Genomic DNA, 144,179 nt, shown 5'->3' on the forward strand with positions numbered 1-144,179 from the left:
GGTGCTGTGGGGGAGGGAAGGAGGTAAGGCGGGGGGATGGAGGGGGGGGAGGGGGAGAGGAAAGAGGAGGCTCAGTCTGGGAAGGCCTCCTGGAAGAGGTGAGCTCTCAGTAGGGCCTTGAAGGGAGGAAGAGAGCTAGCTTGGCAGATGTGGGGAGGGAGGGCATTCCAGGCCAGGGGGATGACCCGGGGGTCGACGGCGGGACATGTGAGAATGAGGCATGGTGAGGAGATTAGCGGCAGAGGAGCAGAGGGTGCGGGCTGGGCTGTAGAAGGAGAGAAGGGAGGTGAGGTAGGAGGGGGCGAGGTGATGGACAGCCTTGAAGCCCAGGGTGAGGAGTTTCTGCCTGATGCGCAGATTGATTGGTAGCCACTGGAGATTTTTGAGGAGGGGAGTAACATGCCCAGAGTGTTTCTGGACAAAGACAATCTGGGCAGTGGCATGAAGTATGGATTGAAGTGGGGAGAGACAAGAGGATGGGAGATCAGAGAGGAGGCTGATACAGTAGTCCAGACGGGATAGGATGAGAGCTTGAACGAGCAGGGTAGCGGTTTGGATGGAGAGGAAAGGGCAGATCTTGGCAATGTTGTGGAGCTGAGACCGGCAGGATTTGGTGACGGCTTGGATGTGAGGGGTAAACGAGAGAGCGGAGTCGAGGATGACACCAAGGTTGTGGGCTTGTGAGACGGGAAGGATGGTAGTGCCGTCAACGGTGATGGGAAAATCAGGGAGAGGGCAGGTTTTGGGAGGGTAGACAAGGAGTTCAGTCTTGGACATGTTGAGTTTTAGGTAGCGGGCAGACATCCAGATGGAGATGTCCTGAAGGCAGGAGGAGATGGGAGCCTGGAGGGAGGGGGAGAGAGCAGGGGCAGAGATGTGGATTTGGGTGTCATCAACGTAGAGATGATAGTTGAAGGGAAACTTATTTTCCTAGAAGAGTAAGCTATACTGCAAAAAAGAACAGATTTGAAAATTTCTCTAAAAGAGGCAGTGGAAATGATAGAATCATAAATCGTCGGGTTGGAAGAGACCACAGGATCAAACCACGCAGGGCTGATGATTATTGATTCACTTCTTAAAGACTTCCAGGAATGCAGACTCCACATCTTCCCTAAATATCTTGTTCCAGTCTTTTTATTACCTGGACAGTCAAGAAGTTCTTCCTCTTCTCCTGCTTTCATGTAAACTCATTTCCTCTTATCTGGTCCACTGTGGAATGAAGGGCATGTACACCAGGGTGATTGCCAACACATAAATTCACCAGGCAGTTGCCACTATCCTTCCTTTTGTTATTTTCACTGTCCTCAATCAGGGCCCCTTTGTTCTAAGGGAACCTTCCAGCTATCTGAATAATCTCTAAACACCCCACAAGCACCCGGTCATTCAGGTCCTATTTTAATACAGTGCAGAACGCCCCCGGGCCTTTCTTCCAAGGATTACAAGAGTTGGGGCCAGAGCCCGGATCAGGGGTACTCTCACCTCATTTCCCTTTTAACAAAAGTAAAATTGCCAGGTTGTCCTGTCCTATCCTTGGAGTCCAGGCCACCAGGTAAGCCCACTTGTTCTCTCCTGCCCTACCCTGCCTTCCCACTCTGCTCTTCAAAACTCCCCTCTGTGGCTTTTACATTTTTTTCTCCCAATTCCCTGCAGCTTTGGTGCGCTCATCCTTCTTAATAATAATAATAATAATAATAATAATAATAATAATAATAATGGCATTTATTAAGCACTTACTATGTGCAAAGCACTGTTCTAAGCACTGGGGAGGTTACAAGGTGATCAGGTTGTCCCACGTGGGGCTCACAGTCTTAATCCCCATTTTACAGATGAGGTAACTGTGGCACAGAGAAGTTAAGTGACTTGCTCAAAGTCACACAGATGACAATTGGTGGAGGCGGGATTTGAACCAATGACCTCTGACTCCAAAGCCCATGCTCTTTCCACTGAGCCACGCTGCTTCTGAGTCCCCAGATCCATACCTTCCCATGTCTATGGCTCGCCTTCTCTCCCCGTTCCCTGCCTCCTCCCCTGACGCCCCTAACCCCAGCCCAACATTTTTTTTTTAAACCTTGCTTCACTGAGGCCACAGCTGGCCCCATCCCCAGCTTTCTTGCCAAAGCTGAGGGGACCAGGCCAGGCTGGGACAGGATGGGGGACATGAAGGGAAGGGGTATTCCCCACTCCCTGCTCCCGGCCCCTCCCATCATCCTGTTTTCATTAAACACTAAGAATGCCTGAGTTATTCTTGGACAGAGTTCCTTCAATGCCCTTTAATGTCTTTCTCCTACACATTAAGCTCTTTGCCGGCAGGGTACGGTGCTCTGCCCACGGTGCTCAATAAATATGGTCGACTGAATGACTTTAAAAACTCCCATTTAAAACATGAACTGAAACTCAATGGGAAACTTATAAGCTTCTGGTTAGCAGGGACCACGAGAAGCAGCATGGCATAATGGATAGATCATGGGCCTGGGAGTCAGAAGGGCATGGGTTCTAACCCTTGCTCTGCCACTTGTCTGCTGTGTGGCCTTGGGCAAGTCACTTCACTTTTCTGGGCCTCATTTACAGGGACCTCATTTACAGGGATTGAGACTGGGAGCTCCATGTGGGAGACAGGGATCGTGTCCAACCCAATTTGCTTGAATCTACCCCAGCGCTTACTACAGTGCCTGAAACACAGTAAGTGCTTAACAAGTACCATTATTATTATTATTATCTTTCCCATCTAGACAGCGTGGCTCAGTGGAAAGAGCATGGGCTTTGGAGTCAGAGGACATCGGTTCAAATCCCGGCTCCACCACTTGTCGGCTGTGTGACCTTGGGCAAGTCAATTAACTTCTCTGTGCCTCAGTTACCTCATCTGTAAAATGGGGATTAAAACTGTGAGCCCCACATGGGACACCCTGATCACCTTGTAAACTGCCCAGCACTTAGAACAGTGCCTTGCACATAGTAAGAGCTTAATAAATGCCATTATTATTATTATTATTATTATTATGTTTTCAAGGCCTAGTGCAGTGGTCTGCACAGAGTAGGCATTCAATAATTGCTACTGCTGCAGCTGCTGATATCCTCAGCATGCCTCAAAGAGCCACACTGGGAGAGTGTCAAGCAGATGGCAGCTCCAGCAGCTGTCACCCACGGGGCGGTTGGTCATTTGATTTGAAGCAGGTGCTTATCTGCTTCAAGCGGCAAATATGGGAGAGAGGAGAGAGGTTGCTTTCTACTCCACAATTCCCAAGCACACATTTGCTGTGCTCTCGGGAGCCTGGTATCGAAGAGTCAAGTTCATTGCTAGGGGATAACTTCTTTCATAGTCGGAAGCCTTCCTTCCTCCCGCCTTCCTGAGCTCCAAATTCTATCTTCTGCCCCCTCTAGACTGTAAGCTCATTGTGGGCAGGGAATATGTCTGTTTATTGTTGTACTCTCCCAAGTGCTTAGTACAGTGCTCTGCACACAGTAAATGCTCAGTAAATATGATTGAATGAATTTCAAGGACTTGTACCATCTCATGGACCCTGTTTACATTTGATTTTTTTTAAATGCATTCAGACATTTCCTCTTCCTTGCAAGGAACTGTGCTTATGTTCCATGTTTCTTCTCCACTTTTGTTTTAATTTGGCTTTACTCCAACTTTTATTATGCTACCGTCAGACTGTCAGAGCTTGAATGGAATTTCCATAGCAAATTCTCCACCTTGTAATGTTTTCATTGTTTGCAAGGAGAGAATAGAATCCCTCAAAATGATAGTAGAGGGTCAGCTTCTTTAAGACTGAAGTAAAACCCCCAAATATTTTAGGTGCTACTTTTGTGTTTTATGACAGTAAGAGGAGAAAATAAGCTGTCATTATCAGCATGATCAAAGGCCCCCTTCCAAAAGGAGTCAGAGGGATTCAATCACCAGTTACTGTACTGCCAGTCTGTGTAATCTGGGCTCCTTCCAAGCAAGAGCGAAAGACAGATTTGGGGACATGGGAAGATGAAAAGGGACAAAAAGAAAACTGTCAAAATTCATTCAATCGTATTTATTGAGTGCTTACTGTGTGCAGAGCATTGCATAATAAGTAGCATTAGAGACCTTTACCCTATTTCTCTGGCAGAATTTTATCAGGCAAAGCTTTATAAATTCCCCTGCACCAATTCCATTGTGTAGACTCACTTCGAAACTCAGTGTCTGGATTACCCCTTTGTTTGGGATTCAGCCAGAACTGGAAATGAATGCCCAGATGTTATGTAATGAATTGACAGTTGGCATCAGAAAGTGTGTTGTATGTAAAAGGTCACTGTTTATCAAGGGTCAAATGAAAAAAAAAAGTCACAATCTGCAGGGCTTAGGCACCTGAGCAAATTAATAGAAAAGTGACCCGAGAGACTTACTCCATTGGAATCGATAGCTGCCTGCACAGAATCTCCACAGTTGTTTGCCCTGGCCAAACACCCACCCCAGGAAAAAAAAAAATCTCTCTCTCTCTCTCTCTCTCTCTCTCTCTCTCTCCCACAGTGATAGGACAGCTGTTGTGCTAGAAACCAACTACAATCCCCCCCATTACTCAAGCAGATATCAACTGTTCAGTTATCCCATCTTCAGCTACTGAATCCAAGTAAGAGAAAAAGAAAAATCTGTCCAAGTAGACTCTCATCATTCTCTTTCTCATTCATTCATTCATTCATTCAATCGTAGTTATTAAGTGCTTACTGTGTGCAGAGCTCTGTACTAAGCACTTGGGAAGTACAAGTTGGCAACATATAGAGACGGTCCCTACTCAACAACAGGCTCACATTTCTGAACTTGAGGAAAAGATAAATGAAAGGAATTTTGAGCAAAATAATGCCTTGTTAATAATAATAATGGTATTTGTTAAGTGCTTACTATGTGCCAACCACTGTTCTAAGTGCTGGAATAGATACAAGGTTATCAGGTTGTCCCACGTGGGGCTCACAGTCCTTACGGTCTTAATCCTTATTTTACAGATGAGGTAACTGAGGCACAGAGAAGTTAAGTGACTTGCCCAAAGTCACACAGCTGACAAGTGGTAGAGCCAGGATTAGAACCCATGTCTTCTGACTCCCAAGCCTGTGCCCTTTCCACTAAGCCATGCTACTTCTCAACAATCTTCAACAATCTTCATGCATGGTTTCTTTAGGCACCTTGATAAAATATAGGAATTGGGCCATCAGAAGACTAAATACAATGTAACTTACTGAAGATGGTAAATCCCTGAGGAGTTTAGGAAAGAAGGTGTCATTATTCAGCAAAACTTATGTAACAGAAATACATTGTCCAGAATTGCTGGGGACAATGTTTGCTGCACATAAAGCAAATTCTAACGATCTGTGCAATTTGACCACACTCTTAAACTGATTAAATTGAAGGTGAATAGGAGAGAGGAGAATAAAAATGGGCCATGTTAGAAGTGTCATGTATATCAGAGGGTTTTTTAAAAAAATTGATGATAATTGTTTCCAAGAGTAATGCAATTTTGTAATTTTTATTTCTATATTAGGAAACTAATTTACTATCATCATAGTCAATCATAATCATCAATGGCATTTATCGAGTGCTCACTGTGTGCAGAGCGCATTTTAGAATACATATTGCAGTCCAGTGCTCAGAATCCACACGCTCGGAACATACGTCTGCACTGAAACTAATAAGGTAGAATGAGAGAAATGAGGTTACTGACATTCTCTGTGGATAATGTTCCCGAAACAATGACAGGAAAATGCACTAACTCAACTGGTAGAACGTATAATATTTGCTCTAAAAACCTCAGAGAGGGAGAGATGCATTTTTAAAGAATTCTGCCCAATCCCTGTGGCCAGAGCTTCACTGAAAGAGTTCTAGGAGGGCTTTTTTTCCCCCCTGGGGCTTGGAGCAGGAAGGGATGGGTACTAGAAGAAGCTGGGGAGGGGGACGCGGAGGGGTGGAATCCTCATTGTCCAGAGCTCTTTTCCTTCTCCCTGCCTTCCCAGTGACACTGAGTACAGCCCTGGCTTTAAAAACCATCCCAAGTCTGTGCTCCAGGCACTAAAATGCAGAAGGAGAGTGCCAAATGTGGCTTATGTTTAGGCTTTGATTCAAAAGCAGTACATTTTAGTGTGGCTTATATCAATCGATCATATTTATTGAGCGCTTACTGTATGCACGGCACTGTATTAAGCATAATAGGCAGAGGTTTTCCAGACAGTTACCTAGAGTAGCAAAGAAAAAAAGGTTTATTCTGTGAGGGTAGAATTGAAAAACCAGGCTGCACCCCCAAAATGGAAAACAGGGCCAAAGATGTATATAAATATATCTGTGCAAGATCAACAGTAAAGCTAATGAACTGTTTTTCTTTACTGGTGAAAAATTAGACTTCCAGAATTCTTAGCTTCATATTCCACAGTAATAACAGAAATAGAGGCAAAGAATTTCTTGGGATATGTACATTAGCGTGATTCCACAAGCCCAGACATGGAAGAAATTAAGCCAAGCCTGAAAGTAAAAATTTGAATAAAAATTGAAAATACAACCCACAGCACTTTTTCTACGCTTCTCTGGACTACTGATGTCTGCCCCACACAGTCTAAGATGAAGGAAGCATAGGTATTTCATCCCCCTTATACTGATAAAGAAACTGAGGCCAAGAGAAGTGAAGTGATTTGTCCAAGCTTGGATGAAAACTCGAAAGTTTATCAGAGATGCTGTCAACTTTTGGATAGTAGTAGTAATAGTATTTATTGAGCACTTACTGTGTTTGGAGCACTGTACTAAGCTCTGGGAAAGAGTTCCCTGGTGGGAATAAGACATGGACTCTGATACTTTAGGGGCTCTCAGTCTAAAGCGATTGCCTTGTATCTACCCCAGTACTTAGAACAATGCTTGGCACATAGTAAGTGCTTAATATCACAATGATTATTATTATTATTATGGATGGTTGACTGAGATGTAACAAAGGGAGGGAAAATGGGGTGGAAAGGATGAGCAGTCTCTCTAGACTGTAAGCTCTTTGTGGGCAGGGAACGTGTCTACCAACTCTGTTATAGTGTACTCTCCCAAGTGCTTAGTACAGTGCTCTGTAAACAGTAAGCACTCAATAAATATGATTGAATGATTGATTGATGAGCAGGGAGAGTGGCAACAGCAGATCAAACCCCAGGCTCAGAGGATCCAGGACGTGGATGGCAACCATGTAAACTGTATCTGCAGGTTCTGGTCTCATAGGGAATAAAGGGATAATCCTAGAAGAACAAGTTCAAAAAATAATAATCAGCCATCTCCTCAACATATTGATTACTTGAAGAAGGGGCATAGCTTAATGGAAAGAGCAACCGGCCTGGGAGTCAGAGAGCCAGAGTTCTAATTCCATCTCTGCCAATTGCTTGCTGTGTGACCTTTGGCAAGGCACTTAACTTCTTTGGGCCTCAGTTACCTCATCTGTAAAGTAGAAATTAAATCCTCCACGCTCCAATTTAGACTGTGAACCCCATGTGGGACAGAGACTGTATACAGTCTACCCAGCACTTAGTACAGTGTTTGGAACATATTATTACGTATAGATCTGTAATTTTATTTCTTTGCATTGATGTCTGTCTCGCCCCCCCTAGACTGTGAGCTCATTATGGGCAGGGAATGTCACTGTTTATTGGTGTATTTTCCCGAGCACTTAGTATAGTGCTCTGCACATAGTAAGCTCTTAATAAAGACGATTGGATGAATGATTTGAACAAATGAATGAATACTACTACTACTAATAATAATAATGATTATGGTATTTGTTAAGTGCTTACTATGAGTCAGACACTGTACTAAGCACAGGGGTGGATATGAGCTAATAGGTTTGGACACTTCACTTCTGCTACTTAGACTGTGAGCCTCATGTGGGACAGAGACTGTCTGTGGCCTGATTATCGTCTATCTACTCCAGTTCTTGACACAGTGCTTTGCACAAAGTAAGCACTTAAATACCACAATTATTATTATTATTATGATGATGATGATTTTCTATTGTTAAACAAAGTACTTTGATCTCCTTACCAGTGAAGACTTCATAAATATGCTAGGCGTGTTAAGGGTTTATTTTGGGTAAGGGCTATTCTTATACTGGGAATTTGTGTGAAGTGGGCTGGGCTCCTGTAAAGCATTCCTGGTTTATGTTGCACATGGGCTAAGGGTCTGCTTATTAATGGAATCTGACCCACATAAAAGGAAATAGAAAGCAGGACTGTCCCTTATTAGATAGCTGGGGGATGTCTGGGGCTATGTGACAGATACCAATGGGTGTGTTGGCATTTTAGGTAGGGATTGACTGAGATTGGTTAATGGTGATTCTGTGGATGGATATGTTGGATCGAGTGTTTAAGCAGCAGGTAAGACCTATTAGATAAACCAGAAACCTGACAGCTTATCAACATTTTCCATTTTCCCTTCCCTCTTTTCTTCTCTTATAAAGGCATTTATTAAGCCCTTGCTAGTAAGCCATTAAGGGTATTTTCTGAGTGCTTACCGTGTGCAGAGCACTGTACAAAGCACTTGGGAGTGTACCATACAAGTTAGTAGACACAATGCTGCCCACAAGGAGCTTACAGTCTAGTCTGGGAGACAGACATGAAAAAAACATAACAGGTAGGGGAAGCAATAAGAGTATAAGGTTATTGACTGTATTGGGGGTGGGGTGGCCATCAAAGTGCTTATGGGGTATGGACACGATAGGGTGGGGAGATGAGAGAGGTGAGTCAGGGAAGGCTTCCTGGGACAGACATGTTTTTTGTAGGGCTTTGAAGATTCATTCATTCATTCAATCGTATTTATTGAGCGCTTACTGTGTGCAGAGCACTGTACTAAGCACTTGGGAAGTACAAGTTGGCAACATATAGAGACGGTCCCTACCCAACAGTGGGCTCACAGTCTAGAAGGGGGAGACAGACAACAAAACAAAACATATTAACAAAATAAAATAAATAGAATAAATATGTAAAAGTAAAATAAATAAATAGAGTAATAAATATGTACAAACATATATACATATATACAGGTGCTGTGGGGAGGGGAAGGAGGTAAGGTGGGGGGATGGGGAGGGGGAGTAGGGGGAGAGGAAGGAGGGGGCTTAGTCTGGAAAGGCCTCCTGGAGGAGGTGAGCTCTCAGTAGGGCTTTGAAGGGAGGAAGAGAGCTAGCTTGGCGGATGTGTGGAGGGAGGGCATTCCAGGCCAGGGGGAGGATGTGGGCCGGGGGTCAATGGCGGGACAGGCAAGAATGAGGCACAGTGAGGAGAACGAGGCACAGTAAGGCCCTCCTTGAGCAGTGCTCCCTCCTTGAGCAGTGAGGAGCCTGAAACTCTGTTCTCTTGGCCATAATGTGAAGTAGCTTGGGGTAGTGGATTGAGCATGGGCCTGGGAGTCAGAAGGTCATGGGTTCTAATCCCAGCTCTGCCATTTTTCTGCTGTGTGGCCTTGGGCAAGTCATTTCACTTCTCTGTGCCTCAGTTCCCTCATCTGTAAAATGGGGATTAAGACTGTGAGTCCCATGTGGGACAGGGACTGCGTCCAACCCGATTTGCCTGTATCCACCCCAGCACTTAGTACAGTGCCTGGTACATAGTAAGTGCTTAACAAATACTACAATTATTATTGCTCTCATAGGTTTTTTTTGTTTGTTTTTCTGTTCTTGTTTCATCTTTCCTGACGTGTCCATTGCCATTCCCTTCACATCTGCTTTGATCTTTGATTGTGATTTTTTCCAGCACTTAATATAGTTCTTTGCATCCAGTCAGTGGTTAATAGATACTGTTGAAAAATTGAGTTAATAGAAAAAAAGAAAATGCCTAGAACATGAGGAAGAAGAAGAGAGTGACACTTAGGAGAGTACCCATTGACAACCCTGACCTATGTTCCAATTTCTTTTTTATGGTATTTGTTAAACTCTTAATCTGTGCTAAGCACTATATTAAGCACTGGGGTAAATATAAGATATCTAGGTTGGACCCACTTGTGTCCCACATGGAGCTCACAGTCTTAATACCCATTTGACAGATGAGGTAACTGAGGCACCGAGAAGTTAAGTGACTTGCCCAAGGTCACACAGCAAAGTAGCAGAGCCAGGATTAGAACCCAAGTCTTTCTGAATCCGAGGCCTATGTTCACTTATTTTGAGTTCTTAGCTATGCAAGCCTTTCCAAGATGCGGTACCCTTTGTTTAACCAGTTCTACAATATTCCTCAATACAAGCTTCTGGAGCAAGGTAACATTTCTGTTCTTCACTGAACAAGTTAATAAAGATCAAGAAGGGAATCTATCAATCAATTAAGTGTATTCATTGAACACTTACTGTGTGCAGAGCCCTGTACTAAGCACTTGGGAGAGTACAACACAAGAGTATAACACATTCATTCATTCATTCAATCGACCCCTCGCCCATGCCCTCCCTCTGGCCTGGAACGCCCTCCCTCCTCAAATCATCCCCCCTTCAAAGCATTATTGAAGGCACATCTCCTCCAAGAGACCTTCTCTGACTAAGGCCCTCTTTCCTCTTCTCCCACTCCCTTCTGCATCAACCTGACTTGCTCCCTTTGTTCATCCTCCCTCTCAGCCCCACAGCACTTATGTACATAGTAAGCACTAAATAAATATGATGGAATGAATATCTGTAATTTCTTTGTTTATATTTGTCTGGCTCCCCCCCTCTAGACTGTAAGCTCTTGTGGGCAGGGAATGTGTCTATTTATTGCTGTATTGTACTCTCCCAAGCACTTAGTACAATGCTCTGCACACAGTAAGTGCTCAATAAATATAATTGAATGAATGAATATTCAATCTGTGGCTGAATCAATCTTAGAGCTTCTGACTCCCTCTGCTCACCCCAAGGGATTGCATTATCTCCTACATAGCTTATAATACCAGCCATCAGGCCTGGAGGGACCCACAGGTTTTTTAACCTAACGAATGAATCAGGGAGAGGCACCAATGCAATACTGCCCCCTGGAAAGGGGGCCAAATCTACCCTCAAAGATTTGCATGCCCTTCCCACAAGTCAGTCTTCACTATTCAGAGTTATGGATGAGTGTGTGGTTGATTCATACTAACGTCTGTCTCTCCCTCTAGACTGTCAACTCATTATGGGCAAGGAAACTGTCTGCTAATTCTCTTGTATTGTTCTCTCCCAATCACTTAGGGAATAGTGTTGGTCTCCAGGCAGGAGAGTAGTGAGAGAGACAAGATCAAGGTACAGTGAGTTAGTTAGAGATAGAGAAGCAAAGGGTGGGCTGGGTTATAGTGGGAGAGGAGCAAGGATAAGTAGTGAGGTAGAGAGTTCATTAACTGCCTTAAAACGGATGGTGAGGAGTTTCTCCTTGATGTGGAAACAACGCGACCTAGTGGAAAGCACACAGGCCTGGGAGCCAGAGGACCTGGGTTCTAATCCTGGTTCCATCACTTGTCTGCTGTGTGACCTTGGGCAAGTCATTTAACTTCCCTGTGCCTCAGTTTCCTCTTCTGTAAAATGGGGATTAAATCCTACTTCTTCCTGCGTAGACTGAGAGCCCCATGTGGGACAGCGACGGTGTCAAAGCTGAATATCTTGTCTCTACCCCAGTACTTAGTACAGTGCCTGGCACGAAATAAGTGCTTTACAAATACCACTATTATTATTGTGATTATTATTATTTGGAGATGATGGGCAATGATTGGAGATTTTTGAGGAGTGGGGAGATGTATACAGAGTAATTTTTCAGAAAAAAGATCCAGCTGGCAGAGTGAAGTATGGGCTGGAGAGGGGAGAGACTGGAGGCAGGGAGGTCAGCAAGGAGGCTGACACAGTAATCAAGGTGGGATATGATAAGTGCGAAGACCAACATGGCAGCAGTTTGGAAGGAGAGGAGGGGTGGAATCTAGAGATGTTACGAAGGCAGAACTGCCGGAATTTGGTGAGAGGCTGAATATGAGGGTTGAAGAAGAGAGATGAATCAAGAATAAGCCAAGGTTAGGGGCTTGTGAAACAGGGAGGATGGTGGTGGTGTCAGCAGTGATGGGAAAGTCTGGAGGAAGAAGGGGTTTGGACATGTTAAATTTGAGGTGTTAGCAGGGCATCCATGTAGAGATGACCCGAAGGCAGTAGGAAATCAGTCAATCAATCAATTGTATTTATTGAGCATTTACTATGTGCAGAGCACTGTACCAAGTGTTTGGGAGAGTACAACACAACGGAATTAGTGGACACGTTCTCTGCCCATAGAGTGCTTACAGTCTAGAGGGGAGCTTACATGAGCGACTGTAAGGAAGGAAAAGGGTAGGGGCTGTCGATATATCAATCAATGGCATTCTTTGAGCACTTACTGTGTGCCAGGCACTGTACTAAGAGTTTTGGAGTATATGATACATTAGTGTTAGTAGACATGATCCCTGCCCACAAGGAGCTTATATTCTAGAGGGGGAGACACACAATAAAATAAATTAGAGAGAGGGAAAATGGCAAAGCTAAGGCTATGTACAACAGGGCTGTTGGGCTGAGGGTGGGGTGAAAATCAAGTGCTTGTGGGGTACAGATTTAAGTGAATAGGTGATGCAGAAAGGAGAGCAAGCAGGGGAAATGAGGGCTTATTCAGGGAAGGCCTCTTGGAGGAGATGTGATTTTAGGAGGGCTTTGAAGGTGGAGAGAATGATGGACTGTTGGATACAAAGGGGGAGGAAGTTGCAGGCCAGAGGGAAGATGGGAGCAAAGGGTCAATGGCAAGATAGACGAGATCGAGGTAGGGTAAGTAGGTTGGCATCAAAAGAGCAAAGTGTGCGGGTTTGGTTGTAGTAGGAAATCAGCGAGATAAGGAGAGAAGGGGAAAGTTGATTGAGTGCCCTTAAAGCCAATGGTAAGGAGTTTCTGTTGGTGCAGAGGTGGATGGACAACCACTGGAGGTTCTTTAGGAGTGGGGAGACATGGACTGAACCATATTTTTTTAGAAAAAATGACCCAGGCAGCAGAGTGAAGTATGATCTGGAGTGGAGAGAGACAGGAGGCAGGGAGGTCAGTGAGAAGGCTCATGCAGTTGGATCAGCATGGTAGCAATTTGGATGGAGGGGAAAGGATGGATTCTAGAGATGTTGTGATTTCATTGCAGATTGAATTTGTGGTTTGAATGAGATGTGTTAAGGATAATGCCAGGATTACAGGCTTGTGAGACAGAGGATGGTGGTGTTGTCTGCAGTGAAAGGAACGTCACGGGGAGGACAGTGTTTGGGTGGGAAGATGAGGAGTTCTGTTTTTACCCTGAAGGCTGGAGAAAATGTGGAACTACATGGGTAGCAGTGGCACACGAGAAAGTAGCGGGTGGAGACTCAAGTTTACTGCGTGGAAAGAGGCAATGGTAAACCACTTTCGTATTTTTACCAAGAAAACTCTATGGATACACTACCAGAATGATTGCAGATGGAGAGCAGGGCATTTTGGGAGAGATGTGCCCGTGTTGTCGCTATGGGTCGGAAATGACTCATCGGCATAAGGCAAGACAGAGGAGAGAGATAGAACTGGAGAAATAGATTTGGGAGTCATCTGTGAGGAGATGGTAGTTGAAGCCATAGAAGCCAATGAGCTCTTCGAGGGAGTGATGTGGATGGAGAATAGGAGGGGACCCAAAACTGAACCTTGAGAGACCCACCCAGAGTTAGTGGGGGAGGCAGAGGAGGAGCCCATGAAAGAGACTGAAAAGGAGCAGCCACAGAGATAGAAGAAGAACCAGGAGAGAACAGTGCACAGGGTAGATAATGCTTCCAGGAGAAGTGTCAGAGGCAGCAGAATGATCGTGGTGGATTAGGATGGAGTAGTAGTCCTTGGATTTGGCAAGAAGGAAGCTATTGGTGACCTTAGAGAGGGCTGTTTCCATGGAGCGAAGGGGATGGAAGCCAAATTGCAGTGGGAGAGAACTGGAGGAGTGGAAATTGGAGCAGTGGGTATAGACTACTAGCTCAAGGATTTTGGAGATGAATGGTAGGAAGGAGATGGAGTGATATCTGGAGGGTTTGGTGGGGTCAAGGGAGAGGTTTTTAAGATAGGGGAGACATGGGCATGTTTGAAAGCAGTGGGGAAGGAGCCATTGGAAAGTGAACAGTTAAAGATGGCAGTCAGGGAGGGAGCAAGTGTTTTGATAAGGTGTGCAGCTGGAGGGGGTGGATTTTGAGAGGAGGCAGGAGATCCCTTGAGATACTGCTAGGAAGGATAGGAGAGTTGAAGAGCGGGGCAGGAGGAAGATGGGACTGGAGAGGGGCAGAGGAGATTTTAGGGAGATCATGCCTGATGCAGAGTATACACTTCTCTCTGCTATCCAGATCGTTATTTCTAAAAAAAAAAATTCCGTCCACTTCTTCCCACTCCTCAAGCACCTCTGTTGATTGCCATCCATTGCTGCATCAAAGAGAAACCCCTCGCTATTAGCCTTTAGGCACTTATTTCACTCTCCCCATCCTACTTTACCTCACTCCTCTCCAATTACAATCTGCCTCGCACATTTCACTCCAACATCAACCAACTTGCTGCTCCTCACTCTCATGTCTCTTGCTCAAACCTTCCCTTCTGCCTAAAATTCCCCCCCTTAATCTCAAACAGATTATCACTCTTCCCATCTTCAAAGCCCCACTAGCATCATATGCCCTCCTGGAAGCCTTCCCTGACTGACCTCTCATCTCCCCACCCTAGTCTCCCTCCTTTCTGCATTGCCTTTGTACTTGGGACTGTACTCCCTAAGTGCTTTGGTACTCACCCCTCTCCCACAGTATTTAGGTCTGTAGCCTTAGATTCTGCCTCTTCCCCTACCTGTAATTTATTTTAATGTCTGTCCCCCCAGACTAGATTGAATGCTGTTTGAGGGTAGGGATGGTGTCTACCAACTGCTTTCTACTCTTCCAAACATTTAGTACAATGCCGTGCACCTAGTAAGCACTCAATAAATACCAATGATTGACTAATTGATCGATCGATCAGGAAAATGACTAGCAGGGATGACTAGCACTAGACTGTGAGCCCATTGTTGGGTAGGAACCATCTCTTTATGTTGCCAACTTGTACTTCCCGAGCGCTTAGTACAGTGCTCTGCACACAGTAAGTGCTCAATAAATATGATTGAATGAATGAATGAATGAAAGAGTAAAAGGGGCACTACTCAAACTGCTCAGATCGAAATCCATTCTTTCGAGCAGATTCTTGACCCTGAAGTCTTTCCGATTGGGCAGAGGGACATCTGTCATTTATAGTAGTACAGGGCTGTGCACACGGTCAGCATCCAATAAATCTTGATGATGACAACAATGATAGTAACAGTGACGAGAACATGAACATGGGCCTGGGAGTCAGAGAATCTGGGTTCTAATCCTGGCTCTGCCACTTGTCTGCCATGTGACATTGGACAAGTCACTTACCTTCTCTGTGCCTCAGTTCCCCCTTCTGCAAAATGGGGATTCAATACCTGTTCTCCCTCCTACTTAGATGAGCCCCAAATGGGACCTGGTTGTCTTGTATCTACTCCAGCGCTTAGGACAGTGCTTGGCACATAGTAAATGCTTAACAAAACACCACAGTTATTATTAATCATGATTATCATCTTTTTCCAAGTTTCGTATTTCCCTGCATGTCTTTTAGGAAGTCTCCAGTGAAGAAAAGGAGTTCACCGAATGACAAACTTGCAACTGAAAGGTTGATCATGAGCTTTGTCGGGAAGCAGATCTTTAGATCCAAAGTGGCCACGTGAAGCAGGACCTTCAGCAAGAGGGTCGATTCCCTGCAAGTGAGATCTACTGGGGGATGCAACCTCTTCACGTACATTCTGGTTACTTCCCAAATTGTGTTTTATGTTGAAAAGAGGCTCACTAACGCCACTGCAGGTTCAAAAAGCTGGTCTTACTAATTGTAGTGCCTTATGCTACCCTGTTAGATTTCTTCGAGACTGAAGGCATGGTGTCAGTCCCTTGGCTCACTCAATGACACAAAACCACCAGGAGTGTACCTGCCCCTACCCTGCGTCCTCCAAGCCACATGGCCTCCACCCAGGGAGTGGAACCTACCAGAGGTAGCATATGCACAGCTCTCCTCCCACTAGCCGACACAGCATCACGACACTGACCGCACGAAGCAGTGTGGCCTAGTGGATAGAGCCCGGTCAGCCCCACAGCACTTATTTATTTATATTAATGTCTGAACCACCCCACACGTCTAGAGTATAAGCTCATTGTGGGCATGGTATGTGTCTGTTTACTGTTATATCGTTCTCGCCCAAGCGCTTAGTACAGTGCTCTGCACACAGTAAGCACTCAATAAATACAGTCGACTGACTGGGAGTCAGAGGCCCTGGCTTCTAATCCTGGCTATGCCACTTACCTGCTGTGTGACTTTGGGCAAGTCACTTTACTTCTCTGGGCCTCAGTTTCCTCCTCTGTAAAATGGGGATTAAGACTGGTAGCTCCATGTGGGGTATAGATTGTGTCCATCCTAATTAGCTTGCATCTACCTCAGCACTTAGTACAGTGCCTGGCACAAAGTAAGTGCTTTACAAATACCATTTAAAAAAAACCCCCAAAACTTTTGTTCCCATTGTTAATTAATCAATCAATCAATATTTACTGAGCCCTTACTGCATGCAGATCACTGTACTAAGTGCTTGGTAAAGTACAATAAACAGAGTTGGTAGACATGTTCCCTTCCCACAAGGAGCTTACAGTCTAGAGGGGAAAACAGACATTAAAATCAATTATGGATATGTATATAAGTGCTGTGGAGCTGAGGGTGGGGTGAATAGAGAGTACAAATCCAAGTTCGAGGGTGATGTGGAAGGAGTAGGAGGAAGGAGTAGGGAAAATGAGGGCTTAGTTGGTGAAGGCTTCTTGGAGGAGATGTGATTTTAGTAAGGCTTTAAAGGTGGGAAGAGTTATCATCTGTTGGATTTGAAGGGAGAGGGAGATCCAGGCCAGAGGCAGGATGTGGGTGAGGGGTCAGCAGCGAGATAGACGAGATCAAGGTTATAGTGGGAAATCAGCTAGGCAAGATAATCAATCAATGGTATTTATTGAGTGCTTACTATGTACAGAACACTGTACTAGGCGAGGAGAGCTGATTGAGTGTTTTAAAGTCAATGGTATGGGGTTTCTGTTTGATGTGGAGGTGGATGGGCAAGCACTGGAGGTTATCATTTGGATAAAGGGAAAGAGACCCCTTCCCCCTCCCCCACCTGCATCCCCACACCTACTGCATCTCCTTTCTCCAAGCTCTCCCCAGCCCCATCCATCCAAGGTAAGGCTAAGAAGCTACCTCATCTGTAAAATGGGGATTACATGCTCTGCACACAGGAAGTGCTCAATAAATACAATTGAATGAAAAGACTGTGAGCCCCATGTGGGACTGTGTTCAACCCAATTAACTTTTACCTACCCCATCGCTTAGTACTGTGCCTGGCACATTGTAAGCACTTGACAAATACCATAAAAAACCCCAAAAGGGTGGGCAGGAGGAGTCAGCAGCCCAAAGCTGCCACTCAAAGACTCAGCAATAATAAAGCAGCTCAAATGAGAGACTGTTTCACCCGTTTCCTCACCCAGCTCCACAGTCCACCTGATTCACTAACACTCGAAGGGAGGGTGTGATTAAACAATTGTACTACTGTGAGTCACTTGCAGTTTGGTCTACAGTGTACAGAAGTCAGAGGTTCTTAAACTGTTTTCCCCCTTTCACTGTAAACAGAATCTAGCTCGTCCCACTGACTTCCAACACTGTAGTTATTCTAATAATAACTAACCATTCTGAACTCAGAGAGTTCGCGGAGATGAATTACAATGCCTGATCAATATTCTCTACTGGGTCCTCCTGGTGCTAGACACGAGCTTTTGGAATAACCAAAGTTCTGGTTATTAGGAGCTCGGAAAATTATCTTGGCTTCAAAATGCTGAAAAAATCCTGCAGGACCTTGGGATATTTAATTACCAACTCCCAGAAGTTCTTTCCTGATAAGACTTGCATTCAGAAGTAGCAGTAACATTAGTGTGACTTGACTCCGTGATAATGCTTACTTCTGTACTAGTGAGAAAAAAAGTTCTTTGCTGTCAACAGAGAAAATACTGCAGATTTTCCCACAGAAGACGTATAGTTTTCTCTTTTAAAGAAGGGATGCAGAGTGGAAATAATTATGAGTAATACCTTATGCTTCAGCACCCCTAGAATAGTTATCTAAGGATTCCCTGTGTATGTAAACATTTTCAGCTACTGTTCATTTGCAAGACTGAAATAACAAGAAAATGGGAATTCCGGGGGTTAGAATGGCACTCGCTTCTTCCTCTCCAGTCCCAAGTGACTCCCATCTGAGTTAAGAAGATAAAACATCTGATTACTTTAGGTGAGATGGGAACAAGGCCCAAAAGGCTCGGGGATGGAGACATAGAGACAGAAATACAATCACCTTACTGTACCTCCATCTCATCTTTCTCGCTGCCGACCTCTCACCCATGTCCTGCCTCTGGCTTGGAACTTCCTGCCTCTTCATATCTGACAGATGATCACTCTCCCCACCTTCAAAACCTTAATGAAGGCTCATCTCCTCCAAGAGACCTTCCCTAAGCCCTCATTTCCTCTTCTCCCATGCCCTTTTGTGTCGCTCTTGCACTTGGATTTGCACCCTTTGGTCACCCTCCCTCAGCCCCACAACGCTTACGTACATAGCCGCAATATATGTATTAATAATAATGTCTGTCTCCCCTCTACACTGTATGCTCACTGTGAGCAGGGAACATATCTACTCTGTTATATCGTACTCTCCCAAGGGCTTAGTACAGCGCTCTGTAAATTCAATCGATTGATTGAAAATGTCCAATAAATTTGACTGATTGATTGAAACCTAGAAACACATATGAAGGCAAAAATAGTTTTAAATGATCGAGACAGACTCATAAACAGAGACACATAGTGACAGAGAGACAAAAAGGCAGGTAGACCCGAGAGATAGAAATATAGATGCAGGAAGACATAGAGAGGTAGGGTCACAGAACCAGAAACACAGAGAGAAAGAAATGGATCTATTAATTAACCAATTAGTAGCACTTATTGAGTGCTTACTCTGTGCAGAGCACTGTACAGAACACATGGAAGCATACGATAGTTAGTAGACGATCCCTGCCCTCTAGGAGCCTACATGAGACAGATACGGAGGGATAAAATGACAGAGACACATAAAGAAAGGGGCACAGAGACAGCATCTAATCTTTGAATGGGTATTTTACTAATTTAACAATATTTGGGACTCCTCGTTTCTGTTTAAACAATGGGTAACTGCTCGGGCTCCTCTCAGGGTCGCATCTGGAGACTATGGGTATGCCTCTGCTTGACTCTCCCGTAGTCGAGACTGTCACCCTTGCACTTGGATTTGCACCCTTTATTCACCCTCCCTCGGCCCCAAAATGCTTACGTACATAGCCACAATTTATGTATTAATAATAATGTTTGTCTCCCCCTCTACACTGTATGCTCGCTGTGAGCAGGGAACGTATCTACTCTGTTATATCGTACTCTCCCAAGGGCTTAGTACAGCCTCTGTCAAGCAGAGGCATACCCACTCCATTTCTAGCTTGGCAGTGGCTAGCGAGTGGCAGGCATTCTGCTACAAGTCAAAACTCCCCTGTGCTGGGCAGCGGCAGGATGGGAGAGAGTCAAGGTCAGAGACTCAGGTTTACTACATGGAAGGAGGCAATGGTAAACCACTTCCATATTTTTAACCAAGAAAACTCTCTGGATCCACTACCAGAACAATTGCAGATGGAGGTGGGGCATTCTGGGAGAGATGTGTCCGTGGCGTCACAATGGGTCGGACACGACTAGACAGCATATATCAACAACAACAACTGCTGGGAAGAAGGGAGTCAAGCTAAGCAAGAAGGTCCAGGTAAACATCCCTAGACTTTAGCAGGGCAGGGAAGGACTCCAAGCAAGTGCACTTGGATCTGTACCCTTTAGGCATTGGGAATCCACCCCACCTTCAGCCCCATAGCACTTGTGTAAACATATCTGCAAATAACCTATTTAAATTAATGTCCATCTCCCCTCTAGACCATAAGGCCGTGGTGGGCGGGGAATGTGCCCACCATTTCTGTTGTATTATTATGCTCTCCCAAGAGCTTAATCCAGTGTTCTACACCCAGGACAGTCCTGCTTAGACTGTAAGGTCGCTGTGGGCAAGGCGCGTGTCCACTGAAGTCCTGTTAACCTCTGTTGTTGGGTTTCCTCCTGTTACAAGGGGATGGTATTTCTTGCCCATCCTCCTCTTCCTGAGAAAAGTGAAAATTCCTAAGAAAAAATTGGAGAAAGCTTTGAGCTTCTCCAAACTGTACAGGATGGGTAAGCATCTCAAAACAAAAATCGAGGTGGATATTTTATCTAGGACTTCATGTTTGTGAATGGAGAGAAATACTCGATTTAGTTGGTGTTGCTCCTTTTTTTCCATTCACTGTCAGTTTCTTTTGCTCACAGCTGCCAAGCCCATGACTCTATATGGCTCAAGAGTTCTGTTTATGCTTCAAATTCTGTAAATGGTGAAAAATAGGTTTCTCGGGAAATGCATTAGGCACCTGCTGCCTATGTCCAGCAGCCCTGCTCAATACCAGCAGCCCTTCCTTAGAACGACTTTGAACATTAATTGCTCTTCCTGCTGCACAAGGTACTCCCTAAGTTGTCGTCATAATATTGTAAAGGCAAACAGTTAAGTGGATAACTGGAGGGGAAAATCACAGAGCCCTTGTGAATGGAGAAGGTGACTGCGATATTTCTCCGGGCCAATGAAAATCTTCAAAGAAGGCGCTGAAAGGTCATTAAGTTGAGAAAAACACATTTCTCAAATGATACCCATGAAATATCTGCATTCATAGAGACATACAGTCCAACAGGCATGAAAGCACACAATACTGGTCAGATTTTCACTCATTCATTCATTCAATCATAGTTATCGAGAGCTTACTGTGTGCAGAGCACTGTACAAAGTTTTGGGAGAGTACAATACAACAATAAACAGACACATTCCCCGCCCATAATGAGCTGAAGCCCTTTGTTTGCAGGAAGTGTTGTTAATGGGTAGAGGTCTGGGCTTGGAGTCGGAACTTTGAGGTTCATTCATTCATTCAGGCATATTTATTGAGCACTTACTGTGTGCAGAGCACTGTACTAAGTGCTTGGAAAGCACAATACAGCAATAAAGAGAGACGATCCCTGCCCACAGCGGGCTTACAGTCTAGAGGGGGTTCGACGTGGGCCCCCTTCTGAAGAGTGGACCCAAGAATCCTTGCTGCCTGCCCTTCCCATGAACAAATCAGAAGGTTTCTGGTAAGCGCCAAGTTCCTTGGTGAAAATAGCTACAGTGTTTACAAAGAAAGGATGATGTTATTTTGAATACCTATGACTCCCACTTCTATACCTTGCACCGAACACACCCAATGTGAATTACGTGATCGCTTATAGAGCCTGATGGTAATGCTCCCATTTTAAGAGTTTAACAGCCCATGTGAAAGATTGGCAACCCCAGACATGCACTGATCTGGCAGGTTCTGGTTATGTTAGACTGTTAATGCCCACTTCTGGATCGGTGTCTGGGAGTCACGGCTCTCTGCCCACTCTCTCCATTCTCTTCACCTTCTACTCTCCAGCTCTCCCTCTTCACTCCGTTCAAGACCCTCCGAAGCTCACCGTCTAACTGTACCTCACTCTTGACTCTCCCACCTCTGATCCCTCCTTCACATCTTTCCCCCTGCCCGGAATTTCTTCCCCAAGCAAATCCACCAGACCACAGCTCTCCCCATCTTCCAAGCCCTCTCCTAGAATGTCATCTCCACTAAGAAGCTTTCCCACTCCAATCCCAACACCCTTAGTAGTGCCAGGCAACAGTGTCAGGCCCTTAGCGCTCATATAACAGAACCCATCCTCAAAAACCTATTATATCCTTCCGATTCCCAGGCCCATGCTCTATCCACTGGACCATGCTGCTTCCCGTTATTCAGTTATTTATTCAGTAATCTCAACCTAACATAGTCATGCTACTATCTTCTATATCTTTATTATTCTTCCTGGACCCATTAATTGTAAATAATTTAAGTCTGCCTGTTTCCCCCATTAGATAGCAACCCCCTAGAGGGCAGGGGTGGGATGTTTTGGTCTCAGAGCTCTCTCGCCAGATCTCAGTACAGTGCTCTGCACACAGAAACTGCCCAATAAGTGTCACTGATACTGATGATTCTACAGAGTCCATGGTGCCACTTTAGGTTTGGGAGACCATGCTGCTTGTCTTGCCCACTGCTCTCTCCAGCTTATCTCCCATTTGTAGGTAGCCAAGGCATTGTAAAGTACAGGAGATGACAGTGGGAGCAGTCTCCAGAATTAGCAGTAGTGGCTGCTGTAGTGCCTCTGAAAACGGGTGTATGTGCTCTTTCCTTCCGGGCTCTCTCTCCATTTCTCTCTTCCACCACTGTTGAGTACAGCCAAAATTTTGGATTACTGATTACTGGCCTCGGTGATGCACATCTGGTCACATAACACATTAATATTGAACCCAAATTAGAAATTGGGAGACCTGATCTTCCGTCTCTTAGACTGGGGGTTTTCAACTTTGTTTAGAAATCGTACCCTTGTGGCCTCAAAAATTCACTTTTAGTGGTCTTCCCCATCTCATCATGTACTGTCTTCTCATGAGGGTTCCCTTTTTATCCAGGACCTCATCACAAACACACACTCTTTCAAACATTCTTCTTATACAGAAAAACTCACCAGAGCCAAGCCACCCTTCTGGTGGGGCAGCAGCCAGCCCAGGAGGTGAAGATAATGGCCTCTTTATTTGTTTTTAGGGTATTTGCTAGGTGCTTACTATCTGTCAAGCACTGTTCTAAGCACTTCGGTAAATACAAGTTTATTAAGTTGGATACAGTTCCTGTCCCACTGGGGTTCACAGTTTAAGTTGGAGGAAGGATTTAATCACCATTTTACAAATGAGGTGACTGAGGCACAGAGAAGTTAAGTGACTTGCCCAAGGTCACACAGCAGACAAGTGGCAGAACCAGGATTAGAAGTTAGGTCCTCTGAATCCCAGTTCTGTGGTCTTTCCACTAGGCCACACTGCTTCTCCGTATGTCACAAAGCCTGGAGTCACTAAGGAAGTGATTTAGCTCCTAGCTGCTGCTGCCTTTTGCTGGGTGCTTTGGAGTTCCCATTATAGACCATGGTGACTGGTCTCTTTCCAGTACTTTAAATATTTCTAATGGATCACCTCTGACCTCTTCCCCTTTTTTTCTTCCATGAACATTTTAATGAAATCCATTAAGGGAGCAATCAGAAAAGGAAGAGGGGCACAACGTAGTTTTACTAGTTTTACCTTCAAAGGCCTGAAAATGTCTTTCAGCCAGCTAGCTGGGAGATCTCAAATCCCTGATTAGTTTTGTCTAGAAAATGTTCTCTGCAGTCCCCTTCTTGTAGTAGTAATGGTACTTGCTGAGTACCTAATGAGTGCAATTGATAATCGATAATAAAGTCGCTTCTTTTTTCAGAGCATTGTTCTAAGTGCTTCTCCACAAGAGGGTCACCACATCAATCACATCAAGCAAATTGAGTTGGACCCAGTATCTGTCCATGTGGGGCTCACAGTCTCAATCCTCATTTTATGGATAAGGTGACTGAGGCACAGAGAAGTGAAGTGCTAGCCCAAAGTCACATGGCAGACAAATGGTGGAGCTAGAATTAGAACCCGTGACCTTACTTCGAGGCCCATGCTCTATCCACTACACCATGCTGCTTCTCAATGAGGCAATAGCTGGAGAGGGCTGTGGGATCCAGAAAAGTCTTTTTTTAGTATAGGTGAGACTTAGGTGTGTTTAAAGGCAGATGGGAAAGAACCATTTGAGAGTGAAAGGTTCAAGGGAGGGGGGAGGAAGGTGGGAAAAATGTTTTTAAGAGATGAGAAGTGATGGGTTCTGAGGTGGATGTAGAGGCAGGAGGAGGGGGCAGTTAGGAGGCAGCTAGGAAGGAAGAGGACAAAGATGGGGGTAAGAGAAAGGAGAGATGATAAAAGAGAGAATATGAGAAGCTCACATCTGATGGTTTCTATTTTATTCATTCATTCACAAGTAGTCAGTCAATCGTACTTACTGAGCACTTACTGTGTGCAGAGTGCTGTATTCTCTTTGGAGAGTACAATATAATAGACACATTCCCTGCCCACAACGAGTTAAGCACCTACCATGTGCAAAGCACTGGGCAGAAATACACCAGTGAGAATTAAACGCACTCGGCTCCAAGGGACTTGCAATTTAAGATTAAGGACTGGGAGGGAGGTTGACGATGAACACCTAATAAAGGATGAAGCTGTAAAGCCAGAAAATAGCACAAATGACAAGGACGATGTTGCAGACGATAAGAGGTGTGGTACATTGCGACTAAAAGAGCAGCTCCAGGCTCCTCACCCCTCAGGGCTGTTCGGAGTCCAACAGTCACAACTTCTCAGCCACCCTGGCCCCAAAGTCCTAAAAGTTTGGAAGTCCCACTGCCACTTAGTTCTCCCCCGTCATGGGTGGAACGAAGCAGGTTGGGAAGGCCCAGGGGTTAAGGGAATTGGTGGCTGCACTCTGAGGTTAGAGGATCAGTCGAGGCACCTGCTGCTTCTTTGTCCTCACCCTACCACATTGTGGTGGGCGGGGAATCGGCAGGGAGGCCCAATGAGCAGTTGGGGGGGAGGGAATGGCAGCTGCGCCATGTCTTCTGTGTGGTGGGGCTTTCACTTCAAGGCCGGGGGAGCAGCTGAGGCACACCCTGCCAACTTTGTCCTTCCCCTGACCTGCTGGGATGAAGTAGTCGTTCCAAGAAAGCAGTTGACTAGATCATCCGGATTAGGGAAGGAGGTAGTTAAAGATTTGAAATAGTCGGTGGGGGATGTGGGCATGGTTACCTGGTGTTTTATTAAAATATCTAACCCCTACTGAGCCGAACTATAGAGCCACTCTCCAGATTGGTTGAGCAATCAGACCTGGGGTGGCAGTTTTTTCAGACGTTCATTCTTCTGGAGCAAGCGACTCCCCCAGCCCCTTACCCGCCGCCTCCCCCGCCCCCGGCAAAAAAAAGAAAAAATTACAAATCCAGATTTCTAGCTGAGCTCTAGGTAATAGCTGGTAAGCAATAGCTGGTAAGTACTCAGAGCTTAGAACAGTGCTTTGCACATAGTAAGTGCTTAACAAATGCCATTATCATTATTATTGCTCTCAGAGGACTTCATCTTGAGTCAGTCTTGAACCAACATACCAAGTCTGGGAAGGAATATTAACATTTTTTCACTAATCCCACACTGATTTATCAAGCGTGCCTCTCTAAACTTCACATCTGGGGAAGGCTCAAGGAAGAATAGCCTTATTTTTAAAAACGGGCTTTGACAGTTCCCTGCACATGCTCCATCTTGCCTAGGGAACTAACCTTTTGTCATGGCTACAGGGTGCCAAGCCACATAGCCAAGCTCCTATTTGTCTCTGCTTTTGGCTGAGGGGGTATGGGGGGCTCAAAGATCGTAGTATAGGAGAAGATGACATGTGACCAGGGAGTGATGGCAACAAAGAAATCCCCACATATGGGTCCTAGCTGCCACTGTGAACCTGGAATATACCTCTTCCACTTTTCCCACATCCCTTTTTGAATAGGAGCGTACTGTAAAAACCTCAAGAACTAAAACATATTAAGGCCTGGAATCAATCATAAAGAGAGGTTGCAGACTCTATTTATCTGAAGATAAGAACAAATACCATATTTCTTGGATATTCTTGGATATTAGAGAAGCAGCGTGGCTCAGTGGAAAGAGCCCAGGCTTGGGAGTCAGAGGTCATGGGTTCATATCCCAGCTCTGCCACTTGTCTGCTGTGTGACTTTAGGCAAGTCACTTCACTTCTCTGGGCCTCAGTTCCCTCACCTGGAAAATGGGGATGAAGACTGTGAGCCCCCCGTGGGACAACCTGATCACCTTGTAACCTCCCCAGCACTTAGAACAGTGCTTTGCACATAGTAAGCGCTTAATAAATGCCATTATTATTATTATATTTCAGGTGCAGTCTGTTTGGAGGGGGGTGGAAGGACTTGACCTGTGAACTCATTTCTAGCTCTATGATTCTTGAACTAAACCAATACAATAAGGAAGAACTGGATTAATATCTAAAGCTCTTCCTTATCTGTTTAGGGTTCAATCAAACAACCAATGACATTCATTGAGTGTTTACTGTGGGCACAGCTCTGTACTAAGCGCTTGGGAGAGTAAACCGTAGCCAAGCCAAGCTCCACTTTGTCTCTTTTTTTGGTTGAGGGAGTATAGGGGGGCAGCGTGGCTTAGTGGAAAGAACAAGAGCAAGGGGTTGATGGTGAGATAGACAAGCTTGAAGCACAGTAAGTAGGTTAGTGCGTGAGGGGCTAAGTGTGCAGGTTAGGTTGTAGTTTAGAGAGGAGCAAAGTTAGGTAGGAGGGGGAGAACTAGTTGAATGCCTTAAGGCCAATGACAACAGGTTTCTGTGTGATGCAGAATGGATGGGCAACCACTGGAAGTTTTTGAGGAGTGGGGAGATGTGCACAGATTATTTTTTTAGAAAAATGATCTGGGCAGCAGAGTGAAGTATGGACTGGAGTGGGGAGAGGCTGGAGGTTGGGGCTGGAGAAGTAAATTCATGAATCATCAATGTAGAGATGGTAGTTGAAGTCATGGGAGTGAATGAGTTCTCCAAGGGAGTGGCTGTAGATGGAGAAGAGAAGGAGACCCAGAACTGAGCCTTGAGGGACCCCCACAGTTAAGGGGTGGGAGGCAGAAGAGGAGCCTATGAACAAGACTGAGAAGGAACAGTCAGAGAGATAGGAGGAGAACCAGGAGAGGACAGTATCAGTGAAACCAAGCTTAGTGCTTCTAGGAGAAGAGGGTCCAGGGTGGCTTCAGGTATCCAGATCAAAATTGGCTGCTCATACACATTCAGGACAGCGCCATCATGTCACTCTATGTGCACACATAACCTAACATGATGAAGTCAAATGCAACATTTTGCAGAAGAGTGTTTCTCCACTGCCCCTCCCACCCCTATGGCTACCCCTTGACTGAGAGCCCTTGACAACCCCCATTTACACCCTGCTAATGGATCACATCCATTCCTTCACCATCTTTGAGAGAAGCCTTGTGGCTTCTATCTTTGAGAAGGTCAATGGCAAAGCCATCTTTGGAAGGTCCAGGGCAGCCACCAACTTTGGAAGATCCCTCATGGCCACCCCCACTGTGTGGGACCATGAGGGAATCATCTACCCCCCTTACCATCTCAAGATGGCCTTGTAGGGTACTATCCCTCAGACATTTAAGAAAGAAAAGGCTTTTACAAGCAGAACCGAATAGACTCATAGGGCCATAAGGGTAAGACTCTGGGTGACGGCCTCCTGAAATTAATTGGTGTTCCCAATAAGTGGGAAATCAGTTGAGTCAGATGAGGATGTAGGACAATTTCCTGTGGAACCTGTTGGGCGGCCGTTTACATCTTCTGTGCTGATAGTATGCAGAACAGGTTTTTCCATCATCCTCTTTAATTTACCCTGCTCTAGAGCCACATGTAATGAAGTAAAATGGTTCAAGTTGTTTAAAGGCCAGAATTTCCCACTTGTAGATTTTAAACTAAATTGATTCAGAACAAAGTAAAGGCCCCTATCCAGGGCTTAAACAAAACCTGAACTGCTTCTAAAACCTGGGCAATCTATGTTGGTTCTTTAATTATCTCTAATAATCACCGACTGTCCTTGACTCATCTAGCTGCCTTTATTATTGTCATTATTCAGAGCATCACTATTTTTCAAATGCATGCACAAAAAAAGGCAAGATATGTAGCTATTGTCCAAGATTATAAATTAGTAGATTCTTCTACAGTATTGAACCAGTGCCTCACTCAACAGATAACTGAACATTTAGGTTTTAATGAGCAAAGAGAAAAGCTAATCCTTGAGACTTGGACATCTTATAGAAAATGCCTTGTTTCCTGGTCCTCTGACATCAAACCTAGTACACATAAGCAGAAATATTCTAAAACCAAGTTTTCATAGTCATATCACCACATGGACTTGAGGCCCATATCTAGGTAATTTAGTAGGGGGAAATAAAAACACTTCTGAATGAATTCTCCAGAGGATTGTCTCAATTCTCTGCCTTGCTTTAGTTGTAGAGAACTGGCCTAATCAGTTTAACTGGCAATAGGAAGAGAACTTCTTTACCAAAATTATACATTCCATGAGTTCAAATCCTCCAATGGATTTTGTACCTAAAACAAAAGATTCAGGATAAATTGAGGCCAATGTTCTCTGAAAATGAATGTAAACATATTGTGACAGACTGCAGGCTGTCCAGTCCTGGCTACCTTGTCACCTATATAGCTAGAACTTTGGAGATGCCTCTACAATGGAGTAAACCAGTACAGTCATTTACACCTTTTAGGGAAATAGTGTGGCCTAGTGGAAAGAGCACAGGGCTGGAAATCAGAGGCCCTGGGTTGTAATCCCCACTCCAGCACTTACATGCTGTGTAACCTTGGGTAAGTCACTTTTTTTTATAGTCTTTATTAAGCGCTTACTATGTGCCAGGCACTGTTCTAAGCGCTGCTTGCTTCTCTGTGCCTCAGTTCCCTCATCTGCAAAATGGGGACTCAATACCTGTTCTCCCTTCTGTTTAGATGGTAACACCCATGCAGGACCCGATTATCTTGTATCTACCCCAGCGCTTAGCACATAATAAGTGCTTTACAAATACCACCATTATTATTCTTATTACAAGTGAGGAACTGGACACAGAAGTGGGAGCTAGAAAGCTTTATTAAAACTCCAGAGCCAGGAAGTAAGAGAGTTTTTCACCATGGGGATCCAGGTTGAGAGAGAGAGAGAGAGAGAGAGAGAGAGAGAGAGAGAGAGAGAGAGAGAGAGAGAGAGAGAAGAAGAAGAAGAAGAAGAAGAAGAGAGAGAGACCCTGCTCTGATTCCAGAATGGAAAGAAGTTACCAACCAGTGGAGCTAAGGAGGAATCTGTGGATAGCAGGGAAAACTACTAAGTATAGCAGTATTTGGGGGAAACTGGTAACCCCATGTTAAAGCTGAGATAAATTCCAGATTAAAGGTCATCTGTGTTTATTCCAGGATCTGACAAACTCCTGTTTTTCTCATTTACTGTTGCTATTTGAAAGCTCTCTACCAGGGGTTGGCATTCTTTTTATACAGAAGAGTCCATCAAAATTAAAGCCAATCTTATAGTTTAAACATATTAATGGAGCTGATTTGATTTGGAATCTAACAGTTTAAAATGCCTTGTCTCCCCCTCTCCATTTTGAGAGCCACATTAGGTTTTAAGAAGATTCAGATATGGCCTCTGAACCATAAATTGCAGACCCCAGCTCTATAGCAAGCAAATACTAAGTGATCACCTTGTAGTTATTCTGTGGGTGGGAATCCAGTTAGTTCAGAGGAAACTTGCTACAGGAGGGAGGGGCCTCCCCAAAGTAGCTGCCAGTCTCCTAGTGTGCAGGACTAGTTATGTGAATGTTGGCCTTCCACTCTCTCCCCACTTCAGTCCCTTCTCCACAATGCCGCTCAGACCATCTTCCTGAAACATCACTCAGCACATGTCTTCTCTTTGGTCAACTGGTTGCCCATCTCCCTCCACCTCAAGCAGAAAGTCCTGATTATTTGCCTCAAGACTTTCCACCTGTTCTCTCCATCCTTCCACCATCTCTCCATGTGGGCTCTCCTCATCCACTCTTCCCCAATTTGTACTCTCAGCTCTTCCCAAGCCCATCTCTCACCTGTACCCTGTTTTCTTCTTGCCTACCTCCAACCAGTTGGTCAATCATATTTCTTGGGCACTTACCATGTGCAGAGCACTGTACTAAGCACTTGGGAGAGTACCACCCAACAATATAGCAGATACATTCCCTGCCCACAATGAGTTTGCAGTCTAGAGCTCATGTTATCCCTACGGCCCACACCTTCTTCCATCTTACTTAGATTGGGAGCACAATGAGGAAAAGGGATTGTGTCCAACCTAAATATCTTGCATCTACCCCAGCACTTAAGACAGTGGTTGACACCTAGCAAGCGCTTAACAAGTGGCAGTATTATTCCTTCCCCATCAAATGTCACCCCAACCTCCATATCCCTTCTAAAATCCAATTCCTCCCACAAGCCTTCCCCGACTATTTATCTACATCTTGAATTTTATCAGCCCAACAGCCGACTTTAGCCCTTATGAATCTGATTATACCCTTCCTCGGTATTTGTATGTGTGGAAGTGCATATGTTTGATCAAACATTCAACTTATTCTGATTTCACAGTTTGTAAATGCTTTCTATCTCTCCCATTAGAATGTAAGCTCCTAGTGGGCAAGAAACATGTCTCATGCTCCTGTGTCTTATCTTCTCAGAAGTTTCGTACAGTATTCTGCCATCAATAGGGGCTCAATAAATACCTTAATTACTCTTCCTCCTCCTCCTACTAAGGGGTCTAAATCTAAAAGACACTAGGGTGGTGGCAGCAATCTCTCAGGGTATTCTTGGGCAACACTAACTGGAAGCCCCGAGAGCATTCATACAACTGCTTATAAAAGCTGTTTGCAACTGAGACTTCCTTGTTAAATTCTGGGTATTTGCCACCAACAGCCCATCATTTGCATCCTTCCTACTTGAGGAGGATGCTACAGTGGCCGAAAAGAACATTATGTGATCAACACTACCTTCCCTGTTGTTTGCACATAAAGATAGCTCTTTGCTGAGTCAATGCTCTTTGTATCTCAATCTTTGCAAAGCATCTGTTCCGGGAGAGTAACCTCTCTGATTATCTCCCACCAGACTGTTCTGCCTGCTGCAGTGATTTCCTAAGGGTTCACTGTTGTATCTCATTAATCGAAACTGTTCGCCATGTCTTTCAATTGTCTTTTTCTGCCCTCCTGGCTTGCACCTGGTGGGCAGGGAATGTGTCTTCCAACTCTGTTGTATTGTACTCTCCCAAGTGCTTAGTTCAGAGCTCTGCACACACAGCAAGAGCTCAGTAAATACCACTAATGGATTGATTGCTTGTGCCCCTTTTCAGTTTTCCATACAGCGGTTGCTTGAGTTTCCTTTGGCCATTTATTCTCCTGACACGTCCCATCCAGGGAAGCTGCATTGTTGTGAGTATCGTGTCAATGATGGTGAATATTATAAACGGTTTAGTTGATACTTAAGTCTTCTTATTTGACACTGGAAACACTTCCAGACCTTTGTTTTCCTGACATGGCATTTTCCTCCTTCCCAGCCTCTTCTACCAGCTCCTCTTCCACCGCTCATGGGCTCTGCTCTGGGTCTCCTACTCTTCTCATTCTACATTCATTCTCTTGAGGAGATCATCTGTTCCCATGGTTTCAGCTATCACCACTGTGGAAATGACTTCCACATAATAATAATAATGATGATGGTATTTGTTAAGCGCTTACTATGTGCGAAGCACTGTTCTAAGCACTGAATCTACCTCTCCAGCCCTGACCACTCACCACGTTTACAATTTGGCATTTCTTTTTGCCTCCAGGACATCTCCATTTGGATGTTCCACTGCCATGTCAAACTCAACATATATAAAAAAGAACTTCTCATCTTCCCCTGAAACCCAATCCGCTGCCTAACTTTCCCATCTCTGTCACTAACTCCACATTCTTCCTGTCAATCAATCATAATTATTGAGCACTTACTGTGCGCAGAGCACTGTACTAAGTGCTTGGGAGAGTACCATACAACAACAGACACATTCCCTGCCCACAGTGAGTTTACAGTCTGGTATGGGGGGAAGTCTAGTTTCCTGTTCTAGAAGTCTGAATCTTCTGGGTCAACCTTGACATCTCGCAGTCCTTCAGCACTCACTTTCAGTCTACTGATAAATCCTGTCAATTCTTCCTGGATCTGCTCTTTCCTTTCTACCTAAACAGCCATTACCTTGGTCCAAGCTCTCGTCATATTACAGTTGGACTACACTATCGGCCTTCTCATAGGTCTACCTGCTCCCAGCCTCTCCCCTTTTCAGCCTCTATTAACCTATGGCTCCTCAATACTCATCTTGGAAGTTTGTGAGGAGTGGAGAGGTACCTGATAAGCGATACTACAAGAAACTGTCTCTCTTCATGCTCTACCTTCCAGCTTGCACTCTTTGCTCCTATCTTGCTCATTGTCAGCCTAGGCGGAATGTTTCTTTGTTGAATATATTTTTTGTGGAAATCTGAAACGGAAATTAGAATGTTGACTAATATAAACTATTCATCAATGACTGGCTTCCAATCTGGAGAGTAATTATGATTTAGTTTATTGACATCAAGTTTACAGTTATTATTTTATTGTGAAGTTTTCAGTAAGACTGTACTTATAGAATATAACAAGTGATGTGGAAAGACAGAAGGTACTTTTTTGGGTGCTTTTTAGTCTTACATCAATCCATCAGTGGTATTAATTGAGCACTTACCTTTTTTTTAATGGTATTTGTTATGTGCTTACTATGTGCCAGGCACTAAACAAAATCCTGGGGTAGGTATCAGTTAATCAGGTTGGGCACAGTCCCTATCCTACATGGGATGCTCAGTCTTAATGACTATCTCACAGATGAGGTAACTGAGGCCCAGAGAAGGGAAGTGACTTGCCCAGGGTCACACAGCAGAGAACTGGTGGAGCCGGGATTAGAAACCAGGTCTTCTGACTCCCAGGCCCATGCACTTTCATCTAGGCCACGTTGCTGCTTACTGTGTGCAGAACACTGTACTAAGCACTTGGGAGAGTACAATACAACAGAGTTGGAAGACACATTCCCTGCCCACCCTCTCAGATAGCTAATCCAGGGGATTTAGCAGCAGGAATAGTCTGGTTGAAGGTTAGGGGAGAAGGGAATGGTAAGAGGGAGAAAAGATGTTGATTTCAACAGTAGCTCAAGCTCCTTTTTAAAATGAGCCGCAACCCATAGCTCTAGTATATATTGATTTTGGGGAAAATTTTTATCAGATTATCTTGCATGGTCAGTTTGTTTTTTATCAGCTCTTTTCCCGCTATTCACAAGACTCGGTATTTGTTAAATAAATCACACCCGATCATAGTAATATCACTCAGGGAGATTTTATGACTTTGCTGAAAAAAGTGCTATCTTACCTGCTTTCTCATTAGGCACACACAGCAGTTTCCTTTTTGAAAGTTGCCACACTAATAAGTAACTGGGCGTTTATGGTCCTGAAATTTTAGGTTCATGTACTACTCTGAATTTCCCCAAGAACTTTATAAGCACATTTTTTTTCTCACCCTATCTTCCCCATATTGCCTGAAAATACTAAATCATCGCTTCTTTCTTGAAGGTGAAATATTTCAGAGTGTAAGGAGATTGTGATTTGTTCATAAACATTTAGGACTATATTCACATTTTGGTTGTCTTTTACTTTTAACTGCCTGGGTTGTTCCTACTAACAATTCCAAGTAGGAGGATAAATGGAAATGGCTGAATACAGGTTTGGAGCTGCTCCACTGTACTGATTTAGCTCTATTATATCTAAATGAAGAAGTAGGATTTCAATAGTCTGTCCTAATTTAGTCATAGTAACAGAGAGTAAAGAGAGCAAGCAGTATTTTTTAAGTAATTTGTCAATAGTTCAATACAGGCAGCCCTCGTATTTACAACGATCGGTTCCTCAAAACTGCATCAAGTTGAAATGTTATGTCAGAATTAATTTTTTCTCAGAAACAATATTATAAATGGGGGATTGGATCCTGAACTAAGGTTGGATACCCTGTTTTTACCAGAATTACCTAGAACTGTGCACTCAATCAATTGTAGATGAGTAATGTGGTCACGTTAATGTATTTATTGTGGATCTCTCTGACAGTTTAGTGTAGTCTGCTTTTTTTTAATCGGAAGTAAAATGGTTTTGTCAGGCTGTCAACCCCAACTGATGACTGTGCCGGGTGATCAACCCCCCCTTGCCCCCCCAACCTCTTCCACTCTGCTTCGGCTCCCTTTAAACTTTCCCTAGTTTACCCCCCGCCCCCCACCATACCAACTTTAAAAAGATTGCTTCTTCATCTTCCATCCTTCTCATACAAGCCCCTTGCCCCGCCACTTGCACCCTTGGAGCTAGTGTTGGCTTAGGCGAAAAGGGCACGGGCTTGGGAGTCAGAGGACGTGGGTTCTAATCCTGCTTCTACCACTTGTCTGCTGTGTGACCTTGGGCAAGTCACTTAACTTCTTTGTGCCTCAGTTACCTCATCTGTAAAATGGGGATTAAGACTGAGCCCCATGTGGGACAACTTGATTACCCTTTATCTACTCCAGCGCTTAGAACAGTGTTTGGCACACAGTAAGCGCTTAACAAATACCATAATTATTATTATTAGTGTCACAAATGAGGCTAGTGTTGTAAAAATGAAACGGGGCATAAGTTTAGAAATGAGAAGCAGCATGGCGCAGTGGATAGAGCATGGGCCTGGGAGTCAGAAGGCCATGGGTTCAAATCCTGCCTCCGCCACTTGTCAGCTGTGTGACTTTGGGCAAGTCACTTAACTTCTCTGAGCCTCAGTTACCTCATCTGTAAAATGGGGATTAAGACTGAGCCCCATGTGGGACAACCTGATCACCTTGTATCTCCCCAGCGCTTAGAACAGTGCTTTGCACATAGTAAGCGCTTAACAAATGTCATCATTATTATTCTTATTATGGGTTCTATTCTCTGCTTGGCCACTTTGCTGTGTGACCTTGGGCAAGTCACTTCACTTCTCTGGGTCTCAGTTGCCTCATCTGTAAAATGGGGATTGAGGCTGTGAGCCCCACATGGGACAGGGACTGTGTTCAACTCGATTTTCTTGTATCCACCCCGGTGCTTAGTACAGTGCCTGGCACATAGTTAAGTGCTTAATACCATTATTATTATTATTATTATTAAATGTTGGGAGCAAAGCCCTATGGTAGGCATTTGGAAGTATATGATAAAAGTAGAAGACATAGCCCCTGCCCTCAGTAACCTTAAAATATCTCTTACCAGATTAGGATTGAGGATTTTACTTACTGGGCTATATCGTCACATGAGATCAGAGTAGGTTACTTACAAATGGTAACCAGCAGCTTGCCCTGTTATTTAAGGTTGAAACGAGTAAGTGTAGCTCCACTTTCTTTTCAGCCACTTTCAAAGCTCCAATTAAGATTCAGATCACAGGAAGATCCAGTCGGTTCTAAGCCTTCAAATATGCCTACCAGAAATGTGGAGTTATGGAAGGCTAAGGAGGCAAAGCAAATGTAAGAAGATAGGTGGTGGAGGTGGGGGGCCGCCTCAACCAGAGATCTCGTGACTGACTTGTTTGGTTGGTAAGGAAAGACGGGGGAGATAAATTGGACGACAAAGCTCAAAGCCTGACAATGTGTTGCTAGGAAGCTGCACATCGGGGATCACCGGGCAGGTGAATATAGCCCTGCCAGAACCCAAGAGCTCCTGAACAAGCTCTTGAACTTCTCTAGGCCCTCAGAGGGCTTCCATGGGTGAAACTGGATTTCTGAGGAAACGCCGCTATGCAAGTAGCACTCTGGTATTCATTCAGTCGTATTTATTGAGCGCTTACTGGGCGCAGATCACTGTACTGAGCGCTTGGAAAGTACAATTCGATAAGAGCCCGCTTCCAGTTCAGCTCAAGCAGACCTACACCCCGGCCTTCGATTCCAAATGGTCCGGGCTGGGGCACCCCTCACACCCCTTCCCCATTTCAATCGCTCCGGCCAAGGGCGAACTACGAGCTCAACCAATACGAAGCCCGCCTCCCTCCCGGGAGTGCACGATCTGCGCATGAGCGCAGGGACCTCTCCCCCCTCCCCACGTACGCGTGCCCCACCCTCGTCTACGCCTGCGCAGTACCCGTCTCCCTTCGCCCCGCCCCTCCCCCCTCCCGCCCGCTCGCCCGCCTTTCCCCCGGCCGGTTCCGTGAGAGGGGCGGGAGGATGTCGATGCGAGTCATGATGGCGGCGACCAGGCCCTGATGAACTAGCGGATTCGCCCACCCCCTTTCGTACCCCGCCCGCGATCTGTGCGGACCAGTGGCCTTTGCCCCGGTCCGCGCGAGCACACGGCCCGACCTACCCAGGGGGAGACAACCGGTTCGAGGCGGCAAGGACAGCGGCGGCGGCGGCGGCATTCGGGCCGGTGGAGAGGCCGCCCCTCGGGGTGAATGTGACAAATCCCCACCACCTCCACCTCCCGTGAAGCACCAGCGGCCCCGGGGGCCGGAGAGGCCCAGAAACCCCGCCCAGTGGTCAGAGCCCAGAGCAGATCGGAGCCCACCAGCAGCACCAGCGCAACCGCCGCCACCATGCAGATCACTCTGAAGACCCTCCAGCAACAGACCTTCAAGATCGACATCGACCCGGAGGAGACGGTAGGGCCGAAGGCCTTGGCGGGGAAAGGGTGGGGGAGGGTGGCCCGCGAAGCCCCGGCCACGTTGGGCGGGCGGTGGAGAGGGAGAGGCCTTCGCGCCTGACCATTAGGCGACGGGAAGAACCGGGGCTGCCCCGGGCCGGGGGTTGGGCAAAGGCCGGGGAAGGGTGACTGGCGACCGGAGCGGGCTGGGGGATGGGCGGGGAGGAGGGGAAAGGACGACGAGAAAGAGGTAAGGAAACGGGGCCAGCGGGAGCCAGATGGGCGACCGATCGGCGCCCACCCCGACCGGAGAGAGAGGCAGTTGGACTCGTGGCCGGGTCGGGGGCCCGTTCCTCCCGGCCGACCGCTGGGGGAGGGGGAAAGTGTAGAGGTGGCGGGCGGAGTTCCCGGGAGACGCGAGGGGGACAAGATGGGAGCAGAGAGGGCTACCGGGCGTTTACTCGCCAGGTGGGAGCCCGGGCCGGGGGTCCCTCTAGCTATCCGGACCTGACGTCGCCAACCGCCTTCCAAGTTTGCCTTAGCCGGGTGCCAAAGTTAGGGAAGGCGGCGGCGGCGGCGTGGGGGGGGGGGGGAGGAGAGGGCGGGGGGAGGAAGGCGATCTCCTAAAATGCTTGTCTTGCAGCTGCTTGGATTCGTAGAAGCGTCCGAAATCCCCCCAGGAGGCGCGAGAGACGAAATTCAGTCCCAGATTTCTGCCCGTTGGCCGTTCTCCGCCTCTTGCAGACAATTCTATTTTTCCATACCGCTTTTGTGCCGGGGGGGGGGGGCGGGGGGGCGCCCTTTTTTTACTAGGGGCTCCCCACCCATCCTTTGGGGACTCGGCTCTGGAACGGGCGAAGCTTTGCAGTTTTCAGAGCTGGGCCCCATTAACCGACTTTTTCCTAGTAACGTGCCTGAGAGCCCAACTATGGAGGGGTCCGCTGGGGGAAAATCGAGACACGGTATGGGTTAGACGGGCCAAACTGTCTTGTGCAACATCACCGAGTTTAGTGTCCCTTAAAAAAGCCTTTTGTGTTGCGTTGCCATCCCAGTGTACTGGAAATGGTGGCAGGCCAGTAAGCCGAGGGAACGACAACTTTGAATTCACAGATCCCCCAAATCTTGTAAGATGACACGGGGCACCAGGGCATCGGAAACACTAGTCGGCTCCGGGTGTCGATCCGTGTTAAAGTGCAAGCGTTTTCACCGAGAGAGCTACTTGTTTTAGCCAAAAAAATAAGCACAAGTTATGCCCTCAGCTAAATGGAGGATAAACTTAATTCAGGTGGGCGTGAGCTCGAGCTCCTCCTGTAAACTGGATGCCCTCTGTGGGCAGGGATCGCTCTCACAGGCGCAATACCGTTGATTGGATTGTTAACTAGGGAGGAAACGAGGTTGTTGATACAAACTGTTTTGCTCTTTCAAAATTATGATTTAGACACTGACATTCTTTTTCTTCATTGTTAGCTACAACCACGTGTGTGAACAGTCAACTCAGTTATTCAGCTGCTTTATGTCAGATTTCTAGAAAAGATTAGTTTCGGATGACTTGATCTGTTTACATTGTGCAACTTTTTAAAAAAAATCAGTAGACTAATTCAGTAAATTTCCTGGCAAACGATGAAACGTCAGTGTTTTGAAGCTGGGTACAGTATACCCAACCTACTCCGAGTGGGTGGAGCTTAAACTGGGCCTGTATGTCCGTGTTTTAAAATTCTCCGGATTGAGCCAGGTAATCGAGCATTTACTTTGTGGATCCGATAGACCGAGGTTTGCTGATCATTTATGATGGGAGACCCCGTCATTATTCAAGATGGTATTAATGTAGTATAAGTATGCCTACAAAGAGAGGCTTCCTTTTTGTTAGAAATCAATGCTGCTGATGCTCACGTTTTTGCCCGGTCCCAGTTTAGCCTGTAGCATGCATTATGAGATGGCTATCAGGTGGCATGTGCAGTCACAGAATAGAAAAAAGCAGCACGGCGTAGTGGAAAGAGCCCGGGAGTTGAAGGACCTGGGTTCTAATCCTGGCCCCACCACTTGTCTGCCGTGTGACCACGGGCAAGTCACTGAACGTCTCTGCCTCAGTTGCCTCCTCTGCAAAATGGGGAATAATAATAGTTATTGTGGTGTCGAGTAAGTGCACACTATGTGCCAGGCACTGTACTGAGCACTGGGGTGGATCCAGGCGAATCAGGTTGGACACAGTCTGTGTCCCACGTGGGGCTCACAGTCGCAATCCCATTTTACAGATGAGGTAACTGAGGCAGAGAGAAGCAAAGTGACTTGCCCAAGGTCACACAGCAGACAAATGGCAGAGCTGGGATTAGAACCCATGACCTTCTGAGTCCCAGACTTGTGCTGTATCCACCACACCATGCTAATCCACCACGCCATGCTACTGCTTCTCAGATTGACTGAGAGCTCCATGTTGGCTATGGACTGTGTCCAACCTGATTGGCTTGTGTCTACTCCAGACTTGGTACCGTGCCTGGCACACAATGAGTGCTTAACAAATACCTTTTTTTTTTTTTAAAGAAACTTGTGCCCTCCTCACCTGTTTCATAAACTGTTATTGAGTATGGCACTCAAATTGAACACACTAAGAGGTGGGGAATTATTTCATGTTAAAAATCTGTTGGAATTGAGCAAAATTACAAATGAACAAACAACCCAAAACAACAAAAAGCGAGCCTCTTAATTGACGATTGTGGTTTTTTTAAAAAAATTCGTATCATGTGCCAAGCACTGTACCTAATGCAGAAGGGAGAACAGGTATTGGAATCCTCATTTTACAGATGGGAAAACTGAGGCACCAAAAAGGTAAGTGACTTTTTAGATTGTGAGCCCATCTAGGGAATTGTCTAATTCCCTCCTGGGTACTCTTTCCTAGCTCTTAGTACAATGCTCTGCATATAATAAACACTTAATGAATACTATCGCTACTTGCCCAAGGTCATGTGGCAGACGAGTGGCGGAGCCGGGATTAAAACCCAGGTCCTCTGAATCCCAGGCCTGTGCCCTTCCCACTAGGCCACATTAGTCTCTAAGTGATGAAACTAAAACCATAGAATCAATTTTTCAATTTCTGGGACACCTAAAAGGATTATTTTTATTTCTCTTAGATCTTTGTCATTTTATTTTCCCTTTGTACATTTGAAGTAGAATTACTTGTATCCAATCGTCAATACATTTCCAGGAGAATGTAATAGGACATGAGTGAAGTATTATTTATGAACTTAAAAATTAGGAGTGGTAATTGTATGTAACACCTATTCTGTGCAAAGCACTTGACAAATATACACTGATGAGACTTAGTCATGGGGGCCCACAAACTAAGAGTATTGGGGTGAGGGCACAAGCGCATAAAGAGAGATGAAGCAAAAGCAATTTTGGTTAATCAATCATTCATATTTATTGAGTGCTTACTGTGTGCAGAGCACTGTACTAAGCGCTTGGGAAGTACAAGTTGGCAACATATAGAGACAGTCCCTACCCAACAGTGGGCTCACAGTCTAAAAGGGGGAGACAGAGAACAAAACCAAACATACTAACAAAATAAAATAAGTAGAATAGATATGTACAAGTAAAATAGAGTAATAAATATGTACAAATATATATGCATATATACAGGTGCTGTGGGGAAGGAAAGGTGGTAAGATGGGGGGATGGAGAGGGGGAGAGGAAGGAAGGGGCTCAGTCTGGGAAGGCCTCCTGGAGGAGGTGAGCTCTCAGTAGGGCCTTGAAAGGAGGAAGAGAGCTAGCTTGGCGGATGGGCAGAGGGAGGGCATTCCAGGCCCAGGGGATGACGTGGGCCGGGAGTCGATGGCGGGACAGGTGAGAACGAGGCACGGTGAGGAGGTTAATCCATTTATAAAGTGCAGATATTAGAACTATTCAGTCTTCCGAGTTCCATGCTGCCGACCAGCTGGTTGTGGGGGCAAGCCTAATCTCCCAAGTCTCCCCCACCGCTACCCTACCATGACAGCATTTTACAGTAGCTCACCCCTGCCCCTGCATCCTCTAGTTCCTGAGTAGCCAAATGTATACGTTCCTTAGATCCCAGCATTTTCTGAGTATTAGAAAGTACCAGAGTGCATGCTCACAGGCACAGCCTGAAAACCAACCCAGCAAGTGCCAGAGTGTCAAAAGCAATTTCACAGAAAAGATTGGTTTTTGTCCCGCTCTGTGGTGTACTCGCTCTCTGACCAGAATACGTGCACAGAGATAGGGTTTGGGAATGACTCTGTGAACACTAGAGGTGCAGAATTGTTTTGTATGTCATGACATCACATATCCAAAAAAAAAATTGGGAAATTGGGATGCCTGGGTCCCATTTTTGATTCAGAAACTTTCTCTCCCTGCATCCCTCGCTCTGTAGGAGGAGGCTCAAAATAACTTGCCCCTGGTTTAGAGACCGGTGTCGCACCCAAGACAAGGGTATAGGGATCAGTTGGATGCTGGATATAGTGAAATCTCAGAGCTGACAAAATTTTGACTACCAAAAATTGGGTACTTAATATTTGTATATGAGGTCTTAGTATATACTAAAGATGTTTGTTCCTCTCATATCCTGGTATAATAGAATAATATTTTCCAGCCATAACAAATTAGGACCAGTGCTGAGTTTGGAAGCATAGCCACTTTTCTAAAGAAGTTGCAAAATTATTTTTTCTCATACGAATACTATTCTGGGCAATTATGGTATCAATTTTGGTGTTACCCTATGTATTTGTCACCTCCAGGCTCATCGAAGGAACAAAATTTCGGTAAACCCAACTCTCCCATTATCGTGAGGGTTGTGACCTTAAAGAACTGTGCATTGTGTTTCAGTGGCAGTTATGGGGTTAGTGGGTAGAATTTGGCCTATGCGATCTGATTGTATCTGTCCCAGTGCTTAGCACCTAGTATGTTCTCAACATAGCACAGTTATTGCTATTAGATACAGTTGTATAGTTTATGGTCACCAGTAGAAAACTTTACATCCTTGCCTTACTGTATATTAAATACTGTGAAGTTGCAAAGACATAAACCACTGTCCAGTATGATACATTGAGGCTGAGGCTATTGCAGCAGAACTAAGGTGTATATAATAGCTCAGATGCCCCTGTAAGTACTTAATATTTTAATGAAGTCAGTCGTATTTATTGAGCACTTACTGTGTGCAGAGCACTGTACTAAGCACTAGGGAGAGTATAGTATCTCCCACTCCCTTCTGCGTCATCTTGACTTGCTCCCTTTATCCTTGTCCCCACCTCCCCCAGCCCCACAACACTTATGTAAATATTAATGTCCGTCCCCCCCTCTAGAATATAAACTCATCGTGGGCAGGGAATGTGTCTGTATATTGTGATACTGTACTCTCCCAAGCGCTTAATACAGTGCTTTATACACAATAAGCACTCAGTAAATATGATTGATTGAATGTAACAGACACATTCCCTACCCACAGTGAGTTTACAGACTAGAGGACATCTCTCAAGACATAGCACTCAAATACAAAAAGCAGAGAGTTTCTTTTGCTGTTAACCCATCACTAGTGCAGCTTCCCCTATGCGGTCAGTTGGGCCACATGACGTATTTTTCATTCACTATTTGGATATAATACAATGGAAGAATTAGGAAATGTATTTACCCCCAACGTGTCATCCAATGAACTTCTCATCCTCTCTCCTAAGCCCTCCCTCCTCCCTGTTTCCCCATGTTCATTGACACCACGAGCTTCCCTGTAACTGAAGCTGTCAGCCATCTTGTCATCCAGGACTCATTCTGCTCTCCTGTTCAGAGCCATCTTGTAAATCTTTTCCTCCTATTTGGTCTCAACCCTGGTTCGAGTACTCATCGTTTCACAAGTGGACCGATTGTCCTTGCTCGTCTCCCTGCCTCACTCAATCAGTGGTATTTGTTGAGCGCTCACTGTGTTGGAGATCACTTGTACTAAGCGCTTGGGAGAACACAATAAGGTAGAGTCAGTAGACGTGATCCCTGCCCAAAAGGAGCTTACAGCCTTTGTACTCCACACTGCTGCTGGGATCATTTTCTTGAAATGTCTCTCAGCCGATAATAATTTATAGCATTTATTAAGTGCTTACTATGTGCCAAGCACTATTCTACGCTCTGGGGTAGATACAAGGTTGGGACTCTTGGGGCTCAGTCTTCATCTCCATTTTCCACATGAGGGAACTGAGGCCGAGAGAAGTGAAGTGACTTTCCCAAGATCACACTGCAGACAAGTGGTGAAGCCGGAACTAGAACCCGGGATTGTCTCTCCCTCTTCGAAGCTCTCTAATGGTCTCCCATCTTCTCTCGGAGTTAAGCAACGACTTCAAGTAGTAATAGTGGGAAGAGTATTAATTTAATAAGTGCTTTCTGTGTGCAGAGCACTGCACTAAGCTCTGGGAGAGAATACCCAGGTGGGAATTAAACACGATCCCTATTCCTCTCCACCTTATTGGTTCTTCTCACCCCATTCTCTTCTCGCTTGGACTCTGCTCCTCCCAACTCCATTTCCTGGCTTGCTCACCTCTGACCCCCCTGCTCAAGTTGTCCCTCTAATCTGGATCGCTGTCCCATACTTTTCCACCTTCAGATCCCTTCTAAACTCCCACCTCCTTCAAGCCATCTCCAACTAATTATCAGTACCCTGAATCTTATTAATCCTTCAGCCACCCCTTGCACTGATATATTTCTTTATGTCTACCCTTAGCACTATTATTTATTCATAGTAAAGCTTTGTCTCCCCTTCTAGACTTCAAGCTCATGGGCAGGGAACATCTCTGCTAATTTTTATACTCCCCCAAATGCTTAGTACAGTGCTCTACACATAGTAAGTGCTCAGTAAATATGACTGTGCATATGGGTATATCTGAATATAAACAGAGGAATCTGAATAAAATCAAATATTCAGATATACCCATATGCACAGTCATATTTATTGAGCACTTACTATGTGCAGAGCATGTGCTCAATAAATATGATTGTGCATATGGGTATATCTGAATATTTGATTTTATTCAGATTCCTCTGTTTACAAATATGTCTGTGTCCCCGCTTTATAGTCTAAGCTGTTTATTGGCAGAGAATGTGTTTTTGTGTGTTTTAGAGTGCATTGGCATGCAGTAGGTGCTCAGTAAATGCTACTACTACTGCAGGATTAATTTGGTATAATTTGAATCCCAAGTTGGTGCAAATAGGCTGAGTGTAGAAGAAAACAGTTTTGACGTGTGGCTTTAGTCAAGGCACATTAGGGAAGCGGTATGGCCTTATGGAAAGAGCATGGACCTGGGTTCGTAATCCCAGCACTTGTCTGCTGTGTGACCTTGGGCAAGTCACTTAACTTCTGTGCCTCAGTTACTTCATCTGTAAAATGGGGATTGAGATTGTGAGCCCCATGTGGGACATGGACTGTGTCCAACCTGATTATCTTGTTTAATATTATCTGATTACCTCAGTGCTTAGTACAGCGCCTGACACATAGTAAGTGCTTAACAAATACCTTTATTTTAAAAAAATCAAAAAAAAGCATGGTGCTATGCTTCCCAGTCTCTGCCTCAACCTTACAATACTGTATCATAGAATATTTTGTGTCTGTTTATAAGGTTGCAATACTTAATATTTCAAAGCACCCAATCAGCTCTCCCCCTACTACCTTACCTCTCTGATTTCCGTCTACAACCTAAGCCCACACACTTCACTCCTCTAATGCCAGTCTACTCACTGTACCTCGATCTCATCTATTTTGCCACTGACCCCTTGCCCACATCTTCCCTCTGGCCTGAAACTCCCACGCCCTTTGTACCTGGCAGGCCACCACTCTTCCCCGCCTTCAGAGCCATATTAAAATTAAATTTCCTCCAAGAATCCTTTTCCCTCTCCCTTCAGCATTGCCCTCACACTTGGATTTGAACCCTTTATTCACTCCACCCTCAGTACCACAGCACTTATGTATATATCCATAATTTATTTTAATTTCTGTCTCCCCCTCTAAACGCTAAGCTCCGTTTGGGCAGGGAACATGTCTATCAACTCTGTTGCATTTTCTCAAGTGCTTTGTACAGTGCTCTGCACACAGTAGGTGCTCAGTAGGTACCATTAGTACAATAAAATAGCAATGAATGGCAAGGGAATAAAACATTTCAGTCATATTGGTGTCTTCAGACTATTTGTTCTTAACATAATAAGTATTGTGGGTCACTAATGAATAATAATTTTAGCATTTATTAAACACTTCGGTGCTAAGCATTGGGGAAGATACAGTCATATGAGATTGGATACGGTCCCTGTCCTTCATCGGACTCGCTGTCTCTCCTATTCACATTTTACGATGAAGAAACTGAGGCCTAGAGAGGTTGTGACTTGCCCAAGGTCACCTAGGCCAATGGCCCAGCTGGGACTCAAACCCAGGCTCTTTCACTACCCAGTCCCGTTTTTGTTCTACTAAATCTTGCTGAATTTTCCCCTAATCCAAGTTGTTTCTTCAAGAACCCAAACCCTACATAGCAGAGCTCTGTGTACTGAGTACTATCGAGAAAGACAGAGCAATGACATGCACACTTCAAGAAAGTTGTGTTCGTAATCAGTGGGATTAAAAAATGCACCTCTCAAACTAAAGCCCTGCTTTTTTTAAAAAATATTTTTCTTAGGCTTGGTAGTTTGGTGCATTGTGAAGGCAGCAGTTTCACCTAGAATGCCACTCAGTTTCCTTGTGACTGGTATAGTTACTCATCATGGCAAGTGGGACGTAAACCATGAAGTACAGTATCGCATAATGAAGTTGTGGTATTTAAGCGCTTACTATATGCCAAGCACTGTACTAAGCGCTAGGGTAGGTACAAGTTAATCTCGTCCCACCTGGGGCTTACAGTCTAAGTAGGAGGGAGGATAGGTATTGAATCCCCACTTTGCAGATGAGGGAACTGAGGCCCAGAGAAGTTGTGACTTGCCCAGGGTCACTCAGCAGGTAAGTGGCAGGGCTGGGTTTAGAACCTGGGTCCTCTGACTTCCAAGCTTGTGATCTTTCTACTAGGACCCACTTCATAGGCATGTGGCACTCTATAACTTAGGACAACAGGTGTTCCAGAGGACCTCATGCTTCCAGTTAATGTGCTCCAGAGAGCTGATGCAAGAGGGCTGGAAGTTGAGGCGTGCCCCTCAGAGCAGGAGCAGTTGCAGTTGTGGAAGCGATGGGTAAGGTTACTAGAGAGTAGTAATAATAGCATTTATTAAGTGCTGAGAAAGAATTCACGTTTGGAAAGTAGACACGGTCCCTCTTCCCTGTGGAGCTCACAATCTAAAAATTAAAAGCGGGGCAAGGAAAGCGACAACAGATAAACAAGAAGGAATGAAAACAAGACACCAAGCCAGCATAAAGACACAAAACAAAGATCTGCAGGAAACTGGCTAGAGGAACAGAATTTTAGGCTCCCCGTGGCCTAGAGTCCACAGTCACAACTGCAGCCAATGGTGGCAGCTACAGCAGCGGCCATCACGGTCTTCCCGAGGTTTTGTGGAGATGGTGCCAGGCTGAGATGGATTTTCTCTGTCCCACTGGGGTGGTGTGAAGCAGGTCTGGGTGGAGGTTCCTCGTCGCCGTGAAGGAGAGGCGGGGTGGGGTGGGGGCAGTGCCATGGTCTGGTGGAGGAGGATGCCAGGGCCCCGGATGTCACAGTAGGGAAGTGACAATTGTAGAGAGAGGGGCCCGGGGAACGCTCTGGAGCAGCTTAAATCGTTGCAGCCCACGGCGCACAGGGCATGCTGGGAGTGGGGATCCTTGATTCCTGGAAAATTCATGCAGCCATCTGATTTGGGGGATAGGGGTGAAGAGAGAACGAGTGTACAGATCCCAGCCACTCCCTGTTTTGAGTCTTGTGTGTCTGGGCTCATCTCCGTCAGGTGTCCCTTTTTACACTAAGTGGTGCTATTTAAAAAGACGACGTTAAAGGGGCATGCTAAAATGCCTTTCCGTTCTCCCTTTGAGAGTTTACGAAGGCCTGTGGATCTTAAGGTTCAAAAACGTAGGCTTCCCACATTTTACACTGGAGTCCCTTCTGAGTAGTCAGAATCGGTAATGTGGTCACATTTTTAGGTAGTAAGTTCCCCAAGAAGTAAAATTTATAAAACCTTGCAAGGGTGAATCAAAGTAAAAAGAAGTGTAAAGTGAGGAGATACTCTTGTTTCTTCCACTTTCAATTGTTCCAGTTATAACGTTGTTGTGGGGAAACTGTGCTTTCAACAATTTCTAAATGCAGTTCACTTAAAGGAGTTTTCTGGAGGTATTACCTGTGTAATGTTTTTCTACTTTCAGCTTATTAATAAGAAAATTTAAGTAAAATGATAGAAATTTTGAGCTGTGCTTTAGGGACAGTGAACAGGAAGGAGGCCGAATAGTTGAGATGGCAATGGGTAAGATTATTTGATAATGTTTCAGAGAAAAGTTTTGTGAGCGTTTAAGTAGACCAAAAGTAGTGATGAAACATACTTCCAGTGTTTGGCGGGAAGCAGGAGCTGTTCCCAGGCGCCTAGTACAGTGCTCTACCCCTGAGCGTTCAATAAATGTGCTGTCGGTGATAATTATCTAATGGAGAGGGTGGAGCCAATTCTTGGTGCAGGCTGCTATTAGACTTATATAGGGGAGACCTGGCAAGATCTCCACTACTTCAGGGACCAAATTTTCTGCATTTATTTGTGTGGGGAAACAAGACATGGTGCATTTTTGCTGGCTTTTCAGAGGCCATTTCAGCTAAACAGATTTCACAAGCCACTCACGGTTTTGCAAAAGCCAGTCGTTGGCTGAACTTGGGTTCAAAAGGTATTGTTCTTGAAGGGAATAAAATCGGAGTTAAAATTTGGCCGTAGGTAAGTGTCCAATCAGTATTGGAGGACTCCTAGTCTGATGTACTACTGTATTGATAGACGAGTGATTGAGGTTAATTATGGCAGGAAATACATCTTTGTGACTCCCCAAGTAGCATTTCTTCCATCACTTGTAAATTCGGGATTTGGGAGGAGCAAAAAAGCCTGCATTTAATTTTTTAAAACTGAGTTTTTGGTTATTGGAAATGTGCATCTCATCTATAAAATATTGCTCTATAATTTAAGCAATTTTCAGGATGGTAAAACCATAACTGAATATTTTTTTGAGGAAGAATATTTTCATGGTCATAGTCCTGTTCACTATTTCTTCTTGAAGGAATACACAACCTTTCAGATTCTTCCTAGCTGCTAAAAATGAAGTTTCCATAAACTGGGTCAAAAGTACCTTTGTTTTTCAGTTTTAGAAGGAAATTAATTGCAGCCTGTGTGTGTATATCTATTTAGGATGTGTCAATGATTGATGTGTCACTTGCAGTATTTAATAGAAAGTGAAATACAATGTAGGCAGTGATAACCTGTGCTGGTTGAAGGGCTTTTAAAACGATCCAAGGCCAATAGAGTGAGCTTAGCCCCTTCTGTCACAAACAGTTGAGATTAGAAATCGCATGGGGTGGATCCAAGAACAACTGGTTGTTTTGATAGGTGGGTGTGTTAACGTTTTTCCGTATTTTACTGATTTGCCTTTATTACTGGCAGCTAAAACAACCAAAGCTAAAATACGTGTTTGAGGTGGAACTCAATCTCATTCTTGGGCCAAGCCTGCATAAGACCATCCTCCAAGACGAAAAGAAATGTACAGACTTGATCTATTTCATAATGTCCTTGACATTCTTACACTTGAACGTTAGGAAGATGTGATTGTTTCTTACATTTTGTTGCAGCGTTTGAAAGAGTACGGTTGAATTGCGTGCAGATAAAGAATCGTCCTTGTATAGCTACGTGAACATTCTAGGAGTAGCTCCAAGTGACAGTTACTGTATGGGAGTATCCTTGGCTCTGCATCCCTCTTATCCCCCTTGTGCCAGTCTGCCTGGACTCTAGCGACAGGGAGGCGGCCTGGGTAGGAATAAGGCTGGCTGGGTGAAAAAGCCCTAGTTGGCTAGATTCTTGTGCTGCCTCCCCGCTTCCCCCCCCAGGGATTCTGGAGCAGATTGGGCCATGGGACTGTATTCACCACCAGTGTTAGCTTGACACCCAACTTTTGCCTGTTGTGGATTCAGACCCCAGCAATCTAGTTTTCTTTAGAAAAATGCCTGAACAATTAGAAACAGTCTAGGAGTGATACTCCTTTTTGCCACCCTGCAGAGCACTGTGGAGTGCTGAATTCCTGTAGCTTGTCAGCTTTCGGAGAAGGATTTTTTAGAAACAACTCTTATTTTTTTAACTAGATTTAGGATATTTTAACACGGAGTGATTCTGGAGTCTGACGCCCAAAATAAAATGAAATTGCCGTAACATTGCCATACATGCGTGCCAACAGGCAACTGTGATATTGCAGGTTGGTTTCCAGCATTTGCAGAATGACTCAAGTGGTTAAAGCCTAATAATGCCGAAGAAACCCTTGCTGCATAGATATTGCATGGACATTGCAAAAGTCCAAGTGTTTTTTAAAAATTTAAACCTGATTTAAAAAACCATACCCTTGAATTCACACCCCTTCCAAATTACATATTTCTAAAAATCTGAAAAAGCCACACCTACTGATAGCCAGTTGAGTTGACCATTAACAATAATAATAATAGGTACTAAGCACTTACTAGGTGCCAGGCACTGTGCTAAGCATGGGGTTGGATACAAGCAATTCGAGTTGGACACAGTCCCTGTCCCTCATAGTTCTCACAATCTTAATCCCCATTTTACAGATGCGGTAACTGAGGCCCAGATAAGTAAAGTGACTTGCCCAAGACCACACAGCAGACAAGTGGCACAGCCGGCATTAGAACCCGTGACCTTCTGGCTCCCAGGGCCGTGCTCTATCCACTATGCCATGCTGCTACCTCTGTTATTAGCACATGAGACCTAAATTCTAGTCCCATCTGCAAGTAGGGAAATATCTGCTGGGACTATGCCCTCATCAGTAGTGAAGGTTTTTGACTGAAGGAACTCCCCTTTGCCCCCTCTCCTTGGTTTTCCCTGAGGTGGACAGACCGCAGGAGCCCTAAAAAATAGCTGGCTAAGGTGGAAGGTGAGGGAAGTGCTTAGTACAGTGCTCTGCACACAGTAAGTGCTCAATAAATACAATTGAATGAATGAATTCATTCATGAATGAATGAGGGCTGTAGGTGAGGACAACCCAATTGCCACCACTTGGACTGAAAATGGGGCCTGCACAGGAAAAACAAAGCAACCTTTGTGTGCACTTCGTTATGTGCTGCACCTTTGCCTGCCTATTCACTCCTTGCAGTCTATGACCCTAGGGGGACATGACTGGCACAAACTACCATGACTATAATCAGTTCTTTCCTGCAGGTTCTCAAGTCTCAGGATTGAGATTCATCCACCATTCTCAACAGGAGACTAAATCATCATCATCATCTGCACAATTAAGCCCCAGGTGGATTACATGAAATTATTTCAACCTGGTGCTAGATTTGCGTCATACAAGCATAACCTTCAACTGTTTTTCTTCCTGAGGATAAATGGAAACTCATTTAAATAGTGAAAGGTTGCTTGTCTGTTAACCCAATATGTGATTTGTCTTTCTAGGTAAAAATGTCAGGGCTTTATTCTTTCTCTACTACTGGATTCTTTCCCCCGCCCACCCCCCAGGATCTTTTTAGTATTTTTCTCTTATTCCACCAGAGATTCTACATTACAGACTGTATAGACTCCCCAAGGAGGGGTATGAATCTCCACCCAAAGCCTGCTGTTTACCTTGTTGTACCTAAGATTAATCTGGGACAGTCATTTCAGCCTATTTTCTACTCATTTCCCCAATTTGTAGCCAAATATTGATTATATTGTATTCTCGGAAACCTTAAGGGAAGAGTCATGTTTGGAGTGGAACTCTTTTCTGTCACTACCACTCTATTTCCAACTTCATTTATTTGTATCTTGTATTCTCTTCCCTTCATTGCTTTCTAATCGATCAGTTGTATGTAGTGAGCACTTACTCCCTAAAGTGCTTAGTACAGTGCTCTGCACACAGTAAGCACTCAAATACGATTGAATGAATACTAAGACCTTGGAGGAGGAGTATAGCTATCGTAGGCACGATCCCTGTCTTCCAATAGCATACCGTCTAGCTTATGATCTTTATCTCTACAACTTGTGCATTTCTCCTTTAATCAACTTTTTTTTTCTTTCTTTGCTTAGTGAGCCACTGATCTTGGCCTCTTAATATTTTGGGCCACTTAAATGCTTGACAGTATCAAACTCTTCCTTGAACTAAATAATCCATACTTTCAGTTGTATTGCATTTTGAAAAATCTATTAGAACTAGGTCTTAAAGCTTTTAAGAGCTTATGTTTATTTCAAGAGCTTAATTGTTACTGGGGAAAGGTGGGACTTCAAAACGTGATCATAATACCTTTGCTACAACTTTTAAAATGCTGGAATATTTATATAAACTCAGTTTTGAAGATGGAGGACACGCTCCAGAAAACCAACTGCGTGAGTAAATTTAGGTATGAAAAGGTGGCCTTCAGCTTATTTGCACCTCCTCCTCTTTGTCCAACTTTGGACAAACGTCATTTATAATTTAAGGCTTTGTTGTTGAAATTGTCTTGAGTTGCAGTTGGCTTTATTTTTTGATGGCCTAGAGAAGTACCATTTTAAGTGCATAGCTATCAGACTAGTGACCCGTCCAGTCTATTTAGTCCTTGTGGCTAAAGCTCCATCTTATAGCACCCCTACTTTTCACCTCCAATAAACCATCATGCACATGTTGTCTGAGAACAAAAGTGGATAGCCATCAGATCATTGGTTAGTTGTGGGACTTCTTAAGCCCTAACCAAAGCATTGCGCCACACACTGGGGTAGATACAAGATAGACCAGAAACCAGCCCTGCCCCACAAAAGGTTCAAAATCGAGATTGGGGGAAGTACAGACATAGAAAAGAGAAATGAATTAGAGGTAATGGGAGCACTTAATTTTCTTATGTCGGTAATTTTTAAGGTACCCACACCATGCCCAACCATTTTTTGTGACAGTGCATTATGTTCTATCTAGATGCACGTTGTTGGAAGAACGTTCTCTAATTCTCCAAAGCACACAATGAAAGCCACATGGCGTAGTGAATAGAGCACGGGCCTCGAAGTCAGAAGGTCATGGGTTCCAATCCTGGCTCCCCCACTTGTATGCTGTGTGACCTTGGGCAAGTCACTTAACTTCTCTGGGCCTCAGTTATCTCACCCTGTAAGATGGGGATTGAGACTGTGAGCCCCCATGTGGGATGGGGACTGGGTCCAGCCTGATTTGCTTGTATCCATCCCAGTGCTTAGTACAGCGCCTGGCACATAGTAAGTGCTTAGCAAATACCATAATTATCATTATTAGTATTTTCTAGGGGAACTGTATATATTTTTCTAGTGTCTTCATTTTTAACCTAACACTTCAGGACCCTCTTTGTGAAGGCTTAGTTGTTGGTTGGCCTAATTTACCTTTGAATCTGGTAGCTCAGGAACCCTAGGGACCTTTGGACTATTGCCATTCATATACCTACAAGTAGTCTTCTATTCATTCCGTTCCCTTGACCTCTGCCCATTTTTTGGTTGTGTAGACCCCGTCAGGAGGCCCTTCTCCTGTCCACAGGAGATATGGGTAACTTTGAAGAGTGACCCTCTCACTTGCTGGGGAGAGCAGAATTGCCAAGTGCATATAAATTCATACAAATGTGCCCACTGTTGAAGCTACCCCTGACAGGGCTGTAAATTCATGAACCACCTGTAAAAATGAGCCAAAATTGCTTTTGCCCATAAAGCCCAAATAAATATTTTGATAGTGGGAAATTCAGTGGGGGTTAGGCTGGGGGCGGGGTGAGGCAGCACTGTCCCCAGCTCCTGGGTTTTCAGTGGCAGCTGCAATGGGCACAGTTTATTCGTTCAATTGCATTTATTGAGCTCTTACTACGTGCAGAGCACTGTACTAAGCACTTGTGTAGGTTAGTGAATTTATGGACAGTTGGCAACATTGGAAGCTCTCCCTCTTTCAAAGTCTTATTGAAATCACATCTCCTCCAAGAGGCCTTCCCTGATTGAAGCCCTCCTTTTCTCCCACTCCCTTCTGTGTCACCCTGACTTGCTCCCTTTTGTTCATCTCCCCTCCCAGCCTCACGGCACTTATGTGCATATCCGTGATGTATTTAATTCTGTTAATGACTGTCTCCCCCTCTAGACTGTAAGCTCGTTGTGGGCAGGGAATGGGTCTGTTTATTGTTAGTGTACTCTCCCAAGCGCTTAGTACAGTGCCCTGCACACAGTAAGTGCTCGGTAAATACAATCCACCGACTGACCCTAGGTTAATCCCGTGGGCTGCAGCCTTTGCCATCCAATCACAGCTGAGCCCTGCCTATTCTGGTTAAGAAATGGGGAAACACATTTACATGCTGAGGTTTGCTCTGGTGTTTGCCTAATCTCATCTAGACGGAGGAACTTCCTGCACTTTGTGTCTTAGCTGTACTTACTATGCCTCAAGCACTTGAGAGAAGGAGGTGTATCTCTCTGATGGGCACTACCTACCCATTAAGAAGGACCTTCCAGAGGTGCAACCTTAGTTTTAGGGTCAAGTACTTCTTCCACTTACCCAGGAGGCAGAGTTGTATAGGTCGGGATGGATTGGCCTATTTAGGGTGGGGGCGGCCATCACGTGACAGGGAGTGGAAGGTTTGAGGGGAGCTTGCTCGGACCTCCGTGTGGCAGTTTAGGGACCCTTATTTTTCTGGCAGCTTTTCTCATCTCTTAGGACCCTTCTACTCTTGACTGTGCTGGTGTCCAAGCAGCTTCTATGAGCATGAAGGGAAGCACATGAGGAAGCTCTTAAAAAGGGCCCGTGAAAAATGGCTTTGCAAAATATGTCTGTGCTCAGTGAAGAGGCTGGGAGCCGGGGTGTTTACCTTCCCCCTCATTCTCTTTCCTGAGTGTAGAGGGAAACTTTTTTTTCCTGTCGTGGTTTTAAAAAGGGGCACCGGACAGTGTTAGGGTAGAAAGAGAAAGGGACAATTGAGGATGTCTGGTGGACCTACCCAAAAGACTTAGCATGCTGTAAGTAGCTGATAGACCTAGGGTTGATGTATGCTGGTGTCAGTGGGAAAAGCAATGGTATTCTGGAGCAGTGAAGGATCCCAAGAGGTCACCCGGTTCATCTTGCCTCCCAGCATGTGGTGGTTTCTCAAAAGAACAAAGTGGGCGATGGACTTTCTTTAAAGAGAGCAGCTTATTCTCTAAGGTCTGTGGCGGACCTTGTAGCTCAGGAACCATAGGGCCCCTTTTGACTATTCCCATTCATATTTAGAGAACACTCTTAGCAAACACTCTTCTATAATCTGGCTGAGTACTAGTTCCAGGCCTGCCCCCAGTCATTATAAAAGGCATTTTTCGTTGTTCACTTATGCCTTCCTTGCTTCCGGTGAGAGAGTCGGCACGGCATATGCTAGGTTCTAAAAGAGCACCGTAGCTGCAGCGCTGGGCACCCGAGCCGCCAACTCAGAGTCCCAGAGCCCTTGTTGCTTATGAAGGGAGACAAAAGGGAGGAACCGGGACGAAGCAGTGGAGAGCCCCCTGAACGCAGACACAGACCTACAGCACAGGCTCTCCAAACTGGGAATACCATTGCCTACTGAAAAAAATCCCTGGTTAGCTCTCATAATTGGTTCGGGGAAGGAGTACTACACTAAGTAGAGCTTCCCATAGGAAATTCTGTAAAACACATTAATATGTTCCCAAGATTCAAAGCAATTTAAAATATATTTTTTCCAAAAGGATGAGAAATGAATGTAGTTTAACACTTTTGACTTAACGCGATCCATTCACAATGTAAATATGTACCAGTAATGAAAATGAATTTAAACAAGTGGATGTTAATGCACATCCACACAAAAGCGTAATTATCTTCATCAAAAGCCTTGCATGTGTTGTTTTGACGCACACCTGAGTCCAGACACTCCAGCACCCAGGCGACATGTCTCCCGCTGTTTCCTAGCGCACTCCTACTATGTTTCATTATTTGAGATTTGCTTTTAGGTCATTCTGAAATATATCCATTCGGTCGGTGTAAAACAAAGCAGCCGTGCTGTGGTTTTAAATGCTTAATATGTGCTGAAGCACTATGCCAAGCGCTTGGGTACATTCTGTATGAAATGAACGAATCAGACCTGGCCCCGGTCTGACACAGGATTCTCAGTCGGACATATAAAAGGAGAAATGGGAGCATTCCAAAAAAATGCAACAAAAGTGAAGGGCAAAAATAGAAAGATGAGCAATGCTTGAGGCTGTTTTTATGTTTCTCTCCACTCCAGGCCTTGGTCTTTGAGTGTTGGTGCATGGCAAGTAGGCCATATGACCAACCATCAGCATATAGGCAGCAGGGGAGCATTATCAAACAATGGGAGGGAGATGTAAGAAATACTGGCATTAAAATTCAGTCGTGCTATCCTGAAAAAAATCACTAATGAAAGAGTTATAATGGGGGAATTTTTTTTTTCCATTTGGAAATGCACATTGATTCTCCTAGTGGGCCATTTCGAATGGCTTGGTGGAAAACACATATATTGGTGTGTGTGTGTATGCCTGCGAGATCGTCTGAAGCTAAAGCGTAGGGGACAAGGAGTAAGCGCTCAATAAATACAATTGAGGAACAGGAGAGAGGCCTGCTGAAGAGAGAGGGAGATGGGTTGGAGGAGAGAAGTCTTAGAGAAGAAGCGTGGCTTAGTGGAAAGAGCATGGGCCTGGGAGCCAGAGGACCTGGGTTCTAATGTCGGCTCCATCACGTGTCTGCTTGCGTGGGACCTTGGACGAGTCGGTTCACTTCTTTATGAGGTAACATGCAGTTACCTCATCTGTAAAGTAGGGATTAAGACTGTGAGCCGTATGTGGGATAGGAACTGTGTCCAACCCGATTACAGATAGTAAGCGCTTAACAAATATAAAAAGAAGAAAAGGAAAGACATGCAGATTAATTCTGTTGAATTATACTCTCCCAAGCGGTTAGTACAGTGCTCTGCACATATTAAGTGCTCAGTAAATACCATCGATTTGATTAATATGGACATGGATGCTTTTTCGCCTTTGTCCAGGAGAGGACAAGTCCTCAACAGGGAGCTATCTCCATTTCTCACTCCTACCCCATTGCAGGGATGTGTTCCATCATGTCAAAGTGCTTCCTTCCCACTATTTCATTCTCTGCTCACCAATCTGAGGGATAATACCTGGGCATCGAGGAGGCTGGGTACCACGCTTGGTCCATGATTGTCATCACATTTACAGATACAGCTCTGAGCTGATGAGAGGGAGAGAGAGACTAGCACCTCCTCAGTCGCTCGTGCTTGCTGCAGTCTGAACCGGGGGAACCTGTCAGGTTTAGAAAGCCGTTTGCTATTTAGGGTGGTTTTAAGCAACCCCCAGCTTCTAGTCTCTCAGTTGGGGACTAGATGGCTCTTGAGTCTTTTCATCCCATATGACAGTGGTTCCCCTTAGAGGAAGCACCAGTACCGATCCAAATGGATCCTGGCCAGACCACATTCCCTCAAGATTTGTTTAGGTTTTCCAAACCCCCTCAATCCCTGTTGTCCAAGAACTGACCCATGCCTTATTTCCAGATTATTCCATTTGGTGGGGTGCGGGGATAGGGGAAAAGGGATTCCTATACTCTTGGTTATGACACTCCCAGTCCCTTCTGCAACTACTGATGGTTAGAACCAGGACCCGTGGAATGGGCAAGGGGCTAATTAGTCCTGGCAGACTGAAGGTAGGTCTTTACTGTGAAAATATTTTTAGTGATTGGGTCAATGGTGTTTGTTACTTCTCCATTTTATACAGAAAATAATCATTTCAGAGTGAACAGAAATTCTGAGTCCAGGTTTAGGGTTCTCAAATTTGGTCTTCCTGAGGGCCTCCATAATCCCCATGCTGTTGATTAAAGGGAAAGAAATGGGGATAAATCATTTTTGCCATTTTCTGAAATGGCACCGATACTACAGTTTTATAGGCAGAGTGGAGAAGCCCATCTCGTAAATGAATGTTTGGAGGTAATTGTGCAAAAATTACTGTGAATTTACCAATTTCAAATTTCAAAATCTTAGAGTATTTCACTCATTTAAATTTGGTTAAGTAGATTTTTTTTGTTGTTGAAGAAACCATTTTTTCCTCAATTCATTTCAGTACTTGTGTTTGCCCTTCATAGTCTGAGAGCACTTTTGAGGGAAATAGAGATCACTTTATTATTTGTATTTTCTTAGAGTGCTTCTCCTATATTCATTTTTTCCTCTTCATCTTGAGCTTTTTCTGTGACTTTGCTTTTGGAACATCATGGTAGTTATTGATTTTTCCATAGTATGGTTAACCAGAAAATATTTCCTTTGAATAACAGTGCTTCCGTTCAAACTGGAAGGAGAAAAGCCTTTTAATAAGCATGAAAGCAAAAGTTCCTGAAAGTGAAGCAGTGGGGACTTGTTTGTTTTATCTGGCATCTTTGCGGATGACTCTAGAAGGGGCATTAGCAATGTCTTTTCAGGGCAGTCCAGGATTGGTGTGGGTCAGTGGGGCCCATGCCAGCCAGACAGGGACAAGAGTAACAGAGACTCCAATATCCCTGGGAGAGCACCAATGTCCCTGGGATTCTAGCATGGGCAATCAGCCCCTGGTGTCCATTTGGTTTAGAGGGACCCGTGAGAATAGCCTGGCACTAGCCACTGTCTCAAACATGTGCTACTTGTTTCCTACCCACGCTCCTGACTGTGGATGCAAGAAATTTTAAAAATCTGTTTTTTTTTTCTTTTCTCTTCTTGTAGGTTAAGGCACTGAAAGAGAAGATTGAAACTGAAAAGGGGAAAGATGCCTTTCCAGTAGCAGGCCAAAAATTAATTTATGCAGGTAATCATAGGGAATAAGGAGATCTTTTTGTTTGTATTAAGGAGCTCTCTTAACCCGATCATTCACTCCTTTCCCAAAATAATCTCCAGTAGCCTTTTATGGAGGGCTAGGTTGTTAAAAGCAAGATAAAATTATTAATAAAACAGCATCTCTTAATGCTGTGGTGTCAGCTGTCCACGGACCATCTTAGTCTCCAAAGAATACTCCTCCTCTTGGATTTGGTGCTTTTTTTGGATGAAGTTCTGAGCTTCCGTGGATCTAGTAGAACCTAGATTCACTGGACAACTTGGGTTAATTGTTTCTTCTAAAATGCATGACTATAGGCAAATTGCAGCTGCCTTGCATAAGCAATCCAACACACACACACACACACACACACACACATGCACGCACACACGCACTCACCCCCCCGCCCCCCCCCCCAAAAAAAAGCACATTGCCCCAGTCAGCTGGCCAGGGTTAGCCTAGCCTTGTCCTCTATCTCAGCACTAGTGACTTAACTCTGGAAGTTCAGTTGCTTATACTCTTCAAACACACTTTCCCAACCTCTGCCCATGCCCAGAATGCATCCATCGAGGGAGTTAGCAAATGCCTTCTGAGTACAGAACCACTGTACTAAGCATATGGGAGAGTAGGCAAAGCACACATTCCCTGACCTCAAGGAGTTTGCGATCTGAACTGGCTGCCAACCACATGGTAAAAAATAAAATTAGATGGAACATTCTCAATACATCATCTAATGGAGAATAGACAAATCTGGATATTCCCCACAGACCCTCTCCCCTGGCTCCAGCCCATTTACCCCAATTCAAACTCTCTACTCAGCTTCCTGGAAGCATGACTGATTAAAAGTTGTGCCCATATGCCCCATCCCTTTTTATTCCTCCTCCCTCTTTGTTACTGAGGCACAAGGGGCAAAAGCATGTTATTTATTTATTTATTTATTTAAAATCAAGGAACAGGGGAGCCCAGTAGGAAACTAGCACTGAGGTCCACGGAGCTTCACTACACATTTTGGCTAGAATGTGCTGTGCACATGCAAATGTCATTAAGCACGTTTCAAATGACAAAAGTTTTCTTTAACACGGGTTTTGTGATAATGCAACCCCTGCCTTAAAGGAGAACTAGGTGTGCTACTTTGTCAAGAGGAGTAGTTTGACACACTTTCTAATGACAACATCCTGATTTAGCATCTTCAGCAATATTTAAGGGCCTTCTCTTTGCCAGGCACCATACTAAGCATTCATTCATTCAATCGTATTTATTGAGTGCTTACTGTGTGCAGAGCACTGTACTAAGCACTGAGGAGAATCACCAAAGACGACGAAACCAGGGCCCCTGTCCTCAAGGATCATAAAATTTAATAGGGGAGGGCTACTCTTATACTTTAATTATATGGTTGTTTCTTGTGTATATCGGAGAAGCCTCAACATTAACAGTATTTATTGAAGACTGACTTTGTGCCCTGAAATTCGTAGGAAAGAAGTTGTAAGCCCAGGTCCTGGACCTCAGAGCTTATATTCTAATGGAGAGGAAGTGGGAGAGATGAGCAAAACATGAATATGTATCTGTAAATTTATGTATTTAAGTGGAGGGAGCAGTACTTGGTGTTAGTGTGGAATGCAGTTAGGGAGGGAAGACTTTCACGTCAGATGGAGCTTTTAGTATGGTTTTAAGGAGTTGTGGGGGGGTGATGTATGGGAGTGATTGAGTGGAATTGGGCATTCCAGATCGGGGTGTGGTCAGAGTGACAGCTCCAATGCAGAAATCCTAGTCTGGGTGGTTCATGAGTTGGCCTGGGTCAATCAGAGTGCATGAACTGGGGTGTTCTGGGAGGAGGCCTCACGGAATGGTAAAAGAAAATACATGTGTACTTATGTATCTGCTGAGGTAACTGGAAGTGGGGGGCCTGTTTGGGGAAGTTTGGGAAAACTTCATGCATTAAGTAGCTTTTCGATAGAACTCTGTAGAAGTGAGGGAACATGGCTTAACAAAGTGGGGTTTTAAAAAGTTATTTAGTGTAGTCCAGCCTTTAGTATGTTGTGAGACCTGGACCCACCAAAAATGTATCCTCGAACAATTTCATCAGCATCTCCTACATGCCATGCTGTACTCAGCACCAGATGACACAGCAGGAGCGCAGATGATGAAGTCCTGAAGCAAAACCAGTCCACTATCATTGAGCTTCTGCTTCCCTCACAACTTGCCTAAGGAGACAGAATGTATAACAGCAGGGTACCCAAAAGGTTTTGGTGAGCTGAAATGTGATGACCGGAAGTAAGTAAGGAGGCAGAAGGAAAGATCCAGGAATGTAGAAAAGCCAGGTGAAGGCAATGTGACATCACAGCTAAATGTTTGGGGGAAACTACTACAGACTAACCTGATGTGCTGCAAAAAAAAAAAAAAAAAAAAGGGAGCAACTCTTTTCAGTCAGAAGTTTTAAGAGAATGGTGAGGCTGAAGCAAAAGCTAAAATAGTGCCAACAAATTCTGTAAACACGTTGTGGACAGGGAGCATATTTACCAACCCTGTTGTGCTGTACTCTCCCAAGCACTTAGTACAGTGCTGTGCACACAGTAAGCATTCAATAAATACCATTGATGGGTTGAAGTCTTGGGATCACTGCTGGTCAGGAAGTCCTTTGTGTTAAAAGCAGCCAGGATGTTGGGGCAACAGGGGGCAGTCTTTGTGCTCGTGGTGTGGATTGACATGGCTTCCTACATTGATTAGCCTTTTCAGTCACACTTGCACCCCCTAGATAAATTTCACCATCAGTGATGTTATCTTCAAATATGAAGAACACCTGCACCTAATGTGTGTACACATATATAAAGTTTATCTCAGTGAAGCTGGCTGCTTCTCTCGGCTATGGGTAAGTTTGGTTATCTTGCTACTGTCTTCAACTTCTTCCCCAAGTCTTTCAGTAGAGCTGCTAATAGGCAGTGAAATTCCAAACTATTTTGAATTTCACTTTTCAAGTTCCTCTTCTCTGGTTTAAGGGGCTAATGGGTAGTGAAATGCTGAAAGTCGGCCTCAAAAAGGTGGACTAAAGTCTCTGGATAAATCCACAAACCTTAAAGTCAATCCAGTCAGCGCTTAGTATGGTACTTGGCACATAATAAGCTTAAATACCACAATTATCCAATAATTGAAGCTTGATTCCACACTGTACAGTCAGTTCTCTTAGAATGCAGGATTTGTGTTCCCTAGGAACCCCTTAAGGAAAATTCGCATTTTAGTATTCATCCCAGGTTCAGTGCCGTGCACATGTGTCCAACTGTTTCTTCTGACACCACATTATGTTCTATCCAGACAGACGCACATTGTTGAAAGAATGTTCTTCACTTCTACCTTTGTGTTCTGTCCAAAACATGAAGTGAAAACATGCATTCTGGCAGAACTGACTGTTTTTTGGTCATACAGGCTCATTAGTCAATGATATTTATAAAGCTGGCCCAGGTTTTGCAGCCTTCTTACGTTATTTCCTTCCTTGTTTTCTAATCTGTACTTCCCAAGCGCTTAGTTTAGTGCTCTGCACACAGTAAGCGCTCAATAAATACGATTGAATGAATGAATGAATAATCACCCATTATCAGGGTGATTTATGTTATCCATTCTCTTGACCAGTTTAATAGCCTGAACAGTTTTTAGTGGTTGTTGATGGCATCTCTTCAATTCTGAAACTGCCAGACTTTCAAAAATTTAAATCTCACATTAATTTTTCATTTAATCAAACAGGAAGCCCCTTAACTCGGTGCAACCTAATGAGTGCAGCTTCCTATGCAAACATGGCAAGGCCTGAAATGTCATTAATTTTAATTTTGCACCCAAATCGGACAGGGAAGTACAATGCCAGAAAGGTTGTGGTACTGCACTTAAACTGAATCACTACTTACATTTCCACATTCTGCTTGTTTAAAATTTTTACTGTGTGAAGACAGCCACAAAGAGCTTCTGCCTTATATGCTAGTTGCCCTGAGCTTTTCACTCACCAGATTCTTTTATTTTTGTGTCACTTACCCTATTTTCTGTTGAAAGGGGACCAACATACCAAGAGAAGTGATGCTGTAAATCAGGGTACCAGAGTGGGATTAAGTATGAAAGCAATTTCCCCAATCTGGTATTCTGTTTTTTATTCTGGCCTAATAGCAATGTTCTAACACTGAACGTGGGCGCAGATGACACTTTTGCTGTGCTTTTAACCTTGCTTTAGTTGCCCGTATTTTGCTGGAGAGAATGTACTAGGTGGATGCACTAGCAAATTTTCCTTCAAGCTCTCCTCCAAACCAGTTGTTTGGGGGATTTCCCCCACTCCTCCGATAACCATGTAGAAATGGCATGGCGAAAAATATGGCCCATCTGCCCTCTACTGGAAACTGGTGCCTTAGGAAGGAAAAGGTAGGGAGGCAAAATTATAGCGTCTTGATCAGTGGCACTGTCATTTTAGTCTCTGCATCATGAGGTGAGTGTAACCACCTAGTGCCAGTATCGCCATCCCTGCCCCCTCTGTTCAAACAGGCCCATTGGCAAATATGTTTCCTCTTCTGTGATAGAGAAGCAACCACAATTCAGGAAAGGCAAACTTGCAAATCATTTACACAGATTTGCCTGTCTGACTTCCAGTAGCACAATGAAGCTTTGAGTGCAGAAGTGTGAGCCACAAAATTCCAAGCATGTGAGGCATGATAGAAGTGCTATTCCTTGAAGATTGCTGTAAAGGCTTCTTTATTAGTTATTTGTAACCATCACTTTGGCTACAGTATTATTTCTATGTTGAAAAATTTATATTAATGGTAGACATTGTTTTTAGTGGTTGGCAATTGGACATTTTCTCCCTTGAGTTACTTTGACAAATATACAAGGCAAAATCTTCAAATAACTTCAGCAAGTTACTCTCTTTAACCCACTAGGTAAAATACTCAACGATGATACAGCTCTCAAAGAGTATAAAATTGATGAGAAGAACTTTGTGGTCGTTATGGTGACAAAAGTAAGTCTTTTTTATGCATTCTGTATAAAAATGCCTGCAAAACTCATAATTAGTATTCTGACAAGAGATTTATGAAGACAAACAGGTCTTACAGATGACCATATACCCATTGCCTGGGTACTGAGTGGGAAATCTGGGTAATTCAGGCAGTGTAGGCAGATGGAGGGGTGGCTGGCTAAAATTGGGCTAAGGATTTGGAGAGGGGGTGGTAATCATTGGTGTTTATCTGAAAACCTGCATTAAAAAGCCTCTGTTTACATTGGAATCCCTGGCTAACCTCCAAAGGATTGGAAGAGTATGAATTCCAGGGATACTTCCTTAAAAGAGGGGGTAGAGGTCAGAATAGTGTTCCAGACACCTGGAGATATATATAACTCACTTCTGCTTTGGAATTCAGAACAGATGGTGTCAGAAATAATTCCTTTCCTCAAAAACACAACCAAAATTTCAGCTGCTTACCAGAAGTGAAGGACAAGTTCTGAGTATTGGTTCTTTTGAGATGCAAAGTTATGCAATGGAGAGGTAAAATAGGGGAAGGTGTTAATGTCTGGAAGGAGTGAATTCTCTCCATCTAAAGAGGTTTCTATCTGAAATGCTGGAAAGATAGGAGAGAATGTGGGTATAAAAATGGAAAAAAAATATGGACTATAGAGAGGTCAGTAAAAGTACTGAAATAGTGAAATTGGGCAGAAAGAATTGAGGAAATAGTTTACATAGTCAGAGCCTGGCAGATTTTGACTTAACTCAGATGTTGCTTCTCCTACAGCTGTAGGTATCTACATTTTTGTTGCCACCTGTAATGTCTCTTGTCTCTCCAGTAATGCCATGCTCAGAACCATGGGCAATCAGGGTAGAGGGGAAGGGTATGAGTTGAGGGGGCAGGGGGAGACTAGGATCAGCAGCATGACAGTAAAATCTGTACAGAAATCTGTAGCTGTGGAAGAAACAAACTCCCAGCACCTGTGCTGGCATTGCTGATGCCCGATCTGATATCTTTGCCCAGTGCAAGTGGAAAAAGTCCTCGGGTCTAATTTCTTTGTTTTTGACATTCTCTGCTGAGTGAAGGAATAGGATTTACCTGTGCTAAGTGTCCTTTGGTGTTTGGTATGATCTCACTGAGGCTGGCCGTCCTCACTCATAAATCTGAGGGCAAGGATTAAAGCTACTGTAGTGTGATTCTGGCTTTACAGAGCTGGCTTCTGCCCACTTCAATGACTGCCAGGCCCACTTCTAATTCAGAAAGTGCCAGGCAGGTGAGAAGCATCTGGAGATGCTTTACAGCCTTAATTTTTTCCACAGAGATCTAAACTTGCATATATCTCCAAACAGTGCACATGGGAACTAGTAATCCGATTTTACAACCAATTGAAAGTTTTAAAATTCAAGGTTCGTAGCATTTCCTGAAGTTTTTAAATTCAAGGTTTGTAGCATTTCCTGAAGGAAATTCTACAGTAGTGTAAAGTGTTAAGAAAAGGACGAGTGCAACTATTTTTCTTAGCAACATTTTTTTGTTTGTTTGCTTTTACCCATTTAGCCCAAAGCAGCAGCTACTCCAATGCCATCACCAGCTGTAGGTCAGCAATCAAACCCAGCTACCACCACTACTGTTAGTTCATCTAAAGCATCAGCTGTTGCTCAAGCCCCTACTCCTTCCCCTGTTTTGGCTCCTGTCACTCCAACACCAGCTGGTGAACCTGTACCTACTGTTGCTCCCAAGGAAGAGAAACCTGCAGAGAAACCGGTTGAGGCACCAGTTGCTCTCAGCCCGTCGTCATCTGACAGGTATGACTCGGCTTCCGGGAAACTGTATCAGAACTCCATATTGGTACATTCATGTGTTTTGGTTTTTACTTCATTTCAGGGAAACATGGTTTGCTGACATGCTGGGGGTTTAGGCCATTAGTAGATTGTCAAAAACACTTGAAAATCTACTGATGCTAATCTGCTAAAAAAAAAAATTATTAATGATACTGGTGGCACTTATTAAGCACTTACTATGTGCGGTGTGCTAGACTGGAGGAAGGTTCTCAGTTCGGACCAGGCCCTGTACCCCACAGGGCTCATAATCTCTTCATTGCCATTTTTTGGATCAGGAAACTGGGGCCCAGAGAGGTAAAGTGACTTGATTGAGGTCACCCAGTGGACCTGTGGCAGAGCTGGGGGTAGAATATGGGTTTATTGGCTCCCAATCCCGTGCTCTTTCCAGTAGGCCATGTTGCCTCAACTTGTCTAAAATTTCCATGGCTGATTACTAAAACCAAGACTTTGAGGATGTCTCTAATTGGATAATTAGCCAAAGAAAATATTTACACACTCTGCTAATAATATTTAGTTTTCCATAACTACTGAGGTGTTTTGATATTTATTCTTGGAGGATCTCTGAAGAGATTTGATAATGGCATGGCATACCCAGAGGTCTCTGCAACATCTAGGATTTCCTTGCATCGCTTCCTTGTAGTTGAAATAGGAGGGCCAAAGTGCTTGCATTTGACTTGAATCAGATTGCCTCCTAATGTCTTGGTGCCTGAAAAGACGGCAATTTAAATGTTGCTGTGTAGAAGACACTCATTTCTTGATTTCTTTTTTGAACCTACCCTCACTCAGCCTCTGTGATTGGCCCAGATTCCTTACCTAAGAAGGGTGTAGGAGAGGGACAGAGCCAAAGGATTGGGACAACATAAACCACCAGCAGTCTTTGGACCAGTAATGGTCTCTAGCATATTTTGGGAGACACTGATTCAGGTGCAGTCATGCCTGGAGCCAGGGGGGTGAACTGGTGGTCACTAACGTATCGCTTTCAGCGGCATCATTTGTTGAGCACCCTATACAGTGCGTTGCAGCCAGTGGGCGCTCAATAAATACCATTACTAGTGCTATGAGGCGCTTGGGAACATACACGATACTTCCTGCCCTTGAAGAGCTTACAGACTAAATTGTCAAGTATGAGAGTCAGTGTGATTAAAGCCTAAAGGAAGCAATTCAGTGTTTGGACAGTAAATGAACAGAAAGCCACATAGGTGCTTAAGTGCCTGACCGGGGAGGTGGGGCGGGGATTAGGTGGGGTTGAAAATGCTCATTATTGGCACTGTGAGACCCAGTCTGTTGGAAAGGGAGGAACTAAAGGAAGAGGAAACGGTGGAGTGGGAGGACCCAAAAAGAGAAAAGTAAGACAGCCCATTTCCAAGGTCACCCTCAAACCTGATAATCTAATTTTCACCCTATTCATATTTGAATTTTAAATAGGTGATGTTCAGTCTTGGGCCCGGAGGCTGCCTGTCACCCAGAGGATCATCTCTATTGGTCTACAGTAGACCCCAGGGCCCTAACTTTGGCTCCTTTGCTTGGGTGCAAGCCTCTTAAATGTGGTGGCAACAGCATGTTTCTCCCCTTTACCTACCTGCCCTGGCAGGGAGGAAGTGAGAGGGACATGCGTGTAAACCCCAGCCTGCATTTTTTTTTTTTAAGAGATTTGGAAATTTGGGCTAGGCTGGTGTGAAACTAGAGCCCCAAGTTTCTGGAGAAGTCATCAAGCCCTTCCTTCTTCTTCCTGATAAAACTAAGCCAAAATGATTGCAGGTGTATGTTTGCCTATAATATTCTCAATTCTTAGAGGCGATTGCATTCTTCTTTGAAGTGTTCCCCTGAGGTAGGCAACAGCATGGTTGACTTTTTACTTCTGCGCGAAATAAATTTGTCATGATGAGCAGGTAAGCCCATGTCACCTGCCCTCCCTACAGTTTGTTAAACTTCCTTCACAGCTCCTATGCGGGCCCCTGCATCCTCCCACCCTCCTCTCCCCATAGTTCCCCCTAGCCCTGTGCCACTTTTTATCATCATCATCATTATTATTATTTTAACATTGTTTCGCCACTGTAAAAGGTCCTAGGAGCAGATTGCTATTCCCTCCCTCGCCCTACTCAGGCCTCGCCCCCACGGCTTTGGTGGGTCTGGAAGTGGAGGCTGCAAGCCAGGAAAGGCACAGTGGTGGAACAAGTGTAAAATAAAAAGTAGCTCTGGGCCTAGCGGGGTTGGAGATGGAATTTTGAGGAAAAGGGGGTCAAGCGTGGGGGCTGTAGTGAAAAGCAGAAAAAGTATTTTAAGATCCATGGTGAGTATAGAAGAATAGGAGTAGGAGAGGCCATTAGATTTGAGTAAAGGCTGGTAGTGATCGTAGCACAAGCAGTTTACCAAGTGCTGATGGCAAACTGTAGAACACACAGAGATGAAAAGGAGGGAAATCGGAGGCAGCCAGGGTAGACTCCGCATTCAAAAGGATTAGCCGAGGGTGGTAGCAGTGGAATCAAGTAATGCCGTTTTCTGCATGGTGCAGACCATCTCCGCCCCTATAATCACCACCTGGGTCCAAGCTCTCGTCATTTTTGGTCTACACTGCTGCCTCCCTGTTTATGTGACTCTTCACTGGTTTCTCTACCTCCATTCTTGCTCCTTTTTATCTTATACTACACTCTGCTGCCTGGTTTGTCATGCTGAAATGTCACTCTGAACACATAACTCTTGTCTTCGACAACTTCCAATGACTACTACCCTTTTGCATCAAATAGAAGCACCCAACTGTTGGCGTCAAGGCTGTCTGCCATCACTCTCCTCCTTATATATGTTCTTTCACCCGCAACACCCCAGCTCACACTCTTCACTCCTTCCAAGGTGTCCTTACTGAACATGTCTCCAATCTGTTGCTCACACCCTTCTCCGTGTCTGGAACTCCCTACCCCCTTTGAATCCACCAGACTGCAGCTCTCTCCATCATCAGCATCCTCTCAGACCACCTCCTTCATGAGGCATTTGCCAATTAATATCCACCACCCTGGTCGTGTCATCCCAACAGCCACTCTCAGTATGTAAGTGGAATGTGTAAATCTAAATATTCATGTTGTTTTTCTGTACTCGTTCTGCTAGGTCTTTCCTCATGCTCCCACTCTGCGTATACATGTTTTATCTGTACATCTCCCCGATTAGAGCATAAAGTTTTCGAAAACAGGAGTCATGTCTTTAACTTTCATTGTACTCTCCTGGTTACTTAGTACCATACTCTGTATGCAGGTTCTCAGTAAATGTTACCAACTTGAAGACGTCAAAGGCTGGGTAAATGAGCCAGCGGAAAGAAAGAAGCTAAGGGGATAAAGTCGGAAAACCCAGGATGGGAGCAAAATCTCGAGGGATGAGGTCTCTGAGGCACAGACAAAGCAACTAGCATTCGGGAATTAGGAAAGATACCTGACAAGGAAAGAGAGGATGGATGAAAGCACAAAAGTATGTAAATATGGGAAAGGGGGATGTCTGGGGGACAGCTCTGCCTTACAGTCTTTCAGTGGACTAGATTTTTGGGATCACTAGCTGTTAGGGAGAAGGGTGAGGCAATGAGAGGATTATGGCCATGTGGATTATGGGATAAGTGATTCAAAGAAGGAATAATAGTGTTGCATGTAAGTACAAATTCAGAGTGAAATAGGCTGGCTCCGTTCCTTAATTTTTTTTTTTCCTCTAGTATCTGTCCAGGCACTGGAGTTGGTTGGGGGTGATCTAGGGCTGGCGGGTGGGTCAAGACTAGGACCCTGGGGAGAGCTGTAAAATGAGTGGATCCTTGAGTTCAGAAAGTGGAGAGTCTAGAGAAATGATGGAAGACAGTAACTTGAGACATTTGGGGGAGGTTATGGAGGTCTCATGATGTAGGATAGGTTGTCACCTGGAGTTGGTAATCTCAGTGGTGGAGTGACATCTTTTGATGTGTTCCAGAGTATGATCGTAGTTGGTGTAGGGTGAAATTGAAGACCAGTAGAATCCAGAAGAGAGAGGACTTGGAGGTGGGTGTGTTGTTAGGAACGTTCATATGGGAGATTCAGGTTGCTGACAGTGAGTCTCCTAGACTGGTTGGGGAGGGAAAATGTGAGCCAGGAATTGAAGTCTAGCAGGACATTTTACACTGGTACAAGACTAATGTACATCATGAATCTTAGTTCTCAAATTAAAAAAAGGGGCGGGGGGGCGGACTTAGCAAATCCACTTGTCTCTGAAAAATCAATGTTGTCTGGAGGCTAGAATTTCCCATCTTTTTTTCAAAGGTTGCTTTGCATCTTGGACTGTCTTCCTCAAGCCACATGGATTTAATGCTTTTTTTCTCCCTTGCTGTTAGAACCATAAACAACAGGATAACATCTTAGAGAACAGGGAGAGCCAAGGGTCAGGGCTGGTTTTTTAAAAAATAGAGGTTGAGCTACTTTTGAGCTCACCGTCTCTTCTCCCTCTCACTCTTCCCTTCTCCCCCAAACTTCAACCGGACTGGTCCTGCTGCAAAGTCCCCTGGGTTAGCTATCTGAGGGAGATGGGCAAGGAACATGTCTACCAACTCTGCTGTATTGTACTCTCCCAAGGGCTTAATACAGTGCTCTGTATACAGTAAGCACTCAATAAATACCACTGAGGAGAAGCTGAGATCGTTTTTTTCTCCTTTGCCCAAATAAACTCCTACTTTCTTGTTGGTAGATCAAAATGTTAAGATTTTCAGTTTTGGAGGGGCAGGGAGTGGAGAAAGCTCCCAATCGACAACTGCCCAGCGATGAGGTTTTTCCTGACACTGCCTCTGCTGCTCTCACTTTCCCCCCCTCTCTTCCCTTCAATCCCTTGCCCCCTGGATTTGGGCCCAGAAGGTTGGAGTGGGCTTCATCAGTGAGTGCTATGCTGTTACAGAGGAGGTTGATGTATTAAATGAGAGCCTTGGAACTGAAGAAAGAACGTATAAATCCTAAAGGAAAATGGACTGAGGCCAGACTGTAGTTTCCATTATGCCAAGGGTGATGTCCTAATCAAAGTTATTTGCCGTTCTACTCTTGCTAGGTTAGAGACAGGTAGGTATTCAGATTTTTCTCACCGTAAACCCATTCGGAGGGCTGCCTCTGTTCTCAAGGATGTCTAAACATTTGCAGATAATTGTGCATGTGCCACCAGACGTCTGTCGAGTGGTATTTTTGCTTGGTAAACGAAACCTTGTTAAACCTTTGCATCAGCCCTTCTCCAGATGGACAGTATATAGCCTCTGTTGCTGGCTCAGACATAGTCTTTCCTTTCTGGAATTTGCTCTGCGCCCTTGCAACGGCTCCACTCCTGAACGTGAACCAGCCCTCCTCAGTTCACTGAATCCACCTTCAGAGATGTCTGTAGAAGTTTCTACCTTTACCTCTTTGTGACTCAAGGTAAGATAGCCTTTCCCCAACACCCCAGTATTCAATGATTGGGGAGGGTAAAGAAAGGGAGGTTTGGGAAGGCAGAGTGATTTTTCCTCTCTCCGGCCCAGTTTGGCTCAAAGAAAGAAAGGAACAACGGGGTTTCTTTCTCCTGGAAACTTCTTTATCCTACCCAAGTATCCCTCAGCGGGGAGTCGTGTGTAGGGAGAGACAGAGCTTCCCTTGTCATCTCTCCTTCCCCCAGTCTTGCCCTATAATTAGGTGGGGGGCTGCTCCCCACCCCGGCCAGCCTCTCATTCCCGGGGACCAGGGGTGTGCTGTAATTCTAGCCAGGAAATGTGTGCCAGCTTCCAGAAGTTGCCTTAGAGCAGTAGTTCTGAAACGGGTGTCCTAGAGGTCCTCAAGAGCCATAATATTCCAGGGGAAGTTGAAGGGCTAAATGAATTTGATATGGTCCCAGAATTCAAATAACCCGCTTTTTGCCCCTGCCATCCAGGGCCAAGGTCTAATGGGACTGCTTCTCTTTACTCTTTAAATTGCTGCTGCCACCCTAAATTGTGGAGCGCCGTCCTGTGTACGGCAGTGATTTAAAGGGTCTACTCAGCATCTCGAGTTTGTCCCTTTTAATGCTGCTGCTGCTGCTGTCAGGGTAGCCACCAGTGGAAAGTGCTTGGAAAGCCCCGATGACCTACATTTATAATGCCCCTTTTTCTAATGCTCTAGAATCCATGTTACTCCTCCCTTTCCCTGCTGCTCAGCTGTGCAGGAGTGCCTGCTTTTATTCTAAACCCCTAATCCATGGTGCCTTCATCTACCTATGTCAAAAATTCACAAACATATAGTCAGTCAACAAAGTAATTCAGTTGAAGAATCCAACCATCTCTGCCCAATGTATGTTCTGTTTATTTCTGAAGTGGCCTTATATAGAGTGATCAAATATTGTGCCATTTGCCTTGCTTATTGAAATGTAAATGTTAGAATTTTGTAGGAAGTTGGGAAATTGATACTCGCAGACATAGTGATTGTGGAAGTGAAGATGTGTTTTTTCACCATTTGGTCTCAAACTGAATATGAAGTAGACTGATGAGTGATAGTTTTTGTGTTACTTGGAGGCATGCAGGTGACATACTCATTGGAATAGGGAGGATTGTGAAGACTGTGCATCAGCACTGTTAAGCCAATGTTTACATGTTTTTGATATTTTCAAAACCTGTACCAAAAGTAGCGGGTCATCCAGGCTCTAACAATGAGGGTAAAGGGCCTCTAGTGAAAAAAAAAAAAAACAAACCCTGATCAGCCTACTGAATGTCTCTAAATCTAACTTCTAAATCTAAATCTAACTTCTAAATCTAACTCTGGGTGGTCGTTATTTGCATTAATCAGAGGTCCGTAATCTCTTGATTTTTGTACTTTGGTACTTTGAGAAATTGTTGTGCTTTGTCCTTTAATCCTGTTAATATTTGTTTTTTAAAGTCTAAGTATAAATGAAGTTAATCATTAATTTGAGAGAATTCCAACAAAGTCCCTTTTCCCAAATTATGGTCCACTACTGTAATAAAATTTTGGGCATGAGTGTTTTTTCCCTTCCTTTTGTGGACCTTTCTTGATATTAAACACATTTTTTAAGGACAGTTGGGTTCTCTGAATATTTTCAATGCTTGTGTGTATATATTGTATTTTCAATCATTCTTTAGACTGTAAGCTCCTTGTGGGCAGGGAACATGTCTTGTGCTTCTGTTATACTTTCAGAAATGCTTAGTGTGGATTGCACTCAGTGGGCACTCAAATACCATTCCTAGTAATATGACGGCTATAAGAGCTTGAAGTATTAGGAAGTGGGGACAGCCTGTAAACACATTTTCCGTGAGACTATATATTTTTCTAATTGTAGAAAAACCTTCCACAGCCATCACTGAAGCTCTTTCCCCAACCCCACCTAATTCCAGACTTTCCTCAGACTAGCCTATCTCCATAGGTCACTGGGAACCCTGGTGGGTTTATGCCTAGACTCTGATCAGTATCAAAATAGTATGGTAGAGTTGTGTGATTACTAGCATATGCACCCTCTCCCCCCCGCCCCACCCCAAACTTTTCCTTGATTAGGAGCATCTCTTTTTGAAGGGGATCAAACATCAAACCTATTTTAGGACAGTAGGAGAAAGTAGCAGTGTAGCTGTAGAGCTATGATTGAAAAGGACACAGGTGAATTGGTAATGTCTTAATGAACAACCTGGTGTGAATTTAGTGTGCTGCTACCTTCCAGTCCCTGGTTTCTCCTTGCACTTTCCTTTGGCTTTCTTTTTTTTAATGGAATTCTCTTCTTGCTCTGATATGGGATCTCTTCCTCCTGGTCCTTCTTACTCATTTTAGAGCCCAGAATTCACATATTTTTTATAAGCATCTCTTTCTGTTGGCAGGTGGACTCAGGGGAGAAGCAGCTTGGCTGCCTATTCTACTTTTCAGCCATAGAATTACACGACTTAGAAGTTATAAGGTTACCCATAACTGTTGGCTATGTAGGGCAAGACAATTTTAGGACCAATTTTTATTAATAAGATTGGGGAAATTGTTCCTTTTTTGAAGGCGGACTCTTTCAGATCACTAAGGAAACACTTAGTGAATAACTTCTTTTCCAGTGTTTATAAATGCTATCACAGTTAATGCACCTTCAAAAAGTGAGCAGCACTTTTTTTTTGCCATTTTCATCTATAGGATCAAGCCCATAATAGAATAAAACTGAATTCTCACAATTGCTTTTGAAGTAGATGTGTTAATACTATTGGTGTATGTGACCAGGTTGAAGTATAAGTACTCTGTAAAGAAGCCAAGTCAGATGAGTGACTAGGAAAAAAATCTTGACCACAAATTATAAGACATTTTTGTGATCTAGTAAAAGAAAATGACACACTTTCTTCTTTTTTACTTAATTGCCTGAGATCACAGGTCCTGTCTTTGTGAGGTGATCTAGTTGTTAGAGTTCAGCTTTCAATAGTTTGTTTTTTTCTAAAAGCCTGGATTTGTAACAGTGGTTTCCAGTTTGTTCTTGTTAATTGCGTAATCACCAGCAGTAGGTGTTAACCAGTGGTGGTAATATTTATTAAGCACCTGCGTGCAAAGTGCTGTGAAGTGTTTGGAAAAGAGTGCACAGGTGAGAATTAGAGTCTCTGGCCCCTTTGGGGTTTACAATTGAAGAGTGAGTGGGAGAGGGCAAGTTGGCAACAGATGCATAAAGAAATATGAAACAATGAAAACACAAATGCATCATAAAGGGTAAGGACAGGGAATGCTAATGTCAAAGTGAATGCAGTATCACCTTCCTGTTTTACATGTTGGTCTCTGGAAAATAGAAATAAGGGTTCAGGCATTCTTCCAGGTCCTTTGGTCCCATTATTCAATTCCTCTGATGATGACCAGAATGGGGTAGATCATCAGGGCATGATCTTTTGTCAGTCTAGCAAACTAGCTAATTCCACAGAATTGTGGAAGGACATGAGGGAATATTCTCCAGGTGACCCATTTTTTTCACTGCTGAGCATTGCAGGGGGTGGGGGGAGGGAGATTCCAGATCTCCTGGCCACAAAAACAGAGACTGTTCACCCAGGTTGCAGGGATTATGCACTTGGAAAATTTAGCCCTGTTGCACTTACCTTTACAACACCACAGTGTGCCATACCCTAGCAGGTTCGTGTTGCCTGACAAAAGTTTCCTAATTCTTCAACAGCACTCTAGCCAAAAGACATAGTGAAAACCTGTGTTATGGCAGAATTGACTTAATTTGGGTAAAAAAATTTGGTTCCCTTTGTAAAAACTAGGAATTTTGAGTGCTAGAGTTCACTTTACAATACCAGCTGCATGACAAGTGTTTCTTTGATCACAAATGTCCTTTTTAGTGTTTGCAAATGGCTAATTGAATGCTTGAAATCAGTTACGACTTGACACTGTCCACATGTTTTGTTTTGTTGTCTGTCTTCCCCTTCTAGACTGTGAGCCTGTTGTTGGGTAGGGACCGTTTCTATATGTTGCCAACTTGTACTTCCCAAGTGCTTAGTACAGTGTTCTGTACACAGTAAGCGCTCAATAAATATGATTGAATGAATGAATGAATGTGCGAAGCAGTGTTAAGGTGACCTTGCTTATTTTAGGATACTGGACTGCAGTGTCAGTAATGGGGGGAAAAGCGGAAATCCTGCAGTGGGGAAAAAAAGCAACACATTTTAAAAGGATCAACTTCAAGATAGATGATTCCAAAAATATGGGTAGGTTCTGTTGGCATCAGTAAGATCCCGGATATGCTAAATTGAATTAAGTGCATTCTGACAGAATTTGGATTGATTAGTCATCTATCGCCTTTGTTCTCTGGGGCAGTGAAAATGTTAAGAAAAACTTAAAAGTTGAAAGAAATGAAATTTGGTTGCTGGTTTTGGAAGGAGTTAACTACAGGAAGAAGATTCTGGTGGTAGGAATTATGTTAAGTATAGTAAATATACCCTACTAATAGGGGTTGTGTAAGACCCATCAAAGGGCCAATTAAATTGGGGAGGTGAGAATTAGATGCAATTCCTGGCCCCTTGGGGGCTTGGAGAATAAGTGGGAAAAGGAGGTTGGCAAGAGACTGTATAAAGAAGTATGGAACCATGAAAACACAAACTCATCCTACAGGGTAAAGACAGGGAATGTTAAGGCCTTCCTCTAAGCCCTTTGTGCACCCAAGAAAGCCTCTGGGAACAGAGTCTCCTGAGACTGTCAGGTCAGCACAAAGCCACATTAGCCAGGCCAGAACAGCCACCCACAGTCCTGTTTCAGCTGGGGAGTTACAGTGCTTCTAAAGTGGCTAGAAATCATTTCAAGGAGGGATCTGCAACCACAACCATAAGCCCCAAGGACTGTTAGATGAGGAGTCCATGGAGCAACCTTGCACATGTGCACATTCCTTAAAAACAAACTTCCAGCAACTTTAGGTACCCTGCAGTCAGCCACAAGTCAGTGTGACCGGGGTCTTTGCTGCACAATTCTCTTCAGTTGCCACTGATTAGACCCTCAAGGTGGTTCAGTCCTCAGAGGAGAATGGCTTCGAGTTCCACTAAAAGCAGCTAATGACACCAGCATTGAATTGGGCCTTTCCAGCCCTATATCTTTTTGGCACATACAGTGTCCCAAGAACCCAGATGCTCAACACCAGTGTACAATAATGATAGTCACTGATGATATGCAACTGATTATTCACCTCCTGGATACCACATAAAAAGTCCTAAGTCCACCAAACTACCAAGTACCATTGCCTTATCTTTGCTAGAAGAAATGTTAAAATGTGAACTAAACCACAGACGACCCCCCCCCCCCCCGAACACATACACACACACGCACACCTCAAACCTTAACTATACAATAAATTGTCCATGCTCCCCGATATTGGGGACCTCTCAGTTCACTTTGAACCCAGGTGTGGTGGTACCATGAACCTGTAATTCCCTTTTGAGATGAGAATGTGGATTTCCCTGCCTCCACCAGCCAGATCACATGTATAATCATACCTGGTTTGAAGGAAGCAGCTGGACATAGCCAATTGTATTTATTAAGCACTTAATGTATGTAGAGCACTGTACTAAGTGCTTGTTAGAATACAGTACAACAATAAGCAGACACATTCCCTGCCTGCAATGGGGTTCCCCCAAAAAGTGAGGCAAGGAAAGCGTGTGGACCACATATATAAATCTCACTCAGGAACAGGACACTTACCTTCCTGGACAATCCTAGCTATCCAGGTAGTATACATTCGGGCAAAAGGCACACAGGTTATGTCACTGTGTTACAAATGTCCTGGTAATGAGTGGGTTTCAGCACTCAAATGCTTCCTGAAATTCCAACACATTCACATCCCATGTTTTCCCGGTGCTGGGTTACAAGCCCTGAATAATCCCAGGGCAGTGAATAGCTGGTACTCAGATTCTGAGGGCAAGCCTAGGGGATTCAAGTCTGAACTCTGGATGTAAAGAGAACCCCCCCCCACCTCCCCACAAGGTTCTAGGTCTGAGTTTACAAGCCTCAGGCAGCACAATCCTATGGCCTTGTTTTTGTCATACTAATTCCATGAAACACTATTGTCCTGAATCATATTTCTGATTGGGAGCCAACCTGACACCCTTTGATGTACATGTTTGTTTCGCCAATTCCCCCAGAAACCCATGAAAGCGCAAGGATTTAGGAAAAAGTGGGCATTTAAGTTACTGGATTTGGATTGGGCAGTTTATTCCTTCAAGAACAATAAAACAAGTAGGTGGCTGGGTTACAGTGTATGCCTGCAGTTACACAGTATACACCTGCCCTGATACATTTTTCACTGTATTTTGGTTAAAATTTTGTTAGGAATGTAGGGAACCTTCATTCAGCAGTGCCACCCTCTCTTAGTAGGTGTTGGAAGAAACTGCACAATGTGTGCAAAGTTGGAATGCGTGAATACTGCAGTGTGAACTGACTTTAATTTGGGTTGTTTAAAGAATGCACCTTCTGCATTATAGACCTGGGTGTGCGTTCCTGTGTATATTGGCTGCTATTTTGGGTGCATAGTCACCTGAAGATATCCAGTGCAGCCTAGGTGAAATATCAACCAACGCAGTTCAGCGAGGAGTCCCACACACAACACTCACCCAGAATATGGCACCTCCATTGAGCATGGCAACCTATGCAACACCATGTATATGTGACTGTGAGAGGACCACACAGGAGGAGGAATGTAGACAGAATGAGTGAGGTATGGTGGCTAAGAAATGCAGTAGTGCACTTATTGGCAATCTTCACATTTACGTAGTGTAGAAGAGTGTAGGTCACATTAGTCTTATCAGCCACCCTTGTACGCACTAACAAAAACTGCGCCATCAGTGGCTTCATTTTCACATTTGGGTAAAGGCTATAAATGTTAAAAAAAATAGGCCATATGGGATTGGAAAGCTAAGTAGGATATTAAGTGCGTTACTATGTGTTAAGCACTGAAATAGGTGCAAGATAATCAGATGGTGAACAGTCCCTTTTCTTCCCAGGGCTCGTAATGAAAGAGGTAGGGAGAGGCGGTATCTTATCCTCATTTTGCAGGTGAGGAAACAGTGGCATGGAGCGGGCGAGTGATGGATTGAGTGTAGGTGACTTGCCCGTGGTCACACAGCCAACCAATAACAAGGTTTGGATTAGAATCCAGGTCTCCTTGATTCCTGTTCCCAAACTCTAACCATGAAGCCAGGTCGCCTTTCAAAAGCCTTATGCCCAGTATACAATCTATTCCCCCTCCCTGCAACACACACTCACACATCTTTCTCCAGTAAAAGCCTTTTTGTGTCTGGAAACTGCCAACTGTGAACTCTCTTCTTTCTCTATCCCCAGAAGCCCTGCTAAAAAAATCCTTCAGTCTAGTAGCTATGCGTATGCTATTCAGGGCCCAGGTTTTTCTGGGAGTAGTTGGACAGCACATGCATTGGCTAAGGTGAAACAAATGCCGTTCCTCTCATTTGTATTTGCTACCATGGTCACGTTATAATGCAGATTGCATTCTTGCAGAACTTTGTGTTCAGAGAAACTCACATGGTACTACTTAGAAGTCAAATGCGCACAACTGTTTCTTGCATCACACTACCTAGACACTCGCATTGTTGGAAGACCATTCCCTAATTTTGCTGTAAAGTCCAGCCAAAACATAGTAAAACCACATACTGGTAGACCTGAGTGGACCGGCAATAAGGAGAGGAGAACAAAAGAGCTGTTGCCCTTCAAACTGAAAGTAGATATTTGTTGGTGTTTTGAAAACGAACATATTTTATACAACTTTGGCTAGTCTATGATGTGATATCAGTGCCCAGGAAGATTGTTCAAATTCACCTTACTTGACATAATCTAATTTTGCAGCGAGGTAGTGTTACAAATGACTGGCTTTCAGGGATCATCCGTGAGGTGCCCCTAGCTCCAGTATTAGTAATGGTATTTATCGAGCGCCCACTGGTGCAATATATTGTACTAAGTACTTGGGAAAGAAGCGATATGTTCCCTGTCCACAAAGAGCATACATTCCAACAGGGTAGACACATTCAAATATTTACGAATGGAGTTCAGTGAATAAAAATCAGATGACCATCAAGCGGCATAAAAAGATGGTAAATGTTTTAGAAATGTAATTGCTGAACATGCTCTATCTCCTGAACACATGTATGAAGCTAACGGAACTGGCCTATTTTGGCAATGCTTGCCACATTCTATCCTAGCAGGTACAAGGGAATCTAGTGCTGCTGGTTTGAAGCCTAAACCGTTCTCACAAGGTACTCATTGTGAGGAGAGTGGATGATGGGAGCATACCCAAACAGCTGCTGTATGGTGAGCTGAAAGGGGACAACCCAGAGCATGGGGGAGAGAGGAAACGTTTTAAGGATGCAGTGAAGGCCGGGCCCAGACAATCTGGCATCGCAGCCGAAAGCTGGACGACAGCAGGTCTCGACGCCCCCCTGTTGTCGAGAAAGGACTGGTTGTGGAGCAGAGGTCTCGAGAGGATGGCGAAACAGGTGAAAGGGCAAACGGCAACAAGAAGTGTCAAAGGACAACCCTCGGAGATGGTGGATGGGACCGTTAGCCTCACCTTAGCCTCTTAGGCTACAACGCACCTGTAGGGAGACTTCATCTTCAGTGATATCTTCCTCAGACCGCACTTCCTTTTTGGGATGATGCCCTGTCCACAGAAGAGATTTCCCGAGAGGTTTTGATCAAGCATGGAAGTGCGACCTAGCTATGCAAGACTTTCTCATAATGCAAGATGCAGTGTGTCATCGAGTTAACCCTTTGTTATTTGCCCTGAAAAATGCGAATGTTCCCAAAAGACACCACTCACCAAGACAGGCGGACACCTCTCGGCTGGGGCACGCTGCCCAAGGATGCCGTGACGTGTGTGCTGGAGCCGAAGGGCTTCCTTGCTGTGTGGCTCGCAGGAGAATGTCCTTTGACTGGCTGCAGGTCCATCATCCATGACTCATCACACAATGAGTAAACATGGGAGGTGTGCAGCCAGTCTCCCGGGAGGGTGGGTGGCGGTTCTACCCTTTCCCCGCAAGCGCGGGGAAAGGGTCAGTGGTGATGGTGGTGGCGTGTGGGACCCGAGAACCCTCCAACTGTCTCTGCAAGAGTCAGGGTGCCAAGCGGCTTTGGACATGCAAACCCTGCTCACCACACAAACCTTGCTCAACACTACAGCTGTCGAGGAGAAGGCCAGAAGCCTTGGCTTGGGCGTACCACATTCCTCCACCCCTGCCTGCAACCAGAAGGACATTTGTTCACAAAAACTTCCAGGGCTAGAGCAGTGGCATATGCTGCTAACTCAGAAAGGTAAGGCGGAAGTCTAGGCACTTTACCTTCCTAGGCTTTCCTACTGTTTCAGCCAGCCTGTAGGTTTCTAAAAGGTGGCCAGGAGCCTGCTCAAAATCATTGCCCACCTGCTTCACCTCCTATGTTAATTGCATTGCCACATCATCGAGTACTGCCCCTCCTGAATTTCTGAAGAAAGATTAGGTTACTGTGTACACTGCTCAGTTTTAGTATTGGGTGGACTTATACTGGTGAATACCTGAATAGTGTTTTATACCCAGTGTATCTTATTTCTTTTAAAAAGTGGACTAGGGGTGAGAATCAGACATAGTTCCTGGCCCCCAGGGGGTTCACAATCTATGAATAAAGTGGGGAGAACTGGGGTGGCAGCAGACACATAGGAAAAGATGAAACAGTAAAAACTCTAACAACATTAAAGACATGGACATTAAATTGAGCAATAGGGTGCTGAGGTTGGAAGAGCAGAGTTTGACTCATTGTTCAGAGTCCAAAAGTGTTAGCTGCAGCCATAGCCCTGGCCTTCCCGATATTCTACAAGTTGAGAAAGCTCTGCACTGTTGCTGAATTCTTACCTTCCCTGTCCTGGAGCAGAGGTTGATGGGAAGTTCAGGTGGCATCGGGGCTGGGCAGCTGGTCTCCAGTTGGTAAGGGCATCACTATGTTGCTGCTTCTCAGAATCATTGCCCTTATCTGACCATCACAATCAGAAGAATATTGACCCATATCATCACTTCTCTAGTAATTACGTGTGGCTTACTCCTTGGGCCGGGTTCCCCCCAAAAAATCTTGCTTTGGATTTAATTTCCTGTTCTCAAAGTTAGAAATGGTAGCAATGGTATTTATTGAGCATCCATTGGATGCAATTCACTGTACTATGTAGTTGGGAACGTACACCACAAGCTTGAGACACGTTTCCCTATCAATGAGCGCGCACACTAATTTAATGGGAGAGAGAGAATTTCTGACACTGAACCCATTTTCAGAGTTTCTGTCCAGGATCCATTCTTGTGTGACATGTAAGGAGTTGGCTCTGGGGGAGAGATTTCCTCACATTTGTGATACACATGATTTCAACTCAGCATGAATTCTTGCATGTTCAGGTTGGAAGTTCAGAACTAAGAGTTTCCCACATTCACGGGGAGTCCTTTTGGTGTGACTCTTGTAGAGAAAAAGAAAGCTGGAAGGTGACATGGGGACAGACCAGACTTGTGCACAGTTGTTGTTCACCGTGTCCCACTTGCCTCAGGACTAGGGGTTATCCATTGCAGCTTGGAGCTGATAGGTTCAAAACCCTCAGAAGGAATTTTATTTTCACATGTAGTGGTAAATTCAGTTCGTTCATTTTATTACCTGGGAAGTTAGGTTGGCCAAAGATTGGTGGCCCCAAGAGAGATTTGGACATGAGGGCCTTACCAGCTTACTAAAAGGGAAAATTCAGGATGCTAGATGGTACAGCCCTAACCAGGTTGGAGGTCAGCCATCAATTCTACTTTAAGCACTATGATACCACTGTTTTTTGGGTTGGTTTTTTTTGTGTGTGTGCTGTTTTGTTTTTGATTAACCTGGGTTCTAACCCCGGCTCTGTACACAGTGCTGGGGTAGATACAAGATAATCGAGTTGGACACCGTCACTGTCCCAATGGGGCTCCCATTTTACAGGTAGGGTAACTAACTGAGGCACAGAGAAGTGATGTGACTCACCCAAGGTCACGCCGCAGACTAGCGGCAGAGCCGGGGTTGGAACTCAGGTCTCCTGACTCCCAGGCCTGTGCTTTTAGAGAGAATATATTGACATGGGCAGACCAGTGGCCAAACTTAGTTCTTTCCTAGGTACAAAAATGATTGAGCAGCAAGTTAGGAGTTGGCCACATTCCTTACATTTGTGGAGCTTTTTTGGTTTCTTTGACACCAAACGTGAGTTGCTGATTACTGATGGATACTCCCTTTGGTGGTGTCTTGCTTGCTCTACCCATATAAGATATGTAAGTTGTAACTGCTTTGAGTTAATTGTGAGGATAGAAATTGGAATTTGGAGGGGGTTTTCTAGCTGTCTTTATGACTTTGGACCGGTTTACGTGACAGCCTAAGATAAAAAAAAGTTAATGAATTTTGCTCTGGCGTGATTTGTAATGTTCCCTCTTTGTGATGTGATGAGAAGTATCCTTTCATTCTCTATTGGCCCCCTAACTTCGAATTGTAGTTTGTCTAATTGTGTTGGGCAGGAGGTCACTGCCTTTGCAATGTGAGTTGGCATTATGTCATTCTGCTGGGCTAGTGAGGGTTCTCCACAGACTGGGTTTGGAGTGAGGGGCCTTGAGGGGATTGTGACCAAAGTGGGGCTCCCTGGAGCCAATTGGAACTCTGCAATCTTCTGGCACTGCCATGAACTACTCTTTCCTAGTAGTTTGGGCTATCCCCAAGTACCAAGGAATTCCGGGTCAACCAATTTGATGTTAGCTTCACCATTGGCCTCTGTTTTCAAATGTCCTAGATTCTATCTGACCATTTCCAGGGGAGCAGTATCATCTGTGATATGCAAGGTTGCTCATTAGTGCTAACCGAAAGGCTTCTGTACTCTGTCATAGCGTTCATTGACATGCAGCTTCCGAAGGGGAAAAACAGGCTAGTTAGTATATGTTCACATATGAGGCTTTTGTTCCCTTGTCCTGCCTGGGATACTTCTGAGAACGGCAACTCTTTAAATTTTGTACGTGAGTCTTTCAGAAAGAATTGTAATGCCAAGGTGAAGCTTTTTATTAGAAGGAAATTCATGCAACTGCCACCTGCTTAGCTACTTTGCTATGTATCTTGCTCATGGCTCCCATCCCCAGTACTGTTCCCCCTGAATGGAACTTCCTCCTCCTGATCTTCAAAGCCCACCTTCTAATGCCTCCTTCAAGAGGCATTCCCCAAATTATCAATTCCTCAACTTTCCGATGACACCACCTGGTCAATGAGCTTTGTCCATATATATGTACCTGTTGTTTAAACAACAGGGCCCCTCTTACAGCGCCTTGAAAACAGTAGGTGCTCAATAAATGCTACTGATGAATCAAAAGAAAAATCAGGGTGGAGAGCTGGGGTTTGGTTTTCCTCATTATCATTTAATTTTTCATTAGTCTCCTACAACCCAACCCAGCCCACACACCTCACTCCTCTAGCACTGACTTATTCTCTGTGCTTCAGTAATAACAGTAATAATAATAAGATTTAAGATGTTTGTTAAGCGCTTGTTATGTGCCCAGCACTGTACTAAGCACTGGGGTAAATACAAGGTAATCAAGTCGGTACAGACTCTCTCCTACTAGGGTCTCACAGTCTTTAAGTAGGAAGAAGAATGGGTATTGAATCCCCACGGGTATTGAATCCCCATTTTATAGATGAAGCAACGGAGGCAGAGAAGTTAAGTGACTTGCCCAAGGTCACACAGCAGACAAGGGACGGAGCTCATCTCTCTCACCGTCAACCCTTTGCTCACACCCTCCCTCCTGCCTGGAAGTCCCTTCCCCTTCATCTCCTATAGACCACTCCCCCCCCCCACCCCATCTTCAAAGCTTTACTAAAAAGACTTCCTCCAGGAAGTCTTCCCTATCTTTTCCCCTAACCCTGTTTTCCCTCCCTTCTGCACCATCTGTACACTGAAGTACCTATCTCCTAAGCACCATGGGGGATTGACACTGGGAGCCCCATGTGGGATAGGAACTGTATCTTACTACTCAATTTGCATGTATCCATCCCAGCATTTAGTTTAGTGCCTGGTACCTAGTAAGCACTTAACAAATGCCGCAATTATTATTATTACCGTACCCCCAGCACTTAGGTACATATCCTCATGCTCTGTTGCTTCTCCTACCTGTAACTACTCTTAATCTCTGGATTCCCTGCTACCTAGTAAAATCCTTGAGAGCGGGGATTGTGTCTACCTACTGTATTGTACTCTCCCAAGCGCTTCATATAGTGCCCTGCACACAGTAAGTGCTCAATAAATACCATTGATTGATTGGAAATAGGGGGATTTTTTAGATAAGTGCCATTTTAATAGAGAGTTTTGATAATCAAGGAACTAATAAAAAGAACAAATTGTGAATACAGGTAAGTGTAATGGTACACCAAGTTGGTCAGGATTAATGCTGGTTACTTGGAGGTGGGACAGTGTTAAATGTTAGTGAAAGCTCTCTGGAAGAGGTGAGCACTGAGCTGCTGTTTAAAGGAAAGAAAAGAACCTATTAAGTGCCTTTGGGGTGGCTTGATTTGAGTGCGAGGGATAGTAAAGTGACAAGCTTGATTCGAATGAAGGTTGCAGGCCGGGCAAGTCAATATGTGTTGGAAAAAAATGTGTAAAATGGTGATTTAAAAAAAAATCTGATACTGATCAGCATCTCAGTCACCATGAGCTCTCTCGTTTTGTTTAATTGCAGCTACGGTGATTGAACATTCTTTAATGGGTGGGAGTATACTATAATGAATATCAGATGTATCCTGCCAATAAAATCGGATGGACAAATACATCTTTTCGTTTATATTCCAGATGAGAATATTTGGATTTTGGAAGAAAGTGTAGACAGTCCTTTTTTTTACTACTCTGGAGACAAAGAATGACTTGATTGTGTTTAGATGGAATGGGATCATTTCAGTGACTAGTTGAAACATACTGGGGGTTTAATTCCAAATTTATGCATTTGTTAAAGTTTAGTTTTATTTATTCTTGTTGCAGCTTGACAGGCGATGCTACGGGTGATGCTTCGGCCGATACTTCTCGGTCAAACCTTTTTGAAGATGCTACAAGTGCACTTGGTGAGTTGCTCCTGTAGTCCGTTTTTTAAAGCCCATGACTTAAATTGTAAAGAGTGAGAGTCTGGGGAAATGTATTTAAAGGGTTTAGAGTCCTTGCCCTTTCTGTTTTTGTGGGAAGTTTTTGTTTTCTAGTGCTTCCTGCCTCTCAGATGCTTCTCCTTTCAGGCACTTATTAGGATGGAGTCGATAAATTTGGGGTTTGAGGGATAATGAACATAGCTACGGTTGAGGGTCTTTTCAAATATAGTACTTGGAAAATGCCTTCTATCCACGGTGGGAGTTTCCTTTGCCGCTCCTTACAAATTATGTCCCATGGCTAGCATTATCCAAAGGGGGTTGAGAGAAGTTTGGTGAGGCTACTAAAATGTATGTTTCAGGGGTTGAGATAAACTTGGTGAGGCTACTGAAATGTGTGTTTACAGGCTGTTTTCTCAGGTCTTTTTTTTTTTTTTTGGATATGAAGTAGAACCCTATGTAATGCCTGTGCACATACAGTAGTTCTCTCACCAAGGACACTACTAATGCAAGAAGTGAAGGTTGTTATGTACTGGAACAATTTTTTTTTACCAATTTAATTTTTCTGTTACCTGTGTTACACATTTTTTTGACTGTTAACCTCTCTTCTTTCTCCTTTCTGTTTTTGGCCTGCTCTTGCATTTTGTGCTCAAAGTAAACTCCATTCCAACATGCTTCGTTGGGTAGATGGATAAATGTATACAGTATACTCGTGGATATTTGAGTGCAGTCACCCGTGGATTTATCCACACCCATCAGGGCAGTCAGGAGAAGGGAGTGGAACAGTGACGACCCAAGCCACCGGGTTCCCAAACTTTGCAGTGAAAGTTGCATTGTGGCGAGGCTTGGGAGGTCAACGGGGCTTGGATTCTCCAGCCCTGTTGAACACAAGGGCTCTCGCCATTGAAGGCTGGAAGTCTTTTTGGCTCAGGCACCTCATTGCATCAACTGTTGAGACAGTAGGCTCCAGTGGAGAGGCTTCTAGCTTCCTTCCATGGCTGCTGTAGGTTTGCGGCAAGAGATGTACTACAGAGGCTTGAAGTCCCTTCCATTTGGCCACTCCGCCTGAATGGCTAGATTGACGCGGTGATGTACCAAAACCTTAAACCTCCAGCCTTCCCAGTGAGAGCTGCACAGCAAAGGCTGGAAATCTCTCCCAACCAGTTGACGCGGTAGTGCAGGTGTAAAATCATGAGAGAGATTTAGATTTGGGGTTACTAACATTCCCTATACTTGCAAACATAAATTAGAAAGGTATGGACCTTTCCTTTCAGAGCAACTGGTGCATTCATTTCTTTTAATTGTTCTTTAATAAAATTGACAATACATATTGGTCTTTTGTCTTACTGGCCCATTTCACCCCTTATTTCTATGTGCTTAAAAATGCCTTTTCTTTCAAACCAGACCTGTATTGGATTGTCTAAAAAAAGAAAAAAATAATACCTTAGCTGGTGAATATTGAAGTCTCTGGAACATAAAGGGTTGGAACAAATGGGAGTTGGTTTGAACTAGCCTTAATACATGCTTGTGCCAGGCAAGCCAGATTTGGCTGCTGGTGGGTGGATTTGCAGAACCTGCAGAGCAAGATCAGACCATAGTACAGCTGACTAGTAGTAGTAATGTTATTTATTAAATGTTTACTGCAGGCAGAGCACTATACTAAGTGCTGGGAGAGGATATACAGTTGGGAATTAGACATGGTCCCTGTACCGCAGGGCAGGGGGTGGGGGGGGCGGTGCTCACAATCTAAAGCTGAACTTGGCAATACTTTTTTGTAACTGATCTTCAACATAGAATAATTAAGAAATTTTATTTTTCAACTGGAAAAAAAAATAACTTGAGCCATAAAGAGGCTTGAATTTGATGCCATCTGCCTGCCTGTATTAGCCTTCAGAGATAGAAATATATAATAATAATGATGGCATTTATTAAGTGCTTACTATTTGCAAAGCCTGTTCTAAGCACTGGGGAGGTTACAAGGTGATCAGGTTGTCCCACGAGGGGCTCACAGTTCTTAATCCCCATTTTACAGATGAGATAAGGCACAGAGAAGTTAAGTGACTTGCCCAAAGTCACACAGCTGACAAATGGCAGAGCCGGGATTTGAACCCATGACCTCTGACTCCAAGGCCCGTGCTCTTTCCACTGAGCTATGTTTGCCAGAGGGCCAGCTCCACAGCAGAGGCCATTGGCAGCTTTGCCTAATTGCCTTTTTATCTAATGAAAATTGCCCATGCTTTGTTCCACTCTTTCGGTCTTTTCTTCTAAATTGTGAAAAAGAGAAATCATTAAAGACTTTGGAACATTGTTCATCTCTTTCTTTAAACTGGCTGATGTTGCTGCCTTAGGTTTACAAATATGCAAAAAAGTTTTTTGCAGGTCCTTAATAGATACTTTTACTACCACTGCTCCCACTAGATCTTCTAGCCTAACCTTACACTCAGCTTTATGCCACTATGGTTGTTCCCTCCGGGTCCTTCGTTATTAATCTTCCTAGTCTTTTCATTTTTTTATTTTCTTTTTTATTGTTGTCTTGAAATATTTCCAAGCCAGATGTCCCTTACTCCACCCTTGTGGTTTGATATTTGTTTGAAGCTCATCATCCATGGTGTGATTTAAAACTCTTATTTGGTCAACAAATAGTTCGTTGACCTTCAATCAATAGTATTTAAAAAGTATTATTTCATAAATGAGAAATAATCTTGTGCGACCTCTTTAAAGAGGTTTTAAATTCAGAGTTTTTTTATGGGCCAACACTCGATATTGTAGGAAAATGTAAATCTAAATCATTTTATTGGGTTAACGGTAGACTTAGATGAGGTTAAACCAGGCTTGAGGAAGCGTTTTGTGGATCTGAGCACTGCGTTGAGCACCTGGGAGAGTATATGGAATACAGTAGAGTATGTCGTCCCGGCCCCCAAGCAGCTTGCAATGGAAAAGGAGAGAAAGACACTAATATATATTATAAATTATAGATTGGAGTAAGGGGAAATGGGATATAAATGCATGATTTAGTGCTTTAGTATGGTAGGTAAGTTATGGGTGTACATTCTGTAGGAGGTTGTGAGTACCTAAGTGTTTAGGTGGTGCAGGGATGTAAACTGAGTTTAGGAATTGAGGGAAGGCCTCCAGGAGATGTGATTTCTTAAGGGCTTGGAAGATGGGGAGATCAGCCAGGTGAGAAATGTTGGTGAGAGAGGGGGTTGGCGAGGGGGGTGGAATCCAGTCAGATAGGAAGGCATAAGCAGGAGATTGGTGATGGGAAAGATGAAAATGAGGCACAGCGAGAGGTATGAAAAGTGTGAGCTGGGATGTAGTGGGGGAAGAGTGCATCAGGAGGAGTGAGAGAGCTTTGGGAATGCTTTAAAACCAATGGTGAGATATTTCTGCTTGGCTACAGTATTTGATTTTGCAGACCGCTAGATTCCACGACCTTGTCTAGGGTAATAATTTCTAACCATATCTCTCTAGGGAGCCAGGTAAATCGAACCACAAGTGGATGGTTAGTGACAGTTTCTTGACTTGGATGTAATGAGTGGAGAGAATTTCTGTTTGGTAGAGAGAATATATATTATAAACATGTTTAATATTTAGACCTAGAATTAAATGCAGTTTCCTTTGGCCTGGAACCTTCCCATCCTTAATGAGCATTTCAGAATCAAACGTGAACATATTAGAATGAAATAAATGGAACGATGGGTAATGAAGTATGACGTACTTATAAAATGGTCTTCATGAAGGAGAACACAACCAGGGCTGGTTGTATGTCTTGATTTTTCATTTGCACTCATTTCTTTAAAGTTTGACCTTTTTTTTAAAAAAAAAACCTTTTATCTCTTCTTTTTAGTGACAGGTCAATCTTATGAGAACATGGTGACTGAGATCATGTCAATGGGCTATGAACGAGAACAAGTAATTGCAGCCCTGAGAGCCAGCTTCAACAATCCTGACAGAGCAGTGGAGTATCTTTTAATGGTGAGCTGTTAATTTCATTTACATTTTCACCTTTTAGCTTAGTGTTTTTGACTTGGATCTCAAGAGTAATTCATCTTTGTATTACCAGGTGCCAGAAAGTAGCACAACCTGTAACAGATACAGTAAAACTAACCGGAATCCCACAATATTAAATCCAGAGACTGAATCTGAGAATTTCATAAATGAGAAATAATCTTGTGCGACCTCTTTAAAGAGGTTTTAAATTCAGAGTTTTTTTATGGGCCAAAACTCGATATTGTAGGAAAATGTAAATCTAAATCATTTTATTGGGTTAATGGTAGACTTAGATGAGGTTAAACCAGGCTTGAGGAAGCGTTTTGTGGATCTGAAGCAACTTGAAAATATTTGGGGGATGTGATCTTATTTACTGGTAATGCCCTACCAGGTTTTCATGGGATGCCAGGTGATTCTGCTGATCAATCAGTTGTGTTTATTGAGTGTTTACTATGTGCCAAGCACTGTACTAAGCGCCTAAGACAGTACAATATAACAGAGTTGGTAGACACATTCTCTGCTCACAGTGAGCTCACAATCTAGAGGGGGAGACAGGCATTAATATAAGTAAATTATGGATATGTATTTAAGTATTGTGGGGCTGAGGGATGGGTGAATAAAGGGAGCAAATCAGGGTGACACAGAAGTGAGTGGAAGAAAAAGAAAAAAGGGCTTAGCCAGGAAAGGCTTCTTGGAAAAGATGTGCCTTCAATAAGGCTTTGAAAGTGGAGAGAGGAGTAACTGTCTGTCAGATATGGAGGGGGAAGGCGTTTCAGACCTGAGGCAGGATGTGGGTGAGAGGTCGGTGGCGACATACACGAGATTGAGGTATAGTGAATAGGTTGGCATTAGAGGAGCGAAGGGTGCAGGCTGGATTGTAATAGGAAAGCAGGGAGGTAAGGTAATTGAGTGCTTTAAAGCCAATGGTGAGGAGTTTCTGTTTGATGTGGCGGTGGATGGGCAACCACTGGAGGTTTGTGAGGAGAGGGGAAACATGGACTGAAAGTTTTTGTAAAAAAGTCATCCGGGCAGCAAAGTGAAGTATGAACCAGAGTAGGCAGAGACAGGAGGCAGGGAGGTCAGCAAGGAGGCTGATATGGTAATCAAGGCAGGATAGGTTAAGTGCTTGGATTAATGTGGTAACAGTGTGGATGGAGAGGAAAGCAAATTTTAGCGATGTTTTGAAGGTTGAACTGATAGGATTTTGTGACTAAAGTGAATATGTGGGTTGGGTTGAATGAGATAGAAAAATTGAGGGTAACACCTTGGTTATGGACTTGAGACAGGAAGGATGGTGGTGCCGTCTCCATTGATGAGAAAATCAAAGGGAGGACAGAGTTGGGGTGGGAAGATATGGATGTGGTAAGTTTGAGGTGTCAGTGAAACATCCAAGTAGAGATGTCTTGAAGGCAGGAGGAAATGGTTGGGAATCATCTGCATATAGATGGTAGTTGAAGCCATGGGAGCGAATGAGTGAAAGGAGCGGAAGCCAGATTGGAGGGGGTCAGGAAGAGAATTGGAAGAGAGGAACTGGAGGCAGTGGGTGTAGACAACTTGCTCAAGGAGTTTGGAGAAAAATGGTAGAAGGGAGATGTTTGAAGTGGGGAAGAGGCCATTGAAGAGTGAATGGCTGAGGATATTAGTCAAGGAGAGAAAGGGGTGGTCAAGTGTTTTGATAAGATGTGAAGGGGTAGGGTCAGAGGCACAGGTGGAGGGGGTGGATTCTGAGAGAAAGCAGAAGAAAGGCACTGTTGGTAAAGATAGGAGAGTTGAAGAAGGGGCAGGAGGAGGGAGGGACTGGAGAGGAGCAGCAGGTTTTTAGGGAGGCCTGCCTGATAGTTGCAATTTCCTAGGATTGTGATCCCATTAGTCTTGGCCAGTTCAATTGGCAACTAGCTCATGGAGAGAGATGAGGATGTGAGCAGAAGTATCATTAACATGAAAGTTTTCAAAATCTACTGTAAGGTCAATTTAGTGTTAATTCAATTGGAAGAACAGTTGAAGGTAATTCAATACTCAATCCATTTAGTTGGCTTTTTTTAGTTTGACTTTTTAGTAGTGCTTAATTGTTCTTTCACACAGCCTTTGGTGGTCTGAATCCTTCTAATTGGTGGATGTGGAAGGTGTCATACTTGTTCTCTAAACTTAGAACTTATTTTACTACAGGTTATATATTCCTTTTCATTGCTGCCTTGGGACTCTGCTTTATTTGGTGCTACCGATGTTTACATCTACCGTTTTACAGGCTTGGATGAATATATTATGTAGTTTTCTTGCCGAAGTAAAAGAAGTTGTAAGAAAAATTCTAATTGGATCCTTCACTGGTTGCCAATTCAATTGCATATGAAATTGACATATGACTTCCTCGGTGTTTTTACGGTTAACTGAGATGACCTTGTATTTTATTCCCCGTGGTTGGGTGTTAAATGCATTCATTCCATTTTGTTTTCTTTCAGAATCAGTTTAGAATTAAGGGAGTGGTTCAAGACCTAACTTTAATCTGCTTGTTTTGGCATCAACTAGGTGTTTGAGACAGGTTCTAGGAAGATGTTTGCATTCAGATGAGAGGAGAGTTTGATCAAGCTAAACAGAAAATCACAGATAATAATAATTGTGGTCTTTAAGTGCCATGTGCCAAGCACTGTTCTAAGCACTGGGAAATACAAGGTAATCAGGTCAGACACAGTCCCTGTCCCACATGGGGCTCATAGTCTTAATCCCTGCTTTACAGATGAGGTAACTGAGGTCCAGTGAAGTGACTTGCCCAAGGTCACACAGCAGACATGTAGCAGAGCAGACATTAGAACCCAGGTCTTTCTGACTCCCACACTTGTGCTCCATCCACTAGGCCACGCTGCTTCTCTATAGATACTTCTATAAATATTTTAAAATACATGACTTCATTATACTTCAGTTTTGAAGTACCCAATGGCAGTATGTAAATGTCTAAGAAGTTTTGGTCACTTGAATGCCTGTGTCCAGTGTCATAAAAATTCTTTAAAGTTTGTGCCATGCAGGCAATAAGCAACTAAAGGAGCCCTGTTGTATTGGGTGAGTACTTGTCATTCAAAGAAAGAAAGCAGTGATGACATACTTCGTGAGTTCAGTGTATCACTTTTTCTTTTTTTTTTTTCCTTTTTTTTTAAAGAGTCTTCCATTTTGGGACTTTTAGGCAAGGAGAGGCGTAATTTCCATACCTAATGGATGAATGGAATTTATGGAATAAGCATCTGCAGATTTATTAATATAGTGACTTGATGTACTCACTTTGAAGTACTTTGAAAGTTTGCATTGAAATCTAATTAAAGTAACAATTAGTCTTCTGCTCTCTACCCACTAACCCATTTGGCTGTGAGCTTAGTTCCTGGTTTGTTAATTTGTGGCCCAAGCACTTTCATATTTGTAAATTCATATTTCACCCCCTTCACAGGTCTGTAAGAAAAGGGAAGCCTTGTAGGTTTTTTTTAAGTTGAATAAGCAGTGGGTGGGACCTATTTGAATATGACGATCTTTTTTCCTTGAATGTTTTATGAGCGACATTGCTGTTAATTTCAAAGTACAATGAATGCCAGGTATGTTGCCACTTCATTTTCATTTTCAATATTGTATAAAAGTGATTTGATGTGGGATAGGGACTGTTTTATTTGGGGTTTTTTTTTGCCCATTTTATGGTATTTAAGTGCTTGCTATGTGCCAGACATTGTACTAAGCCCTGGGCTAAATACAAGCTAATCAGTTTAGACACAGTCCCTGTCCCACACTGGGCTCACGGTCTTGATCCCCATTTTCCAGATGAGGTAACTGAGGCACAGAAAAGTTAAGTGACTGGCTCAAGGTCACACAGGAGACAATAATAATAATAATAATAATAATAATAATAATAATGGTGTTTAAGTGCTTACTATGTGCCAAGCACTGTTCTGAGCACTGGGGTAGATACAAGATAAGCAGGTTGTCCCACATGGGGCTCACAGTCTTAATCCCCATTTTACAGATGAGGTAACTGAGGCCCAGAGAAGACAAGTGGCTTGCCCAAGGTCACACAGCAGACAAGTGGCGGAGCCGGAATTAGAGCCCATGACTTCTGACTCCCAAGCCCATGCTCTTTCCACTCAGCCATGTGGTAGAGCCGGGATTTAGAACCCAGGTTCTTCTAACTCCCAGGCTCGTGCTCTGCCCACTAGGCCATGCTGCTTCTCTGTTGGCCGAAACTCACTGCATTTGAGGTGATTATCTTGTATCATCCCCAGCACCTAGAACAGCGCTTAGCACATAGTAAGTGCTTAACAAATACCACAATTATTATGTTTAAGCCCAGTGGTTCCGTGACACTATCTTCTCTTCTCCTTCCCCTTCCTACGTGCCTCTCTTGTTACATCCCATACTTCTCCCTAGCTTTTGTGTGGCAGATAAGGGTGGTGGTTTTGGTGAGTGGGGAGGGGAAGGTTTCAAAATGAATTGGGAGCATTGGTGCCAACATTTCACTTGGAGTGCAGGGGAGGAAGGGAGGACTGGAGTTTTAAGAGGGATGGAAACCGGGAGGGGACGATCCAGGCCAGAGGCCACCATTTGGGGTCTTTTCAGCACTGCTCGGAAGTTCTCCATCTTGTCTTGTCAAAACCAGGATGAGCGAGGCTGGTTATCTAGTTCCAAGCAGCTGTGGGGGTGATTGACCCCCGTGGAATTGGGGTCTTGTGTTTGTGAGCCTTTGGCAGCCTGCATACTCATCAGTGATCAGTGACATAATATGAAGCCTTCCCATCGTAGGCGGGGATTCAAAGCTTGGACATTGCGTGTTTTAGGGCATCCCTGGAGATCGAGAGAGTCAGGCTGTGGTTGATCCCTCTCAAGCAGCTGGTACCGGTGCTGCGCAATCCTCCGCGGTGGCCGCAGCTGCAGCAACTACTGCAACAACTACTTCTACAACTTCTGGAGGTAAAGTGGAGTCTTTTGGTGAGGAGAATGGGCCTTGTCTAAAATGGAAAGGAGAAGAGAAAGCCAGTGTTGGTTAATTATCCTGCAATGTCACTATTATTCTGATTTCGATTTCAGATGAAAATCATTTAGGTGGGAAAATGTGCTATTTTGTATTCTCAGACAAATTAGAGGCATATTGAAGTAAAAGCAGTACTGGCCCTCTCCCCCCTTTCTTCCCTTAAACTATCATTGTTTCACCTTTTCTTGTAAAAGGGAAATATCCCTAGGTTAATTTGAATCATTAAACTTACCATCGTGACATATCAATTATCCCAAATTTTGAAGAGGATATACATTCATGTACATTAAGGATATGGGGTTCTGTGGGTTAAAATTTCTTAAACTAGGAAATTTCAGTGATCTGCATCCAAAACACCTTTGGCACATTGCATTTTTCTCTTGGAAATATGGGAAAATTGAGTTCAGTGCGAGTGGTATGTAACTCAATTCAAAGAATCTGTTTTTGTAGAATTTTTAGTTTCAGGCTGCAGTCATTTAGAATAATCAAATAGCTATTTGATTTATTATAATACCTAATTTGTGGTTTCTTCCAACGTCTTTGATACTTGAAATCGTTGAACTTAAATTTCAGTTGGTATGTTAGGTTTACTTTAGTCCACTTAGCCTTGTATATTTTCAAATGAGAATACCGTATAATCGACCAAAATCTACCTACTAATGGTAACTAAATCTCAATCTTGTGGTTAATGTTGAAATTTCCCCTCCCTTTTAGTCAAATTTCAGGATGCTCATAATAACCCTCCCCAACACCGCCCCCACCCAATCATCATTTTTCTGATACTTCCCATTGCAGGATTTTATCTGCTTTTTATTTAAATATTTTAAACAATATTTTAAATAAATAATGGCAGGTGCTGAATGGGGGTGGGAGGAGGAATGGGAGTGCTTGTGTGTTTCCAGAGAACCCTTTAGGAAATAGGTTCTTACTTAATATTTTATTTTTCATTTGAATAGTATGTATTCTGGAAGAATATTTTTCCCTAAACTATTCTCTACTGCTGTTTCCTAAATGTGGGTGCTGTTTCCTAAATAATTCTTAAGGAATAGTTTCCAAAACTGTCTTGCTTCTTGGAGTGATCTCTACAGTCTGTGACTTTAACTCATTTAATCTCTTAGTGTTTATAGCAAGCCTTTAAAATGTATAATTACGTTTTTAATGGGGAAAAAAAGCTATCTAGTCCTCCTGAAAATCCTTTTTCTCCCAGAGCATTCCCCATCTTAATTTCCACTATCTAAAATTGTTGACCCAACTGCCATTCTTACCACTTGTAGCTAAACAACAATTCTTAGCAATCTTGTAACAATATTTTCACTTTATTAATCTTTCCATACTTTGCTTTTACCAACTATAGCTTTGTACTTTCTCCTACTTCCACTCATTGTAAATGCTTTGTGTCTACCTATCAGTCAATCATATTTATTGAGCGTTTACCATGTGCCGAGCACTGTATTAAGAGCTTGAGAGTATAACACGAGTTGGTAGACCCATTCCCTGCCCACAATGAGCTTCCTGTCTAGAGGGGAAGACAGATATTAATATAAATAAATTACAGATAGGCATATAAGTGCTGTGGGTCTGGGGAGGGGTGAATAAGCGGAACAAATCTAAGTGCAAGGGTGACGCAGAAGGGAGTGGGGGAAGTGGAAATGAGGGCCAGAAATGGTGTCTTTTTCCTGTGTTCGATTTTCTCAAGTGTTTAGTACAGTGCCCTGCAGAAGGGCACACTATAGCTACTGTTGATTGATCACTTATGTATTTCAGGTCATCCACTTGAATTTTTGAGGAATCAGCCTCAGTTCCAACAGATGAGACAGATTATCCAGCAAAACCCTTCTCTGCTGCCAGCACTGTTACAGCAGATAGGACGAGAGAATCCTCAGCTCCTGCAGGTGACTTTAGAAGCAGTGTCAGGCTTTAGTAATCCCTTTAGGGTATTGGTCCAGGATTCTGAAATAAGTCATTGAACATGATCCTTCCATCTGTTGGTTCCTTCAGCCACCCTCCTTCTGTTCTTTCAGACCTTATCTAAAAGATCCCCAAACCATTTCTGTAGCATGTATTAACGTCCAGTCACTGTTTAGAGCAAATGGGTAGACTACTTGAAATGCTGAGGTAGCGTAGCCCATCTAAAAAATTCCAGCTCATCAATCTGCAGAAATAGATTTCTCAACTAGTTCTTAGTTTCTGAGATGCACTATCCTTCCCTATTTATGTTCATAACTCGCTATTGCCACTTGGAAGGACCAAAAAAAGCTTTATCTCAGTATATTGTTTCCTTCTCTCCTCCAATACACCACAGCAAATCAGCCAACACCAGGAGCATTTTATTCAGATGTTAAATGAACCAGTTCAAGAATCTGGAGGTCAAGGAGGAGGTGGAAGTGGCAGTGGAGGAGTAGCAGAAGCTGGAAGTGGTCATATGAACTATATTCAAGTAACCCCTCAGGAAAAAGAAGCTATAGAGAGGGTAAGTAGTAGGAGTCCCATTCTGAATCCCATATTAAATGTCAAATTACAATATTTCAAATGTTGGTATTATATTGTATGTACTGTGAGCTTTCATCAGGACTTTGTCTTTTAACTGAGAGATGGAATTGTGAACACCTTTGAAAATAATGCTTTGAATTTCCATAGCACTTGTACATTCTCATTTCTGCCCTCACATACCCTTGTCAGGTAAGGAAAGGCAGGAATTATACCTATTTTACAGCTGTGCAGACCTGAGGCCCAGAGAGATTGTGACTTGTCCAAGGTCACATAGCAGGCTTCTTTTAGGTCAGTGGTCTTGTGAGGATGAAATGATGAGGGTAAGCGGATTTAGAATATGTCTTGCAAGCTTACTGTAACCTTGTGAGTTACTGCTTTGCAGTACAGCCTCTTATGTATCATTCTTAAAAACAACATCTTACTGCTTAAAAACAACATCGTACTGGATCATGACACGTGAGAAGCGGACAGACAGACAACCTCCTGTTATGCTCGACATTAGATGTTTATTAGAGCATTGCAGCTAGTTTGGGACATCACCCTATTTAAAGCACATGGAGAAATGAGACATTCCAGAGAAGTGACAAAAATGATTAAAGGAGTGGAAAAGGGTAAATAAATTAGTAGTTTTAGCCTGGAGAAGTGATAGCTAAGGGATGACTCAAAGTCTTGAAATATATGACAGGCTGTTAAGGAGAGAATTGCTTACCAATTTTCTTAGCCCAGAAAACCAAACAAAAGAAAATGGGTGAAAATTGCCCCTTGGGAGATTTTGATTGGACAAGACTGTCACAGCTGCTCACATCATTGCCAGAAAACACCATTCAAAATACAGCATGTGCCTCCCCTCGAACCTCCAGTGGCCAACCATTCTTTCCCCCCTTAAGCATAAACTTCTAACCACTGGCGATGTCTCAACTATATAAGGAAAAGCATGTACAGCTACCTGGCCCGGGAGTTTAGCTGTTCAAACCCATCTGCGGGCAGGAGACCGAGCCGAGTGATTTCCTGAAGTCCCTTGTAGCTTCATAATACTCCAAATTGGAATCGATAGGGCTTTATACCCGCCACCCGAAGTAGCTAGTCCTGTCCTGTAAGGGGATTTGTGAATGTTATTCTTCTGTACTGACATTTGGGTGTGTTTAGGCACATCGTAATTTGCCACGTATTCTATGTGGGAAATGAGATTGTTGCCCAAATCTGTGGAACTTTGTTCTGTCCCTGGTTGTACTGCGCATGCAAGGCCAGAAAGGAGGGGGGCCAGCTGTGGACCTTGAGCAGGCCATAGCGAGGCTAAACACGAGCAACTGGTAGGGGCTGTCAACTTTGGCAGGAGCGTTTGATCCTGGGGCGGGGGAAAGGGGCTGGGGGCATGGGGTTTGTGAAACCAACTAGGTGGGGTTAACACCTGCTAGGCACCACAGGCGAGGACTGTTGGTGGTGCTAGGGCTTAAATAAACAGGTAGGCAGAAGGGACTCGGTGGGATGTGCAGAGCCAGACAACCCAGCTGACAACATAAAGGGATCCTGAGCTGCTAAGGTAGCACATCCTGGTGAGCCATGGGAGGTCCCATAAATCTCAAGTCTAGGGGCCTGGGTTACAGTGCAGAAGCAGCGTTGCTTAGTGGAGAGAGCACGGGTCTGGGCGTCAGAAGGACCTGGCTTCTAATCCCGGCTCCACTACTGTTCTGATGTGTGATCTTTGGCAAGTCACTTCACTTCTCTGGGCCTCAGTTACCTCATCTGGAAAATAGGGATTGAGACTATGCACCCCATGTGGGACAGGGACTTTGTCCAACCCCATTTGCTTGGATCCACCCCAGCACTTAATACAGTGCCCGGCACATACCGTAGTAGTAGTAGTAGTACACTGACATCAGAGCCACACCCAGGCGAGTATAGGTAAGCCCAGACAGTTCCCAGCCTCTCTATCGCAACCCCTTTCCCCATTTGTGGAGGTTTCGAGCTTTTGGACTCTTGGCATGATAGTTCAACACACACACAATTGTCTACTGAAGCCACTTGGACAGACCCCAAGAAGTTTCAAGGGCAGTCTCTCACATGATGTTGTATCTACCCAGACATGAGCCTGGAGCCAATTTCAGTCTGGTTTAGGCACCAGGAGCGCATACTGGGTATGGGTGGGGTTGAGATTGGGCCAGGTTGAACTGTGTTGGCATTGAGCCTTTCGGTTCACATAAGACTCCAGTGGCAGGAAGAACATGAGCAGTGGAGGAAGCCAGACAACCAGAAGGGGTAGAAAATGTCAGGGGGAGGAAGGGAGAAGAAAAGCGAGGGGAAGCGGTAGACAACTTGAGAAAGACATGAAATTTTCCTAGATAATACACAGCGTCTCGGTTACTGTACAATCTGTTTACTAAGTAAGGGGAGGATGAATGTCGTCAGTGTTTTTGAAAAATGGGAAGAAAAACCCCACTTGTTTAATCACTTAATCTAAAAAAAGAAAACTGAAGGCAGCACTCAGCAAAGGACTAAATACTATGATACATTGTTACTCTGCTAGAATCAGAGTAGGAGAGAGAAAATGTCTGCCACCAAATTGCTTCTCAATGGAGTTTAAGATCTTTGGGGTTTTCCTGTTTGGTATTGATCATCACATTGGTTTTTTGAATCATAATGCTATGGCAGGACCCATTTATACCCTATAAAAAATGAAAACATGTAATAATTTGCTTTGTTTTATTAATCTCATTTTTCCTCTCCCTCTCCAGTTAAAGGCATTAGGATTCCCTGAAGGACTTGTGATACAAGCTTATTTTGCTTGTGAGAAGAATGAAAATTTGGCTGCCAATTTTCTTCTACAGCAGAACTTTGATGAAGATTGAAAGGAGAGACTTTTTAATCTCACTTCACACCAGTGCATTACACTAACTTTGTTCACTGGATTGTCTGGGATGATTTGGGCTCATATCCACATTACTTGGTATAAAATTGTAGATGGCTTGGGTGGGGAGGGAGGGATACAAAAAAAAATAGGGCAGGGATAAGTACAGTGCATGTCTGCTTTAAATTAGCAGATGCAGCAAAGCCACAGTGTAAAATACTATACAACCAAAAATCAGCTTTTGCAGATATTTAGTTCCTTCTATAACTGTAGGTGACCTTCCTAGGTTTTCACTCTTTTTAGCATACTAGATCCAGAAGTTTAGTGTAATGCCCTGTTTCATCTTTCTTTTGATTTAACATTGGTTTTGGAAAGAGCCTTTGCTATCTAGAATCTAGAGTCATGGCAACACTGGAAAATGGCTTTGTGAAATTCAAAAGATCTTTGGAGCAATTGTAAACATAATGCCAAATTATAGGTGGTTATTTTTGCTGCTTCAGATATGTATAAGAGTAGTGTACGCCCATTCTTCGTGTTAATGTTGGGGAAGCAACCTTTTTCTTCAAGTGAAAAGCATTACTGTTTTAAAACTTCTTGTTCATTGAATGTGAGATCTCTTCTGACATGATTTGAGAAGCTGTCACAAAACAGGCAAAGTTATTTTCCTGTTTGCATTTTTTTTTCTTTTGGAAAAAAATGGTAGATATCTAATTACTATTTACTTCAACATTATTGCAGTAAAAGTTTTAAAACAACCATTGCATGTTGCTTTTGATGTATCCCTTTTCGTGATTTGAGCACTTTTTGGGCCAATGGAGAAAACACAGCATTCACTCTCCCCACCCTGCCCAGAGAAAAATAAACAAGTCAAGGCGCACTACCTTTTATCAGGTCATGAAAAGGTGATCGAACATAGTTCTGTAATAGAAATGTCTCAAAATTAGGCTTCTGATATTAGTAAAATTATTTTCTCAAATGACAATGTATGATCAACTGAAGCTATTGACTTTGTCATGCTTTTGAAAAAACGCAGAACTCTTTTGAACATCTTTTCTTAGACATGTTTGGCAAAATATTTTGAGAGGGTTGGGAATTGGAAGGAGATGGGAGAATATCAAACTCTAGAAAAGAGGCAGTTGAGAAATCACAGCATATTGAGAGAGCTTTTAACATTGTTTAATTTTTCTCCCTCTTTTGGGGTGAGCCCTTGTAAATCTTGGGGTTTGAATCATTATAAGAGGGGGTAGATGGCTACACTTTTTCTTCTCAAAGATGTTTTGGCCTAACAGATCTTTAACTATTTAGGAATTCATTTTAAATTTATCTGACTCTGTGATGCTGAGTAGGAAAATGAAGTTTGCACAGGTTTATCCCTGCAGTGACCTCTTGCAGTAAAGTACCTTTAGTACAGCTTGATAATGATGCTTTTTGAGCTTCTATGTCATGCATTTGTTATCTTCTCTCCTATAAAATAAATCAAATCACGATTTTTTGCCACAATGTGATGATGTGGTTTAATTTTAAAATGACCGTATTTATCAGCAGCGACTTTGACAGTTTGTCAGGATGGTAAGTGAAAATTCACTCCGGTTGGTTATCACATCTAAATTCAATAATGTTTCTGAAGCAGTGGAGAAGACTAAGCTGAATTCAGCTCCATTGTCATTGCTAACTTGTCTCTTTGACTGCCGTTGAGGGTCAGAAGCAAATGTCTGCAAGAAACCTTATGATGCCGACAGATGAAATTGAACCAAAGCTGATCTTCGGGCTTCAATTTGGACCTGGTAGCTGTTAGCCTTCTGTTTCTAGTGTATGATTTCAGCTGTCCACCTGTTCTTTTAACCTCTTGCTACTAATCAGGGTAATTCCAACTTACGAAACCTGAAAAAGGAGCACCCAAAGAATCATTTGAGCCATATAAGATTAGCGCATTAAATGTGTTTGATTTTTTTTCCCCCCCCCATTTACTCTTGGGCCCAAGTAGCCTTCATAAGCACTGCCGATAAATCTACTGATCTTTCTGTTTTAAAACTCGATCTATTACCAAGCCTGGAAGGAATATTCAAAGCCAAATTATCTCTGAATAGGACCATTTTTGATGGCGAAGGTTCTCTGATGGCATCAAAAGGTTTGCTACTTTGCTTATGGTAGAAAATTGACTATTCTAAGCTCAGTTTGTTTTAAGCTTATTATGGGGCAATCCAAAGATACTCTGAAGAACTCCCTTGGAACATTCAGAAATAGCTTTGCACAGATCAATCAATCAATCGTATTTATTGAGCACTTACTGTGTGCAGAGCACTGTACTGAGCGCTTGGGAAGTACAAGTTGGCAACACATAGAGACGGTCCCTACCCAACAGTGGGCTCACAGTCTAGAAATGACCCTCCAACCCCCAATAGATGACCCTCCAGCCCCCACCCCCAGGCAGTGGCCACTTGGAATCAAGAGCCAAAGAGGGTCTCCAACCTTTGTGGTGCCCTGGTGCTGAGTTCGTCTTCAATGGGCCGCTAACCCCCACCTTCAGATTGGTTGGATGATTTTGATCATCCAGCTGCAGTCTCAGCAACCAGGAAGAAGGCATTGAAAAAGAAGTGTAATAGGCAACCAGTGGAATTTTGATTCTTGGGCTGTAGTCATGTTGTAGCACTGCTTTCCTGAAAGCTGTATGCTCTCACCATTACCGCTGATGGGTGGGGTGATTTTTTTTGACTCGGCAGGTGACCCACATCAAATCTGATCCCTCAGGAAAGGGGGATCTCCTAAGAAGTTTCCCCATTTCCCTTGCAGTGGGGTGGCCCCAAGCCAATGCTGGTGGTATCAATGACATACGATGTCATCAGAGGACCCTGGGATTGCTTGGCCAGATTGATGGGGCTCACCCTGTGAGTTGGTCTGAGCTGGGGAGGGATTGGGCATGCAAGTTGTGCTGCCTTATTCTATGACAACCTCTGCAGTGTCACTGGTAACCCCATTTGTGAGTGCTAAACTTGAGATAGCATATTAAGGAAGGAGAGGTGATAACAACAACATTGACCAGAAATTAGCACTTGACTAAAAAACCAAACATCAGGTCTGCCAAGCACTGTACTAAGCCCTTAGGTACAAGATAAGTAGACCAGACATAGTCCATGTCCTACACAGGGATCATTGTATTTGGAAAATTATTCTCTATTCTACACAGACCTTTGGTTGTGGAAATGCCTGGCAGACAACTTGCCTTCATCCTGTATTTTTTTTGGCGGTGTACGGGAGCCTAAGTTGTCCAAAATAGCCTAATGAACAGGAGCTGGTTTTATGTAAAGGAAATAACGATTCCGTTTGCTGTAGAGTTTGCACTGCCCAAGCAAGACTCAAAAAAAAAAAAAAATTCCAGCAGCCAGGTTCTTTCTCTTTCATTCAATTCATTCCCTCAATCGTATTTATTGAGCGCTTACTGTATGCAAAAGCACTGTACTAAACGCTTGGGAGAGTACACTATAACAACTCTCCCTCCACCTTCACTACATTTTGATATTTGTCTATTAGGTGACTTGAAAAAATGCCTTCCCATTTTTGGTGGTGCAGTGTTGGGTTTCTGGGCCCCCCTTACAACTTTGTTCAGTTCATTGTCATATCTATTGAGCACTTACTGTGTGCAAAGCACTGTACTAAGCGCTTGGGTGAGTACAGTATGACATTCCCTTGCCCACAACTTTCTCAGTATTATAGAATTGCAATGTTACCACAGAAATTATTAAAATGGATTTGCTAGAGAGTTAATTGAGCTGAACATCCAGGTGAATAAAACACGTTAATAGCTGGAAAGAATGGAGGAGCAGACATTTGGTGCCCCCTGCTGTTTGCCCTATGAATTATCACTAAATAGATGAGCTTCTTCCCTAGTATATTAATTGAAGCCAGCTTCTTTCCCCCCACCAACTTCTCCTCTTTCTCTCTCCCCCACCCCCAACTCTCTTTTCCCCTCTTTCCATCACTTCATAATTCTTACCTGAACTCATAGGGAGGGGTGCAATTGGAGATGTGCATCAAGTACCTCACGAGTTGCTACAGCACTGTCCATTTAACTGGGCTATCGCTATTCCCAGGACAGCAAGGGCTATGTTTTTGAGGAGTAGGACAAAAGTTTGCTGATACTAGTAGTGCTGTAGTCTTCCACTTGTATGGATATTTTAACAAAACCCAACAGTACCCTTCTTAAGGAGCCAATTTTATATGTATTTTGAAACCCAATCCCAAACGAGTGTTTCTAAGTCGACCTGAAAAATTTCAGCTATGGAAAGTGGCTACAAGCATGAATGGGCCACACTCAATATTGGAATAATTAGAATCCACCCATGGCACATTTTGTGAGCTGCTGACTGTAGAAAGTTTTTGTCTTTCCTACTGCTTCGTAGCTCAGTACCTCTTTCAAGAAATCCTGGGAAGACCAGCGGCCTTACCATTCTAATTGGGGTAGTACAGCTGAGTGATTCATTTGGAATTATAGGAGTAATGGAGCTTTTACTTTGTGCTGTCTGGGCTTTAATTACCACATATCGAATTTTTCCCTAAGCGATTCCTGGGCAGAGGAGCCAGAGGGAATGTATAATGGTCTGGATTCAATTGGGGTAGTCGGGTGGCCAGTGTGACACTGACATCTTTAATTCATGCACTTTTGACTCTTGCCTCAGCTGCTAAGTAATTGTGGCTTGTAGATGATGGTAAGGCAATAGTTAGTAATACACAATCTCCAGAGAGCAGCAGGGTTAGGATACAAAATCATCAAAATGTATGAGGTCTTAAGCATAAATGCAGGAGCAGAGGAGGAAAAGGAAATTACTCTGTCATTCTCCTGGAATAACAAGAAGAGGCCTTTGTTTTGGAGAAAATGTGGGTCAAAAGATGAACTTCAAGTTAACGCGGGGCCCCTAAAATGCACCGCAGTCACGCTTGCCTTCTGGCTATTAATTGGGCCCTGATGTCATCCTGTTTTAATCATATTTATTGAGAACTTACTATATGCAGAGCACTGTACTAAGCGCTTGAGTTTCACCAGGTTGTGCCATGGTCTGTCCGGGAGAAGTATAATTACAGCATCTGACTGGCAGAACGAGCAGCCCATTCACATTCCTTGAGCATGAGCTCTTGCTCTTAATTAAATTAGCCTTGAATTTATTATTTTTAGCAGTGGCTTTTATCGTTCTGCTGGTTTTGAGTTAGAAAATCCTTCGGTGCTAGATAATACGAGGCCTTTGATCTGCACCGAAATGTAGCTCGGGAATTGGTGAGTGAACGCCTGCCATAAGGAAGTAGAAAGGGAAAATAAGGAGAGGCTGAACTGTGGCACAGAGGCAGGAGATGCTTAGTGAATGTTTCACTGCCAAAACTGCCTCCATCCCTGAAGGCTCTATACCGGTGGTACAGACTTCAGAAGGAGGTAGACAGGAAAATGGAACCAATTGATCCTTCTCTCCTGGTGTACGTAAATGCTGCAAAAAGGATTGTGTGCTTGCATAACACCGGTCTCTGGGATCCCAAGGTCCTTTACTTTCATTTGTTTTTCCTGTATTTAGGTATGGGGCAGGTAACACCATCCCCGCTTTACACCTGAGAAAACAGTGATGTATTGAGACGGTGGTAGAACAAAAACTTGAACCTGGATCATCCGTTTACTCCAAACCTAGCGATTCCCCCCGCTTGGTCGTGCTGTTGGGTTTTGTGCTGGTTAATTCTGCCTTTGGGCCAAAGTCAAGCAGTCCTTTCTAAGGGAAAATATCACATTTAAGAGGGTTGGCTTTTCAGGAGATGAAGTTGGGTCAGACTAGGAGCAGGCCAGGCAAAAGCCTAGGCCATGTTATAAAACTTCCATCTGCTTTGGGGGAGCCCGCAACCGGGGGCATCTAACAGTGTCCCCTGGGAGATTTGGGGTAGTTGCCTTTTAAATGATTATGGTATTTGTTAAGGACTTACTATGTGTCGGGCACTGTACTAAATGCTGGGGTGGATATAAGCAAATTGGGTTGGCTACAGCTAGGCGCTATACTAGGTGCTGGGGTGGATATGAGCAAATCAGGTTGGACACAGTCCCTTGTCCCATGTGGGACTGTCTCAATCCCTATTTTCAAGATGAGGTTAGTGAGGCCCAGAGAAACAAAGCAACTTGCTCAGGGTCACACAGCAGACAAGTGGCTGAGCCGAGATTAGAACCCATGACCCTCTGACTCCCTGGCCCGTGCTCTATCCACTACACCATGCTGCTTCTCTCTGCTGAACCCCAGGACCTAAAGGGTAAGCGCTCAATAAGTACGATTGATTAATCTCCCCCTTGGATTCCTTTCTGCTACTGCCATTGTATCCCTGATTGACCTGAAAAGAAGTAGCATGACCTAATGGAAAGAGCATGGGCCTGGGAGTCAGAGGACCTGGGTTCTAGTCCCGCTCTGCCACTTAATTGCCAGGCAACCTTGGACAAGTCACTCAACTTCTCTGTGCTTCAGTTTCCTCAACTGTAAAATGGGGATTCGATACCTGTTCTCCCTCCTACTTCAACTGTGAGCCCCATGTGGGACAGGGACTGTCTGACCTGATTAACTTGTATCTACACCTGCACTTAATACAGTGCTTGACACATAGCGCTTAACAATTACCATAATCATTACATTAGGCTAGCCACCTAGAATGACCTGCCTGCATTCAGTTAAAGGAGAAACCCAGATGGCAATTAAGTGTGTGTACATTAAGCACTAGCATTTGGTGGTCACATCCTTCTACCCTCCTCAACCAGACGTGTCAAACTTTACAGTCTGCCGTGAGGTTGTCCGTGTCCCACAATAGAGGTGTCTGTCCCACGCCACTGCCAGAGCAAGGAGCCAAGCTGCTCAGAGAAGGCCGAGGAGAAAAAAGGTAATGGCCTCAGTGTTCGTTTTCTACTGCTGCTGTCCAGGGGGCATCTGGGTGTGCATGTATGTCTGTCTTTCATTTGTGTCTCCTCTGCCGCCCCCTTAATTTTGGACCTCATCAGGAAGTCCTTCATCTAAGACGGTTTGAGTTAGGGTGAACAGCATTTACAGCCTTTCTAACACGACCCTGGGTCACGGGAGGAGGCAGGTGGAGCATGTGCGTGGGAGCCAGGGACAGATTGTAACATTGGACAAGAAAATGAGAGTTCTCTCTACCAATTTCATCTCCTCTAGTTCTATTTAGAGAAGCAGCGTGGCTTAGTGGAAAGAGCACGGGCTTGGGAGTCAGAGGTCAAGGGTTCATATCCCGGCTCCGCCAATTGTCAGCTGTGTGACTTTGGGCAAGTCACTTAACTTTTCCATGCCTCAGTTCCCTCATCTGTAAAATGGGGGTTAAGACTGTGAGCCTCCCATGGGACAACCTGATCACCTTGTAACCTCCCCAGCGCTTAGAACAGTGCTTTGCACATAGTAAGTGCTTAATAAATGCCATTATTATTATTATTTAATATATTGGGCTGTTAATGATCGTACAAAAGAATTCATTAGTAATCTGCAGCGTTTTAAAAGTGTGCCCCACCCCCTCATGAATGTACGACACTTGTCCATCTGCAGAAAATAGTTTGCCCTGCCTACTTTACTTGCAACACATTCCCCATTTACTTCCAAGAGCACAGGGCTGGGAGTTAGGAGACCCAGGTTTGAGCCTGCCACACTGGCTTGCTTACTGTGCAACCTTGGGTAAGTCACTTAACCTCTCTGGGCTTCGGTTCCCTCATCTGTGAAACAGGGATAAGATTGTGAGGCCCATGTGGGATAGGGACTATATCCAACCTCAACCTCATGTCTACCTTAGCACGTACCACAGAATAAGTGCACAATACATGCCATTATTGTTATTACTCATCCCACTCAAATCTTTTCTCACTTATTCTTGTAGTATAGATGATGGGCTAAACATAAGATTATTTGATCAGTAGGACCAGCTTCAGATATTCAGCCACCCAAAGGCAGGGAAAAAAAAATCCAGCCTCCCTCCCTTTGACGTGATATTCTACGGAGTTCTGCTTGAACCCCAGGACCTGAAGCATTTCTTTGAAGTGGGAAGGGACATCTGCTACCCCCTCACCCTTCCCCCGGGCCAGGACCCTGTGAGGACTCTGATTAGGCACTTGATGGCTACTGCCCTGAGATGATTGCTTCACTTGCTTACGAATGGCAGATCAGCCACGTCCCTGTCTCCCAAGGAGCCCAGGGCCTAAGCGGAGGAAGTCAGATGCAGAGAGTGAAGTTAAGAACAGAAATATGTTGCAGCTTAGACGAGCCAAGATTATGACTGTTGCAATGAGTAAATGTATTTTTAGAAGGAGGATTCACTGACCCCTTGCTGCTCCAAGCCTCCCCAGCTCCCCAGTGTTCTAAAATATCTAAAGCCAGGTTTTGTTGCATTCTGTGGTGCTGACAATGGCCTTGCTAGCCTTGGATCTCCTGATCATATATGGGTCCAACCCTTGACTACTGAACAAAGCAGGGCTTCTATCATTCATCCTTGTCATCTCCCTTAAAATTAGATTTGGGTTGGGGGGTGTGGAGGTGGGGATGTTAGCAAGCATGAGCTGGTGTGGATGAAGGTATTGAGCATCCAAGGGGGGGGGGGGGGGGGGGGGGGGGGTGTGTGTGTGTGTGTGTGTGTGTGTGTGTGTGTGTGTGTGTGTGTGTGTGTGTGTGTGTGTGTGTGTGTGTGTGTGTGTGTGTGTGTGAGAATGAGAATGAATGAACGAATAAAGTGTATGCGATTTAATGGCAGAACTGAAATCCTGGAGCAATGCTGGGTTCCCCCAGCTCTAGCTGATGATGACAGTATTTTTTAAGTGCTTACTATGTGTTCAACACTGTTCTAAGCGCTAGGGTAGATACAAGTTAATCGGGTTGGATACAGTCCCTGTCCCACATGGGGCTCACAGTTTTAATCCCCATTTTACAGCCTGAGATGATAAGCCCAGAGAAGTGAAGTGACTTGCCCAAGGTCACCCCGCAGACAAGTGGTAGAGCTGAGATTAGAACCCAGGTCCTCTGACTCCCAGGCCTGTGCTCCCTCCAGTAGGTCACGCTTCTCCTCACGCTCCCTACCCATAAGGGGCTCACAATGTATTGGTTCCAACTCTTCCTTCCAAATCAGCTGCTTTTACTCCTCTCCTTTCCCCAACAGTGGAGCGAGTCCCCTCTTAGTCTCCTGCTTTTCACTCCATGCAAGGCGGGCCCGGGAAGGAAAATGGGTGACAACAGAACCTTTCACTGCCTGCTGTGAGAGTTTTGGTTTGCTTTCTCACCATCCATTCAAATCTGTTGACAAGATTGTACAGACTGCGGGCCTGAGCAGGGGACAAGCAGATAGGAGAGGGACTATTATGCCCCTGCAAACAGCCCAGGCAGCTGAAACCCTACAAGGGCTCACTGAACCAGTCAGTCAATCATATTGACTGAGCACCTACTGTATGCAGAGCACTGTACCGAGAGCTTAACCAGCTTGGCCTAGTGGAGAGAGCATAGGCTCGGGAGTCAGATGGACCCGAGTTCCAATCCCGGCTCCACCATCTGTCCATTGTATGACCCTGGGCAAGTAACCTCAATTCTCTGCACCTCAGTTACCTCATCTGTAAAAATGGGAATCAAGACTGAACCCCATATGCGACATGGACAAGGTCCAATATGACATTTGTTTCTACCCCAGTGTTTCGTACAGTGCCTGGCACATAGCTCTCAGCCCTGACTTACTCTCTGCTAACATCTGCCCTGGGGCCATACGAGAGTGCTTCCTTTAATACTTCCCTCCCCCTCGATCCCGAGTCCCTAATCCACAGGGAGTTAGGTTTGCCCACTTCCTCAGTCCCCAGAGGCGGGGAAACCCCCAATAATAATAATAATGATGGTATTTGTTAAGCGCTTACTATGTGCAAAGCTCTGTTCTAAACGCTGGGAGGATACAAGGTGATCAGGTTGTCCCATGTGGGGCTCACAGTCTTAATCCCCATTTTACAGATGAGGGAACTGAGGCCCAGAGAAGTTAAGTGACTTGCCCAAAGTCACACAGCTGACAATTGGCAGAGGTGGGATTTGAACCCATGATCTCTGACTCCAAAGCCCGTCCTCTTTCCACTGTGCCACACTGCTTCTCTAAGCTGCTTTCCCCAAGCCACCAGCATTCATGGAAAGGGACTGAATGGCTCAGCATGGCCCTAGGATGGATCCTAACAAGAAGAGTTGGAGCCAGGGAGGAAAGGGGCTAAATAAAGCTAAGACATGGGCCCTCCAGGGATCCTGCTAAGGCCTTACTATCCATACAGTCTTGCTATCCCTGTGTTGGATTTTTCAGGGAAACTAGTGACCAGTGAGTAAACGAATGCTTGTCATTTTCAGGACTGACCACTACATTTTCAGGCCAGTGTTCCCAGCATCCCTTACTACTTTGCTCATGGATAGCTCGAGCAGGTCGTAGCTTTGGTTTGCTTTCTCACCATCCATTCAAATCCATTGATCAGATTGTACAGACTGTTTGAGGGCTATGGTTTCCCAAAGAAACTGAAGCCTGGACAGGGGATGGGCAGATAGGAGAGGGACTTCTATGCAGAAGAGGAAGAGTGGGGGGAAAAAATCAGGTCCGGAAACGTGGAGGACAAATTGGAATCCAAGAGCAGTCGGTGTTGCCGTAGGGTTTAATACAGTGTTGTAAGCAGGCTCTCTGCTGCCCCCAGCAGGGGCAGTCAAGATCATCCGCAGTTCTTATTGAAGCACGAAAACTGGTATTTTATCCCCCACTGGAGGGGTGTGAGAAAAAGTGCCTTCCTGGCTGGCTTGTCGAGCTGATGCCAAAATCCAGCAACTTCCCATCTTCCAACGCTCTGAGGGCAGCACAATGTATATGGGTAGTGATAAAAGGCAGCTGATTAGGGATGTTCTGAGTTACTGGGGTTTTTATTTTTCTTTTGCAACAGAAAGAATGCAAGAATCTAAAGTGTTTTGCAAGTCATCTTAGAGGGTAAAAAATAAGTTGTTGGGGTAAAAGAATCTGATCTCCCATCCTCCTGTCTCTCCCCGCTTCAGTCTATACTTCACTCTGCTGTTGGGATTATTTTTGTACAGAAATGCTCAGGGCCTGTCACTTCCCTCCTCAAAAATCTCCAGTGGTTGCCTATCAACCTTCAAATCAAGCAAAAACTCCTCATTCTCTGCTTCAAAGCTCTCCATCACCTCGCCCCTTCTTATTTCACCTCCCTTCTCTCCTTCTCCATCCCAGCCTGCACACTCCGCTCCTCTGCTGCCGCTAACCTCCTCACTGGGCATCGTTCTCGCCTGTCCCACCATCGACCCCCGGCCCATATCCCTCCCCTGGCCTGGAATGCCCTCCCTCCACACATCCGCCAAAGTAGCTCTCTTCCTCCCTTCAAAGCCCTACTGAGAGCTCACCTCCTCCAGGAGGCCTTCCCAGACTGAGCCCCCCCTTTTTCCTCTCCTCCTCCTCATCACCCCCTCCCTCCCTGTACCCTACCCTCTTCCCGTCCCCACAGCACTTGTGTATATTTGTACACAGTATTCTATTTATTTCATTAATGATGTGTATATAGCTATAATTCTATTTATTCTGATGGTATTGATACCTGTCTACTTGTTTTGTGTTGTTGTCTGTCTCCCCCTTCTAGACTGTGAGCCCGTTGTTGGGTAGGGGACGTCTCTATATGTTGCCGATTTGTACTTCCCAAGCGCTTAGTACAGTGCTCTGCACACAGTAAGCGCTCAATAAATACGATTGAATGAATGAATGGAAGTATCGAGCCAGGCAAAATGATGGGTGAGCAGATCGTGAGCCAGTGCTGAACTTCCCAACGGGGCAGTGATAAGTTGCCACGTGCAGGTGTGCCACCTGGTGGTGAACCGAAGAACTGTCTGGCACATTTTCTGACAGACGAGGCCAGTCAGGTGCCAGGTGATGGATTAAATCAATCACTGGTAATTATCGAGTGTCTACTTTGTGGAAATCATGTGCTAAGCTCCGTAGAGAGTACACCAGAAGCAGTCCCTGCATTCAAGGGGCTTACAATCTAATAACAAACAGACATCAATTATTTACAAAGAGAGGGAGCAGAAGAGCTAGGATATAACGGTGCAATGCGAGTATGGAAATAGCTGAATAAATAATTGAATGCACAATTAAACATGGATAAGGGCTTATTCCCTTCTACCTGTCCTCACTCCCCTCCTAACAGCAATAACAATAACAATTATGGTATTTGTTAAGTGCTGTGTGCTAAGCACTGGGGTAGGTACAAGGTTGTCCCATGTGGGACTCACAGTCTTAATCCCCATTTTCCAGGTGAGATAATTGAGGCACCGAGAAGTTAATTGACTTGTCCAAGGTCACACAGCAGACAAGTGGCGGAGCTGGGATTAGAACCCACGTCCTCTGACTCCCAAGCCCGGGCTCTTTTCACTAAACCATGCTGAACAAAGGCTGCACACTTCCCTCCTCTAACACCAACCTACTCACTGCTCCTCAGTCTAGTCTCTCACACTCTCAACCCCTTGCTCATGTCCTCCCTCCTGCCTGGAACTCCCGCCCCTTTCATATCTGACAGAAATCTCCTGCTCCCCCCCCATCTTCAAAGCCCTACTAAAATCTCCTCTCCCCCAGAAAGCCTTCACTGACCAACCTCTCCTAACCCACCCTATTCTTCCTCCCTAATGCATCACCCAGGTACTTGAACCCACACCCCCTAATCGCTTTAATACTCGCCCTACCCCCAGCCCCACAGCAACATATTTGTATATTTGGTTGCTTCCCCTATCTGTAATGTAGTGCAATGTTTATCTTCTCTGCTAAATTGTAAACCAGGAACAGTGTCTACCAACTCTATTGTACTCTCCCAAGTGCCCAGTACAGTGCTCTGCACACAGTAAGTGCTCATTGAATACCACTGAATGATCGATATGGGTGCTACCACCTCTTTTGCTCCATTTCATCCTACTCTGCCCCATCCTCTCTCAGTTGCTCCCCTTTACAGACTTTCAACATTATCCCTTTCAGCATATTGATAGTCCCCCTACTGCTTCAACTCCTACATCTTTAAATTTTAACCTAGGAAAAATCCATTAAGCTCCACAACAGAGATATTCCCTTCCACTACACAGTCATCAGGACAACCATCTCAGCAAACAACTCCCCAAAGTTCTGGTAAGCGAGGAACCTGGGTTTGAATCCCGGCTCTGCCACGTACCTGCTGTGTGACCTTGGGCAAGTCATAATTTTTCTGTTCCTCAGTAATCTCATCCATAAAATGGGGATTAAGACTGTGTCTGACCTGATTGGCCTGTATCTATCCCAGCACAGAGTATAGCACCTGGTACATAGTAAGAGCTTAACAAATACCAAGAGAGGAGAAAAAAAAGCAATAGGAACATCCCAAAACCTCAGGTAGAACCTACATCCAACTCAGAATATAAAAGGAGCCCACACTCCCTTGGGTCAATGAAGCATTCATCAGCTCCCTGCACCCATGGTAGAGGAAGAGAAAGATAGCACAAAGAAAATCCTAGACCTAAAGCAACCTCATTTTCATCAATTTGTTTCACTCTGGTCTACCTGTGCACTTTCCCGCCACCTAATGCAGAACTCTGCACCAAGCAGGCACCCAATTAAAGTGGCCATTAGTACTCCAAGCCCTCATCAGTGCTATTAAGAGATTGTAAAATCCACTCACTCCCTTCTTCCCTCCTTGACTGACATCCTCAGCCGTTCACTTGCCAATGGCCTATTCCCCACTTGCTTTCAAACATGTATTCCCTCTCCTAAAAGCCGCTCCCTTGACCTTATGGCTCCCTCCACTTATTGCCCCATCTCCTTTCTACTTTCCTCTCCAAACTACTTGAGCAAGTTGTCTACACCACTTTCTCTCCACTTCCACTACTTCTCCTCCAATTCTCTCCTCAGCCTCTTCCATTCTGGCTTCTTCCCCCTTCACTACATGGAAAGTACCCTCTCTAAGGTCACCAATTATCTCTGACTTGCCAAATCCAACTGCCACTACTCCATCCTTCTCGACCTCTCAGCTGCCTTTGACACTGTGGACTACCCCCCTTTGCCTGAAAACATTATCCAACATTGGCTTCCCTGACATTGTCCTTTCCTGGTTCTCCTATCTCCCCAGCTACTCTTTCTCAATTCCTTTCATAGGCTCCTCTTCTGCCTCCCACCCTCTAACTGTGGGAGCCCCTCAAGTCTCAGGAGGAGATCATTTGTAACCTTTGAGAGGGCAGTGGAGTAAAGGGAGCAGAAGCCAGATTGGAGGGGGTCAAGGAGGAATTGGAGGAGTCAGTGGGTGAGACAACTTGCGTAAGGAGTTTGGAGAGGAATGGTAGGAGGAAGATGGGGCGATAACTGGAGGGAGCCGTGGGGTCAAGGGAGGCTTTTTTTAAGGATAGGGGAGACATGAGCATGTTTGAAAAGGAGGGGGGAAGCCATTGGAGGGCAAACAGTTGAAGATGGCCATCAGGGAGGGAAGAAGGGAGGGGGGTATTGTTTTAATAAGGTGCGATGGGATGGGGTTGGAGGTGCAGGTAGAGGGGGTGGATTTTGAAGGCAGGAGATCTCCTTTTGAGATACGGTTGGTAAAGATGTGAGAGTTGAAAAAGGAGTAGGAGAGAGGGAGGGGCTCGAGAGGAGCAGTGGAGATTTTAGAGACCATGCTTGATGGTGTCAATTTTCTCAAAGTATGTGGTCAGGTCATTAGGGGCAAGAGATGGGGGAGGCAGGGGGGTTTGAAGAGGGAGTTAAAAGTCTGAAACAACCGGTGAGGACAATGGGCATGGGAGGCAATAAGGATGGAGAAATAATGTTGCTGGGCACAGGAGAGGGCAGAGTTAAAGAACGCAAGAATGAACTTGAGGTGAATGAGGTTAGCCTGTTATCTACTTATCTGCCAGCAGCGCTCTGTGGCTCGTGCAGAGGAGTGAAGGAAGTGGACTGTGGAAGTGATCCAGGGCTGCTGCCTGGATCATTTTTCTTCAACACCATTCAGTTTACATCTCCCCACTCCTCAAAAACTTCCAGTGGTTGCCCATCAACTTCCGCGTCTAACAGAAACTCCTTACCATTGGCTTTAAAGCACTCAATCAGCTCATCCACCTCTGACCTCCCTCTCTGATTACCAATTAGAGCCAAGCCCACATACTTTATTCTTCCAACACCAACCTACTCCCTGTACTTCAGTATCTTCTATTTTGCCACTGACCCATTTCCCACATCCTCCCTCTGGCCTCCCTCGACCTTTGAAGCCTCATTAAAATCACATAACCCCCAAAAGGCCTTCCCCAATTCATTTCCCCTTCTCCCTCTCCCTTCTGCATCAACCATGCACTTGGATCTGTATCCTTTTCCCACTTGATATTCACCCCCTACACACAGCACTTATGTACATACCCGTGTACATATCTATAATTTTTTTTCCATGTCCATCTCCCCCCAGACTGTAAGCTCCCTGTGGACAGGGATCGTGTCTACCAACTCTGTTGTGTTGGACTCTGCCAAATGCTTAGTACAGTGCTCTGAACAGAGTAAGCGCTCAATAAATACCATTGATTGATTGATTGGGGTAGGCGAGAGAGGAGGGTGAGTGGGCCCTGGGCTGAGGAGAAATGGCAGCTGTGACAGAACAAAGGGAACAGAAATGAGGTAAGCGATGGCCTTTCAGGTCACTTTTTCATGGCTAGTTGGCAGGTGATTCAGCACTCAGGATAATAAGCCGTGGAGGCTGACATCTTGGCTTCCTAGAAAGTCTGATCTCAGGGAGTTGCTGCTTCACCATGTTCACCGGAGTCAGGGTGGCATAATCGAGTTCTACAGCCTGGGATGAGCTAGGGAATGGGGGAAGGAGGTGTGAGGAGGATATAAAAATGATAGCTCTGGGGCAGAGATGCAACAACAGTTGGTATGCACAAAACCTCATGTAGCTAAACATGGTCCCTGGGCCACGTGTGCTGAGGCATATTTATCAATCAATAGATTTACTGAGCTCCCACCGGGTACAGAATGCTGTGCTGAGCTCTTGGAAGAGCACAATGGAATTAATAGACATGATTCCTGACCTCAAAAAATTTACAATTTAACAGGGGAGGTGGATACTAAAAATGGGAATTCCATCACTCACACCCTGTATTAGATAGTAAAAAATAATTGGAGCCCAGCTTAAGTCTGGTCACCATCAATTGAATGACAAACAAATGGAGGCCTTAAAAGGGAAAATGAGGTCATCTAGAGTAGAAAGTGAATGTTTATTACTGGTTTTATTGTTAACATTGAAGCAATGTGGTCTGATGGAAAGAGCCTGGGCCTGAGAGTCAGAGGACCTGGGTTCTAATCCTGGCTCGGTCGCCTGTCTGCTGTGTGACCTTGGGCAAGTCACTTTAGTTCCCTATGCCTCAGATGCCTCATCTGTGAAATGGGAATTAAATCCTCCTCCCTCCGGTTTGAACTGTGAGCCATATGTGGGACAGGGACTGCGTCCAACACGATCGTCTTGTATCTACCCCAACACTTAGAACCATGCCTGGCACATAGTAAGTGCTTAACAAATACCATTAACCGCCCCCCTCTCCCCTCCCACCCCCTGCCGGCCCCAGGTTGTTCTGTTTAGCCCTAAAAAAGCTTTCTGATGGGATTTGCAAGGGGAAATCACTTAGGCTTCAAATATTTATTGGGTGATGTACACCTGAAACTTCCAGCTTTGCAAGATCTCCCTTTTATTCCATCCAAATAAAAGTAAAGCAATTTCACATTTTTAAGTGAGATAAAGGGATCCGATTTCATTAAAGATACCATGTGGCATGACTTTGATTGGCCAACTGAATTCCAACCATATGCAGTTTGTACTTTTCCAGATTTCCTATGAGCCTTTCTGTAACTTTTCTCAACACGCCATAAAATGTTTTCCTTGCAGACATTCACATTCCTCCTCAATGGAGGGGATTCCAGATAGTCTTCCTTGCTGTTCCCTGTCCCCCGGCCCCCCAACAACACTTCTGCCCCCCAGTTTCCCTGAGAAACAAGCAAAAGGCAAAAAGCAACAAAGCATCTGCTATAGCTGAGCTCATAGCTATTGCTACTTGCTAGCAACAGTTCAAGGTTCCCATCAGTTTTCAGAAGGGTAGATTGTGTGGGAATGTGTTACTATTTGGATATTAGACTGAAAGAATGCATTTGGAGACTAAATGTGAAATGATTTCAGTTGTCTCTGGCCTCTGTGGCTTTAAAACATTGATAGCTTTGTGGAAAGAGCAGGGACCTGGGAGTCAGAGGACTTAAGTTCTAATCGTGGTTCTGCCATTTGCCTGCTGTGTGGCCTTGGGCAAATCACTTAACTTCTCTGGGCCTCATTTAGCTCATCTGTACGATGGGGATTACATACCTGTGCTCCCTCCTACTTAGGCTGTGACCCCCATGTGGGACAGGAACTGTGTCAATCCTGATTCTCTGGTATCTATCCCAGCGCTTAGTATAGTGCTTAGCATGTAGTAAGCACTTAACAAATATCATTATTTTTATAATTATTATTATTATTATGAAATAGAATCTTAAAAGTCAACAAGGCTGCCTGCCTTCTTCTGGAAGGGCCTCAACCAAAAAGTAACCCATTTGCAACAGCTACCTCCAGGGCCTTCTTCCTCTTGGCTCACTCTTACATGTAGATTTATGCACCACCCTCTCTGACCCTTCTAACCTCCAAATCTTGTTTCCACTTAGAGGTTTAGTGCAGGGGAAGAACATGGAGAAGGCCGGTGAGGAGGGGTGATCTTTCAGCTTCGTGGCCATTGTCCCCAGGGGCTGGACCCGAAGAACAACTATTCTATGTTGGCTTGTCCCCTTTCAGTACAAATAGCCGTCCCAAACTGTGCTGCTCTGTGCAAGAGATAGAGACAGAGAGAAGTAAATGTGGAGTTCAGACACCTGGGTCCTTTCTTTGTTTGTCTCTGTTACTTCAGACAAGTTACTTCTCTTGATTCTGCCTTAGTTTTGCCTTCTTTAATATGAGAAAATTAATCTCAGCTCTAAGGGATGGCAGGTGAGGGAGCGGTTCATTGAGTGAGCCCTTTAACATTTAGAGAAGCAGCATGGCCTAATGGATAGAACACAGGCCTGGGGCTCAGAAGGACCCGGGTTCTAATCCTGGTTCTGTCACTTGTCTGCTATGTGACTTTGGACAAGTCACTTCACTTCTCTGTGCCTCAGTTCTCTCATCTGTAAAATGGGGATTAAGACTGTGAGCCCCATGTGGAACTCCAACTTGATTAGCTTGTATCTACCCTAGTTCTTGGTACAGTGCCTGCCGCATAGTGAGCGCTTAACAAATACCATAAAAAAATATGGCAATTAGTAATTTCCCCCTACCTGGCAGCCTGGCTTCTGCCGCTCCCTGGGCTAACTCACTCAGTGATTAAGTAATCCTCTCAGAGGTATTTCCATTTCCTCTCTGACAAACCTACTCCTCCTTAACCTTACCTCCCTGCCCAAGGGGGTTGGAGACAGGTTAGTGAGATTTTTTTTTTTTTCCATGCCACTGGCTCTCCTGCCTCCTTGGGCCATAGCTATGGAAGTCTCCAGCTAAGAAGTGAAGCTCACAACTCTTCCTGAAGGGGGTAATGTTGGGACTCAGTTGATCTCCTTTAGATAACATTTAGAGAAGCAGCGTTGCTCAGTGGGAAGAGCGCGGGCTTTGGAGTCAGAGGTCGTGGGTTCAGATCCCAACTCCGCCAATTGTCAGCTGTGTGACTTTGGGCAAGTCACTTCACTTCTCTGGACCTCAGTTCCCTCATCTGTAAAATGGGGATGAAGACTGTGAGCCCCCCATGGGACAACCTAATCACCTTGTAATCTCCCCAGCACTTAAAACAGTGCTTTGCACATAGTAAGCACTTTATAAATGCCATTATTGTTATTATTATCTCCTGGCTCCATCACAGGTCTATCTCCACTGTCCTAAAGACTATTTGGATTTTTGCAGAAGTTGATATTTGGAAGCTATCTGAAAATATGGTCTATCTTAACACCCAGAACCAGGCTGAAAACAGTTCCTGCAACCCTGAGGTTCAAATGTATTTGTAAGGGAATGCCAAGCCTATCAAAGGGAAAGTCTATCCAATAGACCCAGGAGCGTATGTGTGTTTGTGCATGAATTAGGTTGGAGGTTGAGAGAAAAAGAGGTTTGAGCATACACAAAGCCATTACACATAGCCATTCACTTCTAAGAAGAGATGTTATTCAGCTAGAGTATGTTGCGAATAATGCTAATCATGGCATCTGTTAAGCGCTGAGGCAGATCCAGACCTACACATTTCCAGTGCGGCTGCTGAGCACTGGAAACTCTTTGAAACAATCCTTTGGAACCATCGCTCATTTTCGAGAACAAACATATCCACCAACGTCCCACCTGCCACCGTGGAATCTGAAGTCAAACCGGCATCCAGGACAGGAGTCCCTTGTCGGGTGGAATGTCTAGAGCCGAGTGAGTGGGAGGCACCTGCTCAGACCTGTTGTTCTGTGAGTTTCCAGGGGAGGATGTTTCCGCACTCTGTTCCATGTTTCCCTTTTGAGATAACACAATGGATCTACCCTCCTCTCTGCCAACCTTCAGGTTGCCAGTCTGAACTGCAGGGGTGTGTGACTGGAGGAATGGATGGCTTTGGTAAGTTCAGGGCCCTGTAGCCAAAGAGTTCCATTCCCGAAGCCCGCCACCCCAAGAGAGGATTCCCCATTTGAGTTTAGCTCCTGTCTCGGGACAGGAACCCCACAACATGGTCCTTTCAACTTTAGGTCTTTTAGAAAGAGAAAAAAATGTAATGTTGTAACAATGGATGTTTCTGCATGGGCTGAGTTTTGTTGGGAGGAATCATTTTTCAGTAGGAAACATTCTTGTCCCTAATTTGCATAGGGCAAATCTCATGCTAAGCCCTTAACCAAACAGACAAAACAAGCATTAGGGAGTCAAGCACAGACTGGAGCCACTATGGGTCAATGCTCCCACCCTCAAGGGTCTTCTGTAATCTCTCCAGGGTGGGATCAGGATCCTACATGACCCAGGGGTTCAGGCAATTTAATAGAGCCTATTTCCTCCTCTGCGATCAGCTGGGGAGAGTGAGTTAAGTGGAGCACTCTGGGAAGTGGTGAGGAGGCTTTTACCCCGACTTACCTGACACCCACTCAGTTTTGCCAGAATGGGTGTTTTCACTGTGCATTTTGGCTAGAATGCCGACTGGGAAATTAGGGCCTTGATTGGACTTGGCGTGCTGTGGTATCAAAAAAAAAACTCTGTGCACGTATGTGGGGTTGGAACGGGTGAGTTACTTCAGCAGAAGTTTTCCTTAACATGAGGCATCACAAGAACATAGTTCTTGGATTTTGGGGTTTTTTTTTTGTGGCATTTGTTAAGCACTTACTATGCACCAGGCATTGTGCTAAACACCAGGGTAGATATGTTAGTCAATTGTAATTATTGAGTGATTACTGTGTGCAGAGCACTACACTAAGTGCTCGGTGAGAGTTCAGTATAACAATATAACAGACACATCCCCTGCCCACAATGATCTTACAGTCAAGAGGAAGATAAAAAGATGATCAGGTTGGACATAATCCATGTCCCACATGGGGCTCACTGAGGCACAGAGAAGTGAAGTGACTTACCCAAGGTCACAAAGAAGATAAGTGATGGAGCTGGGATTAGAACTCAGACCCTCCGACTCCCAGGCCCGTGCTCTTTCCCTTAGGCCACACTGTTTCTATAGAGTTGTTCTATAGAATTGTTCTATAGGAGAGTTGTGTGTATTCCTTCTGATATCCTATCTGCATCTAGAAACACTTAACAAATACCATTTTAAAAAACCTAAAGTAGAAGCAATCCAACCTCTGTCTGACATTCAAGGTGACAATTCTTGGTCAGTCAGTCTTGCTGTGCTGAAAATTCCTTCCTTCCTTGCAGCAATCCAAAGCTGAATCACAACCAATTTCAAACAAATGACTCACTCATTTCACTTGTCTATTTTCACCACACAAGTATACTTATACCTCAGCTCAGGCTTAAGTTATTTGCCCATGCATGAACAGCTGTCTGTGTGCCTCTCCTAAGTGCTTATCTGTGTTAGTTCTGTCCTTCTTAAACTCTAAGCTTGTAGCAGGTAGGGTGTGTCTTTTGGACAGAATTGATCTGTTTGATGTTATATGCTCGAGGATGCTGCCAAAATGCTTATTGATTATGATAGGAGAGGTCATCTTGACCTCATTCATACATGTCAATCAATGAATCAACTAATAGTATTTACCAAGTGCCTACTGTGTGCAGAGCACTGTACTAAGGGCTTGAGAGGGTAAAATAAAAGTACAAGAAATGATCCCTCACTTTGAGGAGATTTCAATGTAACATGAGGAGCGATACAAAATAATTTATAGGTAGGAGTAAGAAAGTGGAGAAACAAATATGTGGGTGAGCGCTTAAATAGTGGCAGTAGTAGCAGTGTTTATTGAGCATCCACTTAGTGTGGTGCAGTATACTAAGCACTTGGGAAGTACAAAAGAAAAAAGTGACTCATTCCCTATCCACAAAGAGCTTACACTCTAAATGAAGGAGACAAACATAAAAATATTTACCACTAGAATAGTCAGAATAGAGTACATCTATATACATGAGGGTGTACATGTTAAGTTAAAAATCAATGGTATTTATTGAGTGCTTACTTTGTTCAGAGCACTGTACTAAGCATGTTGGTAGACACGTTTCCTGCCCACAAGGAGCTTATAGTCCAGAGGACTGTAAGTGCTAGGCTGTAAATTCCCAAGTCCTAGAGTTGGCTGAAGGCATGATATGACACAGGGTGATGGTAAATTAATCAGAAGAAGCCTTGCTGGAGGAGTTGAGATTTTAGGAGGACTTTGAATGTGGGGAGAGCTGAGGTCTTTCGGATGTGGGGAGGGAAAGAACCAGGGGAAGCAGTGTGAGTGATTGGGAGGAGGAGGAAGAGTCGAGAGTGAGGTACAATTAGAAGTTTGGATTGGGAAGAGCTAGGGCAGAAGGTTGGGAAATGGCTGGAAAAGAGAGCAGGCAGGTAAGGCAGGGCCAGATGGTGGACAGCCTTGAAGCCGATTTTGAGAAATTTGTGTTTGATGCAGACAGACACAGGATGGCATCATAAGGTTTGGAGGAGAGGAATGTGTTGTGTAGTTGGGAGCAGAGGAAGGTTGGAGGCTGGGAGATCATTCGGGAGCTTAATGCAACAGTCTAGAGCTTGTACTGGGGATGTAGCCATTTGAGTGGTGAGGAAGAGGTGGACATAGGAAATGTCAGGAACAACAGGCGCATTTTGGCAGTTCACTGAATGTGAGAATTGAATGACAGTGAAAAGTCAAGGGATGAAGCGTGAGAGCTAGGGTGTCACGGGAGAAGGGAGTGCAGAAATAGGGGGAAGAAAGCTGATTGAGTGCCTTAAAGCCAATGGTGAGGAGTTGCTCCTTGATGTGGAGATGAATGGGTTGCCGTTGGATGTTTTGGAGGAGTGGGGAGATGCATGCAGAACGATGCTTTTGAAAAGTGATCTGGGCAACAGAGAGAGATATGGAGTATGGAGAAGGGAGAGATGAGGTAGGGAGGTTGGCGAGGAGGCCGATGCAATAGTCAAGCTGGGATATAACAAGTGTCTGGACTAGCATGGTGGCTCTTTGGATTAGAAAGGAAGGAGGCAAAATGAACAATTGGCTAGGTTGCCTAGGGCAAGAGAAGAGGAGGTGAGAGCACTGGGGCATCAAATAATATTTATTATTATTATTATTATATTTATACTTCTTAAGCACTTACTATGTGCCAAGCACTGTACTAAGCACTGGGATAGATACCAGAAAATCAGGTCAGACACAGTCCCTGACCCATATGGGGCTCACAATTGAAAGGAGAGGGAAAACTGCCATTTCACCCCAATTTTCCAGATGAAGAAACTGAGGCCCAGAGAAGTTAAGTGAATTGCCCAAGGTCACACGACAGGCAAGTGGCAGAGCCAGGATTTAGAACCCAGGTCCTCTGACTCCCAGGCCCGTGGTCTCTCCACTAGGCTATGCTGCTTCCTTAATGACCAGTTTAGACAGGCTTCTGTCTAAAGCGATCATATTTTAGGGCCTCACAGTGAAACTGGGGGAGGGTTTCCACAGGGTGAGGCTTCTGGGGTGTGACACACCCAGCCTTCACTCAACCTTCTGCACTTTCACTTACTGTTCATGCTGCAGCTGCAGGGCCTGAAACATATCAGAGTGGTTGCAACAGAAACCTCCAGGATTTGAGCGATGTGAAAATCGAACTGGCAGGATTGGTGACGGATTGAATATGTGGGTTGAATGAGAGAGAGGAGTCAAGGATAACACCCAGGGTACAGGCTTGTGAGACAAAGAGGATGGTGGTGCTGTCTACAGTGACGGGAAAGTCAAGTGGAGAACAGGGTTTGGGCGGGAAGCTCGATGTGGGCAGGGAACGTGTCTAAAATCTCTGTTGTATTATACTCTCCCAAGTGCTTAGTACAGTGCTCTTCACACAGTGAGTGCTCAATAAATATGATTGATTTATTGGAAGATAAGGAGTTCTGTTTCGGACATGTTAGGCTTGAGGTGTTGGCAGAACAGTCAGGTAGAGATATCCTGAAGGCAGGAGGCAATTGGTGGGCTTGGTTGTCTGTTCTTTTCTCCAAGATCTACAAGGATTCAAGGATGTGTTGGCAGGGCTCTGCTCTGTGCATTTGAGTGGCAGCTCTGACCCTAACTGGGAAAGGTGAATTAGGTCTTGGCTGAAAACAAACCACAACCTCCTTTTGAAAGATGAGCCTCAATCCCAGTCAGATCTTCTTGCTACCACCTCCTCTTCTGTAGTTTACAGATTGGACCCTAACCCAGCTACATCGTTCCTGGCCTTCTCCAGGGCTTTAGGGGAAAGGCATCGATATTTATAAAGTTGGGAAGAGTGGCATAAATGCTCTCTCCCCTAGCTAATGGGAGCCAGGATTTTAAATGTAAACTGTCGCTCCCATGACTCATTTCTGAGCCATTTCCCAATAATAATTATAATAATAATAATAACTATGGTATTTAAGTGCTTACTATGTGCCAAGCACTATTCTAAGCACTGGGGTAGATACAAGGTAATCAGGTTGGACACAGTCCCTGTCCTACATCGGGTTTACAGTCTTAATCCCCATTTTACAGATGAGGTAACTGAGGCACAGAGAAATGAAGTGACTTGCCCAAGGTCACACAACAGGCAAATGGCAGAGTCAAGATTAGAACCCATGACCTTCTGACTCCCAGGCCTGTGCTCTATCCACTAGGTCATGCTGCATCTTTCTCGGGATTCACCATCAATGGTATTTATTGAGCAGTTACTTGGTGCAGAGCACTGAGCTAAGCTTTTGGGAGAGTACAATACAATAGAGTTGGCAGACATGTTCCCTGCCCACAAAGAGCTTACAGTCTAGAGGTCAGGTCCATCAGAAGGTGGCCTCGTGGAAAGAGCACGGAGCTGGGAATCAGGAGACCTGGGTTCTAATCCCAGCTCTGCCACTTGCCTGCTGTGTGACCTTGGGTAATGATGATAATAATAATAATTATAATAATAACAGCATTTATTAAGTGCTTACTATGTGCAAAGAACTGTTCTAAGCGCTGGGGAGGTTACAAGGTGATCATGTTGTCCCCCAGGGGGCTCACAGTCTTCATTCTCATTTCACAGATGGGGGAACTGAGGCACAGAGAAGTTAAGTGACTTACCTAAAGTCACATAGCTGACAAATGGCAGAGCTGAGATTTGAACCCATGACCTCTGACTCCTCAGCCCGTGCTCTTTCCACTGAGCCATGCTGCTGTTGGGTAAGTCACCTAACTTTATTTTAATGTCATTTGTTAAATGCTTACTATGTGCCAGACACTGTACTATGTGCTGGGGAAGATTCAAGATAATCAGGTTTGACACAGTCCATGTCCCAAAGGGATTCACAGTCTTAATCCCCATTTTACAGATGAGGTCATGAGGCACAGAGAAATTAAGTGACTTACCCCAAGTCACACAGCAGACAAGTGGCAGAACAGGGATTAGAACCCAGGTCCTTCTGACTCCCAGGCCTGTGCTCTATCAGGCCATGCTGCTTCTCTGTGCCTCAGTTTCTTCATTGGTAAAAAGGGGATCAGTACTTGAGCCCTGTATGGGACAGGGGTGATCTGATTATTTTGTCTCTACTGCAGCGCTTGGCACATAGTAAGACCCACAGTTATAACAAGTACCACAGTTATTATCATCATCATCATTGTTGTTATTGCAGGAAGGAAAGATGGCCCTATCTGATAAGTCCAACTTGTACTTCCCAAGCGCTTAGTACAGTGCTCTGCACACAGTAAGCGCTCAATAAATACGATTGATGATGAAGTCCACCTTCTGATCCACCTTCAGGGAAGGAAAGAATCATAAGCCAGGACTAAGCAGCTGGCTGAGCTGGAGAAAGGGAATCTGCAGTAAGTAAATTCTTAATGGGAGAGAGGATATCTGGAAAGGAGAGATATGAGTGGAAAGGGAAAGGAGAGTAGAGAAGAGGAAGATCTCACTTCTACTGAGCCTTTTTAAGTTTCTTGGAACCTGACTTACAAGGGATTGTCTTCTGGGTGCTGGCCGGGAGGGGCTTGGGAAAATTATAAGTAATTATAATTACTTATAATGATTATAATGGGCAAATCACTTAACTTCTAAGTGCCTTGGTTTCCTCGTCTGTAAAATGGGGATTCAATGCCTGTTCTCCTTTTACTTAGATTGTAAACCCCATGTGGGACAAGGACTCTTTCTGACCTGATTTATCTTGTTTCTAATAATAATGATATTTGTTAAGTAGTTACTATGTACCAGGCACTGCACTCAGTGCTGGGATAGATACAAGCTAATCAGGTTGGACACAGTCCATGTCCCACAAAGAGCATAGACTTGGGAGTCAGAGGATGTGGGTTCTAATCCTGGCTCCACCATTTGTCTGCTGTGTGACCTTGGGCAAGTCACTTAACTTCTCTGTGCCTGTTACCTCATCTGTAAAATGGGGATTAAGACTGTGAGTCCCACGTGGGACAACCTGATTACCTTGTATCTACTCCAGCACTTAGAACAGTGCTTGGCACATAGTAAGCACTTAACAAATGCAATAATTATAATAATTATCATTATTATTATTATTATTGTTAATTCCCAATTTCAGATGAGGTAACTGTGGCACAGAGAAGTGAAGTGACTTGCCCAAGATTGCACAGCAGAGAAGTGGGAGTAAGGATTAAAACTCAGGTCCTTCTAACCCCCAGGCCTGTGCTCTATCCACTAGACCATGCTGCTTCTCTCATTCTGCTAGGAAAGCCCCCATCTCCCTGGGCAATTTAAGCCTTGTTGGGGAGAAGCAGAGCTGTTCCTCATGTTTCCTTCCTCTCTTCTCTCATCTCCAGCATCCTGCTTACCTTGCTTTCTGGTTTGGAAGAACTGTTAAGAACTTTGAAAATGAAAAAAGAAAAGCTCATTTATCCAGCACTTGCTTTCTATCATCTACTGTATGTGTCAATATTCCTGTTTTTCAGATGGAGAAACTGAAGCCTGGTTAAATGACTTGTCCAGGATCATCCAGAGCTGGGGGCGGGAGAAAGATGAGAGGGTCCCCACCGACCTCATTGACCAGAGCTGAGAGATGCTCTGACTGACTCCTGAATCTCTCCATTTCCTAGCTGATGCTGGAATAAAGAGCCTCCTCCTCCAAAGCTGCTGTCCAAAAGCAGGGTGACTGCCTTGTCCAGGTTGGCTTGATTTCAGATGGAGCCAACTCAGGGCCCAGAATTAAGCCCCAGACCCCACAGCCTCCCTACAAACCCTTTTCCTCTGAGGGCCTCAGTCCTATCAGTTCTCCTCATGTGGGTGGGTGGCAGGCCGACATGCTCAGCTATGGCTGACCTGAGCCATCAGGCCTGATCGTTACAGCTGAGTGTCTCTCGTGAAGTAATTTGCATGATTTGGTTCAATATTTACTGAACTAGCCTCATTTTCTGGGCTGTCTCCCTGGCTGACAGCTGCACACACTACAATTACAGCATTAGACACCATGCAGAGAAATCGCTGGGAGTCCTAGTCAAGGAGCAGTTCTAAACAAACCCATCTCACCCCAACCGCCAGAAGTTTGAATCTAGAGGCTGATTCATCCTCTGAAAGCGGCTCCTGAATGGGGGAGATATCCAGGAAAGGAAGAAAATCTGCTCCCTTTCCCGACACACGCGTGTGCGCACGCTGTCTCTTTCTCTCTTCCCCCCGCCCCCCCACCCCCCCGACCAGCTGCTGCTCTGGAAAGAAAAGAGCATTAAGGACTGGCTGGACTCTTCCTACCATCATCCAATCAATGGTATTTATCAGTGGTATTTATTGAGCCTGTGCAGAGCATTGTACTAAGTGCTTGGTAAAGTACAGTGCAACAGAGCAATTCTGCTTATTTAAATTGATACTACTGATGCCTGTTTACTTGTTTTGAAGTCTGTCTCCCCCCTTCTAGACTGTGAGCCCACTGTGGGCAGGGATTGTCTCTATTTGTTCCTGAATTGTACTTTCCAAGCTCTTAGTACAGTGCTCTGCACACAGTAAGTGCTCAATAAATACGATTGAATGAATGAATGAACAGAGCTGATTGACTCACTCCCTGCCCATGATGAGCTTACAGTCTAGAGGGGGAGACAAACGTTCATATAAATAATATACAGAGAGTAATATAATTAATAATAAAATATATTTCCAGATCATTTCCCATTTCTCCAAATCATGTAGGCCCCACAGTGAAACTGCAACAGATTCGGTGGAGGTCAGGAAACTGGCCGGTGTCTCTCCAGCCCTCGTAGTTGTCAGTCAATGCCACATCTGTGTTAGAAGGGTATTTTGCTGTCACTGCCTGTGTCACAACAGCAATAAATCCTGAGGCTCATCAGGTACTCCAAGAGGTAAATCAAACAGTGGCCTTTTCTAGTGGTAGGCCTGGTCTCTCCTCTTGCTCTGCCCAAATGATAAATTTATATAGCAGCTCTCTCCCCACAGGAGTGTTTTACGAACTCTTTGTAATAAATAACCCTAAAGCCTCCTCTTTGCCGAGAACCTACTTTCTAAGAAGATTGGAGCTCTCAGTGATGTTAGTTCATGAATCCTCCTGTTGTTTCTGGGAGGTCAGTAGAGTCTCCCTTATTTTACAGATGGCAAAACTAAAGTGTCTATTCATTCCACCTTGGCCGGGGCAGTCGTGCTTTTAATCCCCTGGCTCTGCCACCAGTCAGAAAGTCTGTGAAATATTAAGATTCTCTGCTGTTGGACAGAGTCTGGCTCACCACCCTTAACTAGAGAACATTGTTTGCAAGTTCCAAAGGTGCTTGCAAAAAAGTAGGATGGATTTCCTCAGCCAGACATTGGTGCCCTGGGCAGTGGATGGGGAAAGTCTCTAATTTCACTCCTGGAGAAATCCTGCCACATTTTGCTTCCTGCTTTGGCCCTGGGTCTGGACATATCTTTTTTTCTCTCTTGTTCTTCTTTTTATGATATTTGTTGAGCACTTACTATGTTCCAGGCATTGTACTAAGCTCTGGGGTAGACAACCGCTAGTCAGGTTGGATGCCGTCCATGTCCCACATAGTCTTAGTCCCCGCTTTACAGATGAGGTAACTGAGGCGCAGAGAATGAAGTCACACAAAGCAGACAATCGGCAGAGCTGGAATTAGGACCCAGGTCCTTTGACTCCCAGGCCCTTGCTCTTTTTTCCACTAGACCATGCTGCTTTCCTATGCTTGCGCAGATCTGGAACATCTTAAGTGAGTAATCTGTCTAGGAATAGTTAAAATGGGAGAGAGAACAAGAAAATGACAGCAGTCACCTGAAATTGATAAAGAACCTTTTTTAAAACATCAAATCACTCGACGCTCTATCACATATCTTCCGAGTGATGCGGACGTCATTATCATCAATTAACTGAGGACATGCTGTGGGGTGGTACCTCATTAGGCCCAATTTTACAGCAACAGAAATTGAAGCCCAGAGAAATTAAATGACTCGCCTAGCAAGTCAGTGGCAAAACCAGAACAAGAAGCCAGGTCTCCTGACTCCACAGCTATGTCCATTAGTGTCTACTCTTTGGTATTTTTCCCTCTCTGGGAAACAGAGAAGTGCTCTTTATTTGGTTATTTATCAAGTGCTGAAAGTAAAATGCTCAGTAGATGGAGGCTTCCAACTGTTGATCGTTGGAAAATTCTTCAATAATTAGGGACTCTTGTGTTAGATAAACAAAAGGCTCTTGTGCCAAGTCCTCATTTTGTCATAGATGTTCTGAAATCAGTGGCAACTGACAAGCAGCATGGCCTAAGTGGGAAGAGCCTGGGCTGGGAGACAGGGGACCTGGGTTCTAATCCTTACTCCGCCACTCGCCTTCCTTGTGTGACCTTGGGCAAGTCAGTTAACTTCCCAGTACCTCAGTTTCCCCATCTGTAAAATGGGAATTCAATATCTGTTCTCCTTCTCCTATAGATTGTGAGCCCCATGTAGGACAGGATCTGTGTCTGACCTGACTGATTTGTATCTACTCCAGTGTTTAATACAGTGCTTGGCATATAGTAAGTACTTAACAAATACCATAATTTTTTTTTTATTAGGGCCCAGGAAAGACCTTCACTTCCTCCAACAACCCATCAGGAGAGATTGACAAGAGGACCTTTCCCAGACCACAGTTCCTTCTTTAAGGTATCTTTAGTGCTTTGTCAGTGTAAGTTCCAAGGATAGTCCCTTCCATTTTCATTTTCTCACTCCTTGAGGAACACTATCCTTCGACTAATGCAACTTCATAGCCCTGTTCAAACCACCTCCATCCTTGACATTGGTTTCAAGGCAGAAAGAGGCAGGCAACTCTATCCCAAGATTGAAAAACCAAACAGCAGAAGAGGGATCTGCCATGCAGACCGTAATATAATACAAAAGTTTACTTTTACCCAGAGCAATTGATTGAGCAGGTGTAGACCCAATTCCAAGCCAGTTCTCATGTCTGGGAGCTGTGAGGAAACACCGATTTATTGTTTGGCTCGCTTACAAATGAGATGCTGACCTCCATTACCCACAAGTCAGCCTTGTTTATTTTTGACTTCTAGGATGGGCCTGAGATCCTCTGAGTTAAAGGGTTGGATGGGACAGGAAAACTGGCCTGGTAGCCTGCACAAGATGGCCCTGGTCAGCTGAAGTTTTTCTTTCAGGGCCGGTATTCATTCATATTTATTGAGCGCTTACTGTGTGCAGAGCACTGTATTAAGCACTTGGAAAGTACAATACAGCAGTAGAGAGAGACAATCCCTACCCACAATGGGCTCACAGTCTAGAGGTGGGGGGGAGACATCAATGCAAGTAAACAGGCATCAATATAAATAAATAGAATTATAGGTATATGCATATTTACGGTCTAGAGGTGGGGTTGGGAGAGGAGATCTCTGGTATCTGTGGGTACCTCAGAAAGCTTCCAACTGTACTTGGTTCTGTGACCTTTGGGTATTATATATTCACCCCAACCCCACAGCACTTCTGTACATATCTTTAAGTGATATATTATAAATGATTTATTCATACTAATATCCGTCCCCCCTCTAAACAGTGAGCTCGTTAGGGGCAGGGAATGTGTCTGCTAATTCTATTGTATTGTTCTCTCCCAAGCACTTAGTACAGTGCTCTGTACATAGTAAGCTCTCAATAAATACTACCAGTCAACTGCTTGATTAAACAGAGCAAATCAGGGAAGGAGATGGATTGCCAACTCACCTGGAATTGAAGGCCTTGGGGGCTGTGTTCGAAGAACAGAAGGGTGTGGATTAGGAAGCCTGGAAATTGACCGAGACTGTAGATGCAAGATAATTGTAAGTAGCTACTAATGATTTATCTAGGACAGTCATTTGGCTATAACACTATGGCGGAACCAGAGAACATTCTTTCCACAACATGAGCCTGTATATAAACTGATTTCTCCCCCTTCTAGACTGTGAGCCCACTGTTGGGTAGGGACTGTCTCTATATGTTGCCAACTTGTATTTCCCAAGCGCTTAGTACAGTGCTCTGCACACAGTAAGTGCTCAATAAATGCGATTGATTGATTGATTGATTTACAGGTTGGCGGATGAAGATTCAAGGGAGGAAGAAATCATTGTGCACTTGTGCCGGTGACATCAGTCTAGGCCTGATAGCATGGCGTTACTGCACTGTGCCATGCAGTACTTTGTGTTCCTTTGTGTTTCTGCACCTTTACAGGATTTAATACAGTAAAATAACAGAGTGGTGAGGGTGTAAAGCATTCTACCGGTGGTGGACATAACAACTGAGAGATTTGTTTCAAACACTTTCAGCCATAGTGGTAGCTTTGAACTATCCACTGCCTAATCTATAAATTTCCACTGAATCAGATGCCGGGGTGAGTAAAGAAAAATAAATGAACAAAAAGATGACAGCGTCGTGTAGAATTTTCTTCAATGTGAATATGACGGCAAGTGAAAGGTGACCCTTTTAAGCTCCCCTGTTATGCCACATGTAGAGAAATGACTGAGGAAAGATTGATGTGATATCTTCCACCCTCTTTTATGACCAATAATTTTCTCTATCACAGATAACTCTGGGAGAAAGTGACCGGGTCACCCAGTGTTTTGCTCCAGCCCATAGTGACCGTACTGGTCTAGGGTGAGCCCCCCCCCCCCGCCCCGCAACCCCATACAAACCAGTTTGAAAATCCTTCTTGTACATTGGTAGGACGAGTAGAGTCACTTCTTTCTTGTTGAAAGAACTGGGAGGGATTCTACTAGTTGTGCCAGCTTACATGGAAACCACTAAACCAAAAAGGCCCCTAGCAAAGTTATTCACGCGAAAAGAAACCTATCTACATATTGGGGCAAGAATGACTGCTTTTCTCTTTCCCTTGGAGACAGCATATCAAAAGACTTCTCCTTTCCTGGGCTGTTCTAAAATGGCATTTCTGTGGTTCGTGTCCTCGGACTGGTTGGGACAAGTGGTTCTTCTGAAAGGAAAGGAGAAGACATCACCAGCTATGGTGAAGGGAGAGGAGCAAGGGAAATAGAGAAAAGCCAGGAGATATTATTCTGAAAGTAAAGAAGCTCTGGCTATAGGGCATGTGGTCAGGGCCCACTCCGGTATCACAATATTTAATCAGGTGTCCAGAATTGGGCAATCGGTGTCCCAAGACCATTTGAAACTGATACTGTGGAGAAATGAGAGATTAGCCTCATGTGACTTTTCCTGGAAGATGTGTTGCTAGTTATTATTATTAATAATAATAATAATAATAATAATAATGGTGGTATTTGTTAAGCACTTACTATGTGCCAAGCACTGAACTAAGTGCTGGGTTAGGTACAACATAAACAGGTCAGACAGAGTCTCTGTCCCACATGGGGCTCACAGTCTAAGTAGAGGGGCGAGCAGGTACTCAGTCCCCATTTTACAGATGAGGAAACCGAGGCTCAGAGAAATCGATGACTTGCCCAAGGCAACACAGCAGACAAGTGGCAAAGCCAGGATTAGAATCCAGGTCCTCTGGCTCCCAGACCCGCGTTCTTTCCACTAGGCCATGCTGCTTCTCAAGTTACACTCCCATGGACTGTGAACATATAGGGCAGGGGTTCCTTTGGGATTACTGCATTCATTTGGGTAGCATGTTTTGAACAAGTAGCTATGTGCAACTAGGCCCCTGTTGGAGAGATTCTGCCCATTTACCTCTCAGAATCTAGTGCCTTTTTTCAAAGGACTTTGGAAGAAGAAGGCATGTTTTGGAGAGGGGCTTTAGTTTTACCATTAAAATCCTGTCACAATCAATCTATCAGTGGAATTTACCATGTGCAGATGACTGTACTAAGTGCTTGGGAGAGTAGAATATAACAGAGTTGGTAGAAATGTTCCCTGCCCACAGGGAGCTTAGAGTCTAAGGGAGGAGACAGCCATTAATATAAATAGATTACAAATATGTCCTTAAGTGTTATGGGGCTGAGGGTGGGGTGAACGTCAGTGGAGAGACTGCCCTACAGGACAGAAAACTGCCTCTGAAAACTTGTGTGAAATCATCATTGCTTATTTCAGTCCCTTGTTAATGAAATACTTGGTCTCGAAACATCTTAGCAGCAGGTGGCCATTCCCACTACATGTGGCCCAGTGACTGAATAGGGTAGAGCTAGACTAAGGATGATGGGCTAACTTGTCTGGAAATCTGCTTTAGTTTCCTCATTGACTCTGATGCGTTTTAGTGGCGCATTCTGGGAAGGAATATGGGAACCTAATCTAGATCTGGTGGTACCGGATCCCCAAGTCCTAATGATGGCTCAGCTCCCATGACCGTCTCTGAGGCTCGGTCCAGCTGAGAGTCCCTCTCCATTGTTGAGCTTGGAGGCGCCTCACAGCTTCCCCTCTTTCTTCTGGCATGGGGCCCAAGAATACAGGGAAAAAAAATTAAGCAGCTGGCAAATTCATTTCAGAGAGCAACTCAATTGCTCCTTTGTCTGGCCTTCCTCCTTGAGGAAACATCCCAAATATCTGGCCATGGAAGATCATGAAATTTCTAAATGAAACCTTCTCATGTGGAAACTGCCACAGGAGAGAAGCAAAGGAAGGTACAGGAAAGCACAACACCAATGGCAGCAAGAAGATAACTATTAATGGATGAAGGGGGGCAGTGGAGGAGAGACATTCAGATGGCTAGATCCTATCGGGGCTAACAAAGGCTCCTCTGATGTCAAGAGCAGGACTGGCAAAGCACTGGAGCCATCTGGAGGAGAGGCCTGTGGTGATGTAATTCTGCAATGCAGACAGCTGAGATATGAAGAATTGATTTGTTATGAAATATGTGGGCGAGCTGAAGAGGACACTTTGGAGACTTTCGGTTCCTTTATAAGCACTGCTTGGAAAGGTGAATTGTTTCACGGTGGGCAGACATCAAGCCCTGCCCTGTCACCTGGTGGTGAGAAGCAGTGAGTGGGCTGCAGGAAGAATCCCGGTAGGGGCCACGAGAACCCAGATAATGATAAAGTGTCAGTGTCTGGACTCTCGCAAGTGGTAACTAGAGTTCTGACAAGAAGGCAGCAGGCCATTCCCTTTCCTTTGGTTACTTCTGGTCCTCAATAATAATAATAATAATAATAATGATAGTATTTGTTAAGTGCTTACTACATGCCAAGCACTGTTCTAAGCATTGGGGTAGATACAAGGTAATCAGGTTGTCCCACATGGGGCTCACAGTCTTTATCCCCATTTTACGGATGAGGTAACTGAGGCATAGAGAAGTTAAGTGACTTGCCCAAGGTCACACAGCAGACAAGTGGCAGAACCAGGATTAGAACCCATGACCTCTGACTCCCAAGCCCGTGCTCTTTCAACTAAGTCATGCTGCTCCTCAGTGCCCACATGAGGCCCCTTTGTGTGGCGGAGTCCATTCGAGTGGGTTCATCCCCACCAGCTCCATTATGGGAACAGGCATAATGACTGGCATCCTGAATGGGATGCCCTGGAATCCATCCAGCATGAGAAGTAGTGTGGCCTTGTGGAAACAGCAGGGGCCTGGGAGTCAGAGGACCTGGGTTCTAATCCCGGCTCCACCACTTACCTGGTGTATGACCGTGGGCAAGTCATTTCACTTCTTCATGCCTCAGTTCCCTCATCTGTAAAATGGGGATTCAATACCTGTTCTCCCTCCTACTGAGACAGTGAGTCCCATGTATCTACCCCGGGGCTTAGTACAGTGGGAAGCAGCATGACATAGTGGATAGAGTACGGACCTGGGAGTCAGAAGGTCATGGATTCTAATCCCAGCTCCATCACTTGTCTGCTGGTTGACCTTGGGCAAGTCACTTCACTTCTCTAGGCCTCAGTCACCTCATCCGTAAAATGGGGATTAAGACTACGAGCCCCATTTGGAACAGGGACTGTGTCCAGTCTGAATTGCTTGTATCCACCACAGTGCTTAGTATAGTGCCTGGTACGTAGTAAGTGCTTAAATGCCATTATTATTATTGCTATCATTATTATTATCATATTATTATTACAGTGCTTGACACATAGTAAGCACTTGAGTACCACAGTTACTATCATTATCATTATTATTATTACATGAAAGGCAGTCCCCAGAGACCAAGTTCCTTTCTTCCATCTCCTTGCAGCAACACAGAGAAAAGCAGTTCTTTCCCTTGACTCTGGATCCTTGATGTTCTTGCAACTTCCCCCTGCTGATGGAGAAAAAGCCAAGGGGTTGAAACCGGCCCCCCTGGGGAGAGATTCATTCAATCATATTTATTGAGCACTTACTGTGTGCAAAGCACTGTACTAAGCACCTGGGAAAGTACAATAGAACATCAAAAACATTCCCTGCCCTCAAGGAGCTCACAGTCTAGAGGATAGTCGGCCACCTCTCTCCAGTGGTCAGGGCCAGTCCAGTCTCCGAGAGATACTAGGTGACCCCCTTCTTCTTTCTGCCAGCTTGGCTTATTACTGAGCTTGGGTGGGATTCTGTCACTGAGGTCAGACAGTGAAAGCTTTCATAGGATGAGCAGGAAAAGGCCAGCAGGCAAACAGTCTGTCTCTGTGAGATGTCAGAACTGAAGAGACGATTGTGGTCTGGTTTCCTTGGTGCCAAAATCTCCCACAGAAATAAACTCAATGGTCTTGCTCTTTATGTCCCTGAGAATCTGTTAGGGGCCAGACGTGTCCTGGTGAATTCCCATTCCTCTCCCTGGTGCCATTATCTGTACTCTCTGCAGCCTCAGTCACGAGAGGAGAGGATGTGCTCTCCCCTCCCAGCCGCACTCAGAAAGTGGAGTATGAGAACAAACGATGCCTTGGAGCAATAAAAGTCCAGCTGGGCCTCCTGAATTGCTCAAACCTTCATCTCCCCTCCCCCATGCTGGGTGCTAAATGGTTATTAAGCAATTACTCAGTAATAATTGGGTTAAGAACAACATGTGTAGGGGTTGGCGGTTGAACTGTGTAGGTGACTCTGTGTCGAGGATGGCATCTAGCCGGTCATAAATCAAGCCGGAAAATCTGGGCCGCCCACCCGTTTGTACCTTTGATCCTCGGTCTTGCTGAGACAGACCATAATAAGCTTATTTAACTTTTGCCAGCCTGGTTCCAGAGCCGCTTAATCCAGGCTTTGGTAAACAGGGCTGAAACCTGCCGATCCGTTTCTCTTTGCGTGCCGTAGTTCCCCTTGAACAAATCCGTGCCTCCCGAACTCAAGCTGGATTTGGGCTTTTGATCGGTTCGTGCGGTGCCTTGTTTTAGCACCTGCTGACTAGAAATCTGGTCTCCTTAGGCGGGATTGGGGTGAGGCCAAATAAAAGGCAGGGTCAAAGGAGTGGAGCAGGTGGGAAACTGAGGGGGGGTTGGGAGGAAGGGAAGGCCAAGAGAGAGGAAAAAGGAAAGGGAAATGGAAAAGAGGAGAGAGGAAGGGCAAGGGAAATCAAGAGGGTGATAGGGTTGGGATGGGGGTGAGAGGGACTTACTGCCTTCATCCACCACCGCCTGAGTCTGGGAAGTGAAGGCTCCCCCTGACCCACCACCACCACCACTGCACTCTGGGCAGCAGAGGCCCTGCCCTTGTGCTCCTAGTGTTTGGACTACAGCAGGCACTGCCCATAGGGGCGGTGGTGGTGGTGAGGATAAGGTTCCCAGAGGTATCCCTGAGGTTTGCAGTGTGGTACGGCCGTGCTGGAAACTTGGGATTTGGCTGGCAGCCGCTATTTCAACCACTGTGGTAGTGGCAATGGTTGTATAACCTCTGCTTCCACTCCTTCACGTTCCTGTTTCTGGGGGAGCCACATGGCTGGCAGATACCATTCTGTCACCCAGCAGAAAGCAGGACCTAATAGAGAAGCAGCGTGGCTCAGTGGAAAGAGCACGGGCTTTGGAGTCAGAGGTCATGGGTTCAAATCCCAGCTCTGCCAATTGTCAGCTGTGTGACTTTGGGCAAATCACTTCACTTCTCTGTGCCTCAGTTACCTCATCTGTAAAATGGGGATTAAGACTGTGAGCCCCCCCTTGGGACAACCTGATCACCTTGTAATCTCCCCAGTGCTTAGAACAGTGTTTTGCATGTAGTAAGTGCTTAATAAATGCCATTATTATTATTATTATTATTTATTAATAGGTCTTTCCAAAGGCTTTTCAGGAGGAGGAACGGAACTCTAAAATTTGTGACTGTCTCACTTAAAATGGGGACATCTGAGCACAACATTTTGACAGTTCCCCAGGGGTCTGAAATTGGTTTGATGATTTTCATTCTTCTTCTGACAGGCACCCATTCAGGTGTGAGCCCCCAGTCAAAACCCTCAGAACCAGGTGGTTCCAGGGGTGTGAGATTGAGTAGGGGAAGGGAAGAGTGGCTTGAAACCCTACAGGGTCCAGTTTTCACACACACTTCCTGGACCCATCTGAATCATGATAATCAATTTGTCAATCAGCAGTGTCATTTTTGAAATCAAGGACTGATGGGTGAATGTAAAAATGAATAGGTATGTGCAAGGAAAAAAGTCACAGACCCAGATGTACATTCAGAAACAGAAACACCGCTTTCTTTGGACTACCTGCCACCCTAATTCAGTCAGCTGAAATGTCATGCTGAGGCGAACAATGGTCTGCCTCAATCCCAGCCATTATACCACCAGACCATCTTATAATGGGGCCTAACTGTAACTGCTCTGAAATGAAGATGATAATGAGTTGTGAAGCACCTACTATGTGCCACACACTGTACTAAGGCCTGGGGTAGATACAAGTTAGGGTTAGGGTTAGACACAGTCCCTGCCCCAGATGGGGCTCAAATGGTTTATAATATCAATCAATCGTTTTTGTTGAGTGCTTACTGTGTGCGGAGTACTGTACTCAGCGCTTAGGAGACTACAGTATAATAGAGTTGGTAGACATGTTCCCTGCCCACAATTAGCTGACAGTCTAGAGGGGGAGACAGACATTAATGTAAATAAATAAATTATAGATATGTTCATAACTGCTGGGGGACTGAGGGTAGGCTGAATAAAGGAAGCAAATCCAAGTGCAAGGGTGATGCAGAAGAGAGTGGGAGAAGAGGAAATGAGGGCTTAGTCTTGTACGTAGGAAAAAAATGTGTCACTGATCTTCTTCAGTAGCACCAATGCAGCATCTTGACTACTCTAAACTGTGGGTTATTATTGGAGGTTGAGGTTGGTTTCAAAGGATCATTGCTGGGGGCCTCAAGAAGACGCAAGGAAATGTTTTCCATGAGTTGGAAATTATTTCTCAGTGACATTTTCATCAAGCCTATGAGACGATAGAGCACGGGTCTGGGAGTCAAAAGGACTTGGGTTCTAATTCCAGCTCTGCCACTTGTCTGCTGTGTGACCATGGGCAAGTCATTTAACTTCTCTGTGCTTTGGTTACCTCATCTGTAAAATGGGGATTAAGACTGTGAGCCCCGTGTGGGACTTGGACCGTGTCCAACATGATTAGTTTATATCTACCCCAGTGCTCAGTACAGTGCCTGGCATGTAGTAAGTGCTTAACAAATACCATTAAAAAAGTCAGACCACATGCCTCCCCCAAACCCAGCCTCTCCTGAGCCCTTGATGATTATTGATAACCCACTGATGATTGTTGACTTTCCTGCTATTTTCTCCCCTTCTCAGGGAAGCCTGACCCCAAATAAATTCCATAGAAACACAGTTTAGATGGACTCCAAAGGACTGACTGGGAATAAACTGGAGAATTGAGTTTTTCTTTGTTAATCAAAGATTGGTTAAACTTTTTGTATCACCTGTAAGTGAGATGAAGCCCTGCTAACAATCCAGCGGAAAGAGCGTGACTCTGGGAAAAGGGAGGCTTGGGTTCTAGTCCCAGCTCTGCATGTAGGGGAAAGCCAACTGGCACCATGTCATCGGTGGTGAAGGCTGATGGACAGGACAGGCCCAGCAGGAATTCCGAAAAATACCTGGCTGACACAGGGAGCAAACGCTGCAGCTGGCTACCAAAGTGGCTTCCAGGGCAACTTTCTGCTTTGTCACGGTGTTATGACACAGCATCGGCACTGCCTTGCGCTCATGTACGGTTCAGCCTTAAGATGGGTCCTGCATGAGAAAAACCCTGGTGTGAACTTCTCAATGTTCTGCACTCCTGCCCGCTTACTCTTTCTTTACACTCTGGAGCCCCAGTGGGAACAGGGCTCTCAGGGACGAAAGAGCATGAGCAGCGCAAAGGAAATCACTAGCACTAGAATCAGTTTCTTGTGCGGGTTCTCGGTCTTGCTGTCTCAGGGCTGTGGCTCATCCATCATTCCGATTGGAGAGCTCTAGCATCATAAATAATAATAATAATTACCATATTTGTTAAGCACTTACTATGTGTCAAGCACTGTACTAAGCACTGGGGTAGATACAAGCAAATCCGGTTGGACACAGTCCCTGTCCCACGTGGGGCTCACAGTCTCAATCCCCATTTTACAGAGGATGTAACTGAGGCACAGAGAAGTGAATTGACTTGCCCAAGGTCACACAGCAGACGAGTGCCAGAGCCGGGATTGGAACCTGTGATCACCTCACTCTGAGATGACATAAACACTTTTAAAGATTGGAAAATAATAGCGGCTGTACTCAGTTACTTTTCTATTTGGAGATGAAGCTCTGTCCTGTCTTTTGGCATCACTTAGCTCTGCCAGGAGAGTATAGTGCTCCAGTAGTCACTCTGAAGCCATCGATCACATAACCTCCTTCGTATTTCTGGGTGTTGTGCAGATGATACTGGACAGACTCAAAAGTCCCTTCAAGTCTGGATAACTGCTCTTTGTGGACCTGTAGAATCCAGGTAGGTGAATGTTGATTATCCTTTAGTGTTTTCTGAAAAAGCTCATTTTCTGCGAACTTGAATGCATTTTAAACAATAAGGGGCAATGTCAACATCTGATGGAATCCTAGATGCTATCTGGTTAGTGGGGAGGAAGCAACTCTTCAGCTAAGGGAGAGAGAGCCTGGACTCGTTCTGTTTGGTTTTACACTGCTCGGGTAAGTCAAATCAACCGAGTGAAAGCTGTCTGAGCAACGGATTAGCTAAAGTAGTGGCGTCATAATTTATGCAGCCAAATAGCAGAGCTAATAAACCCGACTCACCTCTCCCTCCCCTTCCATTGCACAGTTTGTCTTCACCTCTGACCTTTCCTCGAGGAAGTTAGATTGGTAGGAACATTTAGTCTTCAACCCTTTCATGTTTTCTCTCTCTTTAGTGTCACGCCGACCTGATTTGTTTTCCTTTTCTGTTGATGGTAATGTCTTTGTTTCCAGCTCTCTGAATCATACCTCTTTACCCTCCCCGATGATGGCTGCAGCTATCTCACCTGAGAGAGGTGTGGTCTGGTGGGCTGACAAGGGGCTAGTTTCTAAGGACTTGGCTCTGGCCCTGCCTGCCTCTGGGCAACTCTTTAGGCAAGTCGCTGGCTCAGTTTCCCCACTGGTGAGATGGTAAGATATTCCTCACATCACTTACCTACATCATCAGCACACTAATTAGTTAATGTTTGTCAAACTCTTTGAAGATGAAAAGCAGTATGCAAATATTATGGGATGCCTGGGGAAGACAGATTACCTTGTATATTTACCATACAGTGGTGATTATCAAGTTGGGCCAAGAACCATATCTCTTTTGGAAATGGTGGCTACTTCAGAGTTCAGAGGGTCCCCTGGACAGGTATGTGGAGGAATTACAGTAGAGCAGAGACTAGTGTTTGTGGTATTAACATTAGGATTACTTTCTTGGTTGGCATTTGCGCTTTCATTCTTTTGGGATCCCCTCCATTACAATGAGGCCTCATTAACTCAGACAGCTAAGGAGATCCGAGATCCATAGAACCTGGCCTTCAGGGGAAGAGAGGCTTCTAACCCACTGGGGTGGGTTAGAAAAGCAGAAACCAGAGTTGAAAGGAATCAGCATTTCAAGCCCTCCATGGGGGTCTGTAGGACCTCCAGGCCCTTAGTGTTACCTCGAGAGTTCAGGATTATTTGCAACTAGAAGACCTGTTAGAAGAGGCTATTTATACCAATTCAGAAGCAGTGTGCCCTAGTGGAAAGAGCATGGGCCTGGGAGTCAGAAGGACCTGGGTTCTTATCCTGGCTCTGCCACTTGTCAGCTGTGTGACCCTGGGCAAGTCACTTCACTTCTCTGTGCCTCAGTTACCTCATCTGGAAATTGGGGATTAAGACTGTAAGCCCCACACGGGATATGGACTGTGTCTTGTATCTACCTCAGCGCTTAGTACAGTGCTTGGCACATAGTAAGCACCTAATAAATACCATTAAAAGAACAAAAATTAGTTGGTGTTTGGAGGTCATGGTGGAATTCCTACAGATGCTAAAGGCTCCAAAGACCCAGATTTGGGCTTGTCATTTGTGTCAGATAATTTTCAACTGGGTTCTAGAAGTTTTCTTGTCCATCAATAACATTTAAAACAGCCTTGTGAAAATGTCACCCTCTGAAGTTAACAGATGGGGAGAGACTTCTCAGATAGTTTGGGGGAAAATTCAGAAGACCAACCTTAGGAAAACCTGTTTCATCCTGGCCACTAGATCACCAATCTATTCCTTCCCCCATTTCCAGAGCTGGATAGAATACCCAGGGAGAGGATATTGCTGCTGGTTCTCGAATTACTCAAATGATCATCATTAAGGTCTAGTAATGAATTAAGCACTGAAGTAGGAGTCAGGAGGCCTGGGATCTTTTCAGTGAATTAATGTGTGACTCTGGGCAAGTCATTTTACCTCTCTGGATTCTTTGCCTCTTTTATAAAATGGCGTAAAGCAGATGAGGATACCTACCTACACCTATTTGATAGCTAACATTTTAATAGAAAATCTTGAGAGGAAAGATAAATGAGATGGATTTTGCAAAGTGCTTTGAGGTCCTTGGAGATACATACTACCTAAACATACGGTCACGCCGTAAGATGGGTAAAAGTAATAATCGTGCGCCAACTAGGTGCTAGATGCCTGGTACAACTTAGAATTAGATCTAGTCTCTGCCCAGTGGGATCAGGATCTACATGAGACAGACAAGCATAAACACAAGGGAAAGCTGGAAACCCCCTTAGGGGAATTAAAGTGCGGTCCTTGGAGCTGGATGGTGGGAGGTACAAAGTAAACAAAGGGAAACTTCACTAAGCAGGTGGTGGACCTATAGAATTGATTACCACAGGAAGATGTTCAGGAGAAAATATCAGTAGGATCAAGGTGTGTGGGGGCGGGGGGAAGGTGCTTGGATTCATTCACACATGAACAGTCCATAATGGATTACTAGAAGCAAAGTTAGGGGTGTTAGCACATCCCTAAACATTAGGGTGGATGCCCAAGAGGACAATCATTAACTAGTTTCTCCAGACATCCTGTTGCCATTGCCAGACAGAGTACTGGCCTACATGGACCATTGTTCTGACCTACTAGTGGCATTGCTTATAAGCCTGACACATGGGAGAGAGGCTGCCCCGTCCCCCATACCACTGGGACACCCACAGCCCCCTCCCTCTCCAGTTGGGATGGGGAGGAGCAGCCACAGCATGAGGACACCTCGACTTTCAGAATGTGGAAAGGCTGAGACTGCAGCCAGGACAGTGATCATCATCATCAATCGTATTTATTGAGCTCTTACTATGTGCACAGCACTGTACTAAGCGCTTGGGAAGTACAAATTGGCAACATATAGAGACAGTCCCTACCCAACAGTGGGCTCACAGTCTAAAAGGGGGAGACAGAGAACAAAACCAAGCATACTAACAAAATGAAATAAATAGAATAGATAAGTACAAGTAAAATAAATAGAGTAATAAATATGTACAAACATATATACATATATACAGGTGCTGTGGGGAAGGGAAGGAGGTAAGATGGGGGGGATGGAGAGGGGGACGAGGGGGAGAGGAAGGAAGGGGCTCAGTCTGGGAAGGCCTCCTGGAGGAGGTGAGCTCTCAGCAGGGCCTTGAAGGGAGGAAGAGAGCTAGCTTGGCGGATGGGCAGAGGGAGGGCATTCCAGGCCAGGGGGATGACATGGGCCGGGGGTCGATGGCGGCACAGGCAAGAGCGAGGTACGGTGAGGAGATTAGCGGCAGTGGAGCGGAGGGTGCGGGCTGGGCTGTAGAAGGAGAGAAGGGAGGTGAGGTAGGAGGGGGCGAGGTGATGGACAGCCTTGAAGCCCAGGGTGAGGAGTTTCTGCCTGATGCGCAGATTGATTGGTATCCACTGGAGATTTTTGAGGAGGTGAGTAATATGCCCAGAGCGTTTCTGGACAAAGATAATCCGGGCAGCAGCATGAAGTATGGATTGAAGTGGAGAGAGACACGAGGATGGGAGATCAGAGAGAAGGCTGATGCAGTAGTCCAGACGGGATAGGATGAGAGCTTGAATGAGCAGGGTAGCGGTATGGATGGAGAGGAAAGGGCGGATCTTGGCAATGTTGCGGAGCTGAGACCGGCAGGTTTTGGTGACGGCTTGGATGTGAGGGGTGAATGAGAGAGCGGAGTCGAGGATGACACCAAGGTTGCGGGCTTGTGAGACGGGAAGGATGGTAGTGCCGTCAACAGAGATGGGAAAGTCAGGGAGAGGGCAAGGTTTGGGAGGGAAGAGAAGGAGTTCAGTCTTGGACATGTTGAATTTTAGGTGGCGGGCAGACATCCAGATGGAGATGTCCTGAAGGCAGGAGGAGATGCGAGCCTGGAGGGAAGGGGAGACAGCAGGGGCAGAGATGTAGATTTGGGTGTCATCAGTGTAGAGGTGATAGTTGAAGCCGTGGGAGCGAATGAGGTCACACCAAGGGAGTGCATGTAGATCGAGAACAGAAGGGGACCAAGAACTGAACCTTGGGGAACCCCCACAGTAAGGGGATGGGCGGGGGAGGAGGAGCCTGCAAAAGAGACTGAGAATGAATGACCGGAGAGATAAGAGGAGAACCAGGAGAGGATGGAGTCTGTGAAGCCAAGTTTGGATAGCGTGTTGAGGAGAAGGGGGTGGTCCACCGTGTCAAAGGCAGTTGAGAGGTCGATGTGGTTTTTGTGTTGGTTCATCTTTCCTTGTGTGTTAGTCTGTCACCCCCTCTGTCTTCCCTTATTCTTAGATTTTTAAGCCCTTTGAGAGCCGGGAACCATGTCTAATTTTCACCTGTGTATTATTTTTCCCAGCATATAGTACAGTGCTTTGCACATAGCAAGTGCTTAATACTATTGCTACTACCATTGCTACTATGTATTCATTCAATTGTATTTACTGAGTGCTTACTGGGGGCAAAGCACTGTACTAAGCACTTGGGAGAGTACAATACAATAATAGGCACATTCCCTGCCCACAAGGAGTTATCTTATTTTCTTCTGTTCTTAAGTGGAAAATTCTGAATTGGACAGGTGGGCATTAAACATACTGAGTCCATTCTGATTGTATGAGCTACTAAATAGATATTACCCTTGAAATTTGCCAGTTCAAAAAACCTTATCCTTGTTTGGTACTTAATTGGTGGATGAAGAGTACAATATGCTACCATCACCAAAAATCTCAAGAGAACTAATCTAAACTAATCAAGGTTACTTCTGTGTGCAGGAACATTTAACTCCTTAAGTCCTTCCTGGAAGTCTATGTTTGTCAATGGACCATTCCCTGAAGTTTCATCGAAAAGGATTAGGTTTTTGGTGAGGTTGAATAGAGAGTGTTGAATGTGTGAATTTATCTCCTTAGCTCTTGCCTCAGAAATTGAAGTTTTCAAGTGTTGTAGCTCTCCAGCTTCCATGATAAACAAGCAAGCCCTGTAGTTTTTTTCTTGATGTAAGAATCTCTTGAGGATGCATCAAGAATCCTTAGAGAGGGTGGTTGACAATGATAATTTCACTTTTCAAAATGGTTGCATCTCAGGCTGTGGGCCCGGGAAGAGTCAGCAATTATCTGGTGGATGAGATAAATGTCATCAGTCAACAGTCAAGCTGGAAGAGATTCAACACATCCTGGAGGTTCATGGCTGGTCATGTAAGTGGCGTTGAACAGTGTTTCGGTCCATGGGTCAGTTTGTTGGGACCAAAAGACCCCAAAGAGCATCAACCTTTTGGCTAGATTTTTATCTCCAGGGATGGATGGGGAGTGTTCCCTTCTGCTCCCAGAATCTTCTACCTTTGACTGGGGAAAGGCCTTCTGTTTCTGGAGATTTCTCTACCTTTTCACCCATACTCCCTTTCTCACCCACTACTCCACACTCTGGCTCCCAGGAACTTCCTCCCTCCCTGCTCTTTACCTACCCTCCCTAGATTCACTCTATGGGGAGTGGAAGGAGAGAGTGGATAAAATGATGCCTGGCTTCAGAGTGGTGGAGGGATAATGGGTGACAATGAGATAGGGGAAGTTACTATATCAAGCTGGAAGGGAACTGGACTAGGCTGGAAGTGCTGGGATGTTCCATGGAATGCCTAAAATCTCTAGGGGGCCATGTTCTTTGGAACAGTGGAAAAATTGATCAATCAGTTGTATCAATTGAGTGCTTACTTTGTGCAGCAAACTGTGCTAAACACTTGGGAGAGCTATTTTCTCTTCAAATATTTTTTGGGGAAGGAGGGAATCATACAGTGGAGGCAATTATGTGAGTAAATATGGTCATCATACACCTCCTGACTCTACAGGAGGATAATACTTGGGACATTCTAAGATGACACCCATATCAGACCTACCTAAGATGGCTGCCATACATGTGCAATATCAGGGTGGGTGGGACAGATAGTGGCAGAGGTGAATTGCAGTCCCTTCTAGCCTCCCAACTACCTTCCTTCCCATTGATGTAGCGAACATACGGCTGGTATCTTAGAAATATTTTATTTGTCCAGCAATTCTCTTCTTCTTCCATCGCCTAACATCCCCATCTTCACTGTTGCCAAAAATGAATAGTTATGAAAAACCATAGTGTCAGTAGCTGCAGCCAGAATAACCTGCCTGGAGTGGTTTTGGCTGTCTCTCCTCCTCTCTCCTCTCTCCTCTCTCCTCCTCTCTCCTCTCTCCTCTCTCCTCTCTCTCCTCTCCTCTCCTCTCCTCTCCTCTCCTCTCCTCTCCTCTCCTCTCCTCTCCCCCACCCTTCCACCCCTCTTCCCCTGCTCCATGGCTTCCTGGTTGAACTAGGAAGAATGGAATTCAGCTGTCTTCCCA

General features: G+C 44.6%; 1 protein-coding gene across 1 annotated transcript; it reads left to right on the plus strand.

Annotated features, from left to right (window-relative positions):
- The first annotated feature begins 35,949 nt into the window (after positions 1 to 35,949).
- RAD23B (RAD23 homolog B, nucleotide excision repair protein) lies at positions 35,950 to 99,449 on the plus strand. The gene is made up of 10 exons (XM_038769383.1): positions 35,950 to 36,400; positions 57,198 to 57,279; positions 62,190 to 62,269; positions 63,804 to 64,051; positions 83,534 to 83,613; positions 87,476 to 87,603; positions 92,421 to 92,553; positions 94,379 to 94,506; positions 94,917 to 95,084; positions 97,837 to 99,449. The coding sequence occupies exons 1-10, from the start codon at positions 36,335 to 36,337 to the stop codon at positions 97,948 to 97,950; spliced, it is 1,227 nt and encodes a 408-aa protein (XP_038625311.1). The 5' UTR covers positions 35,950 to 36,334; the 3' UTR covers positions 97,951 to 99,449.
- The last annotated feature ends 44,730 nt before the right edge of the window (positions 99,450 to 144,179 follow it).

Source organism: Tachyglossus aculeatus, chromosome X4 (genome assembly GCF_015852505.1).
Source record: "Tachyglossus aculeatus isolate mTacAcu1 chromosome X4, mTacAcu1.pri, whole genome shotgun sequence".
Classification (NCBI taxonomy): Eukaryota; Metazoa; Chordata; class Mammalia; order Monotremata; family Tachyglossidae; genus Tachyglossus; species Tachyglossus aculeatus.

Excerpts from the sequence above, each read along its gene's own strand:
- RAD23B (XM_038769383.1), top strand. The coding sequence starts at position 36,335 with ATGCAGATCACTCTGAAGACCCTCCAGCAACAGACCTTCAAGATCGAC. Across the intron at positions 36,401-57,197 it reads ACATCGACCCGGAGGAGACG|GTTAAGGCACTGAAAGAGAA; the intron begins GTAGGGCCGAAG and ends CTCTTCTTGTAG. Across the intron at positions 94,507-94,916 it reads AGAATCCTCAGCTCCTGCAG|CAAATCAGCCAACACCAGGA; the intron begins GTGACTTTAGAA and ends AATACACCACAG.